A 144179-nucleotide genomic window follows, 5' to 3' on the forward strand; every position below is an offset into this window, starting at 1 on the left:
AAATACAAAGCGTAAACCCTTGGCAGAGCCCTACATTGCATTAACTCAGGAATCATGTCTACCACGGTATCCACTTTAGTCTATAATTCAACAATTTGTTTATTTCTCTTCTCAATTTCTTATTGTTGTTGATCAATTATCCCCTGCATCCTAGCTTTCTCTATTTCCCATTCTCTATAAAATGAAAGTGTAGTAGATAGGCTAGTAAGAGAAGAAGGAGGCTTGTGAGAAGTTACTTGAGGATTCAAAATCTTATCACTTAATTATGTTAACTGCTCTGCAATTTGAGCTAGGTTTGTCAATCCTTTAGTTCCCTGTCCTTCCTGCGGCTAATTCTCTACCAGACCGCCATGTCATAGCTTCGGTGATTCAACAAAAATGACCTCCTCTACACTTTTCTTTGCTAGTGACCTCCGTCTGACCCTACGACTTCTTCTCAATAACAGCTCTTGTGTGGCTGCAACAGGTTCTACCACAGGAGAACTATCTCCCTTTGTTTTTCTCTTTTTGGCTGCAGGAGAAACCTGAGCCTCTTGTGGCCGCTCAACAATTTCTTCCTCTGCAGCTTCTCTTGCTTTGCCTTTCTTTTTACGAAGTGCGGCCCTCTAGTCTGAATTTGAGTGGAAGGAGGCTCAACACTTGGTTCATTCATAGTTCTTTCTATGCCAGGTGGAGCGTCTTCAGTAACAAGAGGTTCGACAACCATGGAAGCCCTAGAGGATGAGGCCCCCTCAGTGGTTCCTTCTTGAGCCGCAATTTCCTCCGCAACAGGGACACTGCCTTTTCCAAATCTCCTAATATCTTCAAATTCTCCCCATGTCATCTGAGAGACATCCCTCAGAGAACGCTCCACTAACAAATTTATTAACCCATGATGACTCACAGACCGTGTACTACCCTTATGCATCTCTTTTGCACTGATAGAAATAAGGTGATATAAAACATTTGAGACATTCATTCTCCGCCCATGCCTTAAATGGCTCAATAACTTGAAACGAATAAAATGTAGGTTGGAATACTTGTCGTCACATGTCAAACACTTCATCACATGATATGCTACTTGTGGCCATTCTCTTAGAAGATACATCCTCCTTGTCCCTTTCTTATCCACACTAAGAGGTTCATCATTTGGATGAGTGAATTCCGCACGCACACTCCTTGCATCCCTAACTTCAGGAAATAATTCCCCATCCCTTAACCCTATAACCTCTTCTATTCTCTCTTTTGTAGCTATAACTCGTAAACCCTTCATGGTAGCTTCACCATCGTTGAATGTTCGCATGAATTCCCATGCAATATCTTCATGTTAAAATCCGTTAATTTTAGGATATAATCAATCCATCCATAATACATAAAATAGGGTTCACACTGGTTATCTTGCAACAAGGCATCATGAGTTACAGGCTCATGGCGGATAGGCGCACCTCCCATGGTTACTTGGGCAAAAGAAAGTTCCTATTACACCGCTATAGCAAAATGTAGAGTGTCGAGATACTTTGTGAAACTTAAAAATCATGCATCGTATCCTTTCTTTTATCTCAATTTATCTCTCAGTACCTTGCAACAAAAATGGCGACAGGAGAAGTATACTCACACTTGCTATATGCTTGTCACATCAATGCTAAACTCATTCTAAAATGATGTCAAAAATTTAAAGCATGTAACACAAGCCTTAAGTAACAGGGACTCACTCTAAGATATCATGGACAAGACACATCACTTACGGAAAACCGCAGACTACAGATTTAATCATAACACACCCCCCAACCGAAGATGACACATGTGTCCACACATGTGGAAAAAGACTAAATTGATAATAAAAGCGGATTATGCAAATCACATATAATAATCATCATAATGGATTAATAAATGCATGATTAAAGAAAAATAGATAATATACGTACCTGCAATCGTGCGAATTAATGTTGCAACAAATGATTATTAAATCATAATATGAGGTGGGGTGAAGTGAAGTGGGTGATGTGGCAGAAAAAGAGATGAGATGGGATGACGTGGGGCGAGAAAATTTATTAACGGAGAATGGTATTCCCACAAAATATGGAAATATTTATTATGGTTGCATGTAAAGAGTGATTTAGAACTTTGGGACAAGAAGTCCCCTTGCAAAAGCTGCAGGAACTGTGGCTTTTACTTAGATGTCAAACTGTTGCAGGAAGTCTTCTTTTGTGGCAGGTTTGTGATAAAGACGCAATCTGTGACCATTCACCAGAAGTTTAAATTTAACAGGGTCTATTGTTGCTAACTAAACTACTTCATTTTGAAAAACTAATAATTTCATATGGACCCAGCCAACGAGTCTGCAGCTTGCCCATTGTAACTTTTTACCTTGAATCATATAAAAGTGCCCAATCTCCAGATTTGAATTTCCTTTCTTTAATGTATTTGTCATGCCATTTGGTACATTGATTTTGAACAACTTCAGTGTGCTGGAGAGCCATTTTTCTTACTTCGTCCAGAGCATTCAACTGCATGATTTGAGCTCTTTGTGCTTCAAATAAGTTCATATTTAGTTGCAGAGTTGTCCTGAGAGTTTTGTGCTTAAACTCAATGTGCATCATGGATAGCTTCCCATACACCATTTCAAAGGGTGTAAAACCAATAGTTGTTTTCCATGTAGTTCTGTATGCCCAAATGGCTTCTGGAAGTCTACTTGACCAGTCTTTCTTATGAAGAGCTACTGTCTTTGTGAGAATAGCTTCTAGTTCTCTATTAGTCACTTCTACTTGACCATTTTCCTGAGGATGGTATGGAGTGGACTTCCTATGCCTGATATTATATTCATTAACCGGTGCCGTGATTAGTGTGGAAGTAAATTGTGGTCCTTGATTTATAACAATTTCTCTGGGCACTCCATATCTTGTAAATATTTCCTCATAGAGAAACTCAGCTACCTTATTATCTCTAGCATGCATCATTGTTGTTGCTTCTACCCATTTTGTGACATAATCAATGCATACTAGAATGTAGGATTTCCCATTGGAAGGAGGGTCAATTGGTCCTATAAAATCTAATCCCCACTTGTCAAATGGTGTAATTAGTATTTGGGGATACAGTGGCATTTCATCAAATCTGGCAGGCCTACCCATCCGCTGACATCTATCACATTTCCTAGTATATTTAGTTGCATATTTATGTAAAGTTGGCCAATAATACCTTGCATTAAGAATTTTGATTGTTGTTCTCTTAGCAGTAAAATGTCCTCCACATGACTCATCATGACGTGCATGAAGAATATCATAAGTTTCATTCTCTCAGACACACCTTCTTAGGATTTGATCAGGTCCAGTGTAGAATAAGCAATCAACAATCCAAGAGAATTGAAACTTTTCTCAACTAACAACCTTCTTTCCTTGGGAGAAAAGTGAGAAGGAAACTTATCAACAACTAAATAATTTGCAATATCAACATATCAGGGGGTGTGAACTTTTATCAAGAACAAGTATTCATTAGGGAAGAAATCATCTATTGCTACAGGACTGTCCTCTAGTTGGAGCCTAGAAAGTTAATCTGCAACTACATTAGCTTTCCTTGGTTTGTCAACAACTGTAATATCAAATTCCTGTATCAGCAATAACCATCTAGCCACTATTCCTGTGATGGAAGGCTTATTCATAAGATATCATATTGTTGTATGATCAGTGTGAATAGATATTTGATATCTTGTTATATAATGCCTGAATTTGTTAAGTGCATATATGACTGCCAACATCTTCTTTTCCATGACAGTATAATTAAGCTCAGGTCCTTACAAGTTTTTGCTGATGAAATAAATTGCATTCTCTAAATTATCTAGCTTCTGCCCCAAAGTTGCTCCTATAACATAGTCTAATGCATCCGTGGTCCTTACAAGTTTTTGCTAATGAAATAAATTGCATTCTCTAAATTATCTAGCTTCTGCCCCAAAGTTGCTCCTATAACATAGTCTAATTTGGACCCTTGAGGACTGGTGCTTGAGTCAATGCTTGTTTTAGCTTCAGGAAAGCTTCATGACATGTTGGAGTCCAATCAAATTCCATATCTTTAGACAAAAGATAATATAAGGGTCCTGTCATTTTACTAAAATCCTTGATAAACCTTCTATAACATCCAACATGGCCAAGGAAACTTTTAACATCCTTTTTCTTTGTAGGAATAGGAAGGTTGAGGATGACCTCTATTTTGGCTGGGTCAACCTGAATTCCAGCCTTAGAAATGTGATGTCCAAGGATTGTTCCTTCCTGCATCATCATGAAGCATTTTTCACTATTCAAGGACAAATTGTAATCTTCACACCTTTGTAGGACTTTCTTCAAATTACCCAATGCCTCTTCAAACTTTGAACCATTAGTAGTAAAATCATCCATATGTATCTTCATGCAGTCATTTGAAATGTCTGAAAATATGTTGATGCCTGCTCCCTGAAAGGTAGTTGGGGCATTACATAGTCCAAAGGGAAGAACATAATAAGCATACGTCCCCCAAGGACAAGTAAATGTAGTCTTTTTTCTGATCCTTTGGGGCAATTTGAATCTGATTGTAACCACTGAATTCATCCAAGAATGAAAAATACTATTTTCCTGCCAAAGAATCTAACTCTTGATCCACAATTGGTAATGGAAAATGATCCTTCTTAGTTGTTGAGTTGAGTGCTCTATAGTCTACACATATACGCCATTTACCTCCTTTCTTAGGAACTATGACTAAAGGTGACACCCACTGGCTATCTGATATAGGATAGATAAATCCAACATTTGAAAATTTCTGCAGTTCTTCTTTAACTATCTCCCTCAATGTAGGATTGACTCTTCTTTGTGGTTGTCTATTTGGTCTGCATTCCTCTTTGATATAAATTTGACATGTACAAAGCTTAGAATCTATTCCCCTTATATCTCTATAGTCCCATGCAAAAGCTTTCTTATGAAATTTAAGTAGATCAACCAGGGTTAGCTTTTGGGCTTTTGTAAGTTGATTATTAATATTCAAACACTTATTCAGAGCAACTTCCACCTTGACGGTAAGATCTACCTGAGCTGCTTCAGAGAGATAAGAAGTGTAGACTTACCTACCTGGTTGTAGGAAGTTCTGGTACCGTGATACATGACGTTAGCTCCTGTGATTGCTGCTCCAAGCCATATTGATTTTCCATAATATTAGAAAGCACACAATCTTCATCTTGAAGTCGTATAAATGGTTCTCTATTAATCATCATAAGATGACGAACATAGTTGACCTCTTCTTCTAATTCTTCTCCCACATCAGGCCAAACAACTTGCTCTTGATCAAGCTAAGGTTGAGCAGGTGAATACATGGCAAGAGTTTTAGTAGAATTCCCATCGAAAATAGTCATGTCCCCTGACTAGCACCCAATGTATACATCAGTCGTAGCAAGCCAAGTTCTCCCTAAAATGACAGGATATCCTCCCAATGTAGCTTTGGGAGATAATATCATGAAGTCTGCTAGATATTCCCAAGAATCCAAAGTAACCACAACATCTTCAATCATACCATTAGGTCGAAATGTGGAGCTGTCAGCAACCCACAAGACCGTAGGAGTGGGTCTGAGACTGGTTATGTTAAGTGTTTGCATGATATCCTTAGTCATAACATTAATGGTTGCTCCCAAATCTATTAGATCATTCTTTATCCGAGTTCCATTAATGACTATTTTCACAATAGGGCTACCAGGGTTAGAGTATTTAGGTATTGTAACCTTGCCCAACATAATATCAGCTAGTTGACCCATTACATGGACTGTTTGTGGATCCCTTTTCTTCCTACCAAGTTTCTTCAAACATGCTTCCTTAATTGCTTTACCATAGATGGGGACATCCTTAATAGCTTGGAATAATGGAATCTTAACACATATGTGTTTCAGCTAATCAGTAAGATCAAAGGTTGCATCCTCATGTTGTTTAATCTCCTTGGCTTGCAACCTTTGAGGGAATGGGGGCATTTTATTAGCCTAAGGTGAATTGACAGGTTGTTGAACCTGAGGAACTTGAGTTGTTGGACTCGATACTTCTTTTTCCTATGATACTTCAGTTATAATCGGAGGAGATGGATTAGGCAAGGTTGTCCCAGATCTAAGATGAATATCACTTATATTGATAGAATATGTAGGATACTGAGTAGGATCAACATAATATACTTGTTGCTGCTGCTAGGGCTTGCTATTAGGATTTGGCATAGGTTGAGCTGGCAGCTGGGCAGGTTTAGATGGAGTAGCATTAGGAGTAGGAGGTGGCATTATAGCAGGTTATTGAGGCTGCTGGTATCTAGAAGATTGATTTGACCACTGTTGGTCTCCTCTCCATTGAGGAGTGGGTTGACAACTCCCTTGTGATGGTTGCCACAGACGTTGAGATTGAGACCAATTTCCCTGTGGCTACTACCATTGTGGACATGGATTCAAAAAATTTGGCCATAAACTTTGAGGATTATACCAATTTTGAGGTGGAAAGTTCCCAAAATTTTGAACATATGGAGGTTGCCACTGATTATTTTGTGCATAAGAATTCCCATTATAACCAGTAAAAGATAATGGATCAGGAGGCATACCTTGTCTTGAGACCCATGGCCTTCTTTGAGAAACATGAAAGAGTTGTTCATCATCTCCATGTACTGGCTTAAACTCAAGAACTTCAAGATTTTCAACCAGCTTACATCTGCAGTCCTTCTTCTGCCTACAATGTGGACAAAATTCTGCAAGCATTGCTTCAACTTCCTCGTGCTTCTTCTTGGTTTGAAGTGTGTCCAACTGAGTGGCCATATTATTTATGACATCCTCCTTAAAATCCTTCAGAAGATGACTTAATTCCATTCGGGAAACTCCATTACTTGATTTTGATGAAGACATTCTAGACTTATAACGCCTAATCTTCTTAGTAGTGGCTCTGGAATACTTTTGACAAATTTCACTGATGTCATTCCATGATGATTGAGTTATATCTCCACCTCCCATAAGGTCTAAGGCATCCATGCATTCTTCACCGATTCCTCTCAGAAATATCAACTTGAGAGATTCTTCATTTAGGGTACTATGTTTAGACTTCTTAACACAAAATAGAAATCTCGCAAGATAGTCTTCTAGACTCTCATCGTCCTTCTGTGTCATTCTGAAGATATCATCTCCATGGCGGTCAGTTCCCTACAATAATCTTTATATTTCTCAAGAAACAATCATTTCATTTCATCCCATGTATTGATTGAGCTATTCCCTAAACTCATAAACCATCTCAAGGCTGACTCTTTCAAAGTAGCAGGGAAAATTTTAAGTCTATGGGCATTTGTAGTGTGATCATAGCTCCTACAAAGGACATCAAATTCAAACAAAAAAGTATCGGGGTCTTCTCTGACTAGCCCATTAAATTTAGGCAAAGAAGAGGCTGGGATGTTCTTGAGGTTAGCATTATCATGTAGATCAGAAATGGGAAATTCAAATGTTGGGTTTACAGGTGGATTGCTGCCACCTGGAGGTGGGGGATTACCTCCACACCTTGGTGGATTAGCTCCACCTCCTCATCCCACCATTGGTCCTTGGTGAACAACTAAAGGGTAATGAAGCCTTAACTCAGTGATTGGACATCCATTTTGAATAGCTATCATTCCTATGATTGAGGTTCATTTACTTGTCAACCCAGGGACGTATTACTTGAAATGGGCCAACATTGTTTGTGCACTAAGTTCCGGTAAGAGTCATTCTATCCTACTGCAACAAATGAAGTTATTGAAATAAACATGCAAAAATGCAACAACTAAATGGCTACAAGAAATATTAAGACTAAAAGATGATTTTAAATGAACAACTATTATCTAGGTTCAAAGCTAGCAAACAAGAACTATACTATCTGCTTTGGTTGCAGGAACAGTCACTGGATTTGGTTCCAGTGGTTGTAGGAATAGTCAATTGCCAGAACAACTACTACAACAAAAGAAAACTTAATTTAACAGTTACATAAGATTACTCACCAAGTGGTCCCCCTTGGATAAGCGTACCTAGATTTCAAATGATTCTATATGCTCAGAATAACATAAATTTATTCATTATCTCCAAAAGCTATTACAATACATAAAACAAGGAAAATACTTCTTGACTCTGAAAATTCTGTCTAACCTCTGCGAAGAGGTTCAGAAGTTAGAACTTTATTTATAAGAAATTTATAACAAACTCTTAACTACCTAGAACATGCCCATGAGATCAGGCAGAAAATTATATTACAATAAGGAAGAAGTCAACCAGAGAGATTGTGGGACTTTCATCATTACACGTCCAAGAGTATAGCATGACGGTTTCTACTAGATTGCTGCCTGCTGAAGACAATCATAAATAGATTTGGTACTGCCTCGCTATTCTTCAGCCGCTCCATTCGAACACCATCTCCCTTATTGTCTTTAATGCTCTCAACCGCCTCGAAATATCCCTATTTGTTTGCATGGCGTGATCCTCCAACTGGCTTAGCTTAACCGCTTCTGCAACTACTTATTTATTCCTGCATCAAAGGTTAGTACATGCAAACACATACGTATCCATTTCCTATCAACCATAACATTTATACATCCATACATGAAATTATCATAGTAATTTGCATAGCTACATGAATACTTAGCCAAAATAATACAAGGTTCAACAGGTTCAGTTAACATTCAATATGCACATAGTCAAAACTCTAATATATCCTACAACCTTCACATTGTCCCATTATGCAACTTAAAACATAAGAAAAACTTATTAGTCATAGATATAAAAGAGCTATTATTTCAGCTCATCGGTATTATTCTTGCATTCTAAGTTAATTTGTAATAGAGAAATTGTAAGAATTATAGCTGCTCTTTATTGTAAATTATTTCCTAAAAAGAGAGGAAAAGAATAACATCTATCTTGAAAAAAGAAGATAGGATGATGTACCACCCATGTTAGAATAGAAGTTGAAATTTATATCTTATTTTATAGAATATAGTAGTGAATCACACATGGAGCCTTCCCTAAAGAATTAGGAGAGATTTAATCTCGTGTTGTTGTGGTTGAAACCACAATTTTGTAAACTCTTATAGTTTGCAAAATTTCCAACCAACATGATCAATCTATCATTTGCATCCTTCAATAGAATAACATTATTCCTTCATAAGTAATCTCTCTCGTCTTTCATGAATCACCTATCTTGGGTGGCTATAATCTTCAACCAATCTTGCATGGTATAGAGCATTCTATACCAACTCTTATGTGGTATGAGAGCTCGTGGGATTGCTTTTTGCTATTCTTATTTGAGAGAAATAGGCTGCAAAATTTGGAAAACGTTGAAAGGATGAGTATGCTCTTCTCTTGCATTGAACGATGGTCTAGAGAATAATGTTCTATAAAGTTAGTTTTGCCTTTTTTTTAATCCAAATCATACATTAGAGGCTAGATCTATGAGGGCTTAAAGTTGGAGGTGGCTGCTAGATCCATAAGGTAGCAACTATTGTGAAGCATTTTGGGGCAATATAAACCCTACTGTTATGCTCAAAAGGCCCAAAAACATATAAATCAATTGTCAAATTGTTGAATTTGAAGCATTTGATGTGGATTGTAGGAAAAGTTCCCCCCTTTGTACAACCATATGGTTGTCATTATTATGCTTGCACAAGTGTTGTAAAAAAGTCGTTGGGTACGATCAATTAATAATTTTTTTTTTAATATATATTTTTTAAAATTAATAAAATAATAATAAAAAACAAAACATATTTATAATGGGTCACGGGTTGCATGTAGGCACAAAGCCTACGACAACATGGGGTACACTTGTGTCCAACAAGCTCATGTGGCATTGTGAATATTTGCCATGTAGGTGCAAGCTAAAGTTAAATTGTGTAGGTCAAAAATGAATATACCAAACCATATTCCCTTTAGCAAGTGAGTTGAAGGTTTTGGTTTTGAGGAATATTCTCTTCACCAACATATTTCATCAAAAAAGAATATTCTATCAACTTGCTTATGCTAATGTCATAATGACATCAACAAGCCTTTTGCAAGTGTTTTCTTTTATTTGGGTTAGAATGCAATGCTCTACACAGTGGTGTGATTGGTTTCTTTCCTAGATTTTCCAAAATTTCATATTCATATCTAGGGTTTGTGGGTACATTTTTAAAAAGCTACAGTGATTTGTTGGATTGCTTGTAATGAATCCATGATATTTGAGTTATTTGTATTTTTGAGCTTGGAAATCTTGTCAAAATTAGTAAAAAAGATTTGGTTAGTTTTTATCCTTGTTTGAGTTGGATTTTTTAGTGGATCTAGTTTAGTTTTCTCAAAAAATGATATGACAAGCGTGGAATCAATGTTGGACATTAGATGCTCAGGATGGAAGAGTGTTCATGTTGGTCACGCGTTTGTATGTCACATCATTATGACTTGGAGCTCATGTTGGGCAATGAAACTACCTTCTAGCATCATGTGTATGTTCCTTTATCTTGTGGTTATGTGCAATGAAAGAGTGTTCATGTTGGGTGGTTGCTTTTAACTCCTTGGTCACATGAGAAAACACTAACAATATTTACTACCTTATGGAGTGCTTATGTTGGGTCCATGGTTTTAGTCTCTTGTTATGTGGAAGCACTAAATGATTAGCCCTTGATTGCATGCATATTGTGGAGTTGGTCTTTTTGGTGACTTGAAATTCCTCGGAAGATTGATTCCTCTAGTTGCATGTAAATGGTAATGGTTATGAAATTATTTTTCTAGTGACATGGATTTATTGGTTAATCTTCTAATCCTTTTAAATATGTGTACTCACCTATTCTAGATTAATGTTGTTTGATCTATGAATGTTGCACATTTCCTATTTAAAATTTATGGTATGCATACAAGTGATATTCTATTATTTTGGGTTACAACTTTCGTGTCTTTTAGTCTTGTGAGTTTCCAAATGTTTGAACACTGTATACGATGGAAAGTGATGATGAGAAACTATTGCAAAACCACAAAGATCCAACCACAATAAACCCTAGTCCTACAATAAAACATTCACCATACACCAATGAAGATACCTAAGAAAATGCAAATCATGAATTGAACAATAATACCATTCACATGCCAAGTAGGGTTTCAATCTCCATTGTCTCCTATCTCCATTGATATTGTTTGATATATTTGTTGGCATTTTGATGATGTTGTGATTGTCATTGACGGACACACACTTGTTTTGTGATCACTTTCTTGATGTATGAGTTATGCTCAACCGGTAATTGTTCCAACCGGTATGATGCATTATAGTCTTTAGACTATCGGTGTTTTGCAGAAGATGTTTACCGATCACAAACTGAATGAAGACCCCAAGCGGTATGAAGACCTCAAGCGGTTCGAGAATCTCAAGCGGTACGAAGGAACAAAGCAGTAGTTAACATTTTTCCAGTCTTCATTTTGACAATCGATAATCGGTAAATTGTATGAACCGGTATTACTCTGTGATGAGTTACCATCCACCGACACTTTGACAATGATTTTATGTCGAGTTACCAAATGTGTCTAGATGCACTGAACCTAGGAACTTGTAATTCAATCCTATTAGACCAACATGAAATCAGACTCCTTTATAAGGACATCATGTCTAGGGTTTTAGAAGATGAAGAGGTTTTGTATGTGCGATCATAGAAGAGAAGATTAGGTCTTTATGGAGAAACAAAGTGTTGAGATACTGAAGACTGAAGTAATGCTAAAGTGCATTAACAATGAGCTATCAAGGATCTAACCAAGCATACTGTGCTAGTATCTAGATCACCTACTTGTTGATTACTCATATCTTCGACAAGTCTGAAACCCTTAACCGGGTAGGCCTAGTAAAACCTTTGTAAATCCTCTAACAAGGTGGTTCACAACTGTGAATCTAAAATCCTCTCACAAGGTAGTCTTTAACAGGACTCATCTCCTAACAGAGATCTAGATTCCTAACAGGATCTGTTCTGATGAAGAACATTGTATGACCTTAACCGGTCTGGTTTATATTCTGCAGATAGTTACTTGTATTTCAGCTCACCGTGGTTTTTCCCATTTGGGTTTCCACGTCAAACATCTTGTGTTATGGTGATTGTGCTCTTGTGGGTGAATGCTTTATTTTCTATTTGGTTTGCCTTTATCTTAACCAGTTTATTAGTAAATCTGTTATATCGGTTATTTGCTAAACTGTTTAGAAGTTTGAGTTCAGTATTTTTTGGTATACTAATTCACCCCCCCTCTTAGTATTCATCAATTGGAATTAGAGCCAACCTTTCTATAAGTCTAACCACTTGGAAGGATATATGGGGGAATACATTGTGAGGGAACTTACTCATCGTCTCACTCAGACTGAGAGAGCCTATGATGAACTCAAAGTCAAGTATAAAGCCTCTTTGGCCAAAAGAAGAGAGCATGCTAAGAAACTAATGGAGCTTACTGAAAATAGTTCTTTTGATGAAGCAGACATGGACGCCCTAGTTGAAGAAGTTGAAAAACTGAATGAATCTAATGCCAACCTTAGAAGGGAACTAGAAGGACTGACTATCAGAATGTGTCAAGAGCTTGAGAACCGAAGGAAAACTGAAGATCTGGTAAAAGACAAAGATCATGAGATCTCCAAGCTGAAGCAAGAAATCAGTGCCCTTACTGCTCATCTCCAAGAGAGTAAAGTGGAAAAAGAAGAAATGTAAGGTGAACTAAACATGGCTATTTCTTAGAATGCAATCTTGAAGGAATCCAATGCTACTATTTCCAAGGAACTCACTGAGTCAAAGGAAATACTTGCCAAATTCAATCAGAGTGTTGTTAAGCTAGAGCAAAAGCTTGAATAAGCTAAACCAGTAAAGAATACCACTGGACTTGGTTTCTCCGGTTATGAGGAAGGTGAGACCTCTAGAACAAAAGATGTAGCATCAAAGAAGCAACCAACATCAAAGGATAAAGGTAAGCAAAAGTTTAAATATGTTTGCTTTAATTGTCTCAAAGAAGGACATACTGCTAATGTGTGTAGAAATAAGGCCTACAATAATTTTCCTTATTTTCCAAACAATAAGCCTAGATCCAATAGATTCAATGGAAACTATTATGCATGCAACAAGTTTGGGCATAGAGCATTTGAATGCAGGTCTGTTATCCACAACACTGGGAGATATCCTCCAAGAACTCAAGGAGTTGTTTCGGAACCCTCTGTGAATCGGAATCCCAATCGGTATAATACCTATGACCATCGATCAGGTGGATATCAAGTGGCAAATGGTTGGAGAGCAACTTGTCTAATCTGCCATGGTAGCAGTCACACTGCTGCAACATGTAGAAGGAAGAATGGTAGTATGAATAATGGACCATGGAGAACACCTGGAATGATATGCTATCATTGCAACAAATCGAGACACACTGCTAGAACCTGCAAAATGAGAAAGAACCTATCCGATGATATACCGATCACTCCAGAAGGGAAGATTGATGTTAAAACTGTTCAAGCGGGAATGAATAAAACTTGGAAAAAAAATCTGAAGAAGTGTCACAGGAAGAACTGGTTTCTGCACCCAGTGTGGAAGTCTCTGAATCGACAAACTGAGCTACAGAAAAACTTAGGGGGGAGCTTATCAGTGAAATATTTGAACCCTCGGTTTATATCAGTAAATACCTAAACCGGTATATGTTACCTATCAATCGGTAGAAAATTTTGAAGCGGTAAAAGACAAAATTAGGGTTTGTACCCTAGTGGTGGAGCATTTATTATGGTAGGTGAAAGATCGTTTAAAAATGATTTTTGACGCCATTTTCACTTATCTGTTTTCGAGCGAAGAATTTTCAAGTGCAGAGTGATAAAGAGCAATTCATCAAGCGATTCAAAGTGAATTCAAAATCTTACAGAAGAAACCAGAGATCATTCTCAATCAATCGGGTGAAGAACACTAAAGCGGTAATTCTGCAACCGAAGTGGTGTGTTGTGAGCGACATTGCAAAACCCTAAAATTCAAAGTGTGAAGGTATTTCTCAAAATTTTTGTCTATCATTTAATCATGGCTTCCACATCGCACTCCAGTTCTAGTGCACCTGTAGACTCAGCGAATTTTATTCAAAAGAAGATGAAATACAATGCCCTATCCCAGATACCCACTGGAGTCATAGTTGAGGAAGATATTTCAGCTTACATTGATTGCAAACTAGAAGACCTAGGATCCCTAGTGATCCATTCCCAGCTAGGTTTGTTTTGTGGGGATGACAAGAAAATTAAATTGGAATACAACATCCTAGAGAGGAAGAAACTGCACAATGCGGTTTATTTTCTGGAAGAGTTCACAGAAGATCACATCCGCATCATCTTGAGCAGGGTACACGGTGATAAAATGTACCTCTAGCAAACACATGATATTACACCAGAAGCAATTCATGCCATCACCAGTTTCTGTAACATTGGTGAGGTGCCAGCTTTAAGGAAGGTCATCAAGACTGAAATGACTAAGCTCACCGGTTCTCTAAGCGACCAACGGGGAATGTCTGTCAACCCCATCAAAGATGATTTGGTTAAGTATGCTTGCAAGGTGATCGGCTACTGGGTGTTTTATGCCAGCAGAATAAATTCTATCCCTGCTACTGCAATGAATGCCGCCTACAGAACGATTAAGGACGACACCTCTTTTGATTTATGTACCTGTTTGCAGAAACAACTGCTATTGAACCTTAAGTCCATCAAACAGGACAATGCTCTAAGGTTCAGGTTTGGACAGCTTTTGATCGACCTCTTTTTCTACTTTCAAGGCTATTTTCCTAGGGTAGGTGATATTCAATGTCTGTTGACCAACCGGTCACTAAGCAAATCAGGGAAAGTCTCCAAGTGGTGGGAACCAGATATCCTGAGGTTCTGAATAAATACTTTGATGAATTCAAGCGAAAAATGAGCCAGAGGATGAGGATATCCGGAGATATTGTAAAGAAATATGAAGATGACATCTGCTTTACCATAAAGATAGATGAATGCATAATGGAAGCGGTAGAACCAAGAAAGGAGGCAGTAGAACCTATGGGGTATGAAGTGATGTATGACATGTTAGATGGCTATGCCTCTACCTTGCTTGCCTCACCTCTAAATGCCAAGAAAAAGCGAACCGACACCTACTTAGAAAGGATAACACCGGTTGAAAATCCTATAGTGAAAAAGGGCAAGGCAGTGCCATTGGTATCGACACCGGTAACGTCAACAAGTCTCAAAGTGACCAAGCGGTCACCTACCAAGAAAAAACTGGAAGTTGCACCCGCTAAAGTATTTGAAAGGAAGCGGAAGACCAAAAACAACTCACCGGAGTCAGAGGATACCGAACCGGAAGTGCAGCCTAAGAAAACCAAACAATCAAGCAAGAAGGCTAAGTCTACCGGTACTGCACCTGCATCATCAACACCGGTAAATATAGACATCTCTTCTTATAAGCCGATGACACATTGTTAGAGGACTTTGAAGAATACTAAGAGAAAGGTGCTTGATGACTTAAAAGAATATTTTGATGATTTTTTTGATAATGAGAAGGAAGAAGTAGAACAGGAAATGATAAAATATTTATGTGTTAATGACCGGTCACCATCTGAAATTAGATCGGTGACACCTGATTCTTTATACAATTCTTTGGACAATAAATGGCGCATTGCCATTAAGAAAGAACAGGAAATAAGGGAGAAAGTCTTTGCTTAGTACTTTCCTGAAGCCTCCAATTCTGAATTATTTGAGATAATTGATAAGCATAAAGGTCTCTTCTTCATGAGAAGGAGAAGACTCAGGTTGCTAGAAGGCAGAACTACTGAAGTAGAGAAGGACACACATCTACATGCAAATGCTACAGTTAGATTACATCAAGTGTCTGAGGACAATATGAAGGCTGAACAGGAACCTGACCTATCCTCAGCCAAACCGGATGAGGTATTTGATGGTGAAGGAGAAAGAGTTACAGAACAGGTTGACACTATTGATGTGGATGCGTTGGATGTTGAGGATGTCACTTTGGATATAGAGAAAGATAAACAAGATAAGGAAAAAGCAGACAAGGAAAATCTGGACAAGGAAAAAACAGACAAAGAGAAACAGGACAAGGAAAAGGCTGATAAGGAGCAAGTAGAGAAAGAGGAAGAGAAAAAGAAAGCGAAAGACAAGAGAAAAGAAGAAGAGAAGAGAAAAGAAGAGGAGAAGAGAAAAGAAGAGGAAAAGAGAAAAGAGGAGGAGAAAAAGAAAGAAGAAGAGAAAAAGAAAGAAGAGGAGAAAAGGAAAGAAGAGGAGAGAAAGAAGGAGGAAGAAAGGAAAAAGCAGGAAAAAGATAAGAAGAAGGAAGAACTGAAGAAAAAACAAGAAGAGGACCAAAAGAAGAAAGAGGAAGAAAAGAACAGAGCAGCAGAAGAGAAGGAAGCAGAAAAAGCCAAACAAGCGGAGACTCCCAAGGCAACCGATGGTCAAGCCAAATTGGTTGACATTGCTAGTCCTATTGATCTCCAATCTGCAGATGAATTGGAGTTGCTTCAAAGTATAAAGCTTGCACATGAATGATTGGAAGCATTGAGGAGGAAGAAAGAAAAGGATGTTATTCAAACTGCGGTTGACACCCTTACTAGTTTGATTCCCGGTACTAACCTCTCCAGTACCGATTCCTCTTTGTCAAAGCTTAAACTACTATGTACCGTTGTTGAGGACTAGGTACAGTGCCTGGAAGAAGTTGATGAAGCAAATGCAAAGAAGAAGCATGAAAAGGCACTCAACACTGCCTTAGTCAAGAAACTGAATGAGCTCCGATCTCAATTCAGAAACAACATAAGGATATAAGTAGTGCTATGGATGAGGGCAAACTACTGTTGAGCAAAATCAGCCAACCCCATCTATTCTGTAATGATGTGCTCAACCAAAAAGACAAACTTCAATCGGAGTTCCAAGCATACATCAACAACTTTAAGTTGCCCTATGACTCATTCACTACATATGGGCAAATAGTCCTTCGTTATCAGCTTCAGATTGCCAGGATAGAGTTAGAGATCAACAACCGGTCAAGAGATTTGCAGGAGCTTCAACTGGTCTTATTACCCAGACTGCAAATTCTTCAGAAGTGCTTTCTCAATCTGGAAGCCTTAACGGTAACTCAAGAGATGAGTACCATTGATGCCATGGAAGAACAAGTATCATAGATGCAGATTGAAAGTGAGGTTGCTACCTCATTACTTGAGTCATGGTCATTAGCCATGAAGACTTTTATGCAAGATTTTAAATCTGTTTTTGATAAGTTTCATTCCTTATTATCATAAACATTTACTCACTTTTTATTGATAATGAGAAACAAGGGTTATTCTGCAGTACTTTGTCATTGTTGGCAAAGGGGGAGTAGTATTTAAAATTTTGGTGAATGTTCTGATTAATAGGAAAAATAGGTTTTAAGGATCGGAAACCTTTAACAAAGAAGATTAAACAGGATCATCAAAGAGAATCCAGACCAAGAAAGAACAACTAACACAATGACTGGCAATAAAGCCAGTAAACAGAAAGGACAGCAGTGGACAGAAACAACTAAATGAGGAAACCAAAGAAAACACTGTACAATTATAAAGCCTTCAGGAGGTCCTCCGCCTTAATCATCAGCTAGTCGTAATTGGCCAGAGCTGCTTTAAGTTCATCCAAGTCCTTATTTGGCTTATTCTCCTTCTTTTTTCCACTAGTTCTTGTTCTGGGTCCTTGAAAATCTCCTGTTCCTTCAGTGTCAGGGTCAATTTCCAGGGTATCCTTCTCCTCCTCCAAATTGCTGATGAGGGTTTTGGTTTTGCCAGCAGAGGCCTTTAGAATGTTTAAGCTTTTCTCTGCGATAATTTTAAGCCATTCCTCAATTTTGGTGACTTTATTGGCAGTTTCCGCCATTGTTTGATCCATAGCATTGGCATTTGCTTTCCTCTCAATCAGGTCTTTCTCAATTTGCTCAAATCTGGGGTTGAAGGAGTCTCTCATATTTTCAGCTCTAGCAATAGTTTTGGTCAAATCCTCCACATAATCTGCTATTGACTTCCCTTCGCCAATGCTGATAGTTTCCAGAATCTGAATTCTGCTGATAGTTTCCAGAATCTGGAAACTGCTGATAGTTTCCAGAATCTGGAAACTAGTACTGACAATATTAGAAAAGATCGAAGCACTCCTATTAATCTGTTTCATTATTATTTTGTCTATTAATGATCTTTGGGCTGCTATTGTATCGATCCTTAAAAATGATTAATCTGACATCCTCTTGGAGGCCCTGTTCTCCCTTCCAAGTAATCATTTCATCTTGATTGACAGCCACATTGGCTGCCCAATCAACAGAACCATTAGCTTCACAGTAAATATGAGATATGAAACTTTTCTCAAAAGTGTTAATGAGGTCTCTAGCAGCCTTTATACAGTTATTGATAAACTATGAGGGCTTAGAGGTCCCCTTGAGGCATTTAATGATGTTGTTAGAGTCCCCTTCAATCCATAGGTAGGGGTAATTCCATCTTTTTGCGAGGAGAATGCCTTGGAGAGCTGCCATTGCTTCTGCCTTGTGGTTTGTTTGGCTTCCTATTGGAACATCAATCATTTCCTTACATATACCTTTATCATCTCTAAGAATAGCTCCACATCCCACAGGGCCCGGATTACCTTTTGCAGCACCGTCGAAATTGACTTTGAACCAACCATGAGGGGGAGTTTGCCATCTTGCTTCTAATCTTTTGTTTTGCTTGGGATCAAAACTGTCATTATTCTTAAAACTCCAGGAACTTAAAATGTGAGATTCCAAAGGGTTGGCCGAAGAGCAGGGGGGCCCAATGATCCCAATGTTCTCCACAATAGCCCATTTTATTTTCTGGAAAACAATATCCCGAGTAAGAGAACTGTCCCTGAAAATACAATTGTTTCTTTCTTTCCATAACCCCCACAGAATGTGAGGGAGAGATAGCTGCCACAGGGTTCTCAAAAAGGAGTTAGACCAATGATAATTCCAGGAGTAGAACAAATCACTGATAGTGTTAGGAAACACCCAATCAATGCAAAAACTCTTAAGAAATCTTTCCCAGATAGAAGCAGAATAGGAATAGTGGATGGCCAGATGGTCCACAGACTCTTCCTCCTCAAGACACAGAGCACATCTATTAGGGAAAACAAAACCTCTGCCCTTGAGATTATCTAAGGTCAAGATTTTATTTTGAAGAATAGTCCAATAGAAAAAATTGATTTTAGGGATCAGTCCCTTTATCCAAGCTTTAGACCATAAAGGATTTTCAGAAGGGGCAGGGGAGAGAACACCATACATAGAAGAGACAGTAATATTACCTTTAGGTTCATATTTCCAAATGAGGGAGTCTTCCTCTTCATTCAACTAGACCGATGAAAGATGGTTTTTAAGCTTAATAAGGTTTGGGTGGATACTTTCAATGTTCTGCCATTTATTACCTATCCAATACCCTTCAACTAAAGGACCAAAAGTTCTAATACAGGAGGAGGCATAAGGGGCCCATTCTGGGATATCAGTCAAAGATTTATCAAAAAGCCAGGGATCTTCCCAGAATTTAATTTTCCTGCCATTGCCAACTTTCCATATAACCCCTTTAGCAATGTTGTCTCTACACTTAGAGGCATGATTCCAGATATGGGACCCATTCATACTAATATCAGAATTGATAAAAGAGGAAAGAGAAGAGGACAGAAGAGAATACTTACTTCTCCAGATTTTACACCATTCACTATCTGAGTGGAACATTCTCCAAACCTGTTTAGACAAAAGAGCTTCATTTAGGGTCCGGATTCTTCTCAGGCCCATACCACCTTTACTTTTCGGTCTGCATACCTGATCCCAAGCCACAAGAGACATTCTTTTCTTTTCCTCAACCCCTGACCAGAGAATTTTTTTTTGAATTTTCTCAATAGCATCAGCATACTTTACTGGAATTCTGAAAAGGCTGAGAGCATAGATATGTATGCTTTGAAGAGAAGCCTTTAGAAGTTAAAGCTTTCCAGTCTGACTTAAAAGGGCTCCTTTCCATCCAGCTAGCTTTTTATGAAATTTGTCCACCAGAGAGCTCCAGAAATAATCAGGAGGTGCAATGCCCAATGGGAGGCCAAGATAAGTGGCAAGAAGATCAGCAATCCGACATTCCAGAATTCTACTGATTCTATGTTGTCCTCTCTCTGGAGTATTAATGAAAAAAACTTTGCTTTTGACCCAATTAATGAGCTGACCAGATGTAGAGGCAAACTTACAAAGAGTGTCCTTTAGGGTTCTAGCTTCCGAGATACTTGATTCCCCCATGACAATGGTATCGTCCACAAACTGTTGGTGAGAACAGGTATGATCAGCTGAAGAAGGTTGAAGTCCCTTAAAAGATCCTCGCGTCACCATGATTTCCATATACCTACCAAAACATTCAGCCATAATAATGAAGAGGATAGGGGAAATGGGATCCCCTTGCCTCAATCCTCTTGACGCTTGGAAGAAGGGGGATGGTGATCCATTGACAAGAACAACAAAAGTGGCTGACGTAATAAGCTGACTAAAGAGGTCAACACATTTGGAGGAGAAGCCATAAGCCACAAGAACCTTCACAAGAAAAGACCAATCAACCCGGTCATAGGCCTTAGAGAGATCAAGCTTAAGGATGAGACCCTGTTTCTTGCTCCTTACAAGAGAATGAATATTTTCATGGACAATAATAATGGAGTCAAGAATTTGTCTTCCTGGGACAAAACCATTTTGCTGATGATTAATCAAAGAGGGAAGGATAGTCAGGATTCTGGTAGTAAGAACCTTGGAGATAATCTTATAAAAAGAGTTACATAAGCTGATTGGTCTAAACTTGTCCATGGAGTCGACACCTTGGATTTTGGGAATAAGTGCAATGTAAGTGGCATTAATTTCTTTCAAAAGTATTCTAGCCCCAAAAAATTCCTTGACCCCGTTGGAAACATCTTGCCCTACAATGTCCCAGAAATCTTGGAAGAAGAACATGGGGAAGCCATCTGGACCGAGAGCTTTATTACCATCAAAAGAAAAAACAACATTTTTTATTTCCAGGATCGAAGGTATGGAAGAAAGGAAGGCATTCATCTGCTCATCAGTGAGGCATGGAATGTTTTGAAGAAAGGAAGATTGAGCATCAACATCCAACCTGTGATCCCTCCTCAGAAGATCCGAGAAGTACCTTTTCGCCTCATTCCTTATCTCCTCCTCCTTAACTAGCTCCCCATTGTCCACTATCAGTTTAGTAATTATGTTTGCTGCTTTATGTTTGATAGTCGACATATGAAAGAATCTTGTATTCCTATCTCCTTCCTTTAGCCAAGTGCATCTTGATCTCTGTTTCCAACAAGTTTCCTCTTTAGCAATGATTTCATGTTATTTTTTAAGGGTCTCATTTTCTTCAGCAATAGACACAGTAGAGAAACCATCCTTCTGAATTTGGACCTGTATTTTCTTGAGGTCATCCTGGACTTTACCTTTGGCCTCAAAAATGTTCCCGAAGCTAGATTTATTCCAGAGTCTTATATTGTCCTTAACACTTTTGAGTTTCTTCATAACTCTGTACATAGCAGTGCCCTCAACTTGGATATCCCACCAATTCTGAATATTACAAGTAATGTCAGGGTGATGAATCCACATTTTTTCAAATCTAAAAGGAAAATGTCTTCTTCTGTTAATAGGATCAGCAAAGAGAGTGATGGGAAAATGATCAGACCCAACCCGGATGTGAGCAGACAGGGAGCAGAAATAATGTCTGAACCAGTCATCATAAATAAGAGCCCTGTCAAGGCGAACTTGGATAAGATCATTGCCAGTTCTCCTATTAGTCCATGTGTAATTGCATCCCTGTATCTCCACATCGTTGAGAGCCTGAGTATTTATGAAATCCATAAGGGCCAACCTTTTCAAACTGAGAGGGGTTTCCATCAAATTTTTCCTCCTCTCTCAAAGGAGTCTTAAAGTCTCCCATGACTAGCCAACTAAGATTCTTGAAGCTGTCCCTAGTTTCTATAAGTTTTTTCCAGAAGGAGTTTCTAGCTTTCAAGGTGTTGGGCGCATATATGTTGGTGAGGACCCATGTTGTTCCATCTTTTAAATTCTCAAATCTAATGAAAGAGAAATTTTTTTCTTGAATTAGAACATGTCCTTTGACACTATTGAGATTCCACATAGTAGCTATTCCTCCCGAAGCACCTTCCGAGCTACCACCACTGATACTCCCATTTTAAAAAAACTTTAGAGTTTCAACTTTTTCTCTACTCATTTTGGTCTCTTGAATCAGAAAAACATTAGGTTTACTATCCCTAATCATATTCCTAATAATATCATGTTTATGAGGATTATTAAGTCCCCTAATATTCCAAGAGATAATCTTCATAGTTACTTACCGATTCCTAACTCCTTAAGAGTTTCCTGAGTCCCATCTGCAATGTTCTTACTGGCCTCCTTGTCTCTGACTTTGTGGTTAGAAGGTCGACCTGGGGAAGAGGAAATGTTCCCAACATCAACTTGAGCAATTCTGCTGGATTTCCTTAGTTGTGAAGCCGAGGGAGTGGATCCTTTCTTGTTCCTGTATTTTGGTATTTTCCAGTCAGCTTCTTTCTCAATAACCGCTTCAGAATTACTGAGGAGTTTGGATATTTCATCTTCATTGCCCCATTTAGGGGTCATGGAATCATGTGATGCACTATTCACTATTTTTAAATTTTGATCTGAATCTGAAAGGTTCATACCCAATATTGCACATTTTTGAGCTTCTTGCATTTCGGTATTGTTCATAAGCGGGGAAGAGTCAGTCTTTTCTTCTTGGGAGCCAGTGATCTCCCCTTCCTCAAGTTGTTCCTCTTTATTCTGCATTTCTTTACCAGCAAAAGTGTCAGTAGTTACCACTTCGGCTGTATATTTTGAGGATACAGTCTGTTCTTTCAATTCCTCTGTTCGGATCTGCTCTGTCACGGAGTTGTTAACTTTTGTTGAATCATTCCTCAATAGTTCCTGTATAGGAAGGACGGAAGTTGAGGAGACCACTTCCTTATTTTCCCCCAAGGGTTCAAAATAGTTGTTGTCAACAAAGTCCGCTTCCTTATTTTCTAAGTTTTTAACTTGCCAAACCTTTTTTTCTGGAACCCTTTTACTTTCACCCAAGGGTTTAGTCTGTTTGAGCTCTACTTTAGGCTTGATAGGATAAGATTTTGCCCAGTGGCCTACTTTCTTGCAATGAAAGAAGGCAAAGGGGATAGATTCATATTCTATTTGTTGTTTCCATGTCCCCAACTTTGAAACTATATCTATCTGTTCCGACATATCTGCATCATGAGCTATCCCTACACAAAACCTAGCATGAGTGAGTCTCCTTTTAGATGCTGTGACTGGGTCTATCGAGAGGAGTTCACCAAAGGAACTTGCTATTCCTGAGAAGATACTTTCTACCCAATATTCAAGAGGCAGGCCCGATAACTTTACCCAAACTGGAACTTGAGCCAAAAGAGAGTCATTCATATTCAGATTCGGATGCCATTTCCGAAGGACCAAGGCTGTCCTTCCTACCATCCAAGGACTACCACATAGTATCCTTAATTTATCTTCTTCACACGAGAAAGTAAAAGAAAGGAGGCCTTTAGGCAATGCCGAGATTTCAACCTTACCCTTCAGAGCCCATTTCCGTTTGACGTAAACCCTAACAACTTCGATGTTTGGACAGGAACCCATAAATTTGCCTACCAGGGAGTTCGACATGCTGTTTATATTATGATCCAGAACCAGATCAGGGATAGAGATAGCGAACTTTCCACCAGTTGGATCAGAAATATTCTTGACAGGAGGTAAAGAGGATTTACCAGTTGGTTTTGTTCCAAAAAGGGATGACCATTTTCTAGATTCTTTTCCGTTCTCCAAGGGCTTTTCACATGGGCTGGAACCCCCACTGGACCCCTCCCCTGAAAACCCAGAACCAGCTTTCTTCTCTGGCAGAGTACCACCCGTCTGCGGAATGTCAACAGCCTTCGGAATATCTGGAGGCTTGTCCGTCTCTCCCATAGGACCAACAACTTCGTTCTGGCCGCTCCCACCATTGGAACCAGAGTTCCCGCCTTTCAAAGAATTTGAATTTTGAGTTCTCCCATTGCCGCTTCCTGTTCCTCCCAGCTCCATATCACACAATAAATTTTGGTGAATGTTATGTATACTTTCATGTTACCATTTTAAGGGAGTAGTATACATTGTATTTTCTGCAAAAGGGATAGTGTATATGCTGAGGGGGAGTAATTTTGATTATAGCATATTTTGTTTTAAAAACACTTAGATGTCAAAATTTTCCTAAGTGCTGCCATCAATGCCAAAGGGGGAGATTGTTGGCATTTTGATGATGTTGTCATTGTCATTGATGGACACACACTTGTTTTGTGATCACTTTCTTAATGTATGAGTTATGCTCAACCGGTAATTGTTCCAACCGGTATTATGCATTATAGTCTTTAGACTATCGGTGTTTTGCAGAAGATGTTTACCGATCACAAACTGACTGAAGACCCCAAGCGGTATGAAGACCTCAAGCGGTTCGAGAATCTCAAGCGGTACGAAGGAACAAAGCGGTAGTTAACATTTTTCCAGTCTTCATTTTGACAACCGGTAATCGATAAATTATATGAACCAGTATTACTCTGTGATGAGTTACCAACCGGTATTTCTGTGATGAGTTACCATCCACTGACACTTTGGCGGTGATTTTGTGTCGTGTTACCAAATGTGTCTAGATGCACTGAACCTAGGAACTTGTAATTTAATCCTATTGGACCGACATGAAATCAGACTCCTTTATAAGGACATCATGTCTAGGGTTTTAGAAGATGAAGAGGTTTTATATGTGCGATCATAGAAGAGAAGATTAGGTCTGTATGGAGAAACAGAGTATTGAGATACTGAAGACTGAAGTAATGCTAAAGTGCATTAACAATGAGCTATCAAGGATCTAACCAAGCATACTGTGCTAGTATCTAGATCACCTACTTGTTGATTACTCATATCTTCGACAAGTCTGAAACCCTTAACCGGGTAGGCCTAGCAAAGCCTTTGTAAATCCTCTAACAAGGTGGTTCACAACTGTGAATCTGAAATCCTCTCACAAGGTAGTCTTTAACAAGACTTATCTTCAAACAAAGATCTAGATTCCTAACAGGATCTGTTCTAGTGAAGAACATTGTATGACCTTAACCGGTCTGACCTTAACCGATCTGGTTTCTATTCTGTAGATAGTTACTTGTGAGTTTCAGCTCACCGTGGTTTTTCCCATTTGGGTTTCCACGTCAAACATCTTGTGTTATGGTGATTGTGCTCTTGTGGGTGAATGCTTTATTTGGTATTTGGTTTGCATTTATCTTAACTGGTTTATTAGTAAATCTGTTATACCGGTTATCTGCTAAATTATTTAGAAGTTTGAGTTCAGTATTTTTTGGTATACTAATTCACCCCCCTCTTAGTATTCATCAATATTTGCTCTCAGATTTTGTATGTGCACAAGGGCTCAACAAAGAACGGATTGTGGTTGTGAAGTTGCTTGATTGCAAGAAGGTTTGATAGTCGCATTAGGTAGATGCATTAGGTGTTAGAAAGAGAGAAATAATCCTCTTATATAGAAGACACTTTAGAAAATGGAAGGATAAGATTAAAAGGTGAAAAAAAAATAGTCAGCTAGGATTAAAGGGTAGGTAGAAGAAATAATAAAATAATGAAGGGGATAGGTAGAGGAAAGTTAAGAGAAAGATGACATGTGTCATAGAGAGAAAAAACTAATGAATTAATTAAATAAATAAAGATTTATTTTATTAATAGAGGAAGTACCAATTAAATAGATAAAATATTTATTTAATTTAGGAGAAAGATAATTTAAATAAATAAAAATATTTATTTAAATGAGGAAAGACTAAGAAGAGGTTAAATGAATTAATTAAATAAATAATAATTTATTTAATTAATAGAAGACTTAGAATAAAATAATTAAATAAATAAAATATTCATTTTATTAAATTGGACAATTTTAGGTGTCAAGAAACACAATTAGATTTATATCTAAGGTTTTACAAGTTTTACACATTAATCAAAATCTATGGTTTTATAAATCTATGAAGAGACTATTGTTCAAGGCTTTTAAACGAAGATCATTGATTTGCATGCATGCTTTGTGCATGGTTTGAGGAGGTTGATTTTAGTCTTCTTGGTGTAGAATTGTTGGTAATCATTTGGTCACTTCATATTTTTGTGGTGACTTATTGTTGGGTTCTTAACTATGGTCACTCTATTGTGGATTCATAGCAAGTTTGATTTAGACTTGATTTGATATTGGAGTCGTGGAGAATATACATGTTATCTCTAGTTCTCTCTATTTTGCATGTTACTAATCTTGTAGGTTGTCTATACCTACGAGTTGTATGGGTAATTCATGTATGGCTTGTTTGTACCCAAATCTTTGTAGTGTTGTTGGTATATTATTGCAATAGCATTTTGTTGTTAGATGCCATGAGGATGTATATATTTGTTGTCATTTTGGTCACCATGGTGCATTGGTATGGTTGTTATAAAGAGACATGAAAATGGATGTTTAGAGTAATATAGTTGTACTCTAGAACATGTGGTAGTTGACTACGATGTTTTTGGAGCTCTAAATTAAAAATTCAATGAGATATTTGTGTGGCGAGATAATATATTCATGGTTGAAAGTTGTTTCATGTTGTCTTTTGATACCTCTTGGTGTTGTGGTTGAGTTCTTTGATAGTGTGAGGTTCATGGGCAATCTTTAGTTAGGATTTGTTTATCATGGTCCAATGCATAGCCTGAGATCAATTTCAATGGAAAATTGGCTATATGTGGATTCATCACTTTGTGATAAATATGCTCTTACGGTAGATGTTAGTGTCGTGTGGAGTTTCTTGAATTCTATCTCATGAACTCTAATTTTCTTTTTCTATTATTAAATGATATGGATTTGACTTATTTCCATGGAGAGCTCTTGAAGGTTTTAGAACTATAATAATGTAATTTATGACATAATGGTAAGTTCCTAGATTCTATATAAATCATGAACTTTGGTAATAGTTTGTAATTATTTGCTAGATGAGTATTATTATCGTTTTCCCTTGTAATAGGTGGAGTTAGAGTTCAAATGGCATTAGATGATCGATCTTTTACTTATATCATAATTGAGTGAGGCTAGATTTGTAGCTTTTAAAAATCGTGTTGGAATGATTAATTTCTTGATTAAATTTCAACTAAATGACCAAGCAATCTACACCTAGAGTTAGATGTGAGTACATTATGTACTTGGAAATCATACTTAAGTACACAAATTTCCATATTTCAACGCATTTCCATCCATATTTCTATTTATTTTCACTCATTTCTTTTCTAGCACTTATTTTTCTTTTTGACATGTCTTCTTCAAACTATTTTGTCTCGCCTCACAAGCAACAAGATGAATTTCATGTGGACAAATATATATACTAATTTGAGATTGGTGGCCAAATTCTAAAGACCTATCCCCCTTCAATTCCCTCATGGAAGCCAACATGTTTGATAACAATCAAACTCTTCATCTTATGCAAGTTTAATTGTAGCTAAACTTGTCATAAAACCATTACAATTTGAGATAAACAAAGAACCATTTACTCATTCTCTCTAAAATAATTGGATACAAAACAAACATTTCCTATTATGGTCCTCTCCATGGTGCATACTTATAAAAGAGTTCTTTTAATTGGAATTGCTAAGTCACCACCCCTTGTTAAGAATCTCTTTTATGCTTCAAAAAATAGTTGCATCTTACATTGCCTCTCCCTAATATGGTACATACTTATAAAGGACAAGGCTTTTGACAGTACTTTCAAGGTTACTATCCTTGCTAGGAAACTCTTGTAGTTGCTAATCTTACACATACCGCTCCCTCCCCATCCCCCTCCATCTTTGCTTGCAATGTCCCATGGGTACAATCCTCTCTTACAATTTGTCAAAAATAATAGATCAAAGGCCACACCAATCTACAACAACTATGCAATTCATATATTATTTTAGAAAATTATGGTTTCATGGGTTAGATTGATATTAGAGGGTTCATAAATATATGTACATAAATTAGTTCCCTAAAATTTACTGGCCGTGGCAACCTCTTGAAAAACTACTTTTGTCTTAAAAATCTAGCTCCTATGCAATCATTACATTACACAATTATTGTAAAACAATTTCCACCTTGTACTTAAGCATGCAATTACAATTATTGCATGACACGATCCCTCTACAATAAAAGCAACTTTAAAACTTCTAATAATTAATGGATTCTACAAGAAATTGAATAAGATATATCATCGTGTTAGGTTGTGCTCTCTTAATGATATAAAGCACGTAAGACTTTTCTAGATGCACTACACTAAATAATAAACCCACCAAACCACTCAAGAATACACGAAACTACACTTGTTTGAAATTGATTATTAGTAATCAATGCAACTTTTGTATCATGAAAACAAAATGAATAGCTAGTTCCTACTTATGAAAGAAGATCCCGTGCACCAAAATTAATCAAGATGGTGAATGGAAAGATGATTCTATTAATGAATGAATGATAGATTTTAATAACGTCCATGAGATCAAAGCAGCCTATGGGAATCAAGAATAGCACACACCTCGGAACAGGACACTAAAACCTTAAACAACTTGCAACTTCCTCTTTAGATTTGCCCTTCAACAGTGAATTTTGATCAAAAGATTTGTAGTTTTGTCCAGCTTTATTTCCTCAAACAAAATGCTGAAATTATCCATTTTTAAAATATCCTCAAAAAGAAATTCATAGATGGAGAAACATTATACCCAATATTCTACGCACTCAAGATGAAAAGTAGACCATAGAGTTGAAAAAGACATACAATTGCTCTTTGTCTGACTTAGAACTAAGATGATTACAGATTCACATGGTAGAAAAGGATAGCAGTGAATGTACTCTACCTATATACAAGTTGCTTTGATCCTAGCCTCTCTACCTTGATCGTCTAGATGTAATAGATTGATATCAACATAACATGTGATACTTAAAAAACTATCTAAAGGACCCTACCCATATAATTGGTGTCGATTCCATTGTCTCTCTATATCTGATCCAAATGTGTGCTTCATTGGTGTCGATTCCATTAGGCCTTGGGCCATCCCTTTGTATCTCTGTATGTGATCCAAATGTGTGCTTCATTGTAGTAGCCTTTTTTGGTAGTAGGTGATCATATCATATCATATAAGAAGATGAGGAGCCATTGGTCTAAAGGGAAAATAATCCAAACCCCTCAACCAACGGAGGGAAACCTTTCTATCATATATTGTGCCTTTTTCCCTTGCTAGAGCACTAGAGGATTTCACTACATAGAAAATGAATACAATCCATACTCACTATTGTACCAGAGAGTTTTTTATTTAGTTAAAATGAATACAATCCCTACTCACTAGAGCGCTAGAGAGTTTTTTATTTAGTTAAAATAAATACAATCCCTACTCACTAGAGCGGCAGAGAGTTTTTTATTTAGCCTTGCTAACTAAGAAAACAAATACTTAGCTAACATTACACGAAACCCATAGTAAAGAATGCATACATGCTTAGTCAGGATTATGTAAGTGAGTTGATACTTATGTAAACACACATTGCCCATCTAACTGGAAGAGACACAAACATTTGCATTCAAATGCAAGCAAGACGAACTCTCAAAATATCAACAAATCAATCCAAAACGGTTTTATCTATATCATAATTTAAATGTATTTTAAAAACATTTCAATCATATTCCTCCTAAATGACCACTAAATATATCAAACTAATGTCTGGAAGAGAAATCCACAAGCCTTACTAGCATTTTGCTTGTGTTCATAACTTCATCTACACACTCAAAGTAGACCACAGAGTTGAAAAATACATACGATTGCTCTTTGTCTGACTTAGAACTAAGATGATTACAAATGCACATGGTAGAAAAGGATAGTAGTGAATCTACTCTACCTATATACAAGTTGCTTTTATCCTAGCCTCTCTACCTTGATCGTCTAGATGTAATAGATTGATATCGACATAACATGTGATACTTAAAAAACTATCTAAAGAACCCTACCCATATAATTGGTGTCGATCCCATTGTCTCTCTGTATCTGATCCAAATGTGTGCTTCATTGGTGTCGATTCCATCAGGCCTTGGGCCATCCCTTTGTATCTCTGTATGTGATCCAAATGTGTGCTTCATTGTAGTAGCCTTTTCTAGTAGTATGTGATCATATCATATCATATAAGAAGGTGAGGAGCCATTGGTCTAAAGGGAAAATAATCCAAACCCCTCAACCTACGGAGGGAAACCTTTCTATCATATATTGTACCTTGTTCCCTTGCTAGAGCACTAGAGGATTTCACTACATAGATAATGAATACAATCCATACTCACTATCGCACCAAAGAGTTTTTTATTTAGTTAAAATGAATACAATCCCTACTCACTAGAGCGCTAGAGAGTTTTTTATTTAGTTAAAATGAATACAATCCCTACTCACTAGAGCGCTAGAGAGTTTTTTATTTAGCCTTGCTAACTAAGAAAACAAATACTTAGCTAACATTACACGGAACCCATAGTAAAGAATGCATACATGCTAAGTCAGGATTATGTAAGTGAGCTGAGACTTATGTAAACACACATTGCCCATCTAATTGGAAGAGACACGAACATTTGCATTCAAATGCAAGCAAGACGAACTATCAAAATATCAACAAATCAATCCAAAACAGTTTTATCTATATCATAATTTAAATGTATTTTAAAAACATTTCAATCATATTCCTCCTAAATGACCACTAAATATATCAAACTAATGTTTGGAAGAGAAGTCCACAAGCCTTACTAGCATTCTGCTTGTGTTCATAACTTCATCTACGCACTCAAGATGAAAAGTAGACCACAGAGTTGAAAAAGACATATGATTGCTCTTTGTTTGACTTAGAACTAAGATGATTACAAATTCACATGGTAGAAAAGGATAGCAGTGAATCTACTCTACCTATATACAAGTTGCTTTGATCCTAGCCTCTCTACCTTGATCGTCTAGATGTAATAGATTAATATCGACATAACATATGATACTTAAAAAACTATCTAAAGGACCCTACCCATATAATTGGTGTTGATTCCATTGTCTCTCTGTATCTGATCCAAATGTGTGCTTCATTGGTGTCGATTCCATCAGGCCTTGGGCCATCCCTTTGTATCTCTGTATGTGATCCAAATTCATTGTAGTAGCCTTTTCTGGTAGTAGGTGATCATATCATATCATATAAGAAGGTGAGGAGCCATTGGTCTAAAGGGAAAATAATCCAAACCCCTCAACCTACGGAGGGAAACCTTTCTATCATATATTGTACCTTGTTCCCTTGCTAGAGCACTAGAGGATTTCACTACATAGAAAATAAATACAATCCATACTCACTATCGCACCAGAGTGTTTTTTATTTAGTTAAAATGAATACAATCCCTACTCACTAGAGCGCCAGAGAGTTTTTTATTTAGCCTTGCTAACTAAGAAAACAAATACTTAGCTAACATTACACGGAACCCATAGTAAAGAACGCATACATGCTTAGTCGGGATTATGTAAGTGAGCTGAGACTTATGTAAACACACATTGCCCATCTAAGTGGAAGAGACGCAAACATTTGCATTCAAACGCAAGAAAGACGAACTCTCAAAATATCAACAAATCAATCCAAAACAGTTTTATCTATATCATAATTTAAATGTATTTTAAAAACATTTCAATCATATTCCTCCTAAATGACCACTAAATATATCAAACTAATGTCTGGAAGAGAAATCCACAAGCCTTACTAGCATTCTGCTTGTGTTCATAACTTCATCGCAATGAATACAATTGGTCAAACCAAAAAGGCCATTTTGTAGAATTTTCAAAACGAGCCCCCATACACCAACAATCAAATCAAACAGAAATTAACCTACAAACAAATGCTAAAAACTACCATTCTCGTGGTAATTTCAGATTCCAGGGAAGAAACAGTTTATCATTAACAACATAAAAAACAAATGCATTTGCCATGTGTTTATCATAGCAGTTTTCAGTAGTCATGAATATCCAAATAGATGATTAAAATGCATTGCTATATCTATCATTGATCAATAAAAACTTCATACTAAATGATGTCCTAAAGTTTAAGTTAGGACTGCATGCCAAAAATTGATACCATATCAACTATGCAGTCCTCGCGTATCAATCTACATCTTAACATTAAGGATTGCTCTATGACCATGATGGTGTTAATTATGAATTTATAATTTTGTAAATGGAGTGGAATTGCCCATTTAAAAATTGCACTTGCATTACAAAGTCCTCGAAATGAAACACACTAAGGCTAATCATTGAAATGAAGGCTCATAAATGAACCCCACGAATAAAGCTCAATTAAATTTAAAGTTTATAAAAACAAATTTTACAGGACCTGCCAGAAATTTACATACTTAACACAATATTTATAACTCAACAAGACTACAAGGACTGTAATAGCTACCTCGAAATATAAATATCATAAAAACAATTGGTAAGCTCAATTTATTTTTTATCTATTCTGCAATGTTGAGTATTTACTCAAAAAATTTGAAATATTATATATAATTACCCATGACTAGCTAAAATTGCTACCATATTCTAAGGATGGATCAAAGTGCGAGCTTTGTACATGCATATATAAGCCATGTGCCAGTCACCTGGAAACGAAACAAGCATTTAAGACGATAAATTTATATTAGTCCTGTGAAAATGGCAAAATGCCTTTATCTTCACAACTCTAGCAGAATGATTGAAACTACAAAAACATACCTCCACCAGAAAGCTTTGTAATATCTTCCTCTCTTTGTGGAATAGGATTGTCATCATCAAATTCCACCCACTTTCCTGAATCAAAGACTGTTAGTTTCAGTCAATGCCCACCATATTTTTAACAAAATAGCATGATTAACCGTAAATGAATGAAATGACCCACCATTGTCTTGTTTGACCCAAGCAACATAATGTCCAGAATCTGCACTACGCCCCTTATGAGTTAGCACGGCAACGAGGTCATATATACCAGTCAACTGTGGTATTTTATCAGTTCCCATAGCTGTTATCAAAGTAGACCCGGTCAGGAAATTGTAGAACAACATTCTTATGCCTGCAGAACAATCTGCCTAGATTCTAACATGGATTTTCAAATGTAACCTATCTGGTAAATATTTAGCTAATCTCATTAATTAAAATCTCCTGTAGAAGAAATTTTTTAAAATTTCCACTCCTGCATGTATAACGCAGTTTATTTCTATCCATATGGCTCCTAATACAATTTGTGGCAAGTAAATAAGATATTTAAAACCAGTATTCATCAATCATGCAGCCATCATACATCTATGATCAATCATGGATGAAAGAGTGGATTGAGACACAATTTCCTCACTCTAAACCGGGGCCTAAGTTGATAACTGATTGATTAAATCAACTCAGCCTTAGCAATCATTGAAAAAAGAGTGGTTTTGTGATGTGTTATTTTCTCTTTGTTATCTTCTCACCCTCAACTGAATATTCTTGAAAGTTTCTCATTAAAATAGTGTTCCAGTTCGATAACTGATTGATTAAATTAACCAGGTCTTAGCAATCACTGAAAAAAGTGTGGTTGCATGGTGTGTTATTTTCTCATTGTTATCTTCCCACCCTCGATTGAAATATTCTTGAAAGTTCTCATTTAATAGTGTTTCAAGGGGTAGACAACACTGCAAATAAATTATAATTTATTATTTAATAAATTATCATTAGCAATAAACAAATAAATATAAATGTATTAACAATAAATTTAATATGGCTTAAAAAATGTGTGGTATTTGAAGGCTTTTTGGATGGGTCTGATCACTTTCCAATTTGGTTGTTCATTTCTTTGGGTTCTCCTCTGAGATATCCCTTTCAATTTGAATTGATATGGCTCTGGCAAATCGATTGGAATTTAGTGATGCATCATGGTGGGCTGCTTGCTCTTTTGTCCAATGATTCTGAAATGTTTTATAATTTTATTTCTCCCGAAAGACAATGTATATCAAGAATATAATTTTTCAACTAGAATAACGAAGTGTGGTAATATTTTTGTGTTGTAGGCTAAGATTTTGTAGAATTTGGCCAATGTATGTTCAATGATTCAGAAATGTGGGCATATTGAGGATCTCTTGATAACATAAATTGTTTTTCCAACTTGTATAAAGAAGTGACAATTTTATGAGTCAAAGGTTAAGATTTTGTAGTATTTGGTTAATATTTGTTTAGTGATTCAAGAATTTGGGCTTACTGATGTCTATGGGGTTTACAAGAAGCTCTTGTTCCTGCTGTTTATTTGTTATCTTTCCATCTGATGTTTAGGATTTTCTCGAATGGGTGTTCCATGAGTCTTCTTAAGACCAGTGAACTTGCTTTGTCATCCATTTTTTTGTTATTTTAATAAAGTTTTGCCTTTATATTAAGAAGTGTGTTTGCTTGCTCTTTAAAATGTCATTCCATCACAGTGGCAAGGCATCAGGTAAACAAAATATAAAGAATTCTTTCGGATTCTGGCATTATCCTTTCTTTGCTTGTATTATGGGTGAAGTTGTTTCTTTAATTCTCTCTTGTCAGCTAAGAAGGCTTTTGAATTGGGTGATGCTATGGAAATTTTGGAATGTATTTTAGTGTTATGTAAGAGAAGTTGAGAACGAGGTCATTTTAGAGCCAATTTTGGAGGCAGAAATTCATGGTGTGGTGTGTGCTCGTAAGAGCGACATAATTCCTAGTCCTAATGGTTTTCAGGCTGCATTCTTTTAATCCTTTAGGAATTGGCTTGGGTAAGATATTACTGTAGTTGTTAATTATTCTTTGGCATTAGGTGAAGTGCTCATATATATGAAATGCGCCTGTGACCTTGATTTCAAAAAAATCTAATCCTTACTCCTTTGAATGCTATGTGTAATACTATTAATAAAATAATCTTCAATGCAGTTGTAGAAAGGCTTAAGGTACTTTTTGAAGATTATTTAACAAGAAGGGGGTTGTTTTGTTCATAGTAGGCAAATTTTGGATAGTGTCATTATTGCTAGTGGATTCTCCATTTGCTTAAAAATTCTTGGATCAATGAGATGGTTATTGAGCTTGATGTGGCTAATGCATATGATAGGGTGTGCTCACTCCTCTTTTTGGTGCAGTTTTCTTCGGGTGTTCATTTAAATAGATTATGAAGGTCATAAATTCAATTTTTGGTGCTTGGTTTTTGACTTTAGCAAATGGCAATTCAATGACCTTCTTTAAGCACTCTAGTGGTATTCACCAAGGCAACCCTTTTTTTTCTTACCTATTTATTATCATAGGCTGAAGCTCTTGGGAGATTTATTGATATTAAAAGGACTGGCTTTCAGGCTGCTTTCTTTCTCTTTGCATCTAGATCCAATTACTCCTAAATCAATCTTGGATTGCTACATCTCAGCTGATTGAAAGGACAAATAATAGACTTTCTGTTTTCAAAGTTGCTCCCTATACCCAAACCAAGATTTATGAGATTCAGCATTTTAGGTTATCCTCCCTTCCGAGAAGTATTTGGGTATTCCTCTTTACTAGTCAATGCAGCTCTCTTTACAAGTCAATGAAGGTTTATCATTTGGAATGAGATGATAGAAAAGTTCCAAGGGAAGATAGCTATTTTGAATGGGAAACGGCTCAGTTGACTGGCCACCTCTCAAGATTACAGCAATCCTCAAAGCAATCCCTACTTACCTGCTCTCACTCTTAAAAGCTTTCCAACATACACAAAAACAGTAAATTTTCTTTGGTAGGAGACCAGAAGGAGAAAAAATTTCCCCTTCTGAGTTGGCATAAGGTTTGTTAGAAAAAATCCCGACGTGGTGCAGTGGTAAAAGATTCATGCCTTTAGAATAAGGTTTTGGATGCCAAATTAGCTTGGCAGTTTTTGAGGATTCAGATCAGTTGTTCTCTATATTTCATTTTAAATATTTAGGCAATCAAGATGCCCATGGTTTCTTAGGTGATTTTTCAGTTCAAAATTTCAGTCAACTCCTGTAATGTTAGTGCATCCCAATTTTCCTTGAATTTACATGATGAATCTTCAGTGGAATTCTGGAAAAACACTTCTGCATGGGGAGTCCCCTTCTTTACAATCACCCTGCCCTTGTTGAGATGCAAATGTCTTTATAAGGCCTTTGGGGATCTAACACTATTATCAAGATTTAGTTTGAATTTAGTTTGAAGGGGCATATTGTTAAGAAATGGAAGGATTTCAATTCTCTTCTGTTTCCACATGATTAGGAGATATTGCTTTCTTCCCTACAAATAATTCCTCAGTTACATTGGCTAGAGAATGGAAAGTTAAAGCAGCTTATGAATTGTTCAGAAATAGAGACTTGCTGCCCATTTGTGAAGTATAGCAAATTTTAAGTAAATTTTTAGCCTAGCATGGAGATCATGGGCCACAGAGAATAAATTTATTTATTATCTGCCAATGCAATGAATATTTGGGTACGTTTGTTAAGAACTTCCCTAAAATGTTGATGTTTCTAATTTGGCAGGATAATGAGTTTAATATAGTAAAGATATGCAAAATGTCTATCACAAAGGATTATTTGAGAATAATGGTTGAATTTGTTGTTTCTTGATTGAATTTGAGAAAATGAGGGAATTTTGTTAAGCATTTAAGGGGAATATGAGTAATCTTTGGTAACTTCTTTCATAATCATGAAATAGGGAAGAGGATTTGCTTGAACATGTGTATTTTGTTGATGGACATTCAATGAAATTTAAATATCACGTGCAACCGGTGAACCACGGGGACGCGTCCCCTCCCTTTTTGGGCGCGTCCCCCCGGCAGGGACGTCTCGGGGATGGGGGGACGGGGACGCGACGTCCTCCGCCGTCCCACCACCGCCACCCAATCGCCGCCGGGACGTGGAGACGTACCCCGTCTCCGCGTCTCCTCGGAGACGTCTAGGCGTCTCCACGCCCAGGCGTCTCCCGCGTCCCCACGCCTAAACAAACTAAAAAAGCAACATTTTAAAAAACATGTGCCTTTTGGGGGGATTAAGGGGTAACCCTAATTGGACATGGGCCCCACCCAACCCCCCAAAACAACACAAAAGCATGTTTTTTTTAGATTTAACTCTCATTTTGGTAAACTGATTTTTTTTTCCAGCAAGCTAAAGAGGAGGAAAAACTTGAAGAAGACTGATTGAAGGGGTGAGAAAAGTTGATTGCAAGTGTGATAGGAGCTAGAAGAAGCAAGAAGAAGAGGAAGAAGAAGATTCTTCTACATTTTGGAGAGATTTTTCAAGCACAAGGTAGGGTTTTTCAACTTTTTCTTGTTTTTTTTTTTTTTTTTACTTTTTTTTTGAATATTTTCTGATTTTCATTGTTCTATGTCATTTTTGGATTTTTTTTCCCTATTCATCTCAAGACTCAAAATGAGATTTGATGTTCAATCTTGAGGGCAAAATGATTCATCATTTTGCCCTCAAGATTCAACATCAAATCTCATTTTGAGATGAATAGGAAAAAAATTTAAAAATATATTGTTAAACTAGGCTGATTTTATTTTTATTTTGTGAAATGCAGTGTCAATTTCACAATGAGCTCCCAAGGCATGAGTGAAGATGACATGGAAATCCATTCTCATAGTGAGAATGATTCAGAATATGAACCTGAAAATGAGGGGGGTGACCATGGGGCTGATCCTGGAGCCCAATCTAGCTCTATGGCAAGTGCACCAGCTAGTACAGGTTGCCCTTCAAAGTTGTTGGCACCATATGCTAGGGGTCATTTTGATCCTAAGTCTCCTCTAAAACAGTTTGCTTCACGAATATCAGTACAAGGCACTGCATCACATTCAAGTGGGGGAACAAGGAAGTGGAAGTGCAATATTTGTGACACAGAATGGTTCGGTAGCATTAGTAGGGTGAATGCACACTTTCTGTTTTGGAGAGGAAAAGGCGTGAAACATTGTAAGTTTTTGGAGGAAGCCAAAAATATACAGTACAGAATTGAGTTTAACAGGATTTGGGGGGTTCCAGATGACACAAATATTTCAATGCCTACTACTTTGTCTGCTAGGGCAGCACTTCATACTTCTCATGCTTCGCAGACAGGAGGAATGATGTTTGGATCTCCATCCACTTCCACTTCTACTGCCGCCAGGGCTGGGAAACGTAAGTTGCAGACAGCACAGAGCAACCCCATTATTGATATGTTTAATGTGCAGCTGAGAGATGAGATAGATGAATCCATTGGCAAGTTCTTCTTTGCCAATGGCATTCCATTTCACGTTACACGGTCTCCTTATTATAGGGAGATGATGGCTATGGTGGCCAAGGGAGGACCATCTTATGTGCCACCAGGGGAGACGAAAATGAGGACCTCGATCTTGGATAAAAGCTATTCCAAGATCAATATTTTGATGGAGAAGATGAAAGCATGTTGGGTGGCATCGGGGTGCAGCATAGTTATGGATGGGTGGACGAACATTAGCCATCGTCCACTCATCAATGTCATGGTCACATGTGCAGAGGACCCATACTTCCTTAGAGCAGTTGATTGTACAGGGCATCATAAAGATGCTGATTTCCAGTTTCAGGTTCTCAGGGAGGCTATTGAGGAGGTTGGGCCACAAAATGTGGTCCAAGTAGTGACAGATGCAGCCCATGTGTGTAGAGCAGCAGGGAGACTCATTGAGGCAGCCTATAGACACATTTGGTGGACCTCATGTTGTGTGCATGCCATGAACAATGCACTCAAGGACATGGGGAAGATAGACTGGATTAGAGGAGTGGTCACCGATGCGAGAGATGTGCAGATGTTTATCTGCAACCACCACACTTCACATGCACTCTTCAGGACCTTCGCGAAGAAGGAATTCTTGAAACCAGTTGAGACTAGATATGCATCCTATTTCATTCTCTTGGAGAGAATGATTGAGTTGCAAGAGGCATTGCAACTCATGGTTATGACTAATGAGTGGAATAGGTGGGCTGAGGCCAAGAAAGAGCAAGGGAGAAGGGTGAAGGAGATAGTGAAGAGTGATGTGTTTTGGACTGATGCGAAATACATTGTCTCTATCATTTCTCCAGTATTCCAGGTGATCAGATATGGGGATGGGGATGCACCTAACCTTGGAGAGGTGTATGAGTGCATTGACTCTATGCTTGACCAGATGAGGGCTACTGTGCGAGTGAAGGACCCCTCTTTAGCATTCTACAATGAGCAAATCCAACCTATCATTCAGCGTAGATGGGACAAGTTGAACACTCCTTTGCATATGGCTGCCTTTGCCTTGAATCCTAAGTGGTACAAGGCTAGACCGGGTAGACTGACACCGATTCAGGATGATGAGGTGAAGGCGGGTTTCTTTAGGTGCATAGAGAAGATGTTTGATTCCAGAGATGCCGGCACAATGCGCACTGAGTGGGGAAGATTTGCCACTCTTAGAGGTTATTCAGATGCGGCAAAGATGGATATAGACAACATGGCACAGGAGGACCCACTTTTATGGTGGAATTGTCATGGCCCGAAATCTTTGACCACCACTCTAGCCATCCGTCTGCTATCCCGGATTTCCAGTTCTTCAGCTACTGAGAGGAACTGGTCTACATATAGCTTCATCCACTCTCTGAAGAGGAACAGACTTACCTCTAAGAGAGCAAAGAAGCTTGTGGTTGTACACAGTGCTTTGCGTCTCATTGACCGCAAGACACTCATGTACAAGGAGAGTCCAGCGGCACGATGGGATGTAGAGCCAGAGGAGCCTTCACAGATTGATGAGGATGATCCTACCACTTCAGATGCAGGGCTAGTTGGTGTGAGCTTGAGGGACCTTGATCCTCAGGAGTCCAGCAGTTCCAGTGAGGAGGAGTTCGTAGATGATTAGAGGCCTCCATTAGCTACAGTTTGAGTTTTCAGTTTTGTCATTTTGTATTTGACTCTAGTCTCTTTTGTAATGCTATTGCTACACGTATTTGTATTTGGCTACTCATTGTAATGATGAATCATGTAATCATCTTTATTATTATAGACTTTGCAATGGCATCAAATATTCGTATTTTCGTTTTCCTTTTTCGATATTCATATGATAGAAATGAGAAATCTCCAATTTGACAATTTCATTTGTCAAATTTTATTTACTTTTAGCAATTAGTTACATATCACTAATCTAAGTAATCTTGGTATTTCCTATAGTTTCATTTGAAATCTAATTCTTATACTGTTATACTGTTATGCATCTTTTCAAAACTAGTTTTTCAAGTACTGTATGTATATGTATAAGTATATGAGCACCACCACCCCGCCACCACCCCGCCACCCCCCTGCCGCCGTCCCCAAATTTAGACCCTTGGTCCCCCCGTCCTGGAGACGCGTCCCCCCGACGCCCGTGGAACACTGCGTGCAACAAAATAGGTTATATGAAAATTCTCCTAACTATAATTTGTTCGAGATGCTTCCCATCTACAATCAAATCATGGTAAGCTATGGTTTATGTGATTTGTCTTCACATACCATTATTGCTCAAGATTTGATTTTCCTCAAGTCCAGAAAATTTGAGTTTGAATCTTTCTTTCTACCATCAAATCTCTAATAGGAATAAATCCTTTATACAAACAACCAACAAATTGGCATATTGAAACACCTTAAGATTGTGTGAATAAAAGACAATTATGTTTGTCATATGATTCGATAAAGCAACTTTAAAGGAAGCATGCAAAGCAATACATGAGACATGAATTTATATGGGAAACCTTTACGGGAAAAAACTCACTAGCAAAACGATTAGAATTGTATTATTCCAGAAATAAAATCCAATACAATATGGTCTCTTTCACACAATCTCAATCTGTAAACTAATAGCATATAATGTCCAAAACAAAATTTCACGCCTTCAAGATTCAATGACATACAACAATGTCCAGTTTTAACTAACCTTGGCACATCTGTACAAAAAGATAGATAGCCACATAACCATTCAACAGAGAATTTAAATTGTTTGTCTAATTGCCACATAGCATACTGACACTCACATAACCATATGACAATGTTAGCAGGCCACACAGTACATATAACATGACTTCTCCATTAGAATAATCACCACACTAATAAGTCTGTGCCTCACACTTGGTCAAATATCATGGACCCATTTCTCCTAGGCTCGACCAAACACTACCAATGGTTTGTGATAGAAGAAACAGACACTTTATGAGCAATAGCTGCTTGCAATACCTTTAATTATCTTAAAGAACATCTCCATGCTCTTGCTTATTGCTGCATGTACTGCAACAATGCCACAAGTGCACTTGCCCATCATACACACTTACAGTGACATTTCTAATCATGTGATTGTGAGTTCTCCAAATGACTTGTGGTAGGAACATGAAAACACCAAACTTATACAAATCTCCATATTAAACCACAACATCTGAAACTCATTGCAACTGTTTACCAATCTATCAAACAACTGTCACGTGAATTTAGAATAAAGCCAATCAACAACTTTGTTCCAACAATCTCAACATTGTATCAAGCATCATGAAATTGTTCACCTGTTGAGTGGACTAAAAATGTTGGAGAAACTACATATCACATCATTCACATGAGTACTTAAACATGAACAAATTAAGTATTAAAAAAAATCATCTAAACAAATACATAAGAGAAACAAATTAACCTGTTGGAGAAATTACATATCACATCATTCACAAAAGTGCTAAAACATGAGCAACTGAAGTATTAAAAAAAATCACCAAAACAAATAAATAAGAGAACACAAATTACCCTGTTGGAGAAATTACACATCACATCATTCACACAAGTGCTAAAAAATGAGCAACTAAAGTATTATAAAAAATCATCTAAACAAATATATAAGAGAACACCAAATTAACATGTTGGAGAAAATACATATCACATCATTCACACAAGTGCTAAAACACAAGCATCTAAAGTATTAAAAACAGATCATCTAAACAAATACATAAGAGAAGAAAAATTACCCTGTTTTCTTTCAGCAGCAGTGCTATCTGATGATGAGCCATTAGTATCCAATCCCTGAATTACATCACACGTATAAATAAATAAAATCTGAATCACCATAGTAAATTCAAATACTATAGTACAACAATTTCAAACAAAGGTTTCCCATCTAATTCATGCAAAAGCGCAACTGAAAGAAAGAAACCAACTACCACTGGTTAGCATCACTACAGAACAAATGTCACAGAGGAAGTTTGCAGTATTCACTTCATGATACTAGTCCACCAATAATCAAAACTAGTGCATGCAAATGTAGCACTTTACATACCATGCCACAAGCACCATAATATTTCAAGCATTGGATTAGACAAAGTTATAACCAACAATTAAGGACGCACATGTTACTCTGAAATTTTGAGGCAAACAGCTGGAATTAAACCATCTACATTGTACAAAGCTAAACATTAACAATAAATTAACAATCATTTAAATGGGTGCTACTCAGTGCATGCTCTTAACTCTCTTAAAAATGTATTTGTGTCATTGTTAAATGCAGCAGTGTTGGTTATCTTCTTCAGTTCACTAATACAAAGCAACGTAAAAGGATCCATCTAATCCAAATGCCATTCTGGAACATTATGGTTGCTTTTCTTATGCCAAGCCCTAATCAATTGTTGTTAACACAACTATATTGCATTGAAGAGTTTCTTTGTTGTGTTTGAGTGGGATATATGAAAATTCAATCATATCCTAAAGGAGAAGCACGGCTATGCTTATTTCCCAAATTTGAATGCCCTTCTATGGTGTAATGACTTTACATGTCACATTCCCAATTGATGCTTTGCTAAAAATTCGCACCCTGTAAACAGATATCTTCAATGGGTTTGAACTATTCTTGTATTTTAGAATTAGAGTGTTAATGAAGAGCACTAAAATACTGATTATTGAATTAAAAACTTCCATTTAAAAAACCACCATTTATCACAATTCAGTCCTTAATTCTTCTAAGCTTTAAATTTTTGTACATTAAGATCCCATTCAACTACACGATATACAAAACTCAAGAAGGAAATAGACATTTATGTTCATCATTACCTCTGTAGATGAAGTTCCAGCATTTTTGTCCATTTCATCCATCTGTTTTTCTTTTGACTTCAGTCCAAATTTTGCACTTTCTTGATCTCTAAGTATCTGTTCATTGCACTCCAAAACATATTATATAACTCACTCAATCCCTCTTAAAAGTTATAATTTGAATAGAAGAACTAATTAATAACTAAGATTATGCTCAGGATTCACTGATCACTAAAATACTCAAAATTTTGGAATGAATAAGGCATTGAATGACAACCCACCTGGCGTGGTTCCTTTAATTTCTCACGAAGTTCGTCAGAACAGAAATCAAAAATATCTAACTCCAAAGGATAATTTACTTTCTGCACGAACAACAAACATACAAAAACAAGATATGATTAATAATGAAATAATAACCATGTGACATGATCAAAAGGATTTTAAAAGAAAAATCAGCAAATCACCCTCAATATCTTCGCCTTTTGGTTTGACTCTCTCTTCCAAAAGAAACGGACAAATTGGATGGTTAAATATCTGCAAAACAATAAATAATAATTGCGCAAAATGCAAACCATTTCTAAATAGTGAATAAGAAATCCTGATTCCCTGAACTTTAAGCATCAACAAATCAAAATAATTTTCAGATTACACACAAGAAGAATGTGTTTTACCTTGGTAAGCTGTTAATGCGTGACTCTTTCAAATACACTGCAGTACGACCTAACGCAGGTGATACCTTTTCCAAATCAGACTTCAAGCCCTGCATACAAATAAAGCAACTAAACATATTTATGACAAAGTGTATTCAATCAGAAGATTAGACTTTCCTTATTCTCATGCAAAATTGAAGTATTTGAATGACAGAATTAAGTTAAAGTAAAAAGGACATATCATCTATCAAATGCAAATTTACCATGCTCTCTTACAAGATAGCATATTTTGATGATATTTGATAGGTTTGCCTGGGGGTACACCCAGATACATTTGATATATTTTAAGCTAGGTCTTCCTCAAAATGGAAATCTTGATAATTTTTCCTTTATAAAATGGGATTGAGTTATATTTTAAGATTCAAAGTTCTAACCATGTGCCATCAAGAAAATGGTGTTTCTCTAACATATTCAAAATGTTTCAACATCCAATAAAGCCAGCAGATAAGCACAACATTAAGGTTGCAAGAAGCTGACAAAAGTAACTTGGTAAAATGAATAACAATTGAATCAATTGAAAAATAAATACTAGATCAAACTAAAATCATATTCTAAAAAATAGATAAGATTTCAAACTTTTCCCTCAGCCACGACATACATGTTTAAGCCCATCATGCAAATGATTGACCTCCTGAGATATGTGACACTTCAAAGAGAACACTGTCTCTGTTTCCAAAGTTTCCTCTCCGCTTTCAGCACATTGAATCCTATTTGACAAAAACTCCAGCATTAGATCCCATTTATTTTAATATCCAGTAAGAAAAATACTGGCTAATACAAAATTATTTAGATAAGAAGACAACAAACATGTATATAAAGTTCAATTAAATGTCCAAGATATAACTCCTAAATTTTTATTTTATAAAAGAAGTCCATTATTATAGGAAAAGACAGCACCATCTGCATAATAAATTCCAATTTCTAATAGAAGAGATTCAGATGGAAAGGATTTATGAATTGTCTTAAATAACATAATCATCAACACAGTAATAAAGGAGAAAGTTTGTTGTTAGCTCAAAGACATTTCAAATAAATTTATTTTTCATCTTTTTGAATTATAAGACCAACGATAACATTATCTCAAATGCCATATCCTGGCACCAAGAATCCTATTGCTTACTATTTAATGGAAGGTCGTGGATATTGTAGGCACATAGTTGGTAACAAAACCTTAAAGACGACAGTTCAAATAGTTCAGATAGTAACATATGATATTTGGCATCACTCCACTTGATGTCTGGGAGGTCACAAGCTATTTTTTAATTTTTTCACTAACACCCCTCTGAAGCACATCAAGAAACTCAAAATCCTGAAGGAAACAAGGCAAGAAAAGAGAAGTTACACATGAGATTTTGCCTATTCAAAAGCAAGTAGGATGGAATATTTTTGCAAGTTTACAAACCACCTAAGCAAAACTTTTAATAACTAATTAGTTATTTATATTAAACAATAATTCTATAGATTTCAGAGTTGCATGACAGATGATACTTAAACTTGGTATGGAATGATATATAAGAAAGTCACTTGTGAGAAATTTAATTTCACTCTTGTATATAATTATTCTTTATCAATATCTAACATTTTACAAGTCCTTGTGTGTGCTAGAGACACCGTGATAACAAGAAGCAGAAAAGGCCACAACAAAGGAGAGACACATCATGATTTTAAAACTTGTGAGTTTTTTATGCCATTGACTCGCCGATAATACTCACCGAGTTTTTGACAAAAACTTGGCGAGTCCATATTAAAAATTCGACCGCACTGCTTCATTTATTAAAAATGTCAAAAAAAGTTCATTTCATCATTCTGTGTTTTCTAATTTGCTGCTAAGGGGAAAATCACCCTCCCAAACATTTCCAATCTGATTTCCATCGATTCTTGTCAATTATAAGCGGATTTGAGATGGTTTTTAAAGCAAAATTAGATTCCCGGGTAGGATTTCTGATTTTTTTTCCTATGTTTTTTTTAAACATTTTATTTATTTTTTGTTGCATCTAGATGAATAGAAAATCATTCCTAAGTAGTCTAAATTGATTTAGAGTCATATGAACAAAATTTAACACCATTTTTGACATTTTTTATTGATTTTTTCACTGTTTTTTCGAGAATCTCTAATTAAAAAAAAAAATTCAAACCCTAACAGTTTTTGTTTTTTCTTAACTTTCAATGATGTCTAAAATTATTTAAACTAATTTAGATAGTTTACTAAATTTTTTAACTAAAATATTAACTGTCTTTTCACTTTGTATGTGTAGGTTGAACGTTAACCATTAATTTATAATGGCAAATACAGGTAGTTCATCTTCAGCTTCAAGGTCTACCCCGTTAGTAGATGCATGCCCATCTAGATATGTAGGCACTCGTCCTAAAGGTGCTAGAGATAGGGCTTGGAAGTATGTCTTTGAAGGACCGGAACATGGGTCAGTGATACGCATTAAATGCGAGAGAGTATTTCATGGAGGCATAAACCACCTCAAATACCACCTTATAGGCATTGAGAAACATGATGCTAGGGTATGTCCTGGGGCCACAAAAGAAATAAAAAGAGATTTTAATGCCATACTTGCAGCTGGGGAAGAGAAAAAGTTGCAAAGGGAGAGGGAAAAACTAGCCATGTGAGTAACCATAGTTGAATCTCAAGGTGCTTTAATTGACCTTGAACAAGAAGAAGCACTTTAGGGCATAGAGGGCTTTCGTTGTGGCCCACGTATCTGCAAACCCAACACCACCTCGGCCACCACTTCTACTTCTTCTAGTAGAGCACCTGTTGCATCACCATCAATGCCACAGTCTATAGGTAATTATTTTGTGCCCAAGAACACACCTGGAGCACAACCATCATTAGAGGCAAGTGGATGGAATAGGGAGGCGCATGAGAAAATAGACATTGCATGCGCCGATTTTTGGTACTTTAACAACATCCCATTCAATGTGGCAGACAATCCTTATTGGCTTAATTTGGTTACTGCATTGACAGTTTCCAGAAAAGGATACAAGGCCCCTTCTCGCAAGAGCTTGGGTAGGAGGTTAGTAAATAGTCCACTTGATTTCATTTTTATATGTTTTTCTTGTTTATTAAATCAAAATTGTGTACTAAGACCTAATTTCACTTTGTACTTGTAGGTTGCTCACAATTACAGTTGATAGGGCAAAAGAAGTGGTGGACCAAAGAAAAGAATGGAAAAAATATGGCTGTACTATTATTTTCGATGGGTGGACAGATGGCAAAAACCGCACCATAATTAATTTTTTTGTTGTTTGCAAGAACAATGCAATGTTCTTGAAATCGGTGGATGCCTCCAACAAGGTGAAAAATGTTGAAACTTTGGCTCTAATGTTGGAGCAAATTGTCATGGAGGTGGGAGTTGAGAATGTGGTGCAAATAATCACGGATAATACAACAACATATGTGGTAGTAGGTAGAATCCTCCAAGATAGGCACCCCACTCTTTCTTGGACACCTTGTGCAGCACATGTCCTTGACCTTCTTTTGGAGGACATAGGAAAACTTGATTGGGTGACACCAATTGTAGAAGATGCGAGGAGGATCACAAAATATATTTAAAATCACCCTTTGGTTCTTTCGTGATGAGAGAGCACACCCAAGGGAAAGATTTGGTGCATTCTTGGTGCATTGACAACTTTGAAACAAATGTTTGTTCTTGGTGCATTGACGACTTTGAAACAAATGTTTGTGAATCAAGCACGGCTAGACTCACCTCATTCAAAGAAGCCTGAAGGAGAGGGTGTTGAATGCATAGTCTTCGACAACCTATTTGCACAAAGAGTTGCAGAGATTGTGAAGGTAACTTCAAAACTTGAATATTTAATTATTCTTGATTCAAGTCTCTCATTATTAATTTGTAACTTCAATAATTGATATTTTTGTAATTTGTATTTTTCAATTGTAGGTGTCGAAGCCCTTGGTCAAAGTTCTTCACTTAGTAGATGGGGATCAAACCCCAATGGGGTATGTTTATGAGGCCATGGTTAGTGTGATGAACCCTTGCTGGTTCAACTCTTCAACCTGCTGTAATTTGTAGATCTTCTTGTAATTTTTAATTATTAAGATGGTCTTTTAGAAATAGACAGGAGTTGCAGAAGAGGGTTTCTTTAATTTGCAACACATATTGAATAATACATGAATTTAATCAACTGAAACAATGAATTGGAGAATTTAGAAGCATACTCGTAGGTCCTTAGCCAATTTATTGAAAAGAAAGAATAAATCAGCAACTTACAAATTTCTAATTTTTATTCTGGAACAATTCAGATCTGCTCTTATTTAAATACTAAGACACCCAAACAGTGGAAGATGGTGCCAATAAATGAGCAAGCTGTGTGTTTGGGAAAAGAAGCCTCCAAACCACAGAAGAATCAACAACAAAACAGTAAATAGGAAAACCCTACAACAAATCTGCCTTGTAAGAAGCCAAATCTGCCCCAATTCAATTCAATTTGACTTCTGAACGAAGCCAACCAAGCTGCAACAAATCGATTGATCTTTCACAATCTCAAAGCTACTGAATTCTGAAGAATGCATGCTCTCCAAAACAGGTCCAAACCCTAGCCGCCATAACCAAGTGCTCAGAAGAAAATGTCAAATGCTCAATATCGAGAATGAGGTTTAATTTCCATCTTGGCTGCCTAAATACCCAAAAGGTGTGATTTTTGGCAATTAGGGATTTAAAAATAATAACTTGCTTTTAGGGTTCCCAACTTAACCCTAAAAGCCACGCCTAGCTTAGGAGATAATAAATCTTCACTTAAATAAATTTAAGTGATGCACTTTATGATTTTATATTAATATTTCATTCAAATATTAATTGCCTGTGGAACCACTAAAAAATTCATCTCTCATTATTGCTTGAAAAGTGAATCTGTCAGAAGCTAGGGCCACTGTTCGCCATGCCAATGAAAATAGGACCATGTCTATTTTTAGCAATTTTTCCCTAAACAATAGGAAATTCTCATAAAGTGTCAAAAACTGATGAAACGAAGACCAGAACTGAACTCAACACTGAACTAGAACAAATAGACAAACCACTCCTCAAGATACTGCATTACTGACCCCTTTATCCATACTCTGTTAGCCTACAAGGGTCCAAAAATAAGCTAACTCCTCAATCCCAAGTCCCTGACTAGGATGGGGACATTACAGTCCGCCCTCCCAAAATTTGCTTGTCCTCAAGCAAACTCAATGCTGGATGCTGTAAAATGCTATCACACTCCCAAGTAGCATCCTCTATTGGTAGATCCTTCCATTTAATCAAAAATTCCCTGATGACACTTCTCCGCAAATGACGCTCTCTGAACTCCAGAATGGCTTCAGGTACTAGCACTAACTTCCCCTCATCATCTAAGGGTGGTAGAACTGCAAAAGGAACTATTTGTTGTCACAATGCCTTCTTAAGGCGTGACACATGGAACACATTATGAACTTTACTATCAGCCGGTAAATCTAACTCATAAGCCACCTGGCCAACTCGCCTGGAAATCCTGAAAGGAGCATAGTAGCTTGAGTTTCTCTGAGCCCTTCTTTCTAAGAGAGGACTGTCTGTAGGGTTGTAGCATCAAAAACACCATATCCCCGATCTCAAAAGATCGCTCAACCCTCCTTTGATCAGCATATTGCTTTTGTTGATTCTAAGCCTTCTGAATATTATCATGAAGTGCTCTCATAATATCCTGGTTCTCCTGTAGCAAATTCCCAACACTCGGTACTCGGCAATTGCTCATCAATAAATCCAGAAAACTAGGAGCATCATATCCATACAAAGCTCTGAAAGGTGTCATTTGAATAGTCATGTGGTGAGTGGAATTATAACAATACTCGCAAAAATGTAACCACTTCACCCAAGCCTTCTGCTGCCCTGAGATGTACTTCCGCAGGTATCCCTCCACCCACTTGTTGACAATCTCTGTCTGTCCATCAGTCTGGGGGTGGTAACTGGTACTTGGAGTGAGCTTTGTCCTGCAAAGTCTGAATAACTCCTACCAGAAGTGACCCATGAATCTGCTGTCCCTATCACTGACAATACTCCGAGGTAAACCGTGCAATCTAAATACCTCACGAAAGAAAAGATCAGCCACTTGACCAACGGAATAAGTAGTCATGATCGGAAAAAAATGTGCATACTTAGTCAACCAATCAACCACCACATATATGTTGTCTCTCCCTTGGGCTTTTGGCAAGCTCGTAATAAAGTCCATAGACACGCATTCCCACTTCCTGTCAGGAATAGGAAGTGGTTGAAGTAACCCTACAGGGAAGTTGTGCTCTTGCTTGTTCTGTTGGCAAACAGAACACTCTTTGGCGTACTGAAGAACATCAGACTTGAGACCCTTCCAAGAGAATCTCTCTCGTACCTGCCTATAGGTCTTAAAGTACCCAGGATGTCTAGCCATAGGTGAATCATGGAAAGTCCTCAATACTATGCATTTCACCTCAGAACCTGGAACTAAAAATATCCTCTCTTTGTAAATGATGAGGTCATCCACAAGAGAGTACCTGATGTCTTGTACTGTTCCATCAATAATACTAGATGCCCATTGATTCTTGGCATTGCTATAATCAAGTGTTTCCAATCTTTGTACACAATTGCCATGGAGCTCAATTGGGGGCGGCAAGATAAAGCATCAGAAACAATGTTCTAAGTCCCTTTGACATAGGAGATGTCAAAATCATAAGACTGTAACTTGCTGACCCACTTCTGTTGACGCTCATTTAGATCCCGCTGTCCAAGAAAATGCTTCAAACTATTATGATTAGTTTTGACACAAAACTTGTTGCCAACTAAATATTGCCTGAACTTGGCCATTGCATGCATGATGGCCAACATTTCCTTATCATAAATACTATAGCTCCTCTTTGGACCCCGAAGCTTCCTGCTCTCATAAGCTATAGGATGACGATCCGGCATAATTACTGCACCAATAACCTCTCCACATGTGTCACAAATAAGCTCAAAAGGTTTGGTGAAATCAGGTAAAGCAAGAACTGGACATGTAGTCATCAATTGCTTGAACTTCTCAAAACACTCCTGTGTGAGAGGTGTCCAAACAAATGCACCCTTCTTGGTCAAATCAGTGAGTGGTGCAGCATGCCGTGAAAAACCACTAACAAACAGACGGTAGAAGGCACATAAACCAACAAATCCCTTGATTTGAGTCAGGGTCTCAGGCGTAGGCCAATCAACAATGGCACGAACCTTATCAGGATCCATGCGAACTCCCTCTTTGCTGATTATGTGACCCAGATACAAATGTTCTGCCATTCCCAATGCACACTTGGACTCTTTGGCGTAGAAGGACTCCCTATCAAGTATGCCTAAAACAGTATCCAAGTGAACCAAGTGCTCCTCCCAAGTTCTACTGTAAACCAAAATGTCATCAAAGAAAACCACAACAAATCTCCTCAACTGAGATTGGAAGACCCTGTTCATAGTGGACTGAAAGGTAGCTGGTGCGTTGGTCAACCCAAAAGGCATAACCAAAAATTCATAGTGTCCACAATGACATCTAAATGCAGTCTTCTCAATATCCTGCTCCCTGACACTGATCTGATGATAAATTATTCTTAAATCAATCTTGGAGAAGTAACAAGCTCCATGAAGCTCATCTAACAACTCATCAATGCGAGGAATGGGATACCTGTTCTTTATAGCCTTTTTAATCAGCATACGGTAATCAATGCACATTCTGAGTGTACCATCTTTCTTCTTCACCAAAACAACTGATGAAGCGAAAGAAGATTTACTCGGCCTTATGTGTCCCATTGCTAGAAGTTCTTTGATAGTTTTCTCAATTTCATCTTTCAACCGCTTGGGGTGCCCGTAAGGTGTAATCATAATGGATTTGGTGCCTTCTTCAAGCTCAATAATGTGTTCTATGCCTCTATCAGGAGGCCTACCAGGAGGTATGTCACTAAACACCTTTGTATGCTTAACTCTAAGCTCCTGAATATCTGAATGATAAGGTGTTTTATGCTGCTCCTCATAAGTAGGCATGAGTTTACACTCTGCTGCCCAATCCACCATGTCATGCTTGACAAGTCTCTCCATTCTTTTAAGAGTGATTAATTTCAAGTTGCTGGCTTTGATAGCTTTAAGAACATGATTAGTCCCATCAACCTTGAATTTCATCTCCATATCTCTGAGGTTGAATGTAAATTCACCTATGGCATGAAGCCACGTCATGCCAAGAACTACATCCGTATTTCCCATGTTAACCACATAAAAATCAGCTTTGAATTCATAATTATTGAGTTTCATGGGTAAGTCTGAAATCATTCTATCACAAGTCAGCACATTACCATCAACAACTTTCACCCTTATGCCTTCAAACTCTTGAGTTTGAATCCCACGCTTCTCCACCAACCGTGCATCTATGAAATTATGAGTTGCACCTGTATCAAGTAGAGAAATGACTCTTTGACCAGCCAAGAGTCCACGCAACCTAAAAGAACCTTCTCCTTGCATGCTAGACATATGAGCTTCCCGTAGATCGAATTCTCCTTCATTTTCAATCTCCTTTTCTGAATTTTCAGTCTCGGAGTCATTTTGATCAGCTTGCTGGTACATGTTATCAGTCATGTTTTCTCCCTCATAAAACCACTCCATATTCCTATTTTGACCCTTAGGCTTGAGGGGACAGTCATGGTTTTGATCATAAGGACCCTTACAATGAAAACATAGCCTCCTTCTACGCAAATCATTGAGTGTTTCCCTATCCAAAGGCGCTGTAAACTTCTTCCCTTGGTCCGCATTTTCTGATTTCTTTTGATTAGACTTGCTGTCATTAAATGATGAGGATGGTTTTGAGTTGTTAGGAGTGAACTTACTACGAGGAGCGGTAAGTTCCATGCTGCGTGCCTTCCTCATGGCTTCTTGCAAGTAGGGGGATCAAAAGCCTTAATCCAACCTTTCATAGGCTCATAAAGACCTTCAACAAAAAGAATGACCAGTCTTCTCTCTGAAATGTTAGTTACCATAACTGAAAGCTTCTGAAATTCACTAATATAAGATTCCAAGCTGCCCATTTGTTTCAACTGAGCTAAATCCCTGAAATACAACTCTGGATCTCTTTTATCAAAACGCTCAACCAATCTGTCAGTGAATTCTTGGTATGTAGTAATAAGGTCATGATGCAAAGTCACCATCCCATGGTGCCACCAATCATGGGCTACCCCATCCAAATGCAAAGCTGCAAACTTAATAGCATCTTCTTCTGACATAGGACGTAGATTCAGTAAGGTATCCAACTTGCTAATCCATGCTCTGGTTGTAACACTACCGCTGCCATCAAAAGTAGAAAGTATGAGCTTGTTGATTGCATATTTGAGATCATTAGTTTTGTTCCAAGGTTTCCTGTCATTCCAATTCCACTTCTTGTTGTGTTCCCTCTTTTGACTCATAAACTTGTCAAAGTTAAGATGTTCCTTAACTCTCGGTGGTAATACATCCCATTCATCATGAAGTGTGGTTACGTTAACTGTAAAGGCCACCTCATCTTCCTCCTCAGCCACGTCCTCTTCTTCAAGTTCATTTCTAACAAAGGTTGGGTGTGTAGGTCTATAATAGGTGTGTGTGGGAGTCACGCTTGCCCTTGGGCGACTAGCAACACTAGCATTTTCCTCCTGGTTCTGATTATGCCCCCTTGGCACAGTGATCTGTTGTATCGCTGTAGTCAACTGCTGCAACACATTTGCCACTTGTCGTTGCCATGTTACTAAACCCCTCATAACAACTCCAGCATCTTGGTCCTCATTTTTCACAGCCTCTCTGTGTGGCTCATCATCATTCCTGTCCCCCATAATTTCCAAGGGTATTTCTTCAGTTTGATTAGGATCACCCTGTAAATCAGGTCTCCTGCGTGTGTAATACCTATGAGGCCCAGTCTGTTGTTGATGCATAAAAAAAATTCTAACCCTCCAGCTAAGCAGGATCAAAGCTCTGATACCACTGTGATGAACCCTTGCTGGTTCAACTCTTCAACCTGCTGTAATTTGTAGGATCTTCTTGTAATTTTTAATTATTAAGATGGTCTCTCAGAAATAGACAGAAGTTGCAGAAGAGGGTTTCTTTAATTTGCAACACATATTGAATAATATATGAATTTAATCAACTGAAACAATGAATTGGAGAATTTAGAAGCATACCCGTAGGTCCTTAGCCAATTTATTGAAAAGAAAGAATAAATCAGCAACTTACAAAGTTCTGATTTTTATTCTGGAACAATCCAGATTTGCTCTTATTTAAATACTAAGACACCCAAATAGTGGAAGATGGTGCCAATAAATGAGCAAGCTGTGTGTTTGGGAAAAGAAGCTTCCAAACCACAGAAGAATCAACAACAAAACAGTAAATAGGAAAACCCTACAACAAATCTGCCTTGTAAAAAGCCAAATCTGCCCCAATTCAATTCAATTTGACTTCTGAATGAAGCCAACCAAGCTGCAACAATTCGATTGATCTTTCACAATCTCAAAGCTACTGAATTCTGAAGAATGCACGCTCTCCAAAACAGGTCCAAACCCTAGCCGCCATAGCCAAGTGCTTAGAAGAAAATGTCAAATGCTCAATATCAAGAATGAGGTTTAATTTCCATCTTGGCTGCCTAAATACCCAAAAGGTGCGATTTTTGGCAATTAGGGATTTTTAAAAATAATAACTTGCTTTTAGGGTTCCCAACTTAACCCTAAAAGCCATGCCTAGCTTAGAAGATAATAAATCTTCACTTAAATAAATTTAAGTGATGCACTTTATGATTTTATATTAATATTTCATTAAAATATTAATTGTCTGTGGAACCACTAAAAAATTCATATCTCTCTCATTATTGCTCGGAAACTGAATCTATTAAAAGCTAGGGCCACAGTTCGCCATGCCAATGAAAATAGGACCATGTCTATTTTTAGCAATTTTTCCCTAAAAAATAGAAAATCTTCATAAAGTGTCAGAAATTGATGAAACGAAGACCAGAACTAAACTCAACATTGAGCTAAAACAAATAGACAGACCACTCCTCAAGATACTGCATTACTGACCCCTTTATCCATATTCTGTTAGCCTACAAGGGTCCAAAAATAAGCTAACTCCTCAATCCCAAGTCCCTGACTAGGATGGGGACATTACAGTTAGGGCCAAGGAGTCTATCAAAAATTACTACAAGGGGGATGGATAGACTCAACTTTGACCCCATCTTGGAAATTATTGATAAGAGATGGAACAATCAACTCCACCAACCCATTCATCCAGCAAGGTACTACCTCAACCCTCGTTTGAAGTTTGAGGATTCTTACTCAGATCTCAATGGAAAGGTCATAGAGGGCCTCACTACATGCATTCAGAGGATGATACTTGAGCTTGAAGTGAGAGACCTCGTTGTGTCCGAACTCCAAAATTAGGAGGAAGCAAGGGGTAAGCTATTCTCTTCAAAGATGGCCAAGAGAGGAAGAACCACTCAAACCTCAAGTATAATATTTGGAGTCTAAAGTAATAGATAATTTGATAAAATATGTTTTCACTTTTTGCTTTGCTTTTTAACTTTTCAATATTTTATTTTGCAGATGTTTGGTGGCAAAGTTGGGGTGGAAATACCTCAAATCTCAAAAAAATTGCCTTAAGAATCTTATGTCAGCCTTGTAGTTCATACAATTGTGAGCGCAATTGGAGCTTGTTCGAAGCCATCCACACAAAAAAAGAGGAGCAAGTTAGCTCAAAAACGCCTCATTGACCTTGTCTTTGTGCAATATAATCTTCAGTTGCATATAAGGAAGATAGAGGAAGCACCATCTAGTCCAATTGATTTGGATGATATAGATCCTTACCGTGATTGGAAATCACAGGAGCACCCTCCATTGTTTACTAAGGATGACATCTATGATTTGGAGAGGCGGGCTATGGAGGAGGAGGGTGGATTTGGATTCACACTAGATGACATTGAGGAGGATGAGGAAGATGAGGAGTCATTGCCAATGCTGGGAGCAACTGGAGGCAGAGCTACAACCAAGATGGAGGCCGAGCCACAACCTGAGCTAGTCATACCAAGCGAGGAGGCTCAGCCACAACAGACTTCTAGGACTACACCCTCTAGTTCTACCTCTCCCCTAGTTTTTACTAGAGCTGGGAAGAGGAAGATGTAATTGTATTGATGTATTTACTTATAGTTTTACAAAAACTATTTACTATTTTGCTTCTAGCCATCAGCATTCCTCATGAGGATGTGATTTTGTACCCACTTTGCATTTAAATCAATTAAATATATCTAGACTCAGCTTGTTTCTTTTGTGTTCTCATTTATTGACTCATTGGATGCATCTCCTCATTTAATTTTGCAAAAAAAATGCATTTCTAATTAAATTTAAGCAATTTTTTTAGTTCCCGAGTTTTTGCGGAGTGTTTTTTTGGGACTTGGTGAGCTTTTGGCTTTGGCAAGTAGTTCAACTATGGTTTGCATCAACCAAGAGCATACACAAACTACAAATTAATTTAGTATTTGCATTCTTTATGGTATGACTTATCTATTTGTGCATTGTGTCTCCTTGATTTAAGTCATTATACAACTCTTGATTTGACTTTACCTTGCATTTGTTGTGTAATATGATTATTTGACTGGATTGACATGTTATTTGTTTGTAAGCAAAGGTGTGTTATTACCTATTTATATTACCAAATTAAAAATTGTTTAACGGCCTTGTTGCAAATGAACTTCTTAATTTATCAAAGATTTCAACATATAAGTATATTAGAATATTAGGATTTTAGTATATTTTACAAGGACTAGAAGTAATTTAAATCCCATCTAATATACTAAAATCCTAATATTCTAAATCCTATCTACATGCTATAACCCTAAGTGTTAGACATTGGGTAAGAAGAAATACTTATTTGTCAATGATTTCAAAATGTAATCAGATATGATATTCTACTCTGAGAATGCAGATGTCAAAATGTAATCAGATATGATATTCTTCCCTGAGAATGCAGCATGAGTAGATAGGAGAACAGACACTAAATGAAGAAAGCATCGAAAGTAATTTGCACAATAAGAGAACGGACATGAATGGACCTGCAATTCACGGTAGAATGAGTGCTTTAGTTCAAACTCCTAAGAAAACATTGAAAGTGTAACTAATATTCATTATTGGTCTATGTAAGGAACGTAGCAAACAATGTATTTAGATCTACATATATAGAATGATTACACATTTGTTGTGAGTGCACAAAAAAATCTGGAGTGAAATGTGTGTGTTGATTTGTATCATCGGAAGTCTGTTCATTCTGGTGTTCATTGTCTTCACTGTATTGGCATGTCTAATATCTTATAGTGCTTTCAGTTCAAATAAATGGTTGGAAGTTGTGTGGAGAAGTTGAAACTTCCCAAACCAATTGTAACTGCTTAGTCGGTTAAAAACGTCCTCATCATGTTACCAATAGAGAGAGAGGAAATATTATATATGCTGCTTAAGTTTGATAAAAAAAAAAGAGTTAATATGCAATAAAAGAGTATCTTTGATAGAAGAATTTCGATTCAGAGTAAAGTAGACTTTGTTGATAAGTAAAAGATATGTTTCGAAGGAAGTGAATGTTTGCTATTGCAGAGTGCGCTGAAGACCTATCATGCTGTGTATATGATGTGACGTTGAACAGTAAAAAACATATCTTAGTCAGCATTGAGTGCTTTGAAAGATTTTATTATGTGTGAGTATGGTGTGTGCATGTGAAGAGTTGTAATCTCATATCATTCTGTGATGATATTTTGATTGTGTAAGACATACAGAAGTAAAAGGAAAGAAGACTGATTTATTTTTATTACACTATATGTACATAGTGCTGTAAGTATGAATTATTTTGTGACAGATTAAAAGTATAATGCAATCTGTATTTTTGTTATTTTAATTCAAGATGAAGTTCAGTATCAAGAAAACAATGATATATCCCCTCTAACGAGTTCATTCTGAGATGATATGAACAAGCCATCAAGAGATTGCTTACAGTACTAAGATTATACAAACATGTTAACAGAATATTGTTGATATTGCTGTTGTAATGTATGAAACAGAACAGTATATTTGAAGAACAATAACAATCAGATTGTGATATCTTTGTAATCCATACACATCTTCAAAGTTGTAACATCTAACTTTGCAGATTTGAAATCAGAGACATGTCTTATTTGTAATATTCTTTTGGTTGGTGCCACGAGGATTCTGAGTTGGTGCTCTCAGAATAGGGGTTTGGTGACTCCTTAGGGTTAGTGCCCTTAAACACTATAATTGAAGTTTCGATCGTGAGGCTGGATTAGGACAGTAGATCCTAGCAGCATTCTCACAGTGGTTTTCCCATCCTGGGTTTCCACGTAATTCTTGTTATTGTCTTTCTTGTGCATCTCTTTTCATTCCTTTCAGTTTTCAGATTGAAGCTTATTAGACCATAGTTGAACACAGGTATGGTCAACGATTTGACCCCAAGAATATAGCCATTTGTGTGGCAGTGTTTAGGTATGAGTCCATACAAATAAGGCAAAAGATCAAGCCACTTGAGATATGTCAAGATTCCCTTTCACCAAGACTCATAATTACCCTTTTCTAGGATTATAAAAACCTATGATACTTAATCAAAAGAAAAAATTAGACCCCAATAACCTCAATGCCTATAAAGCAGATCAAATGAAATCATCTCATGCAAACAAATCCTTTAAAGGTGCAAAACATCCAAGTAATTGACCGAAATGTTAAAACACAAAAATCTAAATAAAATGTACATGGGATGATTTCTAGGAAAAATGCATGAATGGATCTGGAGAGCTTTGAAATGCCTTTCCAACACTGCAAGAATCAAGAAATCGGAGATAATGGAAAAAAGTTGCGAGCTCAAAAGTAGAAAATGATGATCTAACTTTGACTGATATGAAAATGAACCAACAACAAAATCTAAAAAAAAATCTTGTACCATTGGATCAGACTCAGAACTAGCTTTTTTACAATATCTCATTCATGCAATTTTGACATCTATGCAAAAATTATGGACAGTTCATAAAAGCAGGTCCAAAGGGCCAAAAGGGGTCTTGGGGCAGGTACAGGTGCTGACATCAGCAGTCATATTGCTAACACCAGCAAAACCAGCAACATAATCGGATTGCTATGGGCAGATGGAATATTCTTTTCAAACAGAATATTCCCTGACTAACAAAATATTCTCTAACAAAATATTGTCATAATGATGGACATGACAGAATATTTTGTTTGTTCCATGAATTTGTTGCTGGCAGAATATTTCTCTGTGCATCTCAACGGTACAGCTGTATAGACAAAATTTTCTTGGAAACGTCTCCCTCTCAAAAAAGCCCAGTCAACTACTCGGCTTTTGGCAAATGAATTATCGATTATTAGGTTTTTGGCAGCTCTAGATGCAATGATGAGATCCGTTTTGCTCCAGGATGCACCGATTTTTTGCACAAGGCTGAAAGTTACTTCAAATCTCATTCCCTCTAAAAAACATACAGAAAAATTGCTCAAATTTTGATGAAATGACTGTCGATTTGTAGGTTTTTGGTCATTGCAAACACAATAGTGAGGTCCATTTTGCTCCATAGTGCACTGAAAATTGTCCACCTCCAAATCCCACAAAAGAAGAGTTGTAGGTTCCAAATCTTATGATTCTTTAACCCCTCTTGAGAAAAACCCTCAAAGATTGAGAAGGAGTTTGTTATATCCACGCTCTAATACCATGTTAGAGTTGATCCCTCATCCCCACAACTCCCAAAAATCACCTGCAATCACCTGTCACACACAAATAGAAAAATAGGCTATGGAGGCCAAAAGACAATTGATCTAGAAAGATGAATCATATTGATTATGCAAACATTTGAATATCTGAATTAACTGAATAATTGAATTAACCTGAATGGGTAATAATGTTACAATGTGTCCCTATAAAGGAACAAAAAAAATATAGCATAACCTAAAAAATAGGAAAAACAGTCCTAAGATTAACTTATGTGAAATAGAGTGCAGGAAGACCTAATTAATCTAACACAAATATTATTTATTTCAATTATTTATTGATTCAAGACAGTTTTTTAGGGGTGAGGAGATCCATTCAAAACCCTCACTGCACCAATCAAGAAAAATAAAATGTTAAATACTGATTCCGGCATTGGATGCATTTATAAAACAAAAAATATAAATCCAATTCAGTGAAGAAAAATTCAAAGACAATATCAAGTTTCAAATGAAAACACAGAAACCAAGTTGAAGTGAAACAGAAATATGTCGTTGTTTACAGTTTATATTAAAGGTTGATTAATGTTAGCAAACAGTGAGTTAAGTAAAAAACACTTTGTCCTGTTGTCATCCTACAATATGCATGTAACTGCTAAGGACCCAGATAAAGAATAATTTGGCAAATTATATTTATCTCTATGAAACTTCTAAAAAGCAAATAGTATAATTAGAAGATTTAATACTCACTTGCTGACAAGCTCAATCCCAAATAACTGCTTCACAGCTTCATCATTATCTCTGCAAAAATAAAAATAATCAAAAGCGAAAATATACCACCGCTGGTTGTAAATAAATTGTAAGCACAAAAGAACAAAACATTTAATAAGCCATAAAACAACAAATGTCATATGCAAAGCAATTATAAGAAAAAATTTAAAAGAGAAAGTAACATAGAGATTAAGATATAAAGAAGTAGCAAACATGCAAAAACATAAATTATATGGGTTTAACATGCAAAGCATATACTTCATGCCGTATTGCTTCAGATTTTCCCTACCCACTAGGCCCGTGAAGAATTTTCAAAATACCTGGGGATTATGTCCTAATGCTACAGCATAAATCACACAATAATGAAAGCTTCAAATGCAGAAGCATACACAGTTAATTACAACTTTAAAGCTGTTTTTCATTTCTTTGACAGCTTACAACAAAACCTCCACAACTGATACAAATCACAGCCCCACAGAAATCAACATGGTGTACTATGTTGTTCTAATATGTTACAACTTCAATTTATCAGTCCTTCAAAAAACTTATAGGAATCTAAAGCCCTCCAATCTAAATCAATGATGCATATTTACACTTTATTGTACTTATTTAGCTAAATAAAAGACTTTCACTTCAGTCCTTCAAAGTGAAATGCAAAATAGAATAGCTGGAACCACTTGAACTCTTTCCACACATTCACACAAAACCCAAGCAGAAGTTCGTGTCCGAACTAAAAATCTCAACACTCCCTCTTAGTGAGTTAGGAATTCTACACCAATCCAAGTTTGTCTCTAAAAGCCCCAAATTTCCCTTGTGCTAAGGGCTTCATCAAAATATCAACTAATTGTTGATCTATGGAAATGTATTGGAGCTTCACTGCTCCCTTCTGAAAGCTATCTCAAATGATAGTTATATCTAATCTCTATGTGCTTGAATCTGTCAAGGAATGCTACATTCTCCAAGAATTTGACATAACTTTGATTATCACAATAAATGACATGGGATCCAACTCCTGATCAAACAACCATGCAAGTAACTTGCAAAGTCAGATGGCCTCACAACTACTGGTACAAGCTTCAATATACTCTACCTCTTTAGAGCTAAGTGTCCCTGAAGTTTGCTTCCTATTGAACCAAGATACAATTCTTAAACCCAAGCTAAAGCAACACCCTGAGGTGCTCTTCCTAACTGTTCTACTTACTGCCCAATCAGTTTATAAACCCTTACAACTTCACTTCACCAACACCCAGATATCTCAGACCATACTCCACTATGCTCTTTGAATGCCTAAGCACAAGTTTTGCTGCTACCATGAACTAACTCAAGGCGTTTACTGCAAAAGATATATTTGGTCTGGTGTTGACCAAATACATCAAGGAACTTATCAGCTGCCTATAAATCATGGGATCAATCACCTTTGAATCTAAATCTGTTACATTCTTCAAATTAGTGATCATAGTTGTGGCCATTGGTCTGCAATCCTGCATTCAAAATTACTTCGATGAAATGTTCCACCCAGAATATCTATATTTTCACTCAGAATAACCATCTTTATTTACACAGATATAAGATCTAAAACAGAGGAATCCCAGATTTTTTCAACTCTAAACATAATCTGATTCCCAGCAATATCACCAGTTTAATCAAATTGCTTCAGAACAAAATAGTATTCATATTGCAGACGACATGGGCACTTGAAAGAAGATGTAGTCATACAGTCAATACATCACATACAGATTTAATAATAATCTTTGCTCAGTCCAGAAATTGTAGAAGTAAATTGAATCAGATCTAAAAATGGCAAACAAATCTCAAACTAACTGGCCTGCCTAGTGTTGAAAGTGTCACTGGCTCCTTCCACAGATAGCCCGATTATTGTCTTGCAACTTGGAAATGGCACAGCTAGCAGCCATCAAACCTGATGATGCCCCTGAACAATGATCCAATCTGCTTCCTTTCGTGATGGCAGAGCTCCATATAGTGTGTCTTCTTCTCAGATCCTTGGCTGAGGAACACTTAGAGCAATGTGCCTTGCTTAACTTTGTCTGAATTGCAGCAGACCCAATGGCAGCTCTAAATCGCCCCTTCCTCCTCGCTTTGCTAGTGTTGATAAGAGAGACAGCAACGGGAAACAATCCAGCTGTCAGCACAACAGTAGATCACGTCTCCGCTCCTTGATATCCCTAATTTCTCCAACCTCCTTTGCCTCTGAGGTTTTCGTCTTGAGAGAGCAGAGCATTTCATTTTAATGCAGTTTGTATTCAAAACTTCAATGCCCTTCCTATCGCAGCTGCCATATAAATACTATTCATCTCCTCAGGTCAGTCCTTGGTAGCAAATAGCCCAGCATGTTACACAAGTCGGCCAAGTCAGCCAAGAGAAAAAGTATTTTAAAATTCTATTTATTGATAATCTTTATTTAATCTTTATTTAATATTTTATTAATTATTTAATAAAATAACTGACAGAAATAAGGATGTTAATCAACACCACCAGGCTGGATAACCCAACTCTAAATCAGCGTTATCACAATCCTCCCATCCCAAAATTGCTTGGCCTCAAGCAATTTCAGACTAGGATGTTCAAATATCTCTATCCCCTCCCACGTTGCATCCTCAAACAGAAGACTCTTCCATTTCACTAGATATTCAAAAATGTTCTTGTTCCTCAAACCTCTTTTCCCTCACCCCCAACACTTTTTCAAGTTAAGATTGATTTGCCCTAATCATCAAGTGGTGGCAGCTCATGTGAAGGGGTGATCTGCTGTCAAAGGGCTTTCTTAAGACACAAAACATGGAATATATTATGAATTATGTTGTTAGCTGGAAGTTCTAGCTCATAAGCTACCTCACCAATCTTCCTTAATACTGTGTAGGATCCATAAAATCACGGCTTCAGCTTCTCAACTCCACTCCCTTTGATAGAAGACTGCCTATAGGGCTGCAACCTCAAGAACACCATGTCACCAACCTCAAAAACTCTCTTATTGAGTGCATATCAGCATACATCTTTTGCTGGTTTTGAGCCTACTCCACTATCCGTAATGATTAAATCCACAAAAGAAATAGCATCATACCCATAAAGTGCCTTAAAGGGAGCCATACCCGTTGACATATGATGTTTTGTGTTGTAGCAACATTCTCCCAAATGCAACCACTTGATCCATGTACCAGCATACATCTTTTGCTGGTTTTGGGCATACTGCAAGTTCTCTTTGGGAGTCTTCATGATTTCCATACTTTGTTGTACATCTTTGGCTCTTGAAACTCTACTATCCGTAGTGATTAAATCCACACATGAAATAGCATCATACCCATAAAGTGCCTTAAAGGGAGCCAGCCATACCCATTGACATGTGATGTGTTGTGTTGTAACAATATTCTTCCAAATGCAACCACTTGACCCATGTTGTTTTCTGCCCTGTAACGTAATTCCTTAAGGATCCCTCTACCTGTTTGTTCATGATCTTGGTTGGCGCATCAGTTTGTATATGATAGCTAGTGCCTAGTATCAATTTTTTACCTATCAATCAAAAGAGTTCTTGCCAAACAAGCTAAGAAACCTGCTGTCCCTGTCACTTACAATGTTCTTTGGCAAACTATTAAGTCTGAAAATCTCTCTAAAAACAGATCTGCCACTTGTGGGGCTTTATATTCCAAATATATTGCATGAAAGTGAGCATACTTAGCAACCCTATCAACAACCACATATATACAATCCTTCCCTTGGACCTTTGGCAACCCCGTAATAAAGTTTATGGATATGCTCTCCCATTTTTTATTTGGCACGGGTAGGGGCTACAATAGAAAAGCATGCTCTATTTTGTTTTGTTGGCATTCTATACACTCTCTAACATGTTGTCATACATCATTCTACCGCCCTTTCCATTAAAAACATTCTCTCACATGCTTGTATGTCTTGTAGAAGCCAGGATGACAAGCAAGTGGTCTGTCATGACATGCCCTCAAAATCCTCTCCATCTTGGATTCATGGTATGAGATACACCCAATCTTTGTAAAGGATGATCTCATCAACCAAATTAAACCTATTATCTTGCAATTTCCCTTCCAAAATATTTTTAGCAATTGGATTCTTGACATACTCAGAAGCATTCCAATTGGCAGATATATCAGTTATACAACAAGAATAGGGCTTCCTAGAAAGTGCATCAGCCACCACATTATTATACCCTTCTACATAATATCAAAATCATAGGCTTGGAGTTTGCTTACCCATTTCTGCTGCCTATCATTAAAATCCCTTTGGATGAGGAGGAATTTCAAACTATTATGATTCGTTTTGACCACAAACTTCCCACAAACCAAATATTGTCTGAATTTGGCTAAAGCATGCATGATAGCCAACATCTCTTTGTCATAAATAGAGAAATTTTGTTCATCCTCCTTGAGCTTCCTACTCTCATATGCTATGGGATGTTTATTTTGCATCAAGACATCCCCAATGCCTTCTTCTAAAGCATCACATTATAGAACAAAAAGAAGTGAGAAGTCTGGAATTGTCAAAACAGGACATGAAATCATTACCTCCTTAAGTTTATCAAAAGCTTGTTGGGTTCTTGGACTCCAAGAGAATGCCTCTTTCTTTGTCAAATTTGTCAAAGGAGCTGCAAGTTGTCAAAACCTTTTCACAAATCTTATGTAATAGCTGCAAAGTCCCACAAATTCTCTCAAATGTGTCAAATTCCTTGGTCTAAGCCAATCCTAGATTGCCTTAATCTTCTTCTCATCCACACTAACACCTTGGGAACTAATCTTCAACCCCGATTATTAAATTTTGGTCATCCCAAACTCACATTTGGAAACCTTAGCATTAAAAGAATGCCATTCAAATATGCCAAGCACTTCATCTAAATGCCTCAAATGATCCTCCCATGTCTTACTATAAATCAAAATGTCATCAAATAAAACCAATACAAATTTCCTCAACTGAAGAATGAATACCTGATTCATGCATGACTGGGAGGTGGCGGGTGCATTGGTTAATCCAAATGCCATGACCAATAACCCATAATGCCCATAGCGACCTGATATCCATTACTCAGTTATCAGGGAAAGCCATTTATCCAATTTTCAAATACATATCAATGTGTATTTTGGAAACCATTACGAGTTTAATGTCCAGCAATAACATGCTTTTGTGCCCCAAATGAAATTTTACATTTTTTTATTGAATAATTCCATTCCCAGTAGTGCACCAGAACACACCAGCAACTCATGATGTTTAGGGGCAACTACCAACTTTCATTCTGTTAATTTGTAACTGACAAAACAAAACAGCTGTCAGATTTATCAGGTCCATGCTTGAATCAAACACCAACGCCAAGAATAAAGACATGCTATACAAAAAGCAAATTTGAAACATGGATAATTATAAGCATTGTTAGGATTAATATTGCAGACAGTAACCAACAGAATCACCTAGCAAACAATGCAATACATCTAACACAATGCCCAGTGATCATGGTTCACATAATTGTAAGTTGTAACTAAAAAATTTAAATTTGTGATCACTTCTCAACGCACAGCTAATATTAATGTAAATAACATTTTTTTATTATTTGAATCATACATTAAATGACACTACACTGAATGGACAGACAGAATTCGTGAACCATTCCGATACTTGAACAGAAAAGACAGAAAGCTAGATAAAGAGGGAGAACCTAAACAAGCATGCCTAAAATAATCATCCCACAAAAGTGCCATTCCAGGAAATAAAATGATAAATTAGGATGAACTTAACATCCATGCTACATAATTTTACAGATCCATACTTGTGAGAATAAATCCGTTAATCTTCCTCCTTAAAAAGGATCATAATTTACAACTTACCTCGAATCTAATGATTTTAGAGACTGAGACAACGTGTAAATAAGCTGTGTCCAGCATTCCTCTGCATCCTGCAATAACTCTCTATATGAAAAAACTTGTAACAACAATGCTAAAAAAAGCACATATTGATTTACTTTCTAAAGAATGAAACATAAAAAAGTAATAACTTTTGATGACACAAGGTCCTATCCTTACGAGACAAATTTACAATAATTATAAGAATAAAGAAAAGAAGCCAGTGTATTGTTATTTAGATTCCATCACAAGCAAACTCCATCTTAAATATCTCATAATTGTGCCAAAATTCTCACCATTAGATTATCATGCCACAAATATCCCTAGACTAACCTACCTGTTGCATGAATAAACCATTATGTTGCTGACCAAACTGGGGATACTTTTTTCTCAGCACCTGTACAAGCAAAAGCAAAAAACATTCATATGATGATGGTGTATAACTATAGAATGATCGATACAAACTCAAAAAAGCAAATATACACGCTAAGTTTCAAAAACAATTATTCACAAAATTACTTTAAAACCCTTTGTAAAACTGCTACCAAAAAAGACCATAACAGCAAAAAGTCAACTAGATATTGCATATCAATACCAGTTACAATTAAAAAGCAGAAAATATGCCAAATTTTTTATATTATTTGTTGCTATAAATGAGATCAAATCTGAAACTTGTTACACTTGACTAATTAACAGTCAAATAGTATATAGAATTTCCTCAAAATAAGGTAGTTGCATACCAAAAGAATTGATTCCATGAACTCATTAGGGTGAACACTGTTGGATTATTGTCATTGATGTCAAAGAGCATTTTGTGGCATATTTGATGGAGATAAGCTTGTGCCAAATTTATGGCACCATGATCAAGATGTCATCAAGCAAGGAGGAGATAAATTAGTGTTCAGTTCAAAATCGCAAAATATTTTTTTATTGATGTGGCTGACCCCACTCTTAATGCCACCCACTTATGGGAATTAAACGATGCATTTACATATTATTTCAAAAGGGACGACCCCCTTGAGAAGTTCACCTTAACTTGAGGACTGCAAATAAATTAAATAAAATTCTTCAGCTTATGGCCGACCCCCCTTGATTTGGGTGCCCACTTTAGGCAAGCAATAAAAAATTAAATAAAAAGTACATATATGCTGCCTTAACCGACTAGCATAAAGGGTTGTAACCATTGGTAAAGTGGTACAATTTGCATGTCTAAAAAGAAGAACATTTGGGGTTCATTTGATCAGGCATTCATTGAATAATGAATATCCTTCATATGAAAAAGCAGAGATGAAGTCATTTGTAGCAGACTTATGAAAGTTATAGTTGCAGACCTAAAAAGATGATAATATGTGTAAAGACTTTGCTAAGGAGATGCAAAAAAAATTGAAATGTCAAATGCTTGGTGAGTTATCTTTCTTCCTTGGGCTATAGATTTCTCAATCGGATAAAGTGATTTTCATCTCACAAACCATGTATATTAGGATATGTTAAAGAAATTTAGAATGCACGACTATAATCCTATTAGCACTTAAAGAAACTCAAGTGCAAGCATAAAAAGGATATTCAAATATTTGAAAGGAACAATGGATTTTGGCCTATGTTTCCACGAGGTGAAGATTTCACCTTAACAACATATATAGATGCAAGTTGAGCCGGTAGTGTTGATGATAGAAAGAGTGCAAGTGGGATGCATTCTTTCGAGGGATGCACACAAGTTCTATGGATGAAACAAACTTTAAAGAATATTAAGGTTGAGTATGAACATCCCATCTTCATTTTTTGTGACAATATGAGTGCAATCAACATCTCGAAGAATCCAGTCATGCACTCTAGAATAAAGCATATTCCCATTAAGTATCACTTCTTAAGGGAGCAAGTGGTCGATCAACAAATAAAATTGGACTATATTGCTACAAATGAACAAACTTCAGACATCTTCACAAAGCCTCTTCCAAAAGAGACTTTTGAGTATCTAAAGGAGAAATTGGGAGTGATATCACTCTCATCCAATCACTAAGTTCTTCAAAAAGAGCATATGTTCGGCGGCAGGGGGAAATTATTGCCATTGATGTCAAGCATTTTGTGGCATATTTGATGGAGATTAGCTTGTCCCAAATTTATGGCACTATGATCGAGATGTCTCAAGCAAGAAGGAGATAAATTGATGTTGAGTTCAAAATTGCAAAATATTTTATGTTGATGTCACAGACCCCCCTCTTAATGCCACCCAATTATGGGAATTAAAAAATGCATTTAAATATTATTTCAAAAGGGACGATCCCCTTGAGAGGTGCACCCTAACTTGAGGGCTGCAAATAAATTAAATTAAATTCTTTTGCTTGTGGCTGACCCCCCCTTGGCTTGGGTGCCCAATATATATATATATATCCTACCTTGGCCAACTAGCATAAAGGGTTGTAACCGTTGGTAAAGGGCTGCACTTTGCATGTATAAAAAGGAGCATTTGGAGTTCATTTTATCAAGAATTCATTGAATATCCTTCATATGAAAAAGCAAAGATAAAGTCATTTGTAGCAGACATATGAAAGATATAGTTGCAGATCTAAGAAGAGATATTATGGAAGACTTATGAAGAATATTATTGCAGATCTATGACCAGAAATTGGTGAAGACTATAAGTAGATTTGAAGAAGAATTTTGGGCAGATCTAAGAGATCAATTGAGCATATGTTAGGGCAGATTTTGGCAAAGTTTTGAGCCAATTTGTATCTGATTCAAGAAGAAGATTAAGCACTTATCACTTTATTATTTTTAGAGGTTGGTGCCTCTTATTCAATGAGATTGGTGTCTCTTGCTGAGTTGGTGCTCAGTTATGGGGATTGGTGTCTCCAGAGGGTTCGTGCCTACAAATCGTCTAAAGGGGATTGGTGTCTCTTGTGAGTTGGTGCCTACGAAGATTGTAAGGTGTTTCTCATACAAAAGCAATATTTTGCCATGGTTTTCTCCTGCAAAGGTTTCCACGTAAAATCATGTGTTCTAGTGTTCCTAATTGCTAGATCTAGCATTTTTGTTACTATTGTGGATGGTTAAGTTTTGATGCATTGCCATTGTGATTAATTAAGTTTTGGAAAGTAAAAGTTTGTTGTTATGCCAAAACATCTCCCAACAAGAGGTCAAAACTGACATTACCAAAACATACACTACATTAAGGCAAATGCATCCACCATTTTTCATATAACTTACATGTGGACAAACAAACATATGGTTAAGTGTGGATGTGTTCTAGGTACTAGTCTTGCATTCCCTGCCTTGTATTCTCCATACTCTAGTGGAAATGCATGACTCGTTGATGTCAAACAACCCTCTTGTACATTTTGCTTACCTTTCTCATCCTCTCCATTTTCCATGATCTGTATCATGCTGCATTCTAGCTAAAATAACTGACAAACTTTTAATTGCCAAAGTAATAGCTAAGAGAACTTGTTTTGCCTTCAAATCAATGTTGCAAATCAAATACTCTCTCATCACTCCATAGGACCCTTCTCTTCTTCCACCCATTTTTCTCAAGTCTGAACCAAAATACAAGGAAGTTGCTTCCTTGTTCATGACCTAGTTTCTCAAATCTATTACATATTTTCTTCCCTTGTTTTCAATAGATATTGTGTTGTTCTTTAATTTTGGGCCATTAGGAACCCTAGCACTTTAATTCCTTGTTCCTCAACACCCACTGATTGGACAATTCATTGCAAACCAGTAGGTTTACCAAGGCTTTTCCACATATCTTGAAGAAATTTGTTCACTCTTGATCCCCCATCAAATTCTTCCCAAGAATCTCCATGTGCACTACAATAGGTTTCTTCTTCACTATAGTTGTCAGCGGCATGGGATCTATTACTTGATCATCGTGCAATGGAGTTTCCACCATTAAACCTTCACCCTTCTCGTAGCTCATTTTGCTATTGTCTATTGTGGTAATAATTACATTCCTTAATTGTGGCATGCTTTGCAAAAGATCTATCATTTTGATGGGTTCAGATATACATGATTTTAAGTTTGTGCCCATGTGAATGCCTAAACTTCATTGTTTTGTTACTCAATATAAAAGCTTTTGTTTTGGGCAGTTATATCCTCATGATCTCCCGGTTGGCACCATTTGCACAAGACTGCTAATTTGTTTTGATTGCTTTGGCAATTTTTGAAGTGCCCCACTCATTGCATTGTCTACATTGTATAATAGGGCATCCTTTTGAGTCATATTGTATCTAGCTCCTACTTCAAATATTATTGTTGTTTAATCAGCTATTAGACATTTTCTTCCAATATCCACCTAGGGATGCATTTTTATTATTCTATTTCTTGCGGTGTACTTGGTGGAGCGGACTACATGGGCATTTTATGATTGAGTGGTCTAGGACTTGACAAATATCACTGAGAAGTTTCTTTGAACAATTTTTTTTGATATGTCCTTTTCATTTGCATTTTGTAACACCAAAGTTCTTTGTTTTCTTTATTGTTTCCTTTTTCTACCTTCAATTCCTTCACCATCGATATCATATTTTTCCTCAAGGCTTGTACAGTTCCAAATTTATTCTCGCTGCTATCTTCTGAAATTTCATCATCTTTTCTTTTTCTTTTGTCATGAGAAGACATTTTATCTTCACTCTCTATATCTATGGCCCAATTATATGTTTCTATGTAAGAGGGTGGTACTACCTTTATCGTCTTCCTCAATGAGGCAATGAGGGCTTCAATGAACCATCTTTTCTTTAGGCCATCAATAGGCTCTTTTTCTAGCTTTACCAGGAAATCCTTGAGCCTATGACTATAGGATTTGATGTTCTCGTGTTTTACTTGCTTCATATTATAAACCTTTGCTTCAATTTCATTATCATCTCATAGTAACTTGAACTCCTCTTCAAAAGCTTTCTTCATTTTTTCCCAGATAGTTTTAAAAGCAATGTCGACTTCTATGTACTAGTGAATAGCCATGCCTCTTAAGGTTGCTAGGAAGGATCATAGCCAATAGGCTCTATTGTCCTAGCCATTTGTTATCCAAACCATTTCACAATTTTTACAATGCCTTGCAAGATCCTCTAACCATTGCCTATAAACTTACTCAGCTTTTGCCTTTCAATACTGGGACTTGATGCAAGAGACACCATGTTTCAATTCAAATGCAGCCTCAATGCCTAGAACCAGCTTATTACGGGGTTTTGATTTGGAATATCTTGCACTCTCAGCCATATGGGAATCCTCAACTTGTCCTACCTTGACATTCCACACACTTTGAGTTGCCTTCATGCAATTGCGTATTTTACCTTTGGCCCAAGATTTTTAAGCTCACATCCTTCAACTACTAATTCATTCTCTTCCTCAATCAACAACATTTCAATACCTCAAATGTTACTTTCATAAGCTATGATTATGGATCTTCAGATTCTATCCCCATTTCTTCTTCATTTACTAGTTATTGGTGTACAAGATTTTTTACTTGGTTGAAGATATCAATCCACATCTTGTTAAGTAAAAATAAGAGTCTTGTTATCTCTTCCGACTCTAAACTTGTACTGTTACTTGTAGTAGAAGTTGTTTTGTTTTCCCAATTGGGGCTCTGACTTTGACTTACACTCCAGATTCAACAGCCACATGTGAATCCCCAATTCATCCTACCTCACATCCTTCAATTACTAGTTCTTTCTCTTCTTCAATCAACAATCTTTCAATACCTCAAATGTTACTTTCATAAGCTTCCAATAATGGGTCTTTTGGTTCTGTCCCCCTTTTGTCTTCATCTACTAGTTGTTGTTATAATGGTTTTTTCAATTGGTTGGTTGTTTGTTCTCAAGTGGGCTTCGACTGGGAACTTGTACCATTATGCCTTCTTCAGCCACTTCTCTTAGCCTCCTTCACTCTCTTTGCTCTACAATCCTCAAGGATTGCCTCAGCTCTTGTTATGTTCTATGACCACTTTTTGATGTCTTCTAATTCTTGTTTGGGTACAAGGGCATTGATTTTGAGAGATCCAACACCTATCAATATTTTTTTCTTCTTCCTATTGTCTATTTCTATCTTTCTATCATTTCTTTATTTGTTGTCTTTGTACTCCCCAATCCTATTCAGCATGTTGGTCTTTGAAGTATTAAGATGTCTTAAAAGTATCAAGAAGTATCTCTACTTTCTCACTTACTCTCAGGTTATCACAAATGATCTCTTGGGGAATGTGACTCCGTTTGACTTCCTTCCATATATGTTCTTGTACAAATACATCCCACACATCTACCAAATCTTGTGTGAGTTCATCTTCTTTTTCTTGATTAGAGCCTACAAGTTGTTCAACCAATTGTCCCCCTATATAGTCATCATAACCCAACTTCTTTGAAGGCAATGGTGCCAAATGTTTACTCACCTATCTAAACATGCACTTAAATAAGCACAGTAAATTGGTTTACACATTCATGAGTGACTCATATGAGAATAACAGTATATTTCAAAAGATACAATAATTGTTTCTTAATCATTCAATGCTTCAATGTTATTATACAAAAATGAGGAAGGGAATGATTTTCCAACAACATCCAACTATCGGCAACTACCCAAAACTATTTCAGTGAGCCAATGAGACAACCATTCTTGCCAACTAGCCAAAGTTACAATATAACTAACATATGTTTTATTCAATCTACAAGCATGTCTTTGGACAATTACGTAGATCTTTAAAACCTAACAATGCAAAGGTGAAGCACAGTAGCCAACATGTTTGTATAAAATTCATATTTGTATCTAAAGAGGTTGTTGAGTATTACAAATTTGAAGATGAGAACAAATCTCCTTTGCTCCATTGTTACGTAAAATTTGTTGTAGGACTGCATGCAGGCATACAAGGACACAAGCAAAATAACTATGTGGCAAGCATCAATTGCCAATGAAGACTGACAAGCTCTAGATCATTTATACCTATGGTGCCCAATCCAGATATCCACGTTATGTTCTACCAAGGATATGGTGAAAATCAGTCAAAAGTCATTCAGCCACGTTGCCCACATAAAACTCAAACTGATCAAAATGTACAAAGAAGAGATGAGAAACAACAAATGGCATTTCGATGATCATAATAAAAATCTGTCAGCTTGACATGTTAAAAGTTTATAATTTATACAATTTCTACCCATTGTTGTCCAAAATAGCTATTATTTTCCAAACTAGGCATTAAAAAATATTAACTGAGTTGGGAAGTATGTCAGTCATGAGACATGACCTATTTGAGTCACCAATGGACTCAAGCCTCCAGGATCACCTGCAAAACAAAATTATCCTTCCACAGGAGGGAATGGCAAGAATAATTTACTTGATTATGGATGAAAGATTGAATTGATTGAGTATGAAATGTACATATGAGGCCTTGCTTACATGGACGAGGTTGAGAGATATGATTAGACAAAATCATAACAAATGTCTTAATCTTATACAATGCGACAACTAGCATGATAATTATTAAATAACCTAGGACAAAAGAAGTAAATGTCAAGATAAGATCACATGACAACTAAGACTTCTAGAAAGATTCCTAGGATCTAAGTAAACTTAACATGTGAACAAGACCTACTCGTGAACTAGTTAGGTAAAACACCTTATTCACACCAACACGACCAAGGAAACCAAAATTTCAGTCCTAACAAAAACCACTATGGATATAAAGCTTTACCATCCAAAACTGCGTGGGAGCAACAGGTCGAACGCTTCGATCCAGCTCACCAAATAAATCCCTAGCAGCAACAGTCAAAAGATGCGATGATGGGTCTAAATCATTGCTCCTTCCAGAATAAGTATACCTGAATTATATAAACAACACCAGTTATTAGTAATACAAAACTACCATCTTTCTCTCTCCCTATTTTTTCCATATATGGGCTTCAAAAATGATTCTTACTACTGTTTTTGTAATACCTATGTAATACAAAATAATATTACCAGTTTCTTACACATGCACACATACTATGTTCCCAAGTTTGCAATGTGCTCTTACTTTTGCAGTGCCGACTTAAGTTCTGGAACAGAATGTAAACATTGAATAGTTGAGTTCATATAGCACGTATTGCCCAGATTGAATAAACCAGCTGTGTGGCCCTGCAAAACCAAACACCAAAGTTTAAATGAAAATATTAGATAACTGCTAACACCAAAAAAATTGATGGCAAACACAGCAAACCATCCATTAAAAATAATTAACTTAAGAAAACAAAATACAAGAAAGTAAAATAGACAACAAAAGATATAAATAAAGTGAAAATTTAACCAAAAGTCAAGTTCGATTGCACCTTGCTGCTGTTGGAAAAGGTGTTGTGCACCTGGCATAATAAAATAGTAATGCTAATAATACTAAATAAATATTTAATTGTAGTGCATCTTAGAGATGTGCATACCACATGGGTTAAACATTCTTGGGTACAGTTTGCATATTGTATGAGACACGGGGATAGATATTTAATGTGGGTGTCACACTAGAAAATATTTAATATTGGGAAAACTTAATACCAAATATATAATTAAGGGTCATAGTTTAGTAAGCATATAGTTTTGAGGGACATGGTTCAAATAATACCACTTGGTGGTTTTATGCAAGCTTGTCTTTACAAAAACAAGCACAAGTAGTTGTTGAGATTGACTTATGTAACCTTTGGCTTGTTGGTTAAGGTTGAATTGAGCATCTCTTATAGGTTGCAAATAGGGTGCTTGATACTTCAAATGCCTTGCATGGAAACTTAAAAGTGTCTTGTAATCTTATTCTTGAAATAATGCATTGGGTTGTGTGGGTGCTTTTTGGAGGCTAGGGTTTTGCCTTGAGAGGATTTTCGGAGAGTACATCTAATGTCATATTGCGGTATGTTTGTTATTATTTTGTAATGTGGATTCTAAATACTTGTTTTTGCATTTTTTTCTCTCATGAGCATTAAGTAGAAACATATATTACTGCTACAAATTTCCTTTCAGTTGCTTACCTCACTAGGAATAGCAGAATATTTAAAGCCATTCACAGGACTTAATCCTGGAAAGTGAGCAGAGTCAATTCACACTGCCAATTCTCAATCAAATCTGGTTAAATATGATGAGCTTTGGGAAATTTGTAAATACTTGACATGGTCCAAAACATATTTGCTTCAGGATATAAGTGCAAATCACAACAAAAAGGTTTCATTTTGTGTGTTTGGCCAGTTGGTAAAAAAAGTGTCAAGAGGATTTTTTCCTCAAATCAAACTACACAGAGTTTGTGACCTGTGTAGCATTTGAAAACAATTGGGAAGCATTTTGTACAAGGTTTCCATGAAAGGACACCTTGCAACATTAAACACCTGCTAGATATCTTACCTCGAGTATTTAAAGAATATTGCCACATATATGAGCCACTTTAATGGAAGTGTTTTTGGCTGTTCGTCTCATAACGATATAAATGTTAAACCTAAAAAATATGAACAGTAACAATGTTGAAAATGGAATATACATGTCCATTTTGCAAACACATTGTGGGGGAAAGCATAATGCAATTTTCTAACAACCCAATCAGTATTTGTGAAGAAAAACTGTCTTACAAAAAACAACAATCCATTTCCACACTTTCCACACCCAAATGCACGTATGTGTGTCATCCATCATAACTGATGTTGATTTTACATGCATCAATGCATAAGATAGATGCTGGAGACTAAAATTACAGCAAATTGCTTCTCCTGGTGCTGTAAGCAATACAATGTTCCCCTACTGAAAATGATTCATCTTCTTCTACTCCTACCCCATATCTACATCTCCTTACCATTAGTGAATCCTAGACTCTCAACCTCGAGCACAACACTTGGTACTAATAATGGCATCCATGGCCTCTTTCCTCCCAAACCATTCCTGAAGCACCACATATCCTTTAAAGCAACCATGGGCGAGAAAATCTTACACTGTAACCCACCATGCAGTTGCAATGTGAGAACCAGTAAAAATGAAACCAAAAGACAGAAGAGACCAAAAAATAGAACAAGCCCTATTTCAAGAGAATTTTGATATGCATGACTCAGCAACATGAGTCAAAATGAATTAGACAGTCATTCAATAGTGTCTGTGTGTGTGCATGTCATATTGAACAAATCATTCACCAATGGCATAACTATAAATGCATATGATTACTTACCACAGAAGCAACCAGCTCTTCGTCTGGAAGGTCCTCAACAAATACAGGTTTCTTTTCTGGAGCCTTGACTATCTCATCTGCAGTGCCCATCATCATCAATCTCTGTCCCTATTTCAAATGATTGCTCTACAACGTTAAGGAAGTATAATAAAATAGGCAGAATAAACTGAAAGAAATAACAGTACTATCTTCTTTCCAAATCTAATAAACACAAAAGGCACATACTTCCTTCACACCCAGGGCATCCCAATCAGCATCATCCTGAAAATACTCCAAGAAAAAGAATATAATCAGCACAGCTTGTCAGAAAGTCCAGTCAAAAAGGTTCCCCAGTACAATGGATTGATGGCAAATATGCAATCAAGTGAATCAAATCAGATCTAATTCCCTGATTGACTAAACCTTGGCAAAACAGCAAACACTGTCCACTAAAACTTTATATATCAACAATGCTATATCTAGATTTGAAAAGTTTACAGTAAAACTTCCTTTTTCAAGATGAGCATCTAAGTTAGAGAATCTAACAGTAGATCAGAAAAAGGTGGCATACCTTGAGGAGACCGCCCTTAACCATGATCTTCTGTCTCTCGGGGGGGACACCAGTCAGTCCATACAGCTGACATTTGAATACAAGAGGTGGCTGACTTGTGTCAATTTCGACTGCTGGAAAAATTTCCTTCTGCCATTTTACACTCACTGAACCATTTAAAAATACCAATTCATTAGAAAGCAAATTGAATAAATCAACCCATGGAGGTAAATTTACAATTTTAAAAGCTTTTCCAATACGGAAAGTGGCAAGACGGTGAAAAACCCAAAATGATGATTATATTCACCATTCCTCACCTCTACTTAAAAAAATCTTAGAGGTGCTTGTGTGCTAAGTGGGTCCCTTGCCTAGTAATGATTAATTAATTACAAACATACATAGGAAATAAATTTCATGTCTAGAGATGACTCACAAAACAATAGCTATGAGCAGTTAAGTCGCATGCGGAGACACCCAAAAAAATTTGTCAAAATCTGATGTACCGTTTAGAATCTGTGGGTGCACGAAGTTAGATATAATGGCTATCGATACGCTTCCCCTAGTATACATGATTGAGTTGTACAGCAGTTAATCCTACATTGGTCAGAATAGCAAGATAAGGGGTGACTTATTACTAGCTCCAGATAACTTCCCAATGGCAAAGAAGCTCGACAATGAAAAATGGTGATAACACTCAGCATTCCTACCCTACTAACCAAAGCTTCAGATATGTGTTGTACTAAGTCCATCCCCCTGCCTCATAATTATTACCAACATACATAAGAAAATAAAGTTTTATAGTGTATATAAACTACTCATGGATGCCATCTAGAGGTGTCAAAAATATACATGAGCCAAATTCCAAAAGCACAAAATTCTAATAAAAATATCTATGGAAGACATCAATATTTAACACATGCAAACAATGTTCGCGTTGTACTTGAATTATCCCACATTGACTAGAATTGTCAGATATGGGTGACTTATAAGATATAATATGCTCCAAAAGTTTTGCCAAAAGGGACAGAGGGTAGGGTATGAAAAGCCTTAAGCAATGATTACATTAACCAAACTCCCCCTGATATACTTTGAAGTTCTTGTGCACTAAATAGGTTCACTTGTGTAAATGACAAATCATGGAGGTGATACAACTACATTGTAAATAGCTGGTGAACATGAAAGCAGAGATAGAGCACAGAGGGTGAGGGTGATTCAAAGGGCAGTGGTAGAGCAGTGACACGGCAAGATAAAATTGTCTGCCAGAGTGCTTGAAATCAAAAGCAGCATGGTGTTAAGGGTTTTTAAGGAGGGTTCTCCAAAATCTTCAAAAGATAAGCTTTTGGAGAGGAACCTAAGGCTGTGAATGGTCGCCTTTAAAAGATTAAGGGCAAGCTCCCTCTCCTCCAAAAGGGCTTCCTTAAGTCCTCCAACCCAAATGTTTAAAGTTCTCGATAGTGTTAAAAATATATGAAATTCTTGGCACATTTATTGAACACCATAGAGAACTTCATTGACGATGTTCAATGAAAAATAAGGTTTTGTATAAAATACAAAAATTCCTCAAACAACTTTCATTGTAGGGGAGACTCGTTTTTGGCTGCAGAGGTTGAGGGGGTACTGATGGATAGTAGTGAAATTAATCTGTTGACTGGGAATCTGCAGACTTTTGAGGTAGCAAATATGCCAGATTCTATGGATCTATTAGATTATGCATCACTTTCCTTTAGAAGGCATACCCTTCGATCTTGTTTAGGGATCTAAGGACTTGATCCTTCTGGAAGAAAGTATTAACCAAATTTCTAAGGAGAAAGGTAATAGATCTCTTGTTTGTAGAATTCTTGGACGAAGGTCAAATGTAGTTGAGATCATCCCATGGATAGGGCATACCTGGAGCAGTGTTGAGAACTCTTCTTTGTCTCTAGTGCCCAAGGATTTTTTTCAAATTCATTTTTAGTCTATGGAGGAGCACAATATTGTTTGAAATAACAGACCTTGGTTCCATGGAAGATTCAATTTGTATTTGTGCCCTTGGAAGCTCATCTTTAATCCTAAGGTTGAAACTTCCTCAAGGGTTCCCTTATGGACCCATTTTTACAAGGAGACTCTTGATAGATTAATCATGGAGGATAGGCCTGGTTGAGTGCTCTTTTCTGGGATCTCTTAGGTCCTTTGTTTGGTTGTTTGTTGTTGTTTTGGTGGGGCCTGAAGCCTTTTTCTTTGTACTATCTGTTTCTTTCTGAATAAATTTTTACCCCTCTTTTCCAAAAATAATAAATAAAAAAAACTAAAAAAAAAATAATTATTTATTTATTTGTGACTATTATCAATTAGCATTACAGTTATAATTATTGTTAGGGTTAGGGTTAAAATTAGGGTTAAGGTTAGAGTTAGAGTTAGAGTTAGAATTAGTATTAAGTTTAGAATAAGAGTTAAGATATAGGTTATCATTAAGGTTGAATCGGGGTTTGAAAAAGACTAGGATTAGAATTTGAGTTAGCAATACATATACAATTAGAGTTAAGAGTTATGGTTAGATTTAGACATGTAATACATTAATTAAATTCCCTAAAGTAATAATAATTTTAGTTAAATTATTCCCTGAAAAAGTTAGTGTACTTGTCAGCATAGATCCAGAGAAGGATGGGACTCAGAGCAGTTTTGTGCAAGATTTGTGTTTATGTAAACATCTCAGAGCTTATCATTCGTTCCATCCAGATCTTGTCTTCAAACAGATTCTGGCTTTAAAATGTGGATTGTAAGGGTTTACGTTTTAAATGCTTTTGATGCAACAAGATTGAGCATAGGATTGTTGAATGCCCTTCTCCTAAATTATTTGGTTCCTATTCGGTTCACTTGCAAAAGTGGATTTCCAAAAGCTGGCAAGTCAGATGGTCATTTTCTGTGGAGGAACTATGTTGCTTCATAGCAGTTAATAAAGAAAGAAAAGGTAGGCCAGCTCAAGCTACTACAAGGGAGTCCTTGAGGATTGTTGTGGATCTGGATTGTACTTCCTCTAAACCCTCTTGTGGTGAGGTTGCATTACAGGGCTCCAAAGGTCCCCAGGAGTGAGAACAGGCAAATGAGGTACATCAGGGCTGGCATCTTGATGTTCTCAAGCTACTACAAGGGAGTCCTTGAGGATTGTTGTGGATCTGGATTGTACTTCCTCTAAACCCTCTTGTGGTGAGGTTGCATTACAGGGCTCCAATAGTCCCCAGGAGTGAGAACAGGCAAATGAGGTACATCAGGGCTGGCCTCTTGATGTTAACACTTTATTTTTGGATGGTGATGATTTGTAACTTAAGGATCATCCTCCTCCTTTAGAAGTTTGAGAAAGCTTTGGTGATCTCTCTCACATGGATAAGGCAGTTCTCTACGCTGATAAACCTAAGAAACAAAGAGGGTATAAAACCAAAGTTGAAAATTGCAGATAGAAGCACTGGAAGAAATCAGCAAAGGAATTACTTGGAAAATGGAGGCGCTCTTATCCCACAAGAGAAGGAGATTGGCCATTGCAAGGAAATGCTTTTGGGATTGGGATGTCTTTCTCTGTGTTGCAGGTTGGAGTATACTGTCTTATTTGTTTGGCAGATAGTATTTAGGTATTGACCATTGAGGAAGTTGTGATAATTTTTTATGGATCAGCATATTTAGGTTGTTTTTTTTCTGAGTCTTCAATTCTGTTAGGTTGATTGATAATACCTTATTGGTTTTTCTCTTTATAATAGTTTTTTCCTTCTGTTTTAAGGGAGAGGATCCCAGTAGAGCCCTCAATTTACCAATCAAAGAAAAAACAAATCAAGGAGATCAGATGGAGATAACTTAAAAACAAACAAAAGTCAAGTCACACATAAATTAAAATACACGTGAAAGTCTTCAACAACCAATACAAACATGATTGGGCTGTAATTGGGTCAATCACATAGAGCTTAAAACTGCTAGAAAAGGGTGGCTCATATGCCACTACATGCTTCATAAACTTTGCCAATGGGGAGAAGATCTAGAGGGTGAAAATCCCAAAGCAATAATTACATTCAGCATAGTTCCTCCTACCAACAAATGCTTAGAGATTCTTGTGTGCTAAGTGGATCCACTTGCCCTGTAATTATTACCAAAATACATGAGGAAATAAAATATTATTAGTGTAAATCACAACCTATGGAGGTCAACTTGAAATAGATTATAATCATGCATGAGTCAAATCCCACAAAAATCAAAAAGTTCTATGGTTAAATTAAGTAAATCAATATGTAACAAATATGAAATTTGTAATCGTTTTATGAAAGCCTATTAGCATTGTAATTTGTCTTTTGCAAAACAACAAAAAACAGAACAATGTATGAGGTAAAACCACTTTTCAAATTCAAAGGCGAAGTTTCTTGGCAAATAAACTAACATAAACCTAAGCTAATCTGGCCCTGGTCTAAAAACTATAGGCAAGATATACAAATATGCACACTTTCCAATATTCCTTGAAGGTATCTGGATAAAGGAAATAACTCCTTGCAATTGTTTTTGCTTCGGATACATGTACCTTGCAAGTGAGAGTTACAACTTACAGTTATTGGAGAACAAAACAACTAATCTAAGCACACAAAAAACCCTTCCAACTGGCTAAAATCGAGACCAACTGAATAATAAATATATGAACACAGAATTTTAAAGATTAAACAACTTGTTTGCACGCAAAGTTACAACCCAGATAAATAAAATGACATCATTACAAACACTTAGTATTCACATTCAATCCAATCCATGAAATTACAAACATGGGTTCAACAATAGTTTTGGCAGCATAAGCGTAGTGACAATTATCATTCCCATGATGTGCTTAAAAGCACTTATTTATAGGTTACAAATGCTGAAACTTTAAGACTTTGAAATAATCTTGTTTTATTCCAAAAAGCAAGCTTTAAAGCAAAACACTTAAAAAGGTTGCAGAAAAAAAAAGAACGAACGGAACTTAAAAACAAATTTAGTCCTAAACAAATAATAGAAATGAAACAGTTTAAAAAAATAGGCTCTCCTCCACTAGAAATAGAACACAACCAGGAAAAATTTGGTAAAGATCTTCAAATCTCAATGTCACATTAACTGCATACAACCTTCAAATTTAGGCACTTTAAAACCTGATTTTTTGGTTTTCACGGTTGACTTTATTTAGACAATGTGGTGACACCTTTTTTTCCCTGAATATATGGCCATTTACTAAAAATATGCAGCATAAGACACCATAAACCAAGCAAGGTTGGACTTGTTCCACACCTAGAGTAGTTTAATTGTGGCAAACATAAGGACAGTGCACACTTGATCTGCTTTAACCATGGAAAAAGCAGTTCCAACCTTGATGTTTCTTGTTTGCAATTTGCCTTGAGACTTGGACTCTTCTTTCTTATTCGTCTACTTGGCTTTAGCCTCAAACTTACAAATGAATATATAGGTTTCTTTGTGGTTGGTGATAAGGAGGAAATCCATGTCTGATTGGATGTATGGTCCCAAGTCAGGCCTATACTTTATAATGAGATTCTACTCAGTGTTTTGAATGCACAGTTTGAAAACTGAAGCATGGAAGATATCAGTGTAAAAGATAGCAATGTAAAGGATGGTTAACCCCAAGGCTAAATGGAGGACAATATGGTAAGGAAAAACAAACTAGATGCTAAATATTGGGCATGGCAATAAAGTAACGAGCATTCAATAATGAATAAGCATACAATGAGAAAAGAGACCTACACATATGAAAGAGAGTTTACCTTCGTCCTTGGCTTATACACTTGTGGAAAACTGTTTGTAGGTGAAATTTAGGCATATAGAAGAAATCCTAGTAGACCACGCTAAGAAAACTCTAGAGACATGACATACATCAAAGGTGAATCACTACCCCATTAATTTTATAATGTCCTCCCCTGGCTATTTGTCTTTCTTTGTTTTAAGTACTCCTTCCTATAACCTCTAAATATATATACGAAAGTGAGTATAGTAGATAAGTTATTTCTTCTTTCAAAAATGGTGAAAGTAAACATATATAGAGTTTCCAACCCTAAAAATTCAAAGCTAAATATAGTTGACAATATAAGAACTCTAATCTGCCTATTATTCATGAAGGCCTCACTTTGCTCATTGTTGATCTGAAAGCCCTAACCCCCTAGCAAATCCCTGCATGCTAAATCGGCCAAAAAACTGAAGAGGCCCAGAAACACTATTTCATCTAACAAGGATTCCTTTTCGAGTGCGTTTCTGAATCTATTAAGGACTAGGAGGAGGAGGTGAACCTGAAAAAATTGGTGGAGATCATTAGGGAGGAATCTCCTACCCCACTTCTAAAAGGAAATGTAAGGAGGACCCCTCACCCAACTCTAATAAAAAGGGAAAAAGCATTCTGGAGACCCCTTAGCAAGATAACGATGGATACGCAAGCAAAGGGGAAGAGGTTAAGGGTGATGAGAGCTCAGAAACAGATCACAGTAAGGATTACCAGAAGATTTCTAAGCCCTTGGCCCAGAAGGGTGATAAGAAAAAGGGAAATGTTAAGGAGAAGCAAGTCAAAGAGGGAATTGGAAACAATCCCTATATGGTTAGAAATGTTGTCCATAAGGGGGATGTTCATTTTGGTATGGTTTTCGAGGTGGCAAGGGATGTGCCTGAACCAAGTGTGGCTATCCCCAAGGATTCTTCCCCTATGGTGTCTTTTGATAAAGATGTTAAAGAGGTGTTGAATTTGGTTAGGAGGCAATGAACTCGCAACAAAGAATCACTAAATGGTTTTTTGTCAAGTTTAATTTGTGAAAATCAGATTCGCTGGTAAAATATCTTGTTACAAAGATCGAAACACTCAATATTACTTCCATTGACGTCGATTTGAAGTTTTCCGATCTTTGTAACAAGATATTTTACCAGTGAATCTGATTTTCACATGGTATCAGAGCTAGGTCACGGAACATGTTTTCCTCAGAAAATCTGCACGTTTTTTAACGACCTAGGGTTTCTGCAACTTCGCCTAGGGTTTTGACCCTTTGTTTCAAGGCGAATTTTTTTTTCAATCGCAAATTCTTGGTAGGTTTTTCAAAATCTCGACTGGGTCACCGTCAGATTTTTCTGGGTCTGCAGATTTTTTTTTCGCCTAGAGTTTCTACGCATTCGACTAGGGTTTTGACCCTTCAGTTCAAGTCGAAATTGTATTATGATTGCTAATTATTGGTAGGTTTTTCGAAACCTCAACTAGGTCTGCAGACTTTTTTTCGCCTAGGGTTTTGACCCTTTGTTTCAAGGCAAAAAAAAATTCCGGTTGCAGAATCGTTGTGGGTTTTTCAAGAGCTCAACTGGGTTGTCAGATTTTCTGGGTGCATTGTTTTCCGTGCCTCATTTTTTGTGTTTGCGGATTTGACCCTTCATTTTCAGAAAAAATATTCTGATTGCAGATTCTTTCTGGGTCTTCGTTGGATTTTTCTAGGTTAGTCGAAAATTTTACCTCGAAAACTGTGCTAGGGTTTTGAAATTATTTCCTTCATTTCAAGTCAGAAAAAAAAATTATTTACAAAATCTTTGTGGGTTTTTCGAGATCTGAACAGGGTTGTCATCAGATTTTTTCGGGTCTTCCGAAAAATTTCTGCCTCGAAAACCATGTCAGGGTTTCAGTTTCTGCCTCTGAATCTGACTTGCAGAATTTGTTTCTATAAACCCTTTGGTTTTTGTGCATTCGTCCCTTCACCAGTTCGACCTTCGGGTACGTGATGGCATCGTTGATGAACATTATGCTCGAAAGCAGCCAAAAGTTCAATGGTCGCAACTACAACACCTAGAAGCAACGTATGTTGACGATTTTTGAGTACCGATGTATTGATGTAGTTGTTCTAGGCACGTCTCAACATCCAAACACTGCCGGAAAAAATCAAGACAAATGGGATGAGCGCAACCGGGAAGCCGTCATGCTCCTCAAACTCTCTGTTACCGATGAGCAACTACCTCAGGCACCCTCCGACAAAACTACAAAGGAAATATGGCATCATTTGAAGAGTCTTCATGAAACCTCTGACAAGAGCAGAGCATTCTTTCTTAAGAATATGCTCTTCACGATCCTGATGGATGAGAAAACATCTCTTCAGGAACATCTGACAAAGATCAAGGATATTCACGACCAGCTGGAAGCTATTGGTCGAAAAATGGAGGAAGAAGATATGGTGGTCATTACTCTGAAGAGTCTCCCATGCTCGTATGAGCATTTCATCGAAACACTCAATATCACTTCCACTGACATCGATTTGAAGTTTTCCGATCTTTGTAACAAGATATTTTACCAGTGAATCTGATTTTCACATAATTGTATAAATATGAGAATGGAGATTATCCAAAAGAAATGAGGTGGACCTCTAACGAATACCAACAATAAAGAGGAAATAATTATGAAGAGATGGGAGGAGTTATCCAAAACTGATAATTGGGGGGCGAGTGGAGAAGTCAACCCCCAGCATTTGGAGAATTGGAAACTCAACATGAAAGGCAAAATGGAGGCTTTGGAGAAGGGCATTCCCAACATCAATAACAACCTTGAAAGGGTTGTCATAGCCATTGTTCCATTCAGAATAGTGCTGAAGGCATCCTCATCCTGTCTGAGAAACTGAAATCCCTCTATGAGGACCACATTAAAGAAAGGGAAGGGAAGAATGTTGATATTGCAGGCCCCAGCACTCATACCAGCAGAGAAAGAAGCGGCTCTTCGGTCAGTTTTAACAGTAGATCAAAGTTGCTGAAGCCTCAAAGGGCTCATAAGGCTGTGTTTTTTTGGTGCTTTTCTGTTTTGATGCTGTCCTGTTTTCTGCCCCTGGGAAGCTGTTGCTTTTTTGTTGTCAGCTTTTGGGTATCTCTCTCTGTTGGTGGTTTGCTATTGTTAATCTTTTGTTCCAGCTTTTTGTATAGGGTTTTGGGGTCCCTTCAAAACCCATTGGTTAGTTGGCTCTTTGGTTGCTAGTGTTCCTCTCATGTTTCTCTTTTGACCAGCATTTTATATAGGGTTTCAGGGTCCCTTCAAAACCTGTTTTTCCCCTTTATCAAAAACATCAACCTGACCAATGATGTAATACATCACCACCAGTGATGCAATACGTTACCTGCCAAACAAGTGATGTTTGTCAAATAAGGGAGCAACAATAATGGGTAAACAACAGGTACAAAGGAGGAGAAAAGGGATCAAAGGCTACAAAGGAGGTTTACGGGATGAATAATGAAGCAACCAAAAGAAGGACACACAGAAACTTGAGGTGGCCCACCCCCATCCCAAATTGGGAGGTTAATGCACCAAAAGGCCTTGACAAAGAACAATGTTAGTATGGTCATTTTTAGTTGTAGAAACTATGATATAAGGTTCAAGAATTTTGGTTGACACAAGAAGAGAGAGATTGTCAAAGTCCAAATTTTCAAAAATGGTTCTAGGAAAAAGGTACAAAACTATATGCCTACAAAATTTATGCATAATCATGAAAATAAAATATAAAAAACATTGAAGACACATCTCAATGTCCAATGCTTATAATAATTAAAAATTTAATATATATGCTATTATTTGATATCTAGAGTGTGGTGATATTTCAAGACTTGGTAATTTAGTTTATGTACCCTAGTCTCTAACTGACGATTCAAGCATGTACAATAGCAAACCCTGCTATGTGATCTAGTTCATTGATATTCATACAAATAATTCCAACAGTTAAGTTTGGTAAAACTAAAAATAAATGAGATACAGAAGCACAAAGAAAAGGAAAGGCCATCTTAAGGTCCATGATGGCTAGCAATATGTGTACCAAATGATGCTTAGACTGCTGCACAGCTTATGGCCTATAAAACCACCCCATACTCACTTTAAAGAGGTATCATTGGTGCAACCATAATGCAGTGGATGTAAACCCTTCGCCATAAGTTTTTCACTGTCAAGTCCACTCAGATTGAAAACAAACAAGTAAGAGCTAAGTACACAAAGTTCAAAGATAATAATATCATGGCATTTATGCTGATGGCTCATGTTTGGAGTGTTGGCCAGTGCCCTTTGGTCTCTATCATAGTCTTCCATCTGTAATTTTTGTCAAAGTTAACAATATTTGTGGGTGCCCTTCTGATGCATAGATAGGTATTAGTTGTAAGAAGTTAAAATTGATTGCACAATACAAGGATGTGACATGTTGCAAAACACAATTTAAAAAATAAAATATACATGATGTTCTAAGTCTTATATGTTGCTGGTTTGACTAAGAACTTGCTTTTAGTTTCAGCCATGATAGCTATTGGGTGTTTTGGCTGATTTTAACAATCGGTGAGTTAGTATCAATGATCGCAGTGAGGATCCTAGTTAAGTTTTGGCCAACTGTATGTGAGAGGGTTGCCTTAATTAGTTGCTTGTTGATCCAATCAAACATGGATCCCTGATACATGACGATAACCAATTGTGGGAGCTTTGGCACAAGAGATTTGGTAACCTACATCATGGAGCATTGCCTCTCCTTGAAGGACATGGTGCAGGGATTGTCAAATGTCAAGATAGAAAAGACACGAATGTGCAAGGGTTGCACATTCAACAAGCATACCAAGATTGATTTCCCGAGTAGAGAGCACAAATTGAGAGGGATTCTTGATCCAATTCATTCAATTGTGTGTGGACCTATGTAAGCAACATCGTTGTCAGGTAACATTTACTATGTTTGTTTACAGATAATTCCTCTAGGAAAACTTGGATTACCTAATGAAGACAAAATATGAGGCCTTTGGGGAGTTCTGAGAGTTCCAAGCTCTTGTAAAAATCAGATAGGCAGAAAAAATAAGGTTTTGAGGTCTAACAATGGAGACAAATATAACTCCAAGGACTTTGATGTTTTTTGCAGATGCAGCGATCAAGAGGGAGTTGATTGTATTGTCCAACCCTCAACAAAACGGGGTTGCAAAGAAAAAGAATAGGTCCATCATAGAGAGTTGAGACATCAAAGGCCATGATAAATGACTTAGATTTGCCCATGTTTATTTGGGTAGAGGCATGCAGCTGCATTGTTTACATTCTAAATAGGCATATGTGACTGAAGGACAAACACTCCAATAGAAGCTTTCATGGGAGAAAGAAAGAAAGTGGGTGCCTTTTATTTTTGGGTGTTTGGGAGTTCTTTTTACATACATGTGCAGAGGAGAAGAGGATGAACCTTGAAGACTCCTACTTGACAAGTGTGTTTCTGTGATACAACAAGTCCTCCAAGGCATACAAAGTCAATGTTTCATCACAACAAAATATGGTAGTGAATCAAAACATGATGATTGATGAGGTTTCTTGGTTCTCTATTTCACAAGAGCCTCCAATGGAGGTTGAGTGAGATCAAGTTGTTGTCCTCATTCTCCCAAATACTAATGCACAGAGTACAGCGGTACCACGTGTAGTTAAGCTAATTTTAAATACAAGGCCAAATACTTCATTACCTTCTTGTACAGCCTAGAAGTCTGGGTGACTTCCTCAAACATTACAAGAGGCAAGAGAGCAAGTAGGAGCACCAAAGATTTCTTTTTAGGTGAGTTATCCCGCTAGCACGTTTTTGAGTCATGTTTCATTGATGTCTTCCATCATTGACACAAAACCTTCCACTTTGAAGGAGACAAATTCAAAGTAGATGTGGCAAGCTGCCACAGAAGAGGACTAGCACTCCATTATGCCTAACGATGTTTGGAAGATTGTGCCAGCCCAAAAGGGAAGTTGGTCATTAATTCCAAGTGGTTGTACAATGTCAAACATGTGGCAAAAAGAAAAGTTAAAAAGCACAAGGCCAGATTCATTCCATGAGGGTTCTCTTAGGGACAACAAGTTGATTATGACAAGATCTTTGATTCAATGGTGAGATAAACTTCTATCAAGCTAACTATGCTCTTGTATGTTGTTTATGTTGGTATTTATATCAAGCCGATGTAAGAAAACTTTTCTCAATCGCAAGATTAATGAAAAAGTGTATATCAACCCAAGTGGTCTGAAGCACATGGACAAGAGCCCATGCATGCTAGTTCAAAAGGCCCTGTAAAGCTTGAAGCAAGCACCACATGCTTGATAATCACAATTTGATGAGTACTTAATTGAATTTGGGCTTCATCAAAACTAGTCAAATCCAAACCTCTACCATCTCTTTGATCAATCTGATCTTGTATATGGATGATCTTGTTCTTATAGGTAGTGGTGAGAACAGAAGTTCGTTACATAGTGCAAAGAGGAGTTTACCTACAAATTTAATATTAAGGAAACTGGCTTTGTGAACTATTATCTAAGTGTTGGGATGTATTAGGATAGATGTGAGATCTTCCTTGGTCATGAGAAGCACACAACATTGACTCTAAAATGATTTTTGATAATGTACTGTGAGCTCCAACCTGCTCCAATAGTTTTGAATCTGAAGTTAACCATAAATACGTAATCAAATTTTATAAATCTTTTGGCATGAAAGAAGTTGATAGGTTCCCTCATGTATTTAGTCAACTCAATCAAATATTTTCTTTGCCATGAATACACTCAACTACTTCACAGTTGAGCTAAGGTAAATTCACTGGGTCATTGCAAAGTATATGCTCTGATACTTGAAGGGCTAAATTCATTATTGATTAAGGTATGTTGGAGAAAGAGAGTTGAGGTCACATGGCTTTGTGAATTCAAACTGGGCAAGTGATGCTAATGCTAGGAAAAGCACTTCATAATTTTGTTTCATCTTGGGATTAGTCATGATATTTTAGTTCAATAGGCAGCAGACAGCAGTGGCATTGAGTTCAACAGAGTTAGAATGCGTCGCAGCTTCTTCTACTAGTTGCAATGTTATCTAGCTTCACAAATTGATTGCAACAGTCATTAATGAGATGTTGGAGCCAACAATTGTGTATTATGACAGCGCACAATCAAATCCAGAAGCTATTTATTTCAACTAGACTTGTATCAAGCTCTCTAAGAATCTAGTGTTACACAATTGCTAAAAGCATGTAGACATCCAATTCTGTTTCCTCAAAGACAAACTTCAGAGGGAGTAGTGATTCTTAAGTATGTTCCCTGAGATTTGAAAGTTGGTGATATTTTGAAAAAGCCACTGGCAAAAGGGAAGTTAAGGATATTGAGAGAGAGAGAGTGGATTACAAAGGAGCGCTATCTTTTCTATAGTTTGATGCTTGGCAGTTGTTCTCCATCAGCAGGGCACATTCAGTTTTTTTTAAACTTTTTCTAAATCTCTCTTCTGTTTTTAAGAGCATGATGTTTGTTTTTTCTTATATTTAGGTTGAATTCTAAATTCTAAGAGAAGTTGTCTTTCTTACTTTAAAACAGGGCGATTCTGGCTTTAGTGTTTTTTTTTTACTTCTTCTTCTTCAAGCCTGGGTGCTCCACTGAGATGGGGGTTTTCATTGTAAAACCTAGAGAAAAAGAGATGAAGGGCACACAACTGAAATTAGATATATAGAGAGAGCAGACAGTGCATATTTGAGTGTTGAACCAATGCAGTGTAATTCTTTTAGTTTCAGTCAGAAGATAGATGCAGATTTGAAAATTTTGATTCTTTAAAAAAAATTGTGCATATATTCAGCAGCATATGTTTGTAGATAAGTGTACTCCAATCTGCTGTTATAATTGGAGATTTCATTTTAAGCTAATTTGCAGTTAGGGTTATTCACTGAGTGCAGAATCTACTTACCATCACCTGAAAATTTAATACATATAACATGGCTTTTGCAGCTTGTTTTTGCCGGTACACCTTGTTTCAGTAACTGAAATACAAGATTTTCAGTTACATTTCCTCTGTATATCTCACTTGCAGGCTCCTTTGCTCTGCTCGGAGTTTCTTATTTTTGGAGAACGCAAAATTTTAAAAAGGTTCTTACATGTTGATAGTAAAAAACATAAAGGCACGATTATGTATGACATTTTTCATATTACTAAAATGCCCCGAACATCAGTGATTCTCTTCCTTGTTGGAGCGGCATATATAATAATATGGGATAATTTACATTTTGTAGATGGGCTAAGATTATATGGATAAGAATTAAGTATATAAATGAATTAACATTAAAATGTATAGTTATTTGTTTTTCTGAGCCATTATAACTCTTTGCTGAGTGTTTTGGCAAGTCCAAGTCTGTGATATACTAAATAAGTCCGAGATCTCTGTACAATGGCCATGACCTTTACTTTGCAAGGAAGATTATAATAACTTGAGTCTGTAGTAGGCGTAGACCACCTCTTAGACTAAAAGGAATCGCCGCGACACATATAACATCAACATTAACATAAGTATTCTGGTTTTAGCATTACATATTGCAAGCCCTCTGGTAAAAATATCTCCACGTTTAAAAACAAAAAGCTACCAACCAACTAATTTTCAATTCTTAACATGCCAAGAGAACGTGATGGTGAGGCAGAAAAACCTCTGGTCTGCCCTTATAAATGTGTAAACCTCAAGCTTATGAATTAAGGGAATCCCTTAACTCTATCGTAGAACTGTGGATTTAGGGCATATCGAATGAAAAGGATATCCGTCCCTCCTTACAAATACAATTCCCGTGGCGTCAAAAGCTAGGGCAGTCAAAACCGTCAACTAAAGTTTATTAAAAGACATTAAAAGAGAAATAAATACCTGTAGGCATCGTAGCTACTATCAATTTGAAGCACAAATCCTCCTCCTTTCTATCTCTGAGAAAAGCTTCTGCAAATAGAGATACTCGATCCGCACGATCGGAGTGGGAGCGTTTTTCTAGTGAATGAGCAGTACCAGACTTTAGGAGGTTGTTAAATGTTCGAGGGATTTCTTTTCAGACGTCGGGTTTTAGAGGTTGAGTAAAGAGCGTGAATTCTTTTGGCTTGCAATCTACAAATCAAGAGATATATTATTTTATTGAGTTATAAATAGAAATTACAAATCATGATTAGTTTAGTACCTACCTATAATGTTACGAGTTATGGTCTCATGTGATGGGATAAGTGGATTTTTATAAAAGTAAAAAAAATTATAAATAGAAATTCAAATCATAATTTGTTTAGTACTTATAATGATATGATCTGATGTGATGGAATAAATAGATTTAATAAAAGAAAATTAGATAAATAGAAATTACAAATAATGATTAGTTTAGTATCTATAATATTATGATTTCATTATTATGTGATGGGATAAGTATATTCGAAAAAAAATGAGTGTAATGTAGATTTTAATTTCAAATTAAACAAATGTACATAGTGACGAGTATTTGTCTTTATAGTATTCTAATAAAAATATTTATTATAATTCTTAATTATTATAACTTTCAATTATTATTATTTAAATTATAATTTTTTAATATTAACTATAATTCTCACTTTAAGAAAATAATATTAATAAGTATAATATAATATAAACATTATAGATAAAGATAACTACATTATAGATAAGTACATTAATTTTATATATACATTTTTTAATGGATGTAACCCTAATTTAATTATAAAATCTATATGATCATAATTAATAATAAAATTAGTCTTAAACTTAATTATTAACTAGCAATCGCACCTTGGTGTGCAATGGGTACACTGAAGAGATTCTTGAAGGTCGATTAGGAATAATTTGTTCTATTATTTGTATACATTTGTGGATCACATGAGGTCAATTTGTAGGTCATTCAACAATTGTGCAAAAATGGTCTAAATGGAGAAGTGGTAAATTCAAATCAACTATTTGTCCACTTAGAAAGATTCAAACATGATTGAAAGAAAACCTTTGAATTAGATGAAGATATTTGGAGAGAGGAAGAGGGAGAGAATTTGATAGAGGGATAGAGAGAGGTAGAGAAAGAGATAGAGATATAGAGGGATAGTTAAAGAGGATGAGATAGAGAGATATGAAGGAAGAGGAGAGGGAGAGATGTGGAGAGAACACACAAAAAATAGAGAAGTAGAGATAGAGAAATAGAGATGAAGAGGAAAGATAAATAGAGGGAGGGAGAAATATTTGCATATATATGGAGTGGGAGAGGGAGAGGGAGAGAGGGATAGATATAGCAATATAGGGAGGTAGAGAAAGATATGGATAGAAATATTTGCATATATATGGAGTGGGAGAGGGAGAGGGAGAGAGGGATAGATATAGCAATATAGGAAGGTAGAGAAAGATATGGATAGAAAGAGGGGAAGATGGCTCAATAGATGGAGTGGTACTTGAGAGAGTTATGGATAAAGAGAGGAGCAAGAGGTGAAAGAGAAACAAAGAGATAAAGAAATCTAAAGTAAGAGCTCATGGAGTGATGAATAATAAATAGAGAGGAGGAAGAGACATAGGGAGATACAAATAAAGGGGCAAGAGTGAGAGGGTGGGGGAAATATAAAGAGATAGAGATATGGAGGGAGAAATAGGGAGTGTGTGTATGTGAGTGAGGAAGCAGGAGTGAACAAGATAGAGAGAGAAGAGAGTATTGGAGAGATATAGAAAGAGGGAGTGATAAGGAGAGATGGAGAGTAAAAGTGAGAGACATATGCAACACAAGAAATATTGAAGGGGTAAGAGAGAGATGGAAAGAAATAGGAAGAGAGAGAAGGATAAATAAAGATAGAAAGAGGGGGATAATTATAGAGAGGGAGATGGAGAGATAGATACAAAATGATATAGAGATAGAGAGAGCTAGAGGGAGAACTGTATAAAAAGAGAGTAGGAGAGATGGAAGAAGAGAGAGAGAGAGAGAGAGAGAGAGAGAGAGAGAGAGAGAGAGAGAGAGAGAGAGAGAGAGAGAGGGACCATGGATGAGACATAGAGGGAGAAATAGGGAGTGTGTGTGAGAGTGAGCGAGATAGATATGGGGAGAGAGAAATAGGGGGTGTGTGTAAGATATGGATAAAGAGATAGAGAGGCAGAGAGCTATATAAATAGTAAAGAAATGGAGGGAGGGGGAGATAGAGAAATAGAGAGAAGACAGAGAAGTAGAGAGATAGAAAGAGGGAGAGAGATAGAGATAGAAAGAGGGAGAGATGGAGAGATAGATATTGTGTGTGTGTGTGTGTGTGAGAGAGAGAGAGAGAGAGAGATTATAGAATCCAATATTTAATAATAAAATGTAACTATAACAAATTATTTTGAAACTGATTTTATTAAAAATATTATATCTTAATTTTATATTATATTATAATTTTATTTAATCATTTGTGGTGTGCACAAATGTGAAACGGAGGTCGATGGCGCTCATGCGGGTCTACGCAGGAGGTCGAGCTAGGGTTTCGCGGCCCTAGCTCGCAGGCGGTGCTGGTGTGGGTTCATGCGGAGGGGAAGTGCTGGGTATCGGGGGAAGACGGAGGAGGAAGGAGGTGCTAGGGCTCGGTGGTGGTTGTGGGGGTGGTTGCCAAGAGGTGGGAGGGTTGTGTGAGGGTGGGGTTCTGCTACTGCGACCGAAGCTTTCCCAGGAGTTTGGGGTTTTAGGTGGTTCGTTCCTTGGTGGTGCGAGTGAGGGGAGGAGCCTTGGGTGCTAAGCCCCGTGGGGAGACCTTGGGGTGTGGGCCCTCGACCGTATCCTTGGTTTTTTTAATTTTTGTGTGCCCCAATGGTGACCTTGGGTGGGGAAGCCTCGCAGACGGTTCCAACTATGGATTTTCGTGCTGCGATGGGCTCAAAACCCCCATTTCAGAATGTAAAGACGTTTAACAATAACCTGTTCTCTTCTGATTCAGGCTCTGGGAGGGTTGGTATCTCACGCATGGTGAAAGTTAATGGTTGCCTGGAGAGATGCAGTGAGAGGCCGAAGTTGATCATCCCTCCTAAGATCATAGCTGATGACATTGAATACTTTTCAAATCATTCGCTATACTACAAGTTCTTGGGAATGAGGGTTTCATTGCAATTTTTGGAAAACTAGGCGCAACGGACATGGGCACCGGAAGGGGAAATGGAGATCATGCTGCTGGCAAATAACTATTTCATGGTTATGTTCAACTGCATGGAGGATCGCAATAGGGTCTTTGAAGGAGGTCTGTATTTTTACAACCAGGTGGGATTATTCATCAAACCTTGCCATGCGGGGTTTAATCCTTCAGAGGAGCTCCCAAATAGAGTTCTGGTGTGGGTTCGGTTACCACGTCTTCCAATGGAATGTTGTTGAGAGGATGTGCTACAGATGCTCGCGGCTCTGCTTGGGAGGCCAGTGGGATCCTCATCACAAACTCTGGGGAGAAAAGGTAATGACCTATGCACGTATCTGTGTTGAAGTAGATCTTAGTAAACCCTTGCCAGATGCTATAGATATGTGTGTAGGATCTTACTCATGGGTTCAACAGCTAGATTACAAGACTTTACCATTTCATTGTCATCTGTGTCATGAGTATGGTCATTTACAGCGTAAGTGCCCTAGATACAAACCGGTAGTGAGACAACCTCAACAGTCATAACCGAGCCTTGATAGGGCTGAGAAAGGGAAAGTTGTCATGTCAGGTGTGGTGGAGGGTGCTGATGGTTCTATCCTAGTTAAGACAAAGAACAGGAACAGAGGACAAAAGAGACCCTTACAGGAGAGACGTGAGGAGGATACCTTTAACAGATTTGAGGCCCTGGATGACCTGAGCCATCAGGAAGTTAACCTAGGGTTTATCCCTCTAGATCAGGATGCATCAGGAGGGGTGCTGGAAAGTGTGATGGAGGAATCTTCCCAAGCCTTGCTAGTGGTTGGAAGCCTGCAGATGGAGACGGAACAGACAGTTGGGGCTCAGTTGGGCCTGGCTCTTGTTATTGAGAGGAACTTAGCGGAGGGGGAGGGTTCTCCGATAACTTCGAAATTGGAATTGGTTGGGGCTAAAAGTAATAAGTCAGTTGTTCACCTGGGTTTACATCAGAGAGATATTAAGAAAAGTGTTTCAGAGAAGAGCTCAAAGGTTGGCAGAAAGAAGGATCTAGAGAAGATCAAATTGATGGGTGAGAATTTGGTGGAGTCAGGGTCAGTGAAGACTTTGGATTCACACTTTTCCAACCCTCTTAAATGATTGTGCTCTCATGGAATGTAAGGGGATTGAACAGCGGCCCTAGACAAAAAGTTGTTCGGGATATGATTAGGAATCACTCACCTGATGTCCTTTTCTTGCAAGAAACTAAACTTACTGTGGATAGTATGATGGGTCTCGCACCAAAGCTGTGGGGGCGAGGCGAGTGTCAGTGTATTGGGGCAGTTGGTTCCTCGAGAGGGGTGGTCTGTCTTTGGAACCCTTTAAGGTTTCGCCCTATCTGGTGGGTTGCTTCCAGATCCTCTTTATCCGGGGTGCTGGCTAGTCTTGAGACTGGGGAATTCATCTTGTTTTTGAATATCTATGCTCCCACTGATTTTCAGGGTAAGCAAAGCTTATGGTTACATGTGTCAGGTATGCGAAGGTTGGCCCCTTTTCATCCTTGGATTATGGTAGGAGACTTCAATGCCATCCTGGAGTTGGGTGAAAAGAAGGGGGGCGTAATGCAGTTGGAACCTTCTTCTTTCCTTTTACAGGATAATATTTCCTTGTTGCAGCTTGTTGACGTCAAGCCTAGCAATGGTTTGTTCACTTAGAACAACAGGAGGGTGGGAGAGAATTGGATTGTTGAACGATTGGATCATTTTCTGGTTTCTTGTTTTTGGATCGGTGAGGGGTGGTCCACAAGTTCTGAGATTCTTGACTGGAGAGGGTCGAATCACTGGCCCATCAAGTTGGTTTCATCTTCGGCTCGGGTTGCCCGTTCGCCTTCATTCAAATTCCAACTTATGTGGCTTCGGGACCCGTCGTTGCAGGTTCTTGTTGTTGGCATTATAACAGACAAGAAGAAGGCTGGCATTCCAATTACAAATGAGAGATTGTTGGCATTTCAATAAGGATATTGAGAAGGTTGTTAATGACTATGGATATAACTAATTAAGGATGATTACTGTCTTAATATTATTATTTTTTCATTGATGTCAAGAAATTGATTTTCTAATTCAGTATGATGTTGCCATATCTTAAGAAGTATGATTTGATGAGTATAAAGATGTCGGTAAAAGACACAGAAAGAATATGATGAATAAGGGGATAAGTTATTCAATGGGCAACTATTACTGAGTTAGACAATGATTAGATCATGATGTTTAGATTGTTTTGATATCCTACATATGCTATTGTTTGAAAGGTTAATACTATACTATGTTACCAAGCAAAGAACCTAGTCGGTAAACCCTAAGGAACCTAGTCGGTAAACCCTAAGGTTATCGTTATCGGTTAATGAAGGCAGAATGTCTACCGAGTGAAGTTTAGTATTTATCGAGTTACAACCGAGCTATAATAGAATGCATTAAATGTTTACATGTGATATTTAATGAAGGAAGCTGATGAGCTGGAGCAAATTAAATGATTGGTAAGCCATGTATGAAGATTGTTAAAGAATCTATGGTAAAGAAAGATCGACAGGAAGATCTACAGCTCAGATTGAACCACAATACCCTAACACAAGTTCCAAGGTAAAAATGCAAGTTCCAAGGCGAGGTAAAACATTTTCAGATCGAAGGATACATTGAACCTGGACAATATTGAAGATCCGATGGCTATGATTGATCATGGGAAATGTGATCAAGAAGATTAAGCGGTTGGAAGATTGTTTATAAGTAGGAAACTGTTGATAAACAATGTATGCGGGCAAGTGTATGTACAGGGATGCTACATAGTGATTACCGAGCACAAAAGCTTGAAGACCTGTTTTGATAACAAAGTATAGAGCCCAGCAGAGGGACAAGATAAGTCCTATGAATTGATTGTATTGAGCAAATAAGAATCTGCTTTAGCATTTTTAGATGTGAAGTTGCAGACATATTTTTATTACTGTTATTTTGAGAAGTAGCAGAAAATATCTTAACCGAGTGGACTTAATAGTCTTATTTGTAAAATCCTCTAGCAAGGTGACATTCTTATTGAGTGTTTGAAATCCTTTAACAAGGTCACTTCTAACAAAGTGAAGATCCTAACAGATCTGAGGGAAATCCCTTAACCGGGTCACATCTAGCAATGTGTTTGTAATCTTTAACAGGATTTGCTTTTAACCGAGCATACTCTAGAAGAGTATATTGCTTAGTGGGTCTAAAAGCCCACAATGGTTTTTTCCTATTTGGGTTTCCATGTTAAATCTGGTGTTATGAGGTTTATATTGTTCATATGCTTTTGAGTTTGCATGTTTTGACAGTTTTGGTTATATGACTAATATATATGTTACCGAGGTTGAATTTGATGTTTTTATGGATGATTAAGTTTGTATGATTCACCCCCCCCCCCTCTCATATTGTTGGCTATTGGGTCTGTACTTATATTAAGTATCAGAACTATCAATTGGTATTGGAGCTTTGGACTCCAGAAGGAAAGTTTAAAGGCACTTGAGTTAAAGATCCAAAGATGTATAAGAGGGATGTACCGAAGCTGAACAAGTCAAGTTTCTCTACATGGCAAAAAAGGATGAAGCTGCATCTATCAGGAATTGGAGAATATGTTGTATACTATCTGGAGAATGATTTTGTTGCACCGAGCACCTATCCATTGACTATGGAAGAAATAAGGGCAAAGCAAGAACATATTCAAGCAATGATTGAAATAACATCTGCATTGACCGACTCGGAGTTTAATGATCTAGAAGGATGTACTAATGCAAAGGCAATGTGGACTAAGCTCATATCTGTGTATGGAGGAGATGAACATGTTCAAAGAGCAAAAGTGGATAGTTTAATAGGACAACTTGAATCTATGAGGATGAATGAAGGTGAGAACATAACTCAATAGAGTACAAGACTAAAGGAGATTGTCAATCAAATCAAAGGAGCAGGAGGAACTATTGAAGAAAAGGATGTAACAAGTAAGTTGTTAAGAACCCTTCTACCTGCCTATGCAATCCGAGTCTCTGCAATTAATGAATTGAGGTCTGTACCCAATATGCCAGTTTCTTTAGATGCTACTATTGGTAAGCTACATGCAATTGAGTTAAGTAACTTTGATAACAGTGGGTCATCGGTAAATAAAGTTGAATCTGCATTCAGTTCTTTTCATATTGATGAAACTAATGATTACAATGATAGAAAATATAAGTATTCTGAAGGGAATCACAGTGGAGCAAGTGAAAGATTTCACAAAAACACGGAGGAGGTACACAAACTGTATGAGGAAATCAGAAAGCAAGAAGAGTTTGAAGCACTATTAGCCAGAAGGCTACCGAGAGGAAAAGGTAAGTATAAAGGAAAGCTACCTTTAAAATGTTTCAATTGTGATAATATAGGACATATGGCTTCTAACTGTCCTAACAAGAATCTAGTGAAAGGAGAGATTACCGAGATGACAGACAGAAAGATAATCATTACAGAGGACACCGAGACTTCAGGAGAAGAGATAAAAAGACATGCCTAATAGCTGATGAGGAATCTAATGATGATAAATCAGATGCAACTGATATAGAGGAAGTTGTTTATGTGGCTATTAAAGATGGATCAGATGAAGAAAGGTATGAAGAAAAAGCTTTAATATCTCATATAAATAATAATGATTCTTGGATCATAGATAGTGGTTGCTCACATCACATGACAGGTGATAAACACAAGTTTATTAAATTAAATGATTATGATGGAGGCTATGTAAGATTTGGTAATGATGCACCATGTTCGGTAAGAGGTAAAGGATCCATAACACTTCTCGACAATGCTAAATGTAATGATGTTTATTGGGTTGAAGGTTTGAAATACAATTTGTTGAGTGTAGCATAGCTAAACAACACAGGTTACCGAATAGAGTTTGAAAAAGGAATTGTCAAAGTTCATGACAAGCATGGAAAGTTAGATGCTACCGAGACACAAACAAGAGGTAATACATTTCATCTTGACTCAACTCGGAATAAATGTCTATATGCAAGAATAGATGATACCTAGTTATCGCATAAAAGCTTTTGTCATGTTAATTTTGATAATCTGATCAAAATAAGTAAGAAGCACCGAGTAAGAGGTCTACCGAGTCTTGAAAAACCTGAGAATGCTATGTGTCGAGAATGCCAGATGGGTAAGATGACAAGATCAAGCTTTACAAGTAAGTCCTACACTTCTAAGGGAATTTTAGATCTCGTGCATACTACTCTTTGTGGTCCTATGAAAGTTCAGAGTTATTATGGTGATAAATATTTCATATTATTTGTGGATGATTACTCAAGGATGATGTCAGTAATGTTTTTAAAAGAAAAATTAGAAGCTTTTCAAATGTTTAAATGGTACAAGGCTAGAGTTGAAAATGAAACAGGAAGACAAGTGAAATGTCTCAGATCAGATAGAGGAGGAGAGTTTACATCTGATGAGTTCAACTTATTTTGCAATGATCATGGTATAAAAAGACAAGTCTCTGCACCGAGAACTCCAAAGCAGAATGGGATAGCTGAGAGAAGGAACAGATCTATTGTGGATTGTGTCAGAACCTTGATGATTGAAAAGGAAGTTCCACAAACATTTTGGAGAGAAGCAATAAGCACAGTTGTTTACACCTTGAACCGAGTTCAATTGAAGAAAGGTACTTTGAAGACACTTTATGAAATCTGGTATGACAAGAAACCTAATGTAAGTTATTTTAAAATCTTTGGGAGTAGATACTATGTTCATAAAGATGATAGAAATTGTAAGTTTGATCAGAAAAGTGAAGAAGGAATGTTTCTAGGTTATTCTTCTAGAAGCAAAGCATTTAAATGTTTGATCAAATCATCTAACAAAATAGTAGAAAGTGCAAATGTGAAAATTGATGAATTTGTAGAAAGAAATGATGAAGGAAACTCCAAAGAACTAGAAGATTATGAAGGATTTGTCTATGTGCAACCGAGAAGTCCTACTAAGATAACTGTTGAAGAAAATGAAGAAAATATCCAGTTACCGAGTGATGAAGAAGATCATGCAGAGCCTACCGAGCCTATATTAGCCAAGTATGTCAGAAGACATCAAGTACCAAGTCAGATTATAGGAGATAAGGATGATCCAGTGATGACAAGGAACAAATTGAGACAGAACACATGTTTGATATCTGAATTTGAACCGAGAATAGTGAAAGAGGCATTTAACAGTGAAGATTGGATAAATGCTATGACAGAAGAGATTGATCAAATCAAGAAGAATGACACATGGACACTGGTCCCCAGACTGAAGGACAAAAATGTAATTGGTACAAAGTGGATCTTCAGAAACAAGCTAAATGAAAAGGGTGAGGTCATTCGGAATAAAGCAAGACTAGTTTGCAAAGGTTATGCCCAAGAAGAAGGAATTGATTATGGTGAGACTTTTGCACCTGTGGCAAGACTTGAAGGAGTAAGAACATTGTTGGCATGTGCTGCTTACAAGAATTTCAAGGTATATCAAATGGATGTCAAATCTGCATTTCTGAATGGTATATTAGAAGAAGAAGATTTCATTGAACAACCTGAAGGATTTGTTGAAGGAGAAAATAATGATCAGGTATGTAAATTGAACAAAGCTTTATATGGTCTGAAACAAGCACCTAGAGCATGGTATGAGAGATTGCACTCATATTTGATCAAAATTGGTTTTATAAGAACAAGTGAAAACAACAATATGTACATGAAGAATAATGAAAATGGAATACTGATCTCAACCATATTTGTTGATGATATTATCTTTAGTGGAAATGACTCTCTATGCAAGAACTTTGGAAATGAAATGAGTAAAGAATTTGAGATGTCATTAATCGGTGAGATAAAATATTTTATAGGTCTGCAGATACTGCAAATGAAAGATGAGATTTTCATTACCCAATCCAAGTACTCGAAGAAATTTGGAATGGAGGATTCAAAACTTGTAAGTACTCCTATGAATACCAATTGTAAACTATCAAAGAATGATGAATCTGCATTTGTTGATGAGACACTTTACCGATCTATGATTGGAAAGTTACAATATGTTGTTCACAGCAGGCCAGATATATCACATGCAGTAGGTATTGTTGCAAGATTTTCTGCGAATTCCTAAGGAAACACACATGACGGCAATCAAAAGAATTTTCAGATACTTAAAAGGCACTGAAGATTATGGTTTAGTATATCAGAAAGGAAATGAGTTTGATTTAAAAGTTTATACTGATGTTGATTGGGCAGGCAACATTGATGACAAGAAAAGCACAAGTGGAGGAGCTTTCTTTTTAGGAGAAAGACTAGTGAGTTGGCTTAGCAAGAAACAAGGATGTGTTTCTCAGTCAACAGCAGAAGCTGAATATGTTGTTGCAGCATTGAATTGCACCAATATAGCATGGATCAAACAATTGTTGGAAGGTATAAATGAGCAAGTTACCGAGCCAGTAACTATATTATGTGATAACACTAGTGCCATTAACATTTCAAAGAATCCTGTTATGCACTCTAAGACAAAGCACATCTCTATCAAATATCATTATCTTAGAGAAGAAGTTCAAGAGAAGAAAGTGGTGTTGGAATATGTTAGTACAAGGGAGAAAATAGCAGACATCTTCACCAAGCCATTGCCAAAGGACACTTTTGAATATCTCAGAAGTCAGTTAGGGGTCCTACCCCTATCTTCCATTCACTGACCGAGTTCGGTGAAAGCATCAATTCGATGACTCTACAAAATATCTTTAGGAGTTGATGCTGGTTTACACACTTTAGGAGGTTTTCTAAAGGTGTGCAAGAAACAATAAACAGGGAATAGGAATTGAAGACAAATGCTCTGACCGAGACTGAATTGATACATAACAGCATGGAATTCACTTCTCAGAGGAAGAAATTATGTTTTTAGTTCTTTTCTTTTTGGCATTGTTGTCAAAGGGGGAGAATGCCTATGAAAGGGGGAGAATACCTATGAAAGGGGGAGATCTCCTATGAAAGGGGGAGAATACCTATGAAAGGGGGAGAATACATAAGGAGAGCATTTCAGCATTTCAGAATTTCATAGCAATCTGAATCTGACTCAATAAAGTCAAATCAATTGGTTTTGCCATCAATGCCAAAGGGGGAGATTGTTGGCATTATAACAGACAAGAAGAAGGTTGGCATTCCAATTACAAATGAGAGATTGTTGGCATTTCAATAAGGATATTGAGAAGGTTGTTGATGACTATGGATATAACTAATTAAGGATGATTACTGTTTTAATATTATTATTTTGTCATTGATGTCGAGAAATTGATTTTCTAATTCAGTATGATGCCATATCTTAAGAAGTATGATTTGATGAGTATAAAGATGTCGGTAAAAGACACAAAAAGAATATGATGAATAAGGGGATAAGTTATTCAATGGGCAACTATTACCGAGTTAGACAATGATGAGATCATGATGTTTAGATTGTTTTGATATCCTACATATGCTATTGTTTGAAAGGTTAATACTATACTATGTTACCGAGAAAAGAACCTGGTCGGTAAACCCTAAGGTTATCGTTATCGGTTAATGAAGGCAGAATGTCTACCGAGTGAAGTTTAGTATTTACTGAGTTACAACCGAGCTATAACAGAATGCATTAAATGTTTACATGTGATATTTAATGAAGGAAGCTGATGAACTGGAGCGAATTAAATGATTGGTAAGTTGTGTATGAAGATTGTTAAAGAATCTATGGTAAAGAAAGATCGGCAGGAAGATCTACAGCTCAGATTGAACCGCAAAACCCTAACACAAGTTCCAAGGTGAAAATGCAAGTTCCAAGGCGGGGTAAAACATTTTCAGATGGAAGGATACATTGAATCTGGACAAGATTGAAGATCTGATGGCTATGATTGATCATGGGAAATGTGATCAAGAAGATTAAGCAGTTGGAAGATTGTTTATAAATAAGAAACTGTTGATAAACAATGTATGCAGGCAAGTGTATGCACAAGGATGCTACATAGTGATTACTGAGCACAGAAGCTTGAAGACCTGGTTTGATAACAGAGTATAGAGCCTAGCAGAGGGACAAGGTAAGTCCTATGAATTGATTGTATTGAGCAAATAAGAATCTGCTTTAGCATTTTTAGATGTGAAGTTGCAGACATATTTTTATTACTGTTATTTTGAGAAGTAGCAGAAAATCTCTTAACCAAGTGGACTTAACAGTCTTATTTGTAGAATCCTCTAGCAAGGTGACATTCTTATTGAGTGTTTGAAATCCTTTAACAAGGTCACTTCTAACAAAGTGAAGATCCTAACAGATATGAGGGAAATCCCTTAATCGGGTCACATCTAGCAATGTGTTTGTAATCTTTAACAGGATTTGCTTTTAACCGAGCAAACTCTAGAAGAGTATATTTCTTAGTGGGTCCGAAATCCCACAGTGGTTTTTCCCTATTTGGGTTTCCACGTTAAATCTGGTGTTATGAGGTTTATATTGTTCATATGCTTTTGAGTTTGCATGTTTTGACAGTTTTGGTTATATGACTGATATTTATGTTACCGAGGTTGAATCTGATGTTTTTATGGATGATTAAGTTTGTATGATTCACACCCCCCCCCCCCCTCTCATATTGTTGGCTATTGGATTTGTACTTATATTAAGTATCAAAACTATCACTTGTTGAGGACTGGTGGAGGAAAGGGAGATCGGCCTTTGGCACTGCCATGTACTCTTTTGCCAAGCAGCTGCAATTTGTTAAGCTTCAGCTTAAACAGTGGAACCGTCAAGGTTTCAGGAACATTTTTCATGAGAAGAAAGCTGCTCAAATTGCATTGAATGAGATCACCAGTAAAATTAGGGAGCATGGGTTGTCTGAGGAACTGCTTAGAGAGGAAGACAGGGCTGTCAAGGTGGTTGAGGAATGGGAGCTTCGGGAAGAAATATATTGGAAGCAAAGAGCTCATATTGACTGGCTGAAGGAGGGGGACAAGAACATTGTTTTCTTCTTCAACTCAGTGAAAGCAAGAAGACACAGAAATTCCATTCTTGTTCTAGTTAATGACAGAGGTGAGCAGTGCTTATCCTTGCAGGAGATGTCGAGGGAGTCTCTCCAGTTTTTCCAGTCCCTCTTTAGGGAGGACTCTCAAGGGGAAACAGTGGAGGAGAATCTGGTTCTGGATTGTATCACTTCTCTTTGTCTTGAGGGAGATGAATGAGCAGCTTTTGTGTCCTATTCTACTGGAAGAACTTGAGAGGATTGTCTTCCACATGAGGAAAGGAAAGGCTCCTGGATCGGATGGGTTCCCGGTTGAGTTCTTTCAAGAGTTCTGGGATATAATTAAGCTGGATTTATTGGAAGTAGTCCAGGAGTCCTAGAGGAATAAATAGATGCTTAGGGCATTGCATTTGACCTTTATTGCCCTAATCCCCAAGTGCAAAGGGGCCAACCGATTAGGTCAGTTCCGCCCGATCTCCCTCTACAATGTGATTTATAAGATCATCTCTAAGCTGATAGTAGATAGATTGAAGAAGTGCTTGGGGAATGTTATTTCTGAGGAGCAGAGTGGGTTTGTGGAAGGGTGCTAGATTCTGGATGGGGTGGTCATTGCTACGGAGACCATTCATTCCATGGCAACATCCAAGGAAAAAGTTATGTTTATCAAGCTGGATATGGCCAAGGCGTACGATAGAGTTCGGTGGTCCTTCCTTCAGAAGATCCTCGGGGCTTTTGGTTTTGCGGACGAGTGGATCTAGTTGGTTATGATTTGTGTTATGACCACCTCTTTCTCTGTGCTCATCAATGGAGACCATACTGAGCTGTTTGGTGCCTCTAGGGGTCTCCGCCAGGGAGATCCTCTCTCCCCTTATTTATTCATTCTTCTTGTTGAGGGTTTGGGGAGGCTGATTAAGCATAATGTGGGTTGGGGTTCTATTGAGGGTTGGAGATGGGGGAATGACTTGCAGCCACAGTCTCACCTGCAGTTTGTGGATGATACAACCCTGATGGGGCTTGCTCGGATCAACGGAGCTTCGAATCTGCATAAGGTCCTGGATGTTTATCTTGCAGCATCTAGCCAGATGATCAATGAGGATAAATCTTCCATCCTCTTTTTCAACACTCCTGAGTCTATTCAGAGGAGGATTGCTCTTATCTTGAGATTCCAAGTTGGCTCCCTTCCCCTGACGTGTTTGGGTATTCCTATTTCTCCTGGCAACCCCCCTAGGGAGTCGTGGCAGGGGATCTTGGATAAATTATGCTCCAAGGTTGAACCCTAGACTCATAGATGGTTATCCTTTGTGGGGAGGGTTCTTCTGATTCAGTCGGTGGTTCAGGCTTTGCCGACCTATCGATGTATGCTTCAGGTGGCTCCTAAGTGGTTCTTGAAGGGTTTGGACTCTCTGGCTAGGAAATTCTTATGGGCTGGTAATCTCACCTCCTCCAAATGGAGTTTGGTCAATTGGGACCTGGTGTGTAGGCCGAAGCAGTCTGGGGGGCTCGGGTTAAGGTAGTCTATTCTTTTTGGGGAAGCACTTGCTGCTAAATTCTACTGGAGGTGGTGTGTTGAGTAGGACCGAGGCTGGGCCAGGATTTTGGCCAACAAATATATGCAGAGGATCCCGATGGAGGAAATCCCCAGATATCCTCTTGAAGGAAAGGGCTCTTTGATCTGGTACACTCTCAAGAGGGGGGTTTCTCTCATAAAGGCAGGGCTATTCTGGATCTGCAGAAGGGGGGAAGAGGTTCTTTTCTGGAATGATTCTTGGGATGGATACACTCCCATTCTTGATCAGTTTCCTAACCTTGGAAACTTGGGCCAGAGGTTCTTGGAAGCTGGATGGTCAAGGGTGAGTGACTTTAAGGCTGTCTACAGGTGCGATCGGCTGGAGTTGGAGCGATGGAAGACTCCTAATGAATGGCTGGTGGTTGGGATGGAGGAAGAGTGTGCAGAGTTGCAGGGCATTTTGGCAAATAGACACTGTAGCTCCCTGAAGGGTAGGGATGGGCTTGCTTGGTCTCCAAATCCTAAGGGCGTTTTTTTTGTGGCTAGTGGTTACTGGGAATTGTTGAGTCAAAGACTGGAGGGAGGAGAAGTGAACTGGTGGAAACAAGTGTGGAATAATGCTTCTTGGTCGAAGTGTAACTGCTTTGCCCGGACTTTGGCTTGGAATAGATCTCTAACTTGGGACAATATCCGCAAGCGGGGATTCTCGGGGCCTTCTATCTGTGTTTTATTTGGTAACAGAGAGGAAGATTCCTCACACCTATTTTTCAGATGCCCCTTCTCTATGCTGATCTAGCACTATTGGTGGGGGGTGTGGAAGCATCCTTGTGTCCATGCAGATTCTCTGGTGGACTTTTGGAGCAGTTTGGGCAGACCTCCTATTTCGTCCTCCTTCCTCCAGACGTTCTGGTATATTGGGCCCATTTTCATTCTGTGGCAGATCTGGCTCGAAAGGAATAAGAGGATCTTTCGGGAGGCCAAATTGTTTGTTCAACAAGTTTGGAATAGGATCATTGTTATGATTTGGGAGACAATGGAAGCTAAATGTGAGGTGAATTTCCCGTTGGGTAGAGATAAGGCGGATATTGTGAGTAGGCTTGGATTGCAGGAGTTGTCTCCTGACTCTGCTTGTGTCAGGAAAGGTAGACGAGCTACGAAGAAGGTGCGAAGGGTTGGAAGGTGGACACCCCCTCAGGATGAGTATATCAAGATCAACACTGATGGCTCATCTAGGGGCAACCCAGGCCTTGCTGGTGTTGGGGGTGTTGGCAAGAATAGCAGGGGGGTTGTTTTCCTCTTTTCGGTGCATAAAGGGTATTAGTCTAATAATCTTATGGAGGGTTTTGCAATTCTTTATGCACTTGAGCGGGCTTTGGCGAGGGGCTTTAGGAAGGTGATTTGTGAATCGGATTCACAAATTGTTGTTAACTTGTTGTCTGATCAGAAGGTGAGTGGGATACAGTGGCAGTTGGTAGGGATTGTTCAGCGGATTCTTCAAATTAGCTCTTTAATGGAGCAAGTGTCCTTCATCCATATTCCCCGTGAATGGAATGGTGTGGCGGACTGTTTGGCCAAGTGGGCATTGGAATATGATAATGAGTGGAAAGTGGAAGGTTGGGAGCATCTCTCTGGGGATTACTGTTAGGAATTGCAGATGATTCTCACTGAGGACATGGGTGGCTTTGAAGCTGGTTGTCCTTCTCGGGGGCCTCGGGGCTTTGATTCTTTTTGTAATGCTTGTTTCTGATTCTCAATAAAGTTTTTACCCTTTTGCCAAAAAAAAAAAAAATCATTTTTATTATACAATATAACAGATAATTATAAATATAGTTCTAATATTTTTTAATCTAAATCATATAAAAATAAAATAAAATATTAATTTTTTAAACTGTGGTTTAAAATAACAATTAATTAATGTAAATTATATAAAATATAATATTTATTTTACCGAGAAAAAAATATAATATTTATTTTTTATATTATGATTTTAAAATATTAATTAATTTGGTTTTAAAGATAATCAACTACACTTAGTGGTTAGGATATATATATTAAAAAAATTAAATTAAATTTTTTAAAGATAATAATTACACTTGATCATTAGAAAGTTCTATAATAATAGTTATTAATATTATTATTTAAAAAATACTTATTAAAAATTTATTATTTAAAAAAATATGTTTTAAAAATTATATAATAATAGTATTAAAATTTCTATATTAAATATTTTTATCAATTATCTATATATAGTTATTAAAAAAAATAGTATTTAAAAAATCAAACGAATAATTTATTATTATTTATATATTATGATATAGTAAATATTAAAGTCTTTAGAAATTAAAAAATAAAAACTTAAAAAACCTAAATATACAAATAGCCCAAAGGTCTAAATGTTAAAATATTTCTGTTTATTTTTGTTTGCTTTAACCATGTGTAACTCTTCCCATGAACCAATGTTAGCTAGGTTAATGCGTTTGACGAATTTAATTTTTATAAGATTTTTATTATAAGTTAGTTATTTTCTCTACGACAATATTGGCAAAAAAAAAGAGGGTACGATAAAGAAACGTTAAATTCGGTAACGGAAATTATGAATGACTCTGGAAATGATTTGCACGGCTACGAAAGATAACACATGCAGAATGAAGATACTACGAAACCTTGCAAAAGCCGAGCAGGAAATGAAAAAGGGCAAATTGTTGACAGCGAAATCCAACATTGAATAAAAATATAAATAAAAATAATGTCCAATCATCATTTCAATCGTCTTGCATCCCATGTAAAGCATTTTGTATCATTGATATTTGAAGTGAGTTGTTCAATTTCATATAGAGTACATCTTTCGTGTAATTATTAGTTTAAGATTATGTGTAATTTTAATTATAATTGATCTTAATAAAATAATTATTAATAATTATATAATATAAACAATAAAGTGAAAATAGGTATTTTTTAATGACTAAATGAAAAATATTTAAATTTATGATAAAATATTATAAAATTATATTCTATATATTAAATTAATTAAAAAGAAAATTATGATTTTCAAAAAGTATTAATAAAAAATAGAATGATTTCAAAAAAAATTATAATTATAAAAGATACATACTTGTTTTATTTTTTAAAATAGAAATATTTGTTGTGTAATACTTGTAATGAAATGGTTTAAGTATTGGCCTATTCATGGGTTTTCTAGGGTTAATCTTAGTAATGATGGGGGCTCGGACACTGTTTGGGTCATGCCAGAGCAGGGATGGGTTAAAATCAATTTCGATGGGCCTTCAAGAGGCAATCCAGGAATCTCAGGTGCAGGATGTGTGACCTATGATGTGGAAGGCAAGATGTTAATTAAAGGAGCTCAAAGGATGCAGGATGGAACTAATAATGAGGTGAAGGTGCAAGCAACATTGTTTGTGGTCGAGTTGCCTAAAATTTTGAAGGTACACTTAGAAGGAGACTCTAAAATTGTAGTTGATGCAATCTCAAAGGGTTCTTCCCCAAGTTGGCGTATAAGTAAATTCATTTCAATCATGTGCTCAAAGTTACTTTCTTTTCAAGATTTTCAAATTTTACATATTAAGTTCAGGGAATGGGGTGGCAGACTTTTTGTCCAATGTGACATGTGAGTTGCACCCTTTTGTAACCAAATGGTGGAGTAGCGCTAATGAGGAATTAGTTTGGCCAAATTAGCACGAGGACTTCAGGTTTGTACCGTTGGATGAGGTGTTTAAGTTCTCCCAAGAGGGTACGAGAAATTAATGAGTCTACATTAATTCATTGCATTGGAAAGCTTGTGTATTTTTGCCAACCCAGCTTGAAAGGGCGACGGATGGTGATGGGACAGTGCATTTTTTAGGAATGTTTGGTTTTATTGTTTAATTTTGTTAGCGGCTTCCATTATAGCTTTCTCTTGAACTTTCGACAATTTAGTGTGGAGTTGGTCTCTGGCGAAGGTTGGTGGAAGGTGGTAATTCAATTATGACAGGGTGCAATGGAGGCAATTTTTCACATTGAAAACAAAGAAACAATTATGCTTGTTTCTGGGTCATGTATCTGAAAGGCAGTTGAGGAGGATGTTTTTGTTTAAGGACGAAGAATTGGTGAAGAGTGTACAGATGATTTTGGGTGAGGACTCTGGTGTTGTGAGTCATAGATACAGAACCAATATGGATGTATACTCACTCATTTTGGCGTGGGGTCTAGACTTGGAGATTTTTGTGGAACCAAATATTAAGGTGATGGAAGCCATAGTTTATGAGGAATATTGTTTAGGCATGGAGTTGATTATGGAATGCACGGTTCTTGACGTTGGTTTTGATGTGTGTGAAGGAATTGAGAACTTTCCTCATGTGGTTGAGGGGAATAACATCATGTTTGTGAGATGGCAAGAAGATGGCACAAAGGCACGATATAAAGAGGAGGCAAGAAGGGGGTGGGAAGCTCTGAAAGTGTTCATGCAATTAATCAAGGTCGAGGCAATGCTACAACAAGCCATTGAGGAGGAGAGAGAGATGAATTGCAAACGCTTGCGACCAAGGAAGAGAAAGCTGGGTGCTGAACAAACCCTTGCAATATCCCCGGGTAGTTCTCTTTGAATTGATTTTAGTTAATGACTCTGTTTTTGGCTCATGAGGGTTTATTCCCTATTTTGTGTTTTTTGGATCAGGCCATATGTATTTTGTGTAGATAAATTCATCCAGGATTGATCTGATGTAACGAGCTTTTTTGTGCTCGGTGTCAGTGTTGAATTTTTGGGCTGGTGGCTTGGGTTGGTGGTTTTAGTTGTGTGGAGTGGTTTGTCTAGTTGTTTTGTTTGTTGGATGGTTGCATGGTGGAAAATTGCTTGCTTTCCTTTGAAGATGTAAACTTTTTATTTCAATATTAATAAAAACTCCTATTATTGATAAAAAAAAATTAGTTTGTATTTATTTTTATTTTTATTTTAGTTTATTGGTGTGAATCAAATCCTATAATTAATTTAATTATCTATATTTTTAAAAATAAAAAAATAAAAAATTAGATTTCTAACTGAATGCGAAGTGAATATGCGAATCTTTCAATATCCACTCCCCAAAAGTGCACCCTCGCGCAACAATACCTCTGGGGAATGGCAGACAATGCTTAGTAAGAAAAGGAAGTATATACGGTGAAAATGGATAACAACAATGTTGAAAGACTAAATGAATTCAACCACTAAACCCTAGCCTAACAACAATAAAGATGCACCATAACATATGAAGATTACCTAAGACAATGCAAATCAAATGAAGTCACAAAGATTATACCATCACATGTCCAATAGGGTTTGGATCTCCATTCTTCCTATCTCCATTGATCTTGCTTGATATATTTGCTCTCAGATTTTATATGTGCACAAGAGCTCAACAAAGAACGGAAATGTGGTTGCAAGTAGGATCGCATATGAAAGTTCAAAAGCGTAGTGTAGTCGAGTCGTAAGTGAGGGTTGATAATGAAGGAAGTATCCTTTTATATAGAAGACACTACAAGAAATGGAAGGATAAGATTGAGAGGTGTAAAAGATAAATGGTCGGCTATGATTAGAGGGTAGGTAGAGAAAATAAGAAAATAATGAGAGGGTAGGTAGTGTATGAATTAAGAGATGAATGCCATGTGTCATGGGTAGAAAAGGCTAATGAATTAATTAAATAAATAAAGATTCATTTAATTAATAGAAGAAGTGGGATCAATTAAATAAATAAGATATTTATTTAATTTAGGAAAAGGATAATTTAAATAAATAAATGTATTTATTTAAATGAGAAATAAGGCTAGAAGAGGATAAATGAATTAATTAAATAAATAAAGATTCATTTAATTAATAGAAGAATTAGGCTAAAGTAATTAAATAAATAAAATATTTATTTAATCAGACATGACAATTTTAGGTGTCTACAGGAAGAAATGGTTAAAAAGGAAGCAATCTCTGCGAACTCACTTTACGAGTCCTGGGGGTGTGCTTCCACAAGGACAACGTGAAACCTACCCTAGCAACACCCAGAAGGGAGTGAATTTAAGACAAATTTTGGCAAAGGAATTATGTCCTTATGTGCCTCTTCTTAAGTCAAACTTGAACAATAATCATCGCCCCCAATGGGTATTTGAAAATTGGGGTTGGGTTGATAAATGTGCTCCTCCTTGCCAGAAGATTCATCACAATTCCACAACATCTATTAAGAGAGTCGTTAATGGACAAAATGGTAATAAAGCCAAGAATTTTCTGCCAAACAGAGTTCGAAACCCCTCATTTCCACCAGTTTCAGGTGCCAACTATGTTCCCCTGGGAAAGAATAGGTTTTTCTCATCTAGCAAAGCGAACCAGGAAACATCTGTGCAACCTAAGGCCAAATGCTTTGTTGAAATCTCATCATCTATGCTCATCCCTATGTGGAACCTTTATTACAGATTGGGGTTCTTGGCCAAATGGAACAACATGGACCTCCCTGCTTGGGAGGCAATAGAGCGGTGGTATTCATGGTTCCCGTGGGAGGCAAGTATCTCTCATCTTGAAAATGATGTTTTGTTCATCCTGTGTAAGAATTGAGATATTAAAAAAGAAATTCTTTCGAGCAAAGTTGGGTTATTTCAGGGATATTGTTTTTCATGCATTGAATGGTATCTGAATTTCGACCCATTTTCTTTTAAACCCAGGAGGATGCAGAGATGGGTGGATTTGGGCCCTCTCCCTGTTGAATATTACCTCCCCCAAATTTTAGAAGTTATTGGCAATAAACTGGGAACCTACATCGGATGCAAAGCTCTCGACAGAGAAGACCAATATAAACATATAGCATTGATTATAGAATTAAAACCTAATGTTAAATCCTCCAACCCAATAGAAATTCTATCAGGCCGAGGATATTGGACTATTAATCCAATCCTTTATGATGTTTTCATCGATATAACAAACATTTTAATAAAGAATTTTAAGATAGAGAAGGATAATCATATTAATGTGGAATCTCATACCACAAGACCTGAAATTACTGTGAAATTTAATGAAGGTAAGGGCGATTTAGATCTTGAAACTCTCGAAGGAACCCAACTAGAACCCCTGGCCTCTTCCCCCATGAATACTCAGATATTAATTTAGTGCCCCATAACAATAATAAGGAATCCCTGGAGATCCTTCTAAAAGAAATTGATGTCCTTAGATCTGACATGGTTCATGAACTAGATAAACTCAATTTTGTAGATATCAATCCTTTCTCCCCTGCTGACCCGAGGCCAGATAACCTTGAGTTTCACATTCAGGTTGAGGAAATCAACCAAGATATTCCTCTGGAATTAGAGTCGACATTAAATTTAGTTGTAATTAACAATGAGGAAATTTTAAGTCAAAGTGAGGTAGAGGAAAAACACTTCCTTATTCAAAAAAAATTGGATTCTATGGAGGAGGATGGGGAAGTGGAGGTATATACCCCTGGTGTGTCCCCTTAGGTTGGTGGGGTTGGAAACCCTAGGACTGTTGATAACCCCAACCCGGATCCTGTCCTGGGGATCAATCAAAATTGTCATAGTATTGATCTCACTGGTTGTGCGGCTGAAGGTAAAAAAAGAGGCAAAAAGTCTCTAGTTGAACTTGGAACATTGGATGGTCTAGTCGAAGACCAAGGTAAGCTTACTGATTTCTTTGATGCAGGGAATGGGAAGGTCCTTCCCAAAGAGCCGTGAAGATAATTACCTAGAATGTTAGAAGACTAAAGGCTCCTAACAAACAACACCTAATCAAGCGCTTCATATTTTCCTGGAAATTTGAACTACTAATGTTGCAAGAGACAAAGTTTACACTAGATGACTCTATTAACTTTGGTAAGAAACTAGGTTTGTGGAGAATTGATTATGTTGAGGCTAATGGTGCATTGGGAGGTCTGTGTATGATATGCGATCCCAGCCGGGTCTCCTACACTCCATTGTTTAGCAATAAACAATGGACGGGAGGGATGGTTAAGAGCATGTATAGTAATCTCAACTTCCTATTATTAAATGTGTATGGTCCCATCCCTTATGACAAAAAGAGATTGGTGTGGAGAGATATTAGAAACCTCTTTGATACATATATAGGTTGTCACTTTATTATTGGAGGTGATTTCAATGCCTTGCTAGACATTTCAGAAAAATGGTGGGGGGGGGGGGGGGGGGGGTCAGAAGAATTCCTCAATCAATGAAAGACTTCAAACATTGGGTTTGCACCAATGAGCATTTGAAAATCAAATTTAGTAACGGTAGCTTCACTTGGAACAATAGGAGATTAGGCTTCAACAACATTGCAAAGAAGCTTGATAGGTTCCTTTGTAAAGGAAATCTGCTGAAATTTTCCTTACGTCATGAATTCCCACATTATTCTAGCTTTTGGTTCGGATCACTTCCCTGTACACCTTCTGATTGAAGAAGATGGGCATCCTATTAGATGTCCCTTCAAATTTGAAAAAATGTGGATGTTAGACGAAAACTTCCTTAACTTAATTGTAAATTTGTGGGATGAGGAAAACTTTATAGGATCTAAAATGTTTTGTTTTGTAGCTAAGCTGAAAACTATTAAGCAAAATTTTTTGCATTGGAACAGAGAAAAATTCGACAATATCTTTGAAGAAAAGTCTAGAATTGAAAAGGAGCTATGAGAGCTGAATGAAATAATTATCAAGGATGGGATGAATCAGCAGAACTATGTCAGAGAGAAAGAACTTGTAGGACTTTACATCGACATTCTAGCGAAGGAAGAGATTTATTGGAAGCAAAAATCTAGAGATAATTTGCTTCAAAATGGAGATAAAAATACTAATTTTTTTCATAATAGCACTAAAATAAGAAGGAACATAAATAGGAACTCAAGTATAAAGGATAGGATAGGCAAGAGCATTGATGACCCCAAATTGATTACTCAAGAAGCAGTTAATCATTTTAGAAAAATTCTGAATAATTGGGGCTCGTCTAACTTAAGAGCACAATCTAAGGTTCTGGGAAGCATCCCTAGGCTTGTTTCGGAAGCCCAAAATAGGATGTTAAATGGTAAGTTTACATAAGTAGAAATTCTTGCTGCCTTGAATCAAATGTACCCTGACAAATCCCCAGGTCCTAATGGGTTTCCAACCTATTTCTTCCATAAATGTTGGCATATGTTAGGAAAAGACATGGTAGAGGCCCTTGAAGCTACCAGAAACTCAGGGAAGTTATCAAGAGAAATCAAGCATACTTTCATTACTCTCATTCCTAAAAAAGTAAATGCAGGAAACTTTGATGATTTCATACATGTATCACTATGAAATACCATATACAAAATTCTAACCAAAGCACTAGGCAACATAATTAAATTGGTACTGCCCCGCATCATAATTGATGAATGAACAAGATTTGTCCCAAGAAGATCAATCTTTGATGGCATCATCATAGCTCAATAAACCATTCACTCTCTCCAACAAAATCTTTGTTGTAGGAATGTTAATTATATTAGATATTCAGAAAGCCTATGACAAGGTTGATTGGAGGTTTCTGTGTAAGTGTTTGGAAGCCTTTGAATTTTCTACCTGATGGATCAATATGATCTTTGAATGTATTTCTAGTCCCAAAACATATGTACTGGTTATCAACTCTCCTGAGGGCTTCTTTGAGATCTCTAGGGGCCTCAGAGAAGGAGACCCTATCTCTCCTTTCCTCTTCATCATTATGGTTGAATCTTTAGATAGATCTATCTCTTACTCAAGAATAAATTGGCAGATAAATGGGATCAAAGTAACCAGTGATATCGATCCCATCACTCATTAAAAATTTGTAGATGATACCATGTTAATGGGCGAGGCTAGTGTGGCTGAAGCTTAGAGGTTTAGTGTTATCCTTGAGAACTAATTGCATGCTTCAGGACAATTGGTTAACAATAATAAATCAAAAGTTTTCTTCTTTAACACCAACCCTAGAATTTAACTAGCTATATGTAGTATAGTGGGCTTTAATGTGGGTGTGTTGCCCTCTTAATACCTTGGTATGCCTCTAGATAAAGGACATAGGACCTATTTATGGTAAAAGTAGATAACAGAAACAATCAATATTGAAAGACTAAATGAATTCAACCACAAAACCCTAGCCTAACAATAACAAAAATCCACCATAACATATGAAGATTACCTAAGACAATGCAAATCAACAAAATCACAAAGATTATACCATCACATGTCCACTAGGGTTTGAATCTCCATTCTTCCTATCTCCATTGATCTTGCTGGATATATTTGCTCTCATATTTTATGTGTGCACAAGAGCTCAACAAAGAACGTAAATGTGGTTGATAGCTTGATCGCAAAAGGCTTGATTGCATATGAAAGTGCGAATGCGTGGTTGAGATTAGAATGCATAGGTGAGGGTCAATAATGAAAGGAGCATCCTCTTATATAGAATACATTGTAAGAAATGGATGGATAAGATTGAGAGGTGTAAAAGATAAATGGTCGCTAGGATTAGAGGGTAGGCAAAAGAAATAAGAAAATAATAAGAGGGTAGGAAGTGTAGGAATTAAGCTGAAGCAGAATGATCTCCTTAAGTGGTTTCAGAGCTGTCCATCTCATGAGGAGATTGGGACTTATAGTATTATTTGGAACATTGCACCCTCAATCCTCATCTGGGAGCTCTGGAAGGAAAGAAATAGAAAAAAATCAAAAATAAAGTACTATGTGAGAAACTTTTAATTAATAAAATAGAAGCCTTAATTATGGAAATTGTAAACAGTAGAGTACTATTATCACTGGAGAATAATTCCAAGTTCTCAAGATGGGATGAATCTATTAGAAGTAAGTGGCACAACCTTAAAATTATCCCTTCTTTGGCAAAGAGGCCCCTAACAATATTAGTGATAGATCCCAGACTATCTGGTCCCCCCTTCTTCAGGTTGGTTAAAACTAAACTTTGATGGTGCCTCCAGAGGCAATCCTAGGATGGTAGGAATTAGATGTGTGATCCACAACTCTATGGTTAGGAGATAGCTATCCTTTGCAAACCAATTGGAATAGACACCAACAACATGGGTGAGATACAAGCCCTTTGTGAAAGCTTAGTTCTGGCCAAGGATCTACAAATTAAGAATTTAGAAATTGAAGGGGACTCAGCTATTATTATTAATGCTATTAGAATTGGCTCTACACCAAATTGGAAACTTAATAGCCAACTGAAGAGGGCAATTGTCCTTCTTAGCTCCCTTGAGAGGTATACTACAAATCATGTCTACAGAGAAGGCAACAATAAGGTTGATTCCTTGGCCAATCTTGGAGCGGATGGTAAGATGATCCTAAACCTTAAACCCCCTTGAGTTGTTCTTGGCTATTGGACTTGTGTCCACTATATAGTCCTTCTTGTTCTTTTCTGTCCACCATTGGTATGTAGGTGTTACTACTCATTCCTTGTCCAATCCTCTGTCTTTTTCATCTCCTTTTATTCTTTTATTTATTAATAAATATATAAATATATTGAGACATATATATGAATATTCACGCATACATACGGATATATGTATATGAATATACTTATATATGCATATATACTTATACTTATGTTTGTATACATGTAAGTCTATGTATATGTTCATATACATATATATGTGTGTGTTCTATATTCATATATATATTATTTTCCCTCTATACTCCTATTTCCTCTATCTTCCCTTACTCCCCCTCTCTCGTCAGTTTTATTTTCGGTATTGCTATGTCGTAGCTCAACATTTGATTTTAGATGTGTAATTTTATTAGGCTTTTTCCCCCCCTTCTTTCTTTATGTGTTTATATCTTCAATGACGTATAAATGGATTGCTGACCATATGGCCTTAGGCTCCTCGTTTATTCACCCTCGTCATTATCCTTTAAGCCTAGACAACTTCGTTTCTAAAGGTGGTGGCATCTAAGGTGTGGCCTTTCATTTCCTTGTCTTTGTAATTATTTCGCCTTCATTATCTTCCCTTCGACATGTGCGATATTTATGTGACCTAGTTTCAAGAGCCTTCCCGACTTTCTTTAAGTTCAATCTAGCTTAGCTTTGGCTTTGTTATCGTGTCAACTACTTTAAAATGGAGTCTGCAATTCTCTTGCTTCCCAAGGATGAAAGTAGAATGATGGCCTTTAGGGGCCAAATTAAACAGGAACGTTGGAGTAGGATTTTAAACGACCTTGATGATCTTGCTTTGAGGGTTGTTATTGAAATTGTGGGGGAGGAACATATGAACTATGGATTTAGGTTTAGGGTTAACTACGACATTCTTGCTACATTTGTAACCATCTTACTTGTCATGGGCACACCCAAAAATGAGGTAATTCTTCTCTATCAGGTGATTTTTAAGAAGAATTTGTTGACTGGTTTAGAACTTGCAGTTCATAATGTTCTGATTAATTAAAAAAGCAGGTTTTCAAGACCCAAAACCTTTAACAAAGGATATTAAGATAAGACACCAAAAATATCAGTGCTTAAGAACCGCATACAAAAAGACTGGCAAAAAGACAGCGAACCGAAAGGACAACAAAACAAACAACAACAAAGAAACAAAGAAGGCACTACATAGTAATTTTCTTCAACAAGTCCTCCGCCTTTATCACCAGCTCCTCGTAAGTGGCCCCGACAGCTTTAAGGTCTTCCAGATCCTTGTTAGGTTTTTTGTCCTTCTTTTTGCCTCTGGTACGGGTTTTGGGGCCTTGAGCTTCCCCTGTTCCTTCAGTTTCCAGGGCAATGTCCAGGATTTCCTTTTTTTCATCCAGCTTGATGATGAGAGTGTTGGTGTTGTTGGCTGAAATCTTCAGGATGCTTAGGCTCTATTCAACAATGTTCTTCAGACACTCCTCAATTTTACCAATTTCGCTAACAGTTTCCGAGAGAGTGTGGTCGTTAGTGTCAGCGAGATTTTTCCTTTCCAACAAATCCTTCTCAATTTTTTCAAACCTAGGGTTGAAAGCATCTCTTATGTCTTCGACTTTGGCAATGGTGCTTTTCAGGTCCTCTATGTAGTTGGCCATGGTCTTCCCTTCCCCAGTATTGATGGTTTCCATGATCAAGATTCTATTATAGAGTTTTTTGTTTTCGTCCACAGCTTTCTTGTAACCATTAATAAGTCACTCCATAGTTTCCACGAAACCTTGCAAACCCTCGGGGGGAGGGTTAGAGGGGGGGTCAACTTTTCCAGGGGTTGCCTTTTCCTCTTTAGGGGTGTGTTGGGTGGTAGTTGTGTAACAGCCCTAAGAGCCTCTTCCATGGTCTCCTTTTCCAGATTCTGATCAGCTTCCAGGGCCCTTACCTACTTGTGGGCTTCCGGTTCCTTAACAGTCTCCTCTTTCTTCTTGTGCGTTTTCCTGGTCTCGGTGTGAGCTTTTGTCTTCTTCATCAGTAGCCCTTTAGGTTTCTCCTCCTCAGAGTCGTCTAAAGTCTCCTCTTTCGAAGAAATTCTAATCAGGGGTCTACCTTTAGGCTTTTTTCCCTTAGAGGATGAAGGTCTGGTTTTGATGTATGTCCTCTTCTTCCCACTTTCATAATCCGAGACATCCATGTTGTCCTCAATGTCAGTCAAAGGGTCACTTTCAAACTCCTCTTCCTCTGAGAAGGCAGGGTCTGACCCCTCATCCTTAGAATCCACAGAGGGTTGCATCCGAGCAATTTGGTTGGCCTTAAGAGGGTCATAAATTAGGACCATAAGGCCTTGATGCATGGCAGTATCACCCCGTGGGTTCTTTTTGTAGGCCTTAAGAGACACATTCATCGAACATAGAAGAAAATAAGGGAAGTTAACCTTATCATTGTGCCTAAAGTGATTCAATAGGATAAAGTGCTAACCATAAACTTTTGTGAACCTACCATCTAGAGTGATATATCACATTAAAACAAAGAGGACCTCCTGCCAAGGTTTGGCAAAAGCCCTGGGCGGGTAGTAGGTTTTGCTCAACTTTACCAGTTATTTTTTCTCCTTCTCAGTATCTGGGTATCTTTCAATAGCTTCCCTACTGACTTTTCTATCTATGTAGAAGTTGCACCCTTCTCTTGTGAGACCCATAGCTTGAGTAATTAAATCTTCATCAATTTCTACAGTTTGGTCTCCCATTTCAGCATGCCCTTTTTCCAATTTTTACAAAAAAAATTGGTGACCATGTCGTCTCGACCATGGAGTCTCTCCATGAATTTTGAGAAACCACCCTTCTACAAAATACCCCAGACCTCCTCCTTCTATTTCCATTCTTTACAACTACTTGGTTCATATCACCTCTTGTTACCACCCATATTGTCGCTGTTCAACACCAAATTTTGAAACTTGCAGAGCAAATTAGCCAGTGAGCTTTTCAGAACTATCAAAGTAACCCAGAAAGAGTGGGAACTTATGGCATTGGTGTTATAATGAATGAGTCTCTCATTATTATAATGACTCGAAGTACTCAAGTCAGTTATTTTCATAATTATCCTGTCCATCAAGTATTTTTGGAGTACTTCTATAACGATCATAGAAAATGATTTGCCTAACATCTTCGAGGAGTCCTTGTTCTCCCGTCCACATGGTAATTGCTTCCTTGTTAACCGCCACATTGGCAGCCCAGTCAGCAGAGCCATTGGCCTCTCGGTAAATGTGGGAAATGTAGCTTTTTTTAAAGGTGCTAATAAGGTCTCTAGCAGAGATAATTATGTTGTAGATCAACCATGAAGGTTTTGAGACCCCCTTAAGACAATTTATAATATTGTTTGAGTCCCCTTCAATCCATAGGTAGGGACAATTCCATTTTTTAGCTAGGAGGATACCTTGGAGAGCTGTCATAGCTTCAACTTTATGATTAGTTTGGATTCCAATAGGGACAACAACCATTTCCTTGCACATTCCTTTGTCATCTCTTAGAACAGCTCCACAGCCTGAAGGACCTGGGTTACCTTTGGTAGCACTGTCAAAATTAACTTTGAACCAACCATGAGGGGGGGTTTGCCATTTGGCTTCAAGCCTTTTATTATGGTTGAGGTTTGGACTGTCGGTACTCTTCATATTCCACACCCTTAAGATATTTGATTCCAGAGAGTTGTTCGAAAAACAAGGACCCTCCATGATCCCTATATTTTCCTGAATCGCCCATTGGATTTTTTGGAACACAATATCCTGATTGAGGGAGACATCCCTAAAGATTCGATTATTTCTTTCTTTCCATAGTCCCCATAGGATGTGAGGAAGAGAGAGCTGCCACAAAGATCTCAAAAAAGAATTAGTCCATTTTATGTTCCAGGAGGAAAACAGATCATTGATGGTATTGGGAAACACCCAGGCAATGCTAAAACTATTGATAAATCTTTCCCAAACTGAGGCTGAGAAGGGGTAGTGGATGGTAAGGTGGTCCACAGACTCTTCTTCCTGAAGGCATAGAGCACATCTATTAGGGAAAGCAAAGCCTCTGCTTTTTAGGTTGTCAATGGTCAAGATTTTATTATGGAGGATGGTCCAGAAGAAGAAATTGATCTTGGGGGTAAGGCCTTTAATCCAGACTTTAGACCAGAAAGGATTACCTAAAGGATTGGGGGACATAACACAATACATAGAGGAAACAGTTAGGGTACCTTTGGGATCATGTTTCTAGATTAGGGAGTCAACCTCTTTGTTCAACCATACCGCAAACAAATGGATCTTGAGCTTAGAAAGGCTAGGATGGATGTTTTCAATATTCTGCCATTTGTTACCAGTCCAGTACTCAGCAACTAAGGAGCCAAGAGATCTTATACAAGAGGGAGCATGGGGGGCCCATTCATTGATTTCTATCAAAGGTTTATCAAAAAGTCAGGGATCCTCCCAGAATTTAACTTTCCTACCATTACCAACTTTCCAGATCACTCCTTTGGCTATACTTTCTTTGCATTTAGAGGCATAATTCCATATGTGGGAACCATTAATACTAAGATCCGAATTTATAAAAGAAGAAAGGGAGGAGGACTGAAGAGAGTACTTACTTTGCCAAATTTTACACCATTTGGTATCTAGATGAAACATTCTCCAGACTTGTTTGGACATAAGAGCTTCATTTAGGGTTCGAATCCTCCTTAGGCCCAGACCTCCATGGCTCTTCAGTTTACAGACCTGGTCCCAGGCCACCAAGGACATTCTTTTCTTGTCCTCAACCCTAGACCAAAGGAATCTTCTTTGGATTTTCTCGATGGCATCAACATACTTAACTGGAATTTTGAAAAGGCTAAGAGCATATATCAGAATACTTAGAAGAGATGCTTTAAGAAGTTGGAGCTTTCCAGCCTGACTTAGGAGGGCTCCTTTCCAGCTAGCTAACTTTTTCTGGAATTTGTCCACTAGAGAACTCCAGAAGGAGTCAGGAGGAGCAGTGCCCATTGGAAGACCAAGGTAGTTAGCAGGAAGATCAACAATCCTACACTCCAAGATTCTACTGATTCTTTGTTGCCTTCTCTCCGGGGTGTTGATGAAAAAAACTTCACTTTTTGTTCAGTTGATTAGCTGACCCGAAGCAGAGGCAAACTTACAAAGAGTACTCTTCAAAAATTTAGCTTAAAAAATACTAGATTCCCCCATGATAATAGTATCATCGACAAATTGTTGATGTGAACAAACAAGATCCGTTGAGGAAGGGTGGAGACCCTTAAAGGAGCCTTGCAAAACCAAATTTTCCATACTCCTTCCAAAACATTCTGCCATAATAATGAAGAGGATGGGGGAAATAGGATCCCCTTTCCTAAGACCTCTAGAAGCTTGGAAAAAAGGAGAAGGGGAACCATTGATAAGGACAAAAAAAGATGCGTAGGTGATAAGTTGGGTGATGAGATCCAAAACTCTGGGTGAGAAACCAAAAGACATGAGAACCTTCAAGAGAAAAGACTAGTCAACCCTATCATAGGCTTTGGAGAGATCAAGCTTTATGATGAGACCCTGCTTCTTAGCTTTAACAAGAGAGTTGATGTTCTCATGGACAGTAATAATAGAGTCAAGAATTTGATGACCAAGGACAAAACCATTTTGCTGGTGATTAATAAGAGCAGGAAGGACAAAAAGCAATCTGGAAGTTGGAACCTTAGAGATAATCTTATAAAAGGAATTGCAAAGACCGATAGGTCTAAATTTGTCTATAGAGTCAGCGCCTTGAGATTTGAGAATGAGAGCCAGAAAAGTGCCATTGATTTCTTTAAAAGTTTCCTAGCCCCCAAAAATTCCTTGACCCCATTGGAAACATCTTTCCCGACAATGTCCCAGAAAATATTGAAAAAAGAACATTGGAAAACCATCCGGGCCCAACGCTTTGTTACCATCGAAGGAGAAGACAACATTTTTGATTTCCTGATTGGAAGGAATGGAAGAAAGGGAGGTGTTCTTATGATCATCAATGAGACAAGGGATGTTAAGAAGAAAAGAAGATTGAGCTTCAGCATCCAACCTATGATCCCTCTTTAGCAGTTCTGAAAAAAACCTTTTAGCTTCATTCCTAATTTCCTCCTTGATAATCTCCCCATTATCCACCACAAGTTTGGTAACCCTATTAACTGCTTTATGCTTGATAGTCGACATGTGGAAGAATCTTGTGTTCCTATCTCCTTCCTTAAGCCAGATGCATCTAGATCTTTGCTTCCAAAAGGTTTCCTCTTTGGCAATGATATCATGATATTTTTTTAGAGTCTCATTTTCATCAGCAATGGACTCATTTCTGAAACCATCTTTCTGGATTTGAGTTTGTATTTCTTTGAGGACTTCTTGGACTTTGCTTTTGGCCTCAAAAATGTTCCCAAATCTGATTTATTCCAGAGTCTTATGTTGTCCTTTACACTTTTAGGCTTCTTAACAACTCTACACATAACAGTTCCCTCAACTTGAATGCTCCACCATTTCTGGATATTACTTTTGATGTCTGGGTGGAGGGTCCACATTTTTTCAAATCTAAGAACCTGATGATATCATGATATTACAGTTCATAATGTTAATGAGAACTTGATGATTTCTTACCCTGAAGACTATGCTGAGTTAGGTGAAAGGAATCATGTTAGGAATGTGATGATGTGCCCTATCTTGGTTATCAAAGATATCTCTTTTGAAGCGAGGAAACTGACAACTGCAAGAAATATTGTATTTCTCCAGAATTGGCTTCATTTCAAACCAGCTCAGGGAACGAAATGGTGGGTTCAATATATGACTGAGGAAGGAGTTTCGCCTCCGTTGGACTTCCCTAAAATGGATATTGAAATTTTTTAGGTACTTCCTCCTGTGATTATCAAGGCATCTCACTTGACTGATAAACCTTCCTCTCAGGTTAGGGAAAAGACTTGAAGAGCTACGATGGAGGCTATCTCATCGAGCTCTTCTGCAAATCCTCATCCTCCTCATGGGGATTGTGTTTTTATTGATAGGAGCCTGAAGGAATAAGGGCATAGTTTATCCCCTATTTTTGTCAATTTCAGTTTTTTGGGAATCCCCAAGAATTTTGCAGCACTAGCCGGGGATTACGTGGTAGCTTTCTATTATGGTTGTTTAGACATGTGGCATTTCTGACACTTTAATAATTTATTTCAAGACTTTTCTATTCGTAGTTATATAGGCCTGACTGGTAAGATTTTTCTTATATGGATAATTTTAGACTTTACTATGGTTAAAGTTTGACATTCTCCTATAGTGTTGTTATTACATTGTGGTTTTCTATTTTATGCAATATTCTTTCCTGAGGATTATAGTGTAATTTTGTTGGTATTGCTCAGGGTCCTCTCTAGCTATCTGGGTCTCTAAAAATAGCACCTGTATAAAGATTTTGCATACAAAAGGGCAGGGGCCTTAGACTGGCCTGAGCTTTGTTTCGGGTTTGTGTTTCTTTATACTTGCATGATAATGATATGTTGAGATTGATATGCATTAGAAATGAAGGTTCTTTCTTATCTTGGATGATTGTGCTAACAACTAACCGTAGTACCAAATGGTTGGAGGTTGCTCGTGACTGTTTATGTGAAGGGATTGTTATTTATACAGGTCATCCAAAGGAGATTGTCATATTGGATTAGATAGGATAGATTTTTACTCCAAGGGATGGTCGTAGCTATGAGAGACAACCTCTTTGGATTTTAGCATGTGGCCCTCACTTTGTGGGTTATCCAGGGGCAAAACACAGACATACTTTTGTATATTGCTTCATGTTATCTATATCAGGCTTATAGTTAAGCTATGCAATTTTTCAAATTATATCCGTATACGAACAATTGAATTTTTTGGGGGCAAGACCAGAGGTTTTCTCCACCCGACTCTTTCCTCCTTTTGCCTCGAGTGAGCTGGGTTATATTAGGTTTTAAATTAGTAATAAAATCTTATGGCTTAGGTCTTTTACCGATCAAACAAAAATAAAAAATAAAATAAAATTACTAGATTTTATATATATATATATATATAGAGGAAAGGACCTAGTAGTTGAGCATGTACCAATTGTTGTGAGGGTTGTTGATACCTTTTGTTCCAAAAATTGAACAAATAAAACCTATTGTTTGAAACAAAAAATATCAGTTTTTGTTAGGAAATGTACCAATAGTTGTTAGGAAATGTACCAATAGTTGTTAAGAAATGTACTAATATTGGAAAAAGTAACCAATCAGGTGATGCCATATCAGCTGCACAACTATTGGGGTCTCTTTTGCACGCCTATTGGTCTCACTTTTTTGGGGGGCTGTTTTTTGAAGATGAATTAATTAAATATTAATTTAATTAACTAATGGCTCTTACATAACCATTTATGGTTATTTCAACTTGCACTCATGTGTCTCCTCAAGCATTTATTGTTTTGACCATGGTTATCCTTTTTGCCTTTGCACAAGAGTTTATCCATTGGATAAAAACTTTATTCTTTGAATAAAGAATTTATTCATTCAACTAACCTTGACCTTAACCCCCAAGTTAACTCCCAGGTCATGTCAAGCATTTAATTCTTATTCCCTCTCCTCTCAACCTATCTCACATTGACACTTGTCATCCTGAGATTGGGTTGAAAGCCCTCACATGGCTTGAATTTCATTCAATCCCGACCCTTGTTGAGATTACTCAATCTCAACCATCCATTGCTCCATTTTACGTATAAATAGAGCTCACATTCCTCATTTTCAAATCCTCAAGCATTTAACATTCTTAGCCATAATCCTGAAAACTTGTATGCATTTAATCTATAGTGAGTTTTAGAGAGCATTTTAGCATAATAACTCATATAATTGTCATTTTGGTTTAAAACAAATCATCTTAGTATCTATAGCATCTAGTATTAGTTTTTCATTCATATTTAGAGCAAAATATTTTAATCTTGAATCTCCATAAGCATCCATAGTGCAAAAAGATGCTGAGAGCTACACTATTTTGGAACTTGGAGAGGAGAGGAACAAGGAAGGAGAAGCTACCAGCATAGTAGAGAGCATTTGGAGGAGCCTAGTTACTTTTTGTAGATTCCTTGAGCTTTCTTTTTGCTTAGTAGTGTCTTTCTTGATATGCATGCTTAGGATAGTTTTTAATTTATGATTTTTTAATTAAATAGTTGTTAAAAATGTACTAATATTGGAAAAAGTAACCAATCAGGTGATGCCATATCAGCTGCACAACTATTGGGGTCTCTTTTGCACGCCTATTGGTCTCACTTTTTGGGGGGGCTAATGTTTGAAGATGAATTAATTAAATATTAATTTAATTAACTGATGGCTTAGTGGATTTTTGATCAAATAAATAACAAATATTCATTTAATTAAAATGGACACATTTATGTGACTACATTTGCCCCTCTTTGAGACGATGCGGTTTATTGCGTTGTTTCAAAGAAAGAAAAATAGGTGTGAAGAAATGCCCCATAAAATGTAAATTTAATGGGTGGTATGCCCTCTCAAGAGATGGGCCGATTTTTTTTTTTTTAAATCGGACGATCTCTCGAAAAAGAATGAAAAATCTCTTGAAAAAGAATGAAAATTAGCAGGGTGATAGAAGAGAAGAAGTTAGCAACGCGGGTGAAAAAATAGAAGAAATTGGAGGTAAAATGGAGAAATGGGAGGCTCGGGAAGTTCACGAGGACCACGACGGTGAGCGGGGGAAAGTTACGGTGATGGCGAAGGGTTTATATGGGGAGAAATGGGTGAAAACAAGATCATTTGTTACTGCAACCAATGTGAAATCAGAGTTCTGATAGTGATGTTTTAGAGGAGCGAGCAACAGTCAGGATGCCGGTACCCATTGCAAAGCATCGTTTCGAGCGAGTTCGTCGATTCCATCGGCCAGACGACTACGGACCAGCGGTACGCAAATTTGAAATTTTGAATTTTACGCATTGTTGTCATGTTTTTTGTTGAGTCCAAGTTGAGTAAGGACAATAGCACTGAAACTATGTTTTGGTGCTTTTGTCCAATTAACTAATGCTTTTGTGCCGCAATGGTGCTATTGTGCTGTTGTTTGAGCGCTATTGAAAATATTAGCGCTATTATGTGTATGTTTAAGCGCTATTGAGGGGTCAATTGAGAGCTTTTGTCTTTAAGTAGCGCTATTGCATAGGTCTTGTAGCGCTTTTGCAATTTGAGCGCTTTTGTAGGGTTGATTAAGCACTTTTGTTAGGGGTTTAGCGCTATTGTGAGGGTTTTAGCGCTATTGTTTAGGAAGTAGCGCTTTTGTTGAGGAAAAATAGATGCCCTAGTGTGTGTGAACAAAAATCTCCCGATGCTAATGATGGATGGATAGGGATGTGAAGTGAGAGTTGTTTTGAACCATAGCAGCCCTGATGAGACTTAGGTCATTAGGATAAATGCCTATTGAAGTCTACGTGTGCCATGATTGCTTACCTATTGAGACCCGAAGATACTTGATCAAAGTATCTGTTGATAGTCTAGGTTTAAACTTAAGAAAGTTTGAAAACAAAACAATTACTAATGATTGATTGATGCCCGTGTGCAGGAGGATCTACACGTGTTACAGTTACGCGAGAGACATCCAGTGACACAGGGGTTACGGGATCGGCTGACAAAGGTCGAGATTGATTGCATTGCAGTGACTGGGCTGTATGATGTGATGCATATGCCCATGATTCAAATGAATCACAGTTTGATTACAGCCTTGGCAGAGAGCTGGCACAGTGAGACATGCACGTTTCACCTAGCACAGGGGGAGATGACAGTGACATTGGAGGATGTGTGGCATATCCTTCATATTCCCATTCGGGGTGAGCTAGTCACATATGACAGATCATGGGGGACTCTAGCAATGCAGCGATTCTTCGATGAGGACGTGTTCATTGATGACGACTCCATAGCTTGGGAGGAGATCACGACGTTGTACAAGCCATTGCCCGTAGTTTTATCTAGGATCGTGGGAGATCGCGGCGTTGTAGTCACATAAATCTGTCCATTTTAATTAAATGAATATTTGCTATTTATTTGATCAAAAATCCACTATGCCATCAGTTAATTAAATTAATATTTAATTAATTCATCTTCAAACATTCTCCTATTAATTAAATAAATTATTTAATCTATTTTAATTAATTCATTCAACCAAATTCACAATCAATTAAATGAATAAATCATATTTATTTCATTTAATCCCCTATTCCTCTTTTAAATAAATTAAATAAAACATTTATTTAAATCATTTACCCCCCCCACCCCGCTTGCATTTTCCTAATTTATTTTAAATAAAAATCCTATTTTCTCTCACCCACCAAATCCACTTGCAAACCTAAACCCCCTTCTAGATTCTTCTAAACCCTTCCTAATTAACCTAATCCATCCCCTAATTATTGTCACATTCCTAAGCAACTTGGAGTCACTTATCAAAGACTTCAAAGTTTTTGAAAAACATTTAATGATTTGTGTGTTCAACAATCTAACTTCCAAAGTCTTCCAAAACCACTAATGGCTCTTACATGACCATTAATGGCTCTTACATAACCATTTATGGTTATTTCAACTTGCACTCATGTGTCTCCTCAAGCATTTATTGTTTTGACCATGGTTATCCCTTTTGCCTTTGCACAAGAGTTTATCCTATGGATAAAAGCTTTATTCTTTAAATAAAGAATTTATTTATTCAACTAACCTTAACCTTAACTTCCAAGTTAACTCCCAGGTCATGTCAAGCATTTAATGCTTATTCCCTCTCCTCTCAACCTATCTCACATTAACACTTGTCATCTTGGGATTGGGTTGAAAGCCCTCACATGGATTGAATTTCATTCAATCCTGACCCTTGTTGAGATTACTCAATCTCAACCATCCATTGCTCCATTTTACCTATAAATAGAGCTCACATTCCTCATTTTCAAATCCTCAAGCATTTAGCATTCTTAGCCATAATCCTGAAAACTTGTATGCATTTAATCTATAGTGAATTTTAGAGAGCATTTTAGCATAATAACTCATATAATTGTCATTTTGGTTTAAAACAAATCATCTTAGTATCTATAGCATCTAGTATTAGCTTTTCATTCATATTTAGAGCAAAATACTTTAATCTTGAATCTCCATAAGCATCCATAGTGCAAAAAGCTGCTGAGAGCTACACTATTTTGGAACTTGGAGAGGAGAGAAACAAGGAAGGAGAAGCTACCAGCATGGTAGAGAGCATTTGGAGGAGCTTAGTTGCTTTTTGTAGATTCTTTGAGCTTTCTTTTTGCTTAGTAGTGTCTTTAGTGTCTTTCTTGATATGCTTGCTTAGGATAGTTTTTAATTTATGATTTTCTAACATCTAACAATCGACTCTTGTTGTTTCTTGTTTAGGTGTTGTTTATCCTAAAACCTTGTCCTTTTTGTAGAGCATCAATACTAATATTGGAAAAAGTAACCAATTAGGTGATGCCATATCAGCTGCACAACTATTGGGGTCTCTTTTGCATGCCTATTGGTCTCACTTTTTTGGGGGGTTGTTTTGGACACCTTAGCAAAAAGCATGTTGATGTGGCATCATATTTGATGATGTGGCCTTGAAACCTTAGTTATAAACAGGGGACTTGCCAAGTAAGCTGCTGTAAAAAAATCAGAGTGATTTGAAATTTCCAAGTAGGATTTTGAGAAGCGCGAAGTTAGGGTGCACAACTACTGGGTCCTTTCCCCTATATATATAGACACACACACACACACACGAAAAAATCACTTTATTTACAAAATTTTCAATTAAAAATGAAAAAAGTTATTTAAAATAGATATTTATTTTTTAAATATAAAGAAATCTTTTAAAAAACCTATAAAATCTATCATTCCTATAAATTTGTTCCTATAACACCAAATATTTTTGTCGATAAATAATTTATAGTTAAAAAATATAAATCTCAATTTTATAAAAAATTAGTTTATTTTGAAAAGAAAAATAATAATCACTTTTAAATAGTGCAAAAAAATGATTTATCAGGCTTAAGTGAATGCAAATGCCTCCATCAAGTAATAATATAAAAGAAAAATTAGAACCTTTTCATATAATCAAGCAGATATATTTTAGAAATTAAGCGATGGTTGAAAAAGGAAGAGGTTGAAGTTATGTACAAATGTCAAATTAATGCATACATTTTTAACTTTATCCTCCAACTTTATCTCTAAAATCTTGTTTATTAATGTTCTTTATGTATTTCATCTTTTATATTCAAAATAAATCCTTTAAACAAGTGCCACACAATGGTGAGAACTTGCCTTTATAGTATTGTAATAAATTTTTTTGTTGTAATTCTTAATTATTATAATTTTGAATTATTGTTATTATAAAGTTATATTATTTTAATTATATTTTTGTAATATTAACTATAACTCTCATTTCAATAAAATAATATTTAATAATTACAATATAATATAAAAATTGGCCTGTTAATGGGCCTCTCAAGGTATGATTGGATAAAATTGGATTTAGGATGGGCGAAAGTTAACTTTGACGGGGCGTCAAGAGATAATTTGGGTCATTTAGGTGTAGGCTTTGTGGCAAGAGATTGGAACATAAATATTTTGGCAATTAGAGCTCAAAGATTGAAGCGAGGTACAAACAATGAAGTCAAAATGCAAGTGGCTTTATTAGCAGTCAAGGTGGCCAAGAAATTATCAATATTACAACTGCATTTGTAGAGTGATTCTCTAATTGTTATTAATGCCATTATCTCGGGTGAAAATTAAATAAATATGTTAAAATTACAAGAGAACTTCTAATCACTTTTAAGGATTTAAAAATTACTCATGTGTTGAGAAATAAAAATGTGATGCCAAATAGGTTGTCGAAGTGGGCATTGTCATTAATGGAGGAGTAAATGAAATTTTATTGGGAGAATTTTTGGGAGATCCGACTTGATTAATAGTGATGGGTTGCATGTTGCCGACTGCAACAACCATAATGGAAAGGTGTGTGGTTTAAATACAATGGAATGGGTATTATGTTTTAAAGGCATTTTGGCCATTTTTATCGCACAACTATTTGAAATTGGTGTGTAAGGTGGCATGCTAAGGGTTGGTGGTGAAGATTTGCAAGATGGAGGCGAATTTCATCCTAGTTACTACTAAGAAACAATTGGCGTTTTTGGGTCAAATCTCAGAGAAGAGACTACAAAGAATTTCCAAGCATGATGATCATGTATTTGTATAGATTTTGGATATCCTGCTTGGGGAAGAATTTATGATAATAGAGCATCGATATCAAACTAATACCAATATCATTTCATTGCTTGTGGTGTGGGGTTTGGAGCAAGGAAGCAAGGAGGATGTTCAATGGGTCCTAAAGGAATGTGTGGATGATGAGTGGAGTTTTGGTTTGAGGTTGATTCTAGAGTGGATGCATCTTGGTGAAGGTCTCATGGCACCAAAGGGCGATTGATTGAAAATTGGAGATCAAAATACACCGCTTCAACCTTTCATTCAGTGGAGTGAGTCAAGTGATATGGATGAAAGGAAAGTTGAAGCTCATATTGGTTGGACGCTTTGAAAAGATTATCTCTGTGAACGAAGATTGGAATGAGATGGTGCCATTGCAAAAAAGGATAAGAAAAGGAAAACTTGTGCGAAGTACAAACTTGAAGATTATTGGGTCAATGGACCCCTCAAGGCAACACAAATTTTTTTTGTAAGGGAAATGGGCAATTTTTTGTGGGTTTTTAATAGTCCATATATATATATATATATATATATCTGTGTGTGTGTGTGTCTCCAATTTTGTTGTGTATAAATGGTCAATTGTAGTAATGACCTCAGGGTATATTTCATGTATTTATGAATAGGGAAGCTAGTCGATATGGGAAATGTTACAATGTGTTAGATACTGTTGTGGTGGTTTAGTGTATGGAGGGGTAGTTAGGGTTTGTAGTCCTTTAAAGTTTACAGTTATAGACTTATGAATACTTTATAAAATTTGAAATTTAAATATTAACAAAAATACTATATTACCCATAAAAAAGAATATATAATATATAATATAAACATTATAGTGAAAATATACTTTTTCTTAAGAATATAATCCTAATTTAATTATAAAATCCTACATAATTATAATTATAATAATAAAATTAATCTTAAACTTAATTATTAGTTTAAGATTATATATATATTTTTAATTATATTTATGTAATTAATTTTAATTGATCTTAATAAAATAATTATTAATAATTCTAAAATTATATAATATAAATAATAAAGTGAAAATAAGTATTTTTTAATGGCTAAATGAAAAATATCGATTAATTTTAAAATCATATTGTATATATTAAAATGATTAAAAATAAATTTATGATTTTCAAAACTTATTAATTAAAAGTAGAATGCTTTCCAAAAAAAATTTATACAAAATTATAATTATAAAAGATACATACTTGGGTTTGTTTTTTTTTAAAGAAATATTTGTTGTGTAATGCTTGCAATGAAATAGTTTAAGTGTTTATTTAAATTTTTATTTTATTTTATTTAAATGGTGTGAATCAAATCCTTATACAATAGGGGATGACCCAACAATGCAACAGTTAGTTGCGAGCCTCCGACATGGGAGGTCTTGGGTTCGAGTTTACTCGATTGGTTCTTAGCTCCAAAATTGTCAAAAAAAAATCACTATACAATAGTTAATTGCTTTGATTACTTATTTTCCAAAAAAAAAAAAAATTACACACACACACACACACACACACACACACACACATATAATATTCACTTTATTTACACTAGCATCCCTATTTTTAGAGAAATATATGTAAACTACGCTGAGAGATATCTTTTATTGAAACATAACTTTTATTCAAAAGTAATTGTTATTGAATGACTAACCTAAAGAGATTGGTTTTTTATCTCCAAAATAAATATCACATACCCAATTACTTCTAATTTGAAGGATGAAAATCAAACATGGGAAGCATGAAATTTAAATTTATTGAAAAAGACTTTTTGTATGATGTCTCTAAATTTGACATTTGTTGGATATGGTTGGTCATTGTTGCTGCTAGGATATTTTATTGTCATTGATGTCAACATATTCCTATGATTTGCTTGGGTGACTGCAGATTGGAAAGACTTTCTGATCTGGTTTGTAGTGTTAGTTTGCTGATCACTGTTTTGCAGAGGTTGATATTTCCTCCAGTATATTCCGGTGTGATCAAATTTGGTGTTGAGCCTTTGGGATATTGTTTGGGATGATCTTTTGTATCTTCATTTCATATGGTTCATGATTTGATGCTCCACAAGTTATCTTTTTTCGTGACAGTTGTTGATTGGTTGCATTTTTGAGCTTTCAAATGTTGATCGATGAAGATTTGATAAATGGTGTTGATGAAACCGTTCCGGATGATTCTAATGTGCTTGCTGGTGTTTCCTATTTGTTTTGGCGATCCACATTGATTGTTGTGTGAGTTTTTAGTGGTTTTCATCAACTGGTATTGATTTTCGTGTTATGCGGTATTTCTGGTGGTGTAGCATCTTGCGGTTGATCTTGGCATGATTTTCAATGGAGTTGATCGTTTGGTAATTTGATTTAGGATCTTGCTATGCTATGTAAATCATTATATTGGTCTGATGATCTATCTTTGTATCATATGATGTAATTTTGTAATTATAAGTTGAGGGTTAGGTTTTAGCCGACCTTGTTATCAAGGTTGATGAATTGTATATATAGGTGATGTAGTCATGTAGTTTTGGTGTCGATGTTGTGTCTGCATTATTAGAGAGAGATTTGTGTGCGAACAAGTTATTTATCATTCGGTATTGATTTTGAGGTGAGATTGGTGTTGCAGAGTAGACAACTGTGCTTAATCAAAACTGTAATTAGGCATTTGAAGATGCTATTCTTTCAATTCACTTCTTTCATATTGTAGTCTGAATCGTATTGTAAGTCAGTGAGACTTCCCTGAGGGTTGTAGCCTTCCGGGCAAATATGTTTTGAGCAGTGAGCTTTTGGAAGTGTGCCTGAATGTATGTGCATTCCCCATTGTAATATTTTTACATACTCTTGCAGAGTATCATCTTATTGTGGGTAGGATCCCACCGTGGTTTTTCCCTTAACTGGATTTTCCATGCCAAAATCTTGGTGTTGTGTGTTGTGTTGTTAATTTGATTATCTGTCTATTGTTGTAATTTGGTAGATCTTTTATTGTGCTTAAAGTTTTATATTCTAGTGAAGACTGATTCACCCCCCCTCTCAATCTTCCTTCTTGGCTGCTGCTAACGATTGGTATCAGAGCTAGATCCTTCAATAGAAGCTTAATCGCTTGAGGAGATCCAGGATGACAACTCAAGGTATTATTTTCAAGAAGGACAATCTGAGGTTTGATGGAAGTAACTATACTATATGGAAGAACCAGATGGAGGTGCACTTGAAATGTCTCGGAGAAGATTACTGGAAGATCACACAGAATCCCTATGTTGTTCCTCAGAATGGACCACCTACTATGGATGAGGTTAAGGAAGAAAAAATTAATATCAGAGTGAAGGAAGCATTTCTAAGTGCCTTGACTGATTTAGAGATGACAAATATTATGGGACTTTAGACCGCACATGAGATCTGGGAGAAACTTGAGATTTTGTATGAAGGTGACAAATAGGTGAAAGTTGCTAAGTTGCAAAGTTTAAAAGGAAAATATGAGACATTGAAGACAGGATTTGATGAGAACATACATTATTTTATATTTGAGGTGAATGACCTTGTCCTAGGTATCAAATGTACAGTGGAAGCATTGAGGAAGATGAAAACGCTGCCAAGGTGCTGAGATATTTGCCTTCTTATAAATAAAAGGTTGCTATTATTGATGAGATCCGAAGTGTGACTACAATGACAAGAGATATGTTGATTGGAAAGCTTGTTGCATTTGAGCTGAGTGAGTTTGGAGAATCACATGGAAAGTCTGAAACTTTATTTAGAGCATCTGCGTCTATATCCGATAAGAAGAAGTATGATCCTGATGAGTGTAGAATATCTAGATATGAAAGAGAGAGAAGAGAGATGGAAGAGTAAGAAAGAGATCTTGATGAGCTTGAAATATTGATTTCTCAGAGATTGCCTAAAGGTGCTGGTAAGTATAATGGAAAGTTGCCTTTGAAATGTTTCTCTTGGTATAAGATAGGACATTTTTCTTCTAGATGCCCAGAGAGAATGGCTAAGTATGACAAGCATGATAAGTTTGATAAGCATGATAGGAATGATAGATATGAGAAGCATGATAAGTTTGATAAGCATGATAGGAATGATAGATATGAGAAGCATGAGAAGTATGATAAGTCTTATAAGCCTAACCAGAAGTTTAGAAACCATAAAAACTATTATAATGTTGCAGATGAAGGTGTTGCAGATGATGAATCAGAAGGAGATGAAGTTGTATTTATTGCCATTAAAGTAGATAGACATGTACCTATTGATTCCACTAGTTGTTCTGTTGAGGAGAAAGCTTTGGTTGCTAAGGTAGAAGAAAAGGATGAATGGGTGATTGACAACGGTTGTTCACATCATATGACTGGTGATAAAAGAAAATTTGTAAGTATGGAAAGGTATGATGGTGGAATAGTTAGATTTGGAGATGACAAAGCCTATGTAATCAGTGGGAGAGGTTCTATTTCTTTTGATGGTAAGCATAACACTAATGATGTATTGTATGTTGAAGGTTTGAAGCATAATCTTTTGAGTGTTAGACAGATGGTTGATAAGGGTTATTATCTACAATTCAAGGATGGTAAATGCAAGATCTTGAATGCCTCTAGTAGAGAGATTGCATTTGGGACTAAGACTGAAGGTGACATTTTTCATTTGAATGTTGGTGAGAAAATTTGTTTGATTGCTAAGATAGATGAGAGTTGGTTATGGAATAGAAGGATGTGTCATGTAAAATTTGATTCAATCATTAAGATCTTTTCTACACATGTTGTTAGAGCTCTACCTAAGATTGTTAAGCCTGTTAATCCGATATGTAAGGAATGTCAGTTGGGTAAGCAAAAAATATTTTCTATTTGTAAGTATGGAAAGGTATGATGGTGGAATAGTTAGATTTGGAGACGACAAAGCCTATGTAATCCGTGGGAGAGGTTATATTTCTTTTGATGGTAAGCATAACACTAATGATGTATTATATGTTGAAGGTTTGAAGCATAATCTTTTGAGTGTTAGACAAATGGTTGATAAGGGTTATGATCTACAATTCAAGAATGGTAAATGCAAGATCTTGAATGCCTCTGGAATAGAGATTGCATCTAGGACTAAGATTGAAGGTAACATTTTTCATTTGAATGCTGGTGAGAAAAATTGTTTGATTGCTAAGATAGATGAGAGTTGGTTATGGAATAGAAGGATGTGTCATGCAAACTTTGATTCAATCATTAAGATCTTTTCTACACATGTTGTTAGAGCTCTACCTAAGATTGTTAAGCCTGTTAATCCGATATGTAAGGAATGTCAGTTCGGTAAGAAAACAAGAATTTTTTTATAGAACAAACAATATACATTAGAAGGACTGTTGGATCTTGTGCATACTGACCTATGTGGACCTAAAAATGTTAGAAGTGTGCAGAGTGATCGATATTTTATGTTGCTAATTGATGATTATTCTAGGATAATGTGGGTTGTCTTTTTGAAGGAGAAATTAGAAGCATTGGATAAATTCAAAATATTCAAAGCTAAGGTGGAAATTGAGTCTGGATTGAAGGTGAAATGTCTGAGATCTGATAGAGGTGGATAATTTTGTTCCAGTGAGTTCAATTCATTATGTGAGATGCATGGAATTAAAAGACAATTGTCTACTCTTAGAACCCAATTTGTTGAGAGGAAGAACATAACTATTTTAGATGTTGCAGGGACTATGTTGATTGAAATAAATGTTTTAAAAATTTACTAGAGACAAGCCATTAGCACTGTTGTTTACACATTCAATGAAGTTCACATCAAAGGTGATACTGGTAAGACTCCTTATGAGCTTTAGTTTGGTCATGTTCCTATTGGGAGATATGTCAGAGTATTTGGTAGCAAATATTATATCAAGAGAGATAAACATATAGGAAGGTTTGATGCTAGAAGTGATGAAGGAATTTTTTTGGGATATTCAACAAAGAGCAAGGCCTACTGATGCTACAATAAGAGACTGAGAAAGATTGTAGAGAGTGAAAATGTGAAGGTGGATGAGAACCTTGGAAAGAGATCAGAACATACGGTTATGATGATGGTCAACATGTTGTTCTAGTTCTTGTTCAGCCTAAAGTGTTAGAGTATTCGGGTATTTACTTGATTAATTAAACAATATTTGTTTAATTATTTAAGTTCCCTTTATGGGTTAGTGCAAGAAGATGAGTCCACTTTTTGGCCAAAAAGTGGAAGTGTTTTCCCCGATTTTCAGATTTTGTCTCATTTGAGCTTAAATTTTGAAATACATAGAGATTGAATATTGGAAAAAGTCGGTAATATAAAAGATAGCCCTCTGAGTGTACTTTCCAAATATGTAATTTATTTTAATACCCACATAATAAAAAATAACTTTTTGAATGGAGTTCTGAAAACTATGTTTTAAAAATGTCTGTTTCAGGACCATACCATGCATGTGTACGACCCACATTTTTTGACACAATTAAAATTATTTTCTCAAACCGTTTTGGGAAATGGTTTGTAACACACTGAAGATTGATGAGCATATTTTTCTGTATTTTTTTTCTTAATATTTTTTTTAATTAATTTTTTAATGACCGTAATTATCTTTTTAAAAATTTGATGTGTACGACCCACATAATTTGATGTAAACTTAACATTTTTATTTTTATTTTTATTTTTAAATACAAAAGAATTTTGTGTCGATTGATGACATATAATTTTTTTTCCAAAATTCTTTAAAATAAAAAAGTTATTAGATTAACAAAATTAGTTAATATTTCAAATTTATGGACCCGACTTAGTATAAATTAAATGAAAAATAGTTAAAATAATCAATTTTTAAATAAATTTATATATTTAGAATCTAGACAGTATAATCTGAAATGGGTTTTAATTTCATATAAAAATTCTCTGATTAGAGGCACGTAAACTATTTCAGAAGTTCGTATTTGTGCTTTCATTCATGAAGATTTGAATTTGCAGGTCCATGTCTCAGGTGTGGCCATCCCAGGCCTATCCCGGGCCTAATCCCGAGCCAAGTGGCGAGTTGTGGAATCAACTTCCACGAAACGGGCCCCCGTTTTCAAACAAGGGCGGCTTGTGGAAAAAAAAGAAAAAATGCGATTTAGAAACGGGCCCCCGTTTCTAAAAAACGGGCCCACATTTTGTTTAAAAGCAGGCCCCCATTTTAGAACAAAATGGGGGCCCGTTTATTTTTGCTTCGGACCCCCGTTACCTTTTAGCTTGGGAGCCCGAAGCATAAATGGGCCCCCGTTTATAAGAGCACATTTTCCAACGTGTGGACTTCCGCGAATTTGTGACTCATTACCTTGCACTTGCCCTCATCTCTTTTACACTTAAGCTAACTTTAGGTGCATATAATTAATTATTATGTGCAAACCTAGGTTTTCCCTTTTAGGGTTTCTTGACTTATTAAAGGTTGAGTTCTTTCTTTTCATTGTAAGAATCACATTACATATTTTTGTGAATATTAAGCTCTCTCTTTTTGAGCATATTCTCTGTGTATTTGTTTTTCTGTATTTGCTTCCTTGCTTCTCCTTGTAACAGGTTTTTCAGCTTGCAGAGATTATTTGGGCTCCTGTGGTGTTGTATTTTCTCAACTCCTATATAAAGAACCTAAGCAAAATGATCCAATAGAGACTGCTAATCTAGATGTTGTTGCTGCCAGTGAAGATGTTTAGGATCCTGAGAATCAGAACAATCAGAAGAATCGGGTATGTAAGGTTGAATCATTTTGAAAATCAAATTACTTGGTGATAAGAATAAAGGTGTGATGACTAGAAGAAGGTTATCTACTAAAGAAGTATGTTTAATTTCTAAAGTTGAACCTAAAGATGTTGTTGAAGCTTGTAAAGATGAAAATTGGATGAGAGCTATGGAAGAGGAACTAGATCGGATTTTAACGAATAATACTTGGGAACTTGTGCCTAGACCTGAGGATAAAAATGTTATTGGTACTAAATGGGTGTTCAGAAACAAATTGAATGAAGTCGGTGAAGTTGTTAGAAATAAAGCTAGACTGGTCTGCAAAGGTTACTCACAACAAGAAGGAATGAAGCAAATATTGAAAGATATCAAAGTTATTCAGGTGGTTTGGATGAAGCAAATATTGAAAGATATCAAAGTTATTCATGATGAGCCTACTATTATATACTGTGATAATTCCAATGCTATCAACATGTCAAAGAATCTGGTGCAACATTCAAAGGCGAAACATGTGGCAATCAAATATCATTACTTGAGAGAGAAAGTCAGGGAAGAGAAGGTGAAGTTGGAGTATGTATTTACAAAGGAATAGATAGATGATATTTTGACAAAGCCCTGCAGATAAATTTATCTATTTGAGAGACAAGTTAGGGGTATCCACCCCTCCTGATGAGAACTAGATGCATTGAGTTGCTTTGATCTAGTGGATTTTAGAGCCTTATTCTTTTATTCAGATTAATGAGTTGGTGTTGCTCCTCTTCTAGAGTAGTTTGTGTTTTAGGGGGAGAGAGATTCAAGTTTCTGTTTTGGGGGAGAATAAGTTTAGTTATAGATTTGAGATCTTTGGCATCATTTTCAAAGGGGGAGAGAGATCATGTGAAAAACTGCTTTATCTATCTTGATCTTAGGGGGAGTCTACTGAAAATATCTTCTTTCTTTGCATTAACTGTTTTTCACATTCATATGTTGCCATCAATGCCAAAAGGGAAGAATTATTGGATATGGTTGGTCATTACTGTTGCTAGGATATGTTGTTATCATTGATGTCAACATATTCTTGTGATTTACTCTGGTGACTGTAGATTAGAAATATTTTCTGATTCGATTTGTAGTGTTAGTTTGTTGATCATTGTTTTGCAGAGGTTGATATTTCCTTTGGTATATTTCGGTGTGATCAGATTTGGTGTTGATCCTTTGGGATATTGGTTGGGATGATCTTGTGTATCTTTATTTTTAGATGGTTCATGATTTGGTGTTCTGCAGGTTATCTTTCTTCGTGACAGTTGTTGATTGGTTGCATTCTGGAGCTTTCAAATGTTGATCGATGAAGATTTGATAAATGGTGTTGATGCAACCGTTCCAGATGATTCTAACATGCTTGCTAGTGTTTCCTAGTCGTGTCCTATTTTTTTTGGTAATCTGCATTGATCATTGTGCAATTTTTTGGTGGTTTTCATCAACAAGTATTGATTTTTGTGTTATGCAGTATTTCTGGTAGTGTAGCATGTTGCCGTTGATCTTGGTGTGATTTCTAGTGGAGTTGATCATTTGGGAATTTGATTTAGGACCTTTATATGCTATGTAAATAGTTATATTGGTTTGGTGATCGATCTTTGTATTGTATGATGTAATTTTGTAATTATGAGTTGAGGATTAGGTTTTAGTCGACCTTGCTATCAAGGTTGATGAATTGTATATATAGATGATGTAGTCATGTAGTTTTGGTGTTGATGTTGTGTCTGCATTATCAGAGAGATTTGTGTGCAAACAAGTGATTTATCATTGGGTGTTGAGTTTGAGGTAAGATTGGTGTTGCAGAGTAGACAATTGTGCTTAACCAGAACTGTAATCAGGCATTTCGAGATGCTATTCTTTCAATTCACTTCTTTTGGATTGTAGTCTGAATCTTATTGTAAGTCAGTGAGACTTCCTTGAGGGTTGTATCCTTCTGGGAAAATATCTTTTGAGAAGTGAGCTCTATGAAGTGTGTTTGAACGCATGTGTATTCCCCATTGTAATATTTTCACATACTACTACAGAGTATCATCTTACTATGGATCCCACTGTGATTTTTCCCTTAACTGAGTTTTCCATGTCAAAATCTTGGTGTTGTGTATTGTGCTGTTAATTTGATTATCTATCTATTGCTGTAATTTGGTAGATATATTATTGTGCTTAAAGTTTAATCTTCCGGTGAAGACTGATTCACCCCTCCCACCCTCAGTCTTCCTTCTTGGCTGCTGCTAACAACATCATATTGCTCTCCATTCTTCAATATATTTAATTCTTTTGCTAAACTCCCATAATATGTTTTATCATTTTTTTAAAAAGTGGCAACCTATGTGAAACCAATATGGTCTTGCAACCTTCGCCACCAACATATTTTGTCATAATTGTCATATCGAGGCCATTAATAAATTAATAAAATGATATGATAGATCTTTCCCAAATTATATCCCAAACTTATTACTTTCAGAAAGTGGACATGAAAATATTCCTAGAAAATTGTTTGTTGTTTTATCACCCAACATCATTGATTACAAATGGTTAAATTTAAACATCCCCTTGTTCAATATATCACAACAAATGCTTGAATTTCATATTGAGTGAAATATGAAACTATATGTATAAGGTATCATAGACCAATAGCTTTTATCATTACGTGGTAATAAGATTAAAAGACATACATCTTATGTCAATTAATCAAACTCGAAGTTGCACATTATTGTAGCATTTTCCAAATACAACCAAATTGGCAAAAAATAGTCAATATAGTTTTTGCTAATGCTGACACCTGACAAACCATAACTACTCAATCTTAGGAACATACAAATTATTAAGCCTTTATATTGCTAGAATGAAAGATTAAGCACTAATGTGACCTTCCTCGCGAGCCCTCGCGAGCCTTGAGAGACACATATAATTATTGTGCATGGGTAAGCCTAGGAAGTGACACTCATTTATTGGCATTCAAAATCCTACCTACATATAAATGTAAAGACTTGATGCAACAACCCCGATGGAAATAATCTTTATATATCTTATCAAGTCATCTTCTTCATTTTTTTGGAGACGTTTTAGAGATAAATGAAGACTAAATTTTTTTTTGACAACTTCGCTGGGGACCTGAAACAAGAAGACGATCGCCTTAATATTTTCTTTCCTTTTGCCCGCCATGAAGAAAGATGGTTCTTTCGCATGAGAAATTCCTTCATGTGCTACAACTAAATCTAGATTGGGTTCATGTTGAGCAAGAAAATATAATTTCTCAGTTGGATACTTTAGCTTGGATAAATAGAAGAAGTCGGGTTGAATACGAAAGAATGAGCTTAATTCTAGAAGAAGAAGAAAGACAAGCTCGAAATCTGGTGGTGGTGTTTGAAAGAGCAGTTGAAATATTTTCTCGTGTATTCTTAGCAAAAAATCTAGTTGCTCAACCCAACCAATATCAAAATCAAGGACAACTCAGAAGATAAGATATTATGTTTTGTTACTAGTTATGGTCCTGACTCGTCATAATCCACCTGTCTTGTAGCCAAATCTCAACCAATTTCAAGCTGAACAAAAAGATGTAATATCATAGTTGAATAGGCTTGCTTGGAAAGGTCAGAGAAGTGATCAAGAATATCAGCAAGTACATCAGGTATTGGTTGAAGAGGCAAAGTTTAATGAGCTTCTTAGGAGGATACATCTTGGGCAAGAGTTGATTGTCATTGAAAGAATTGTTGTAATTCCAAGGTGCAATAGGAAAAATATTCAACACGTGCAAGATCAATAGGAGAAAGATAATTAATAAGCACGCTGGCAAGAAAGAGTATACACTAGAGGTTATAGAAGTAAGGGTATCATTGATCCCAATTTTACTGAACTAGACAAGGTCAACTTTTCCACACCTTTCACAACTTATAAAAAGAAAGTTAAGTCCACTAGTGGACCTTCTTCACCAAAGAAAGCAAGTACCTATTCCCCATATTTTCAAGCTTTAAACTTACTTCCTCCTCTTGTTATTAACTTTTCACAACCAATCATGCAACAAAATCCTTCTCCAATCCCATGGGGCACAACCATAGTGTTGGCATTTTGATGATGTTATGATTGTCATTGATGGACACACACTTTCTTGATATATGAGTTATGCTCAATCGGTAATTGTTCCAACCAGTATTATGTATTATAGTCTTTAGACTCAGTGTTTTGCAGAAGATGTTACCGGTCACAAATTGACTGAAGACCCAAAGCGGTATGAAGACCTCAAGCGATTCGAGGATCTCAAGCGGTACGAAGGAACAAAGTGGTAGTTAACATTTTTCCAGTCTTCATTTTGACAATTGGTAATCAGTAAATTGTATGAATCGATATTACTCTGTGATGAGTTACCAACCAGTATTTCTGTAATGAGTTATCATCCATCAACACTTTGGTGGTGATTTTGTGTCGTGTTACCAAATGTATCTAGATGCACTGAACCTAGGAACTTGTAGTTTAATCCTATTGGATCGACATGAAATCATACTCCTTTATAAGGACATCATGTCTAGGGTTTGTATGAATGAGAGATATATGTGTATGTGAGACAAACAAGGTTATGCGCAATCATTAAAGAGAACTGGTTAAGATAAATGCAAACCAAATATCAAATAAAGCATTCACCCACAAGAGCACAATCACCATAACACAAGATGTTTGACATGGAAACCTGAATGGGAAAAACCACGGTGAGCAGAAACTCACAAGTAACTATCTGCATAATAGAAACCAGACTGGTTAAGGTCATACAATGTTCTTCACC

At 36.8% G+C, this 144179-nt stretch overlaps 1 protein-coding gene across 2 annotated transcripts; it reads right to left on the bottom strand.

The window, feature by feature from the left end:
* Window positions 1-32381: 32381 nt before the first annotated feature.
* Window positions 32382-91683, bottom strand: LOC131035948 (ubiquitin carboxyl-terminal hydrolase 6). 2 transcript variants are annotated; one of them, XM_057967731.1, is made up of 18 exons: window positions 91453-91683; window positions 76859-77004; window positions 76534-76569; window positions 76309-76416; window positions 74161-74261; window positions 73840-73966; window positions 66514-66573; window positions 66162-66229; window positions 60289-60339; window positions 44413-44521; window positions 43776-43864; window positions 43569-43638; window positions 43386-43466; window positions 43126-43221; window positions 42051-42105; window positions 33008-33127; window positions 32845-32919; window positions 32382-32732 (listed from the first exon to the last, which is right to left on the bottom strand). In XM_057967731.1, the coding sequence occupies exons 1-18, from the start codon at window positions 91460-91462 to the stop codon at window positions 32674-32676; spliced, it is 1461 nt and encodes a 486-aa protein (XP_057823714.1). In that variant the 5' UTR covers window positions 91463-91683; the 3' UTR covers window positions 32382-32673. The 2 variants fall into 2 exon arrangements, with proteins under 2 accessions (XP_057823714.1, XP_057823713.1); XM_057967730.1 differs by having other exon boundaries at window positions 32845-32931.
* Between the last annotated feature and the right edge of the window lie 52496 nt (window positions 91684-144179).

Source organism: Cryptomeria japonica, chromosome 3, assembly GCF_030272615.1.
Source record: "Cryptomeria japonica chromosome 3, Sugi_1.0, whole genome shotgun sequence".
Lineage (NCBI taxonomy): Eukaryota > Viridiplantae > Streptophyta > Pinopsida > Cupressales > Cupressaceae > Cryptomeria > Cryptomeria japonica.

What these genes read in the sequence shown, in the direction of transcription:
- LOC131035948 (XM_057967730.1), bottom strand. An exon ending in ATGGTTTATTCATGCAACAG is followed by an intron (nt 66,230 to 66,513) that starts GTAGGTTAGTCT and finishes GAGTTATTGCAG; the next exon opens with GATGCAGAGGAATGCTGGAC. An exon ending in TGCATGATGGGCTTAAACAT is followed by an intron (nt 43,865 to 44,412) that starts GTATGTCGTGGC and finishes ATTTGTATGCAG; the next exon opens with GGCTTGAAGTCTGATTTGGA.